Here is a 105,000-nt window from a genome sequence, read left to right on the forward strand (position 1 = left end):
AACAACAAAAGCAATGAATTTTCAAATCTGTATCTTACAACTCGATTTATTTTACTTATTCATTTTATGCTGAAATTTATGACTGTTATTCTTTTCCAGTTTTTGCACATGGCTGGTAATTTTGAGGGGAGGGGCATGTTGACTACACTAACTGATACTTATTTTATCAACCCCAAAAGAATGATTGGCAAAGTTGGCTTCAGTGGCATTTGAACTTAGAACATAAAGAGCCATGCAGCAGGCATTACCATGCAGCAGGTATTGCCATGCAACAGGCATAGTAATGATCCTGTCAGTCTGCTGCCCTGATTTATAAATATTATTGTCATTAATTACAATTTTTTAATGGTTGCAATTTTCACTCATTCACTGCTTATTGGTGGGTAAGAGTAATATGAGAGTATCACTGTTGGTTTGTTTTCACATTAATATTTCTATCTTTTACTCATGTTGGAGTTATCTCCTTTGCTTGTGAATTTTAGACTTTAGGTACTTCTTCAGTGTGGAGGCACAATGGCCCAGTGGTTAGGGCAGTGGACACGCGGTCATAGGATCACGGTTTCGATTCCCAGACCGGGCGTTATGAGTGTTTATTGAGCAAAAACACCTAAAGCTCCATGAGGCTCCAGCAGGGGGTGGCCGCAAACCCTGCTGTACTCTTTCACCACAACTTTCTCTCACTCTTACTTCCTGTTTCTGTTGTGCCTGTAATTCAAAGGGTCAGCCTTGTCACACTGTGTCACACTGAATATCCCCGAGAACTACGTTAAGGGTACACGTGTCTGTGGAGTGCTCAGCCACTTGCACGTTAATTTCACGAGCAGGCTGTTCCGTTGATCAGATCAACTGGAACCCTCGACATCGTAAGTGACGGAGTGCCAACCAACCAGCTTCTTCAGTATGCTATTGTTTCTTAATTGTAAGGATTATCACAGTTGATCAAAGTTTTCAATTCACTCTATCATATAAGTAAAAACTATCTCCCTCTCTTCCTTGGTCTCCCTCTCTTCTTTGCTCTCCCTCTCCTTCTATTTGTGTGTGTGAGTGTGCATGTGTGTGTTTGTGTTTGTGTGTGTGTGTGTGTGTGTGTGTGTGTGTGTGTGCTTGTGTGTGTGTGTGTGTGTGTGTGTGTTTGTGCATGAATGTGTGTGTGTAGAGGAATCCCCTGCATTACTCCCAGAATATGTTCCTGAAAAACTTGCGATAATGCAAAATCCTGAAATACAGAATTAATTTTCAAATTGACTTCATGTTTTAAAACAATAAAGCATTCCATAGGATATTTAAAATAAAAAAAGGAAACAAAAAGAAAATGATAACGGCAACAAAATAAGCAATGTGACCACTTTTATGCATGAAAATAACAATTTCTAAACGTACACAGTAATAATATGAGTCCATAAAAATATTTGAAGAGATATACATGAGGGAATAAACAAGAATCGTAATATTGTAATAAGATATGTTCTTACTATAAAAGATGCTGACTGCCGTGTAAATGATGGCGGTAGAATGAGAGTTCCTGAATTGATGAGGGACATTATCTTCTATCTTACAGTTCATCATCTTCAGTAGAGAAGAACATTTCCAAAATTGCTTGACATTTATGACACATCATCTCTTTGTACAGCTTATTGTAAAAGCTCATGTCATGGTAAACTTCTCTGTATAAATTTTATGTTAGGTTCATGATTGAAGTTGTTGTAATAAAAAACTTGCAGACCTTCTGCAATGATCTTTGCAGTCAACTGAAGTGCAGTTGATGATGGTGTGTGTGTATGTCTTTATGCTTGTGTTTGTCCCCACCACCATTTGATGACTGGTGTTGGTTTGTTTACATCCCCGTAACCCTAACAATTTGGCAGATGAGACTGTTAGAATAAGTAACAGACTTAAAAAGTAAATAGTGTGGTTGACTTGTTTGACTAATTGCTCAAGGTGGTGCCCCAGCATAGCCACATCCCATTGACTAGAACAAGTAAAAGATAACTTGCTTTACTTTGGCAGGGCTTCCAGCTGTTCCTTGAAGACAAAGTCATTTTCTCTAGTGTCTTGATTCATCTTTACCCGCTTCCATTTGGGGACAGAGTCCAATCCTGTGACCTCCTTCAGGTTCTTGATAAATGTCAGATGATGTCTCCCATGCTTCCTGGTATCATGTTGTGGGTCCCAGAGCACAAATTTTGATGTTTCTTCTTCCTGGTGCTGCTTGCAATGATTTGATATGCAGAGATATTGTTCTCTGGTCTTGTTTGTCACTTTCAGACGGTTTCCATAGTGATGCTCATTGGTCATGACTTGTTGCCATTTTGCATCCATAGCCATTTGAACATCTTTGTGTAGCAGCCATCTAGGTGCAGGAGTAGCTGTGTGGTAAGCAGCTTGCTTACCAACCACATGGTTCCAGGTTCAGTCCCACTGCGTGGCACCTTGGGCAAGTGTCTTCTACTATAGCCTCGGGCTAACCAAAGCCTTGCGAGTGGATTTGGTAGATGGAAACTGAAAGAAGCCCGTCGTATATATGTATATGTATATATATATATGTGTGTTTGTATGTCTGTGTTTGTCTCCCCTTCCCACATCGCTTGACAACTGATGCTGCTGTGTTTACGTCCCTGTAACTTAGTGGTTCGGCAAAAGAGACCGATAGAATAAGTACTAGGCTTACAAAGAATAAGTCCTGGGGTCGATTTGCTCGACTAAAGGCAGTGCTCCAGCATGGCTGCAGTCAAATGACTGAAACAAGTAAAGAGTAAAGTGTAAACTCTTCTTTGCTACAGTGAAAAACCACTTTGTTGTAATGCAAGATTGCTCTGAAGTGAATAACAGAAATACACTAGCATTGATCACACAAACAAAGAAACTGCCTTCAAACAGTAGCCTTCAAAAAAGCACTGTAAAAGATCATCAACTGGCTTGAGGGTTGTTGCAACACATGAGAAAGTTCAAAAAGCTTTTGAAACTTACCTATCAGGAACTACAGAGGAACACAGGCTGGAGTTGCAAACCAACATAACCAATCTACAGGAAATATATGATACCATTGAAGCAGAGGATCTGGAATGTAGAAGATAAAAGCCAAAATTGAAATTGCATGGAAGTTCATTAGACAGTACTTGTATTTGATTGGTAGATTGGTAGATCAAACACAATCCCTTTACCCTTCAGTACTTTTAATAGAGTTAACTTTGCTATAAGCATTCAACCCGAAGACAACTTGATATTTTGATACATTGCTTACTACTGAAGCAATTCTTTACTTGTGGATTCTTCATGCATATGATTTGAGGATGCGACAATAGGAATACAGTTGTAACAGTAATTATATACGAATCATTCAAATACTTAAAGTACACTAACTCTATAGCATTTTATGGAACTATGCTTGCCTGGCATGGGATTTGATCTGAGACTGTGTGTTGAAACTAAAATGATTGCAGCATGGAAGACACATGTTAGCCAGTCCGAAACATACAAAAACTGTTAACTTCATTTAAATATTTATTGTTTGAAATAGGTGTCAAAATGTTTGTTGCTTGAAACTGCAACCTGGTCAGTCAACGTTACACTGGGTTGCAGTTTTGAGTGATAAACGTTTTGACACCATATTACAAATGATAAATGTTTAAGTGAAGTTAACAGTCTGTGTGTATTTCTGAATGGCTAACATGTGTCTTCCACTCTGCAGTCATCTAAAGCATTTAATAAGCATTAATTCAATGTCTTTATCATAGCTGTGTTCAAACACAAGCGTTTCTTCTTAGTTTCATTATTCATGAACAGAAGCATGATCATGTTGTCAACAAGTTCACTTCACAACCATCTGGTTCCTTGTACAATCTCATTGTGTGGTAATTTAAACAAGTGATTTCAAATATCTTGAAACTGACAAACAGTAGATGTGAACTGTGTGGAAGTCCTTTCTATATACACAGTGTGAAATGAACAAAAATTGATGCTTTCAAATATAACTACCATTTCAGTTCTTAGTTATGTTCTCTTATGAAAATATCTTTGCATTTCACTTCTTACAACGTTAATGAAATAAGTACCAAACAAATTATCTAAAATACCAATATATTTGATTAAAATCACTTGAAGGCAGTGCAACAGCATGACCACAGTTGAATGACTGAAAGCAGTAGAAGAAGCAAAGAATGAAAACCAAATCAACAGTTCACCTATACTGTAACCAGTGTGAGATATCACATAAGAGGTTTAGTGGAATCTCAGGAAGGCTAACAATGAAAGCAAGCTTTGTATGTGACAAAGACAATGGAGTAATATGCACTAAAAGCACACTGGATATAGACTCTGTTAAATAACCCAGTTAGTTCACATAAAGTTGTGGTGACATAATCAACAAAGGAGACAGTTTTTCAGAAAGTATAGTATCCAGGATAAGAAGTGATTGGAAAAAGTTTTGGGAGCTATTACTGCTGTTGGCAACAAAGATTTTCAGTTTCAGGGTGGAAGGCAGATTATATGATACTTGTGTTAGAACTGCTAAGCTGCCTGATAGTGAGATGCAAGCCATGAATGCAGAAGATGTGTGAAAGCTAGAAGGAAATGAAGCAAGGATGCTCTGATGGATGTGTAATGTTCATGTACAAGGAGACAGAATACAAATGAGCTGAGTGACAAATTGGGTATAAGAAGAATTAGGGTAGTATGCAATAGAGAAGGCTGATATGAGCATGTGATGTGTATGGAGGAGGACTTCTTCATAAAGAAATGCCAAGACTAATGTAGTTTTGAATGAGTTTGGCTTGGAAATAATGTACCATGCTTTTGCTAATAGTTTTAGGTGCCTGTGTGATCACAAGCAGACATAGGCATCCTCTCAGCTTTCCCACCATTGTCCCAAGGATGTGATTGCTGGAAGGGGAGAGAGAGGTGCACCTGCATCAGGCTGGTACTCATTTTCAGTTGAAAAGATTGGAGCACTGTGAAATGAAGCACCATGCTAAAGAACACAACATACTAACCAGATAAGAAACTGAACCCACAACGTTATGTTCATGAGTCAAACATCACTAATCAATGGGCCACATGCTTTCAATGAAGTGCCAAGAACTTCAAGTTAGAAGAACCCAAAGAAGACGTAGAATGAAATTGTGAAGGCTGGAGGGTCACACAAGAGAGCTAGGAAGAAGGGGAGATAATAAAGTAGTGGTGATCCCAAAATGAAAGTGCACGTGTGTGTATAAGAGAGTATGTATGTGTGTGTGGAAGAGGGCTGGTGACCTTGACATGTGCACGTGTGTATGTGTAGGTGTGTGGATGTGGGGCTGGGAAGTGGACAGTGCTAATGTGTGCATGGTGGTGTGATGTGGTATGGTGGTGTAAGGTGTAGTAGTGTGATGTGGTATGGTGGTGTATGGTGTAGTGGTGTGTGGTGTGGTATGATGGTGTTGGGAGATGGTGGAGGTGAGAGTGGGGAAAGAAAGGGTGAGTGTATGTTAGGCTGAGGGTGGGGGTAAGGGTGGGATATGTGGGAGTGGGCATAAGGGATGGGGTGGGGTGAGATGGATAGGGAAGGTGGGATGGTGTTATGAGGGAGGAGTGACGATGAAGGTGTGGGAAGGAAGGCGGTGAGTAGGAGTGAAGAGAAGAGAGGAGAAAGAATCAAAGCAAGAGAGGAGAGGTGGGTGAGATGAAGTAGGTGTGAGGAGAGGGGAGGAGAGTTGAGCCCATGTGGCACAAAGGAGTGAAGAGAGAAGATTAATCTCTGTTCACGACGCAAACAGGAGTCCAGATGGCCCCTGTGCAAAGACAATCCGAACACAAACAGGTGTTGCAAAGAGTGACCAGTAGAGTGGAAATGGTGCAAGACCGCGGTGTCATTGCTGAGTGGGATGTCTCAGAGGTGTTCCGGAAACTGGTCAGCTAAGTGGCATCCCATTTGCCTGATGTATAGAGAAGGGCAGAGAGAGCAGGAGACAAAGTAGATGACATTGGTAGAAGTGCAGGTGAAGGAGACAGTGATGTAATAGGCTCAGTGATGGATGCTGGTGAGGAGGGTGATGTTGGAGAGGTAAGGGCAAGTGCAGCAGTGTGGGTGGGAGCAGAGGAATGAGCTGGGTTGGGAGGTTGGGTTAGGGAAGAAGCTGTGGACCAAGAGGTCTCGTAGGTTGTGGGCTCATTTGAAGGAGGGAAGATGTGCAAAGTGGAGGAGTCGGACTGGAGTCGCCAGAAGGCTCGGAGAATGGTGCATTGGAGAGTAGGGTGGTGGGGTGGTAGGTGAGGGGAAACGGGAGACGGTGGGGCGGAGTGGGTGCCAGGAGAGAGAGCAGTTGCATGGTCCATGGAATGTGCTCTGGCAAGGGTGGTGTGGATAGTGGTGAGAGAATATCAATGTAGGATGAAGTGGCGAGCTATGAATTGAGAGTGAGTCTCAAAGTCATGGTTGTCACTACTGAGCCTGTGTAGATGGAGGAATTGGGAATAGGGGATGGAAAGCTTGGTGTGTTTAGGGTGGGAGGAGGAGAATTTGAGGTATGAGTGTGAGTTTGTGTGTTTGTAGTGGATGGAGGTGATGCTGACTGAAATGTCAAGAAAGGAGACAGAGGTGTCAGAGATAGTGCAGAAGTGAAGGGCAGTACGGAAAAATTTTACAGAAGAGAGGAAGGAGTCTAGATGTTCGTGGGAGAGTGAGGTCGCACCAATACAATTGTCAATATAATGACCGTATAGTTCGGGAGTGGGACCCATGAAACTTGAGAATATTTGGGCCAGCAAACAGGTTCGCATAGTTGGGGCCCCATATATATATATATATATATATATATATATATATATATATATATATATGTGTATATATGTCTGTATATATGTGTGTGAATGTGTGTGTATGGACATATATATATATATAAACGATGGTGTTGATGATGATGATGTGTGTGTGTGTGCGCGTGTGCCTGGTTTTGTACACCTGTGTAAATTTCTATGTTATCATGAACCAATGAAAGAACTCTGTGGTCTTTCCACATTCTAGAAATAGCAACAAAATCTCCCTCAAAGAATGCACTACTTTTTCTCTTTTTACGTAATTCATTGAAGGTTGATCTGTAGCAAAACATCAGCAAACATATGTGTAAATATTACATCTGATGTTTTTGTCAAGAAGGAATCCCATAACACTATCTTAAATAAGAGAGAAATGTTGTTTATATGGAAATAAAACATCAACTTGTAAGATTTTATAAACATGTCTTATGTGCCTCTTATGTAGATCTTCAAGGTTCTATATATTTAAACGCAGCATGCGTAGAACAGCTATGAATAATTGAAGTCAGCTACTAGCAAGATTTAAAAATTGAACAAATGGGAAATTGGTCAAGGAAATGGATAGCTGAATTTTAATAAAAGTTTGGATAATTAATTTGTAACAAATTGTTCCTGAATGTCAGTGGAACCAAGGTAAAATTGTAGAATAAATTATTAAGAGGGAAGAAAATAAACAAATAAAGGATTTGGAAAACATTTTATACATGACGCGAGATTTGAAAACAGGAAAGAAATCTACTTCACAAGTATTAAGAGGCAATAAGATTGGGTAATGGAGAATGTGATTTTTGAAATTCTTGTAACAAGTAGGGTAACAAAATGATGTTCCCATTTAAGAACTGGGTAAATTTTATGTGAGGAATTTACAATTTTGTTCCATAAAATTTCTTTCACTAATCTATCTGGCAATAAAATTCTTCAAGAACAAGACGTCAGAGTTACTGCAAGATTTTTTTTTTATTGCTTTACATCACGAATTTATGTTAGTAAATAACTGCTAATGTAAACAAGGAGGGAATCAAAGTGGAAGATCTTCAATGTAAGCCATTACTGAGAGATAGGATTTAACAAGAAATGTAGAAGGATTTGATGTTATTTGTATGATGTGGGGTAGTGGAGGCCAATAAACTTTGTCTTTCTCTGTGATATCTAGATTGAAGAATTTTTTAAACATACACAGTTGAAGGAAATGTATACAACAAATTTTCTGAAACCTCTACATTTCTTGTATTTACATTTTTAAGTATCATGTATTAATATAAGTAAACAAAAAAAAAAAATGTAGTATTGAGTATCTCAGCTCTGAATTTTCCAACTACATATTTTTAAACAAGAAATATGTTGTATTCAATTCCCAACCATATGGTTTTGGGTTCAAACTTACTGTGCAAAAACTTGGGTAAATGTCTTCAACTATAGCACAGGCTGGTAAATGCCTTTAGAGTAAATTTGACAGATGAAAACTGTGGTAAGCCTGTTACACACACATGTGTGTGTATGTGTACGTGTACGTATGTGTGTGTGTATGCATATGTATGTGTATGTGCATGTGTGTGCGTGTGCACGTGTATGTGTGTATGAAGGTGTGTGCATGCGTTGTTTTGTTTGTGTTTATCTCACACATGCTTGACAACCATTGTTTGTTTGTGGATATCACTGTGACTTAGCAGTCTGGCAAAAAGAAACTAATGGAATAAGAACAAGTATTGGGAGATTCTTTTTAATTAAACCCTTGAAATTGGTGTCTGATCATGGCTGCAGTCCATTGACAATATCAAGTAAAATAATAGGAGAATATATTAGATAAACTGTTTCATAATTCTGCTTATAAGCCAAATTTTAAGGAATATTTTGGAATTTCCTTCCAAAAGCAAAATTTCATTCCTGATATTCTGATATTACAGACTGATATTATAAGTAACTAAAACACAATTTTATCTTTTTTATTTATTGACTCAAGAGTTTTTCAAAACCAAAATCAGGAATTCTAGGTTATTTTCAAAATCTTATGGAGTATTCACATATGCTTTTATCTTTTACCTGTTTTAGTAATTAGACTGTGGCCATGCTAGGGCACCACCTTGAAGTAATTTTAGTTGAATGAATCAACCGCAGTACTTTATTTTTCATATCTAGTACTTGTTCTATCAGTATCTTTTGTCAACCCACTAACACTAACACCAGCTGTTATGTGGTGATATAGGACAAATACACACACACATGCACACACAGACACACGCACGCACACACACACACACCCACACACACATGCACAGACAGACAGAGAGACACACACACATGCACAGACAGACAGAGAGACACACACACATGACAGGCTTCTTTTAGTTTCCGTCTGTCAAATCCCCTTACCAGGCTTTGGCTGGCCTGAGGCTGTAGTAGAAAACACTTACTGAAGTAGGTATGCAGTGGGATTGAAACTGGAAACACACTTGTGCCTACTGTATATTTTAAGCAAAAATGTCTTATATTTCACAATTACATCATTATTAGGATTATGCTGGTAAGAATTATCGTTGTAATGGAATGGAATCATACGGAAATGAAACCAATGGCAGAAAGCTAAACTTCATGCCATCATATAGTATTTAGTTTCATTCCTATTTATTCTTAGATCAAATCCTAGTAGGTTCGACTTGGCTTTAATGAAAAAAAAAAATGGGTTTGATAAAAAAAAATGGTTTTATTAAAAAAAAAAATGGGTTTGATAAAAAGAAATCGGTTTGATAAAAAGAAATAGGTTTCATAAAAAAAAAAATGGGTTTCATAAAAAAAATGAGCTTGATAAAAAAAAATTAGTAACAGAAATAAATTGGTTTCAAATTAAGGAATATGACCAGCAATTTCACTAGGGGGAGGTATTTATTTTATTGACTTTGAAAGGATGAAAGACAAAGTTGACTTCAGTGTGATTTGAACTTGGAATGTAAAACAAATGAGATGTCACTAAGTATTTTGCCTAGTGTGCTAACAATTCTGCCAACTCACTATCTTAGTAACAGGAAAATATTGGCAAGTTATAATGATGACACAAGCAATAACTAGTAGTCAGTGAATATGCTTTTATATAGTCACATGTCCTCCTAGAATTACTGACTGGTTTTCCCTCAAATCACACTCTACCATTTAAAAATGTAAGGACACATTGGGTTGTGTTTATCCTAGATACACTCTATGTTTAAATAAAATATGGGACGATCCAAGTGGATCACTGTTGATCACTGGTATGCTAATTTGATACTAAACACCAAAACCATTGCCCCACTACACCACCTATGTTGCTACTGTGACTGCCACCATTACTGTCACCAAGGCCATTGGGAGCCCTGCTACTGCCACTGCCACCACCACCACCATTGCTACTATGGCAGCTGCCTGCTACCTTCACTGCCATTACCACTACCATCAATGTAGATATTTTAAGCTTTCATGACCTATGAAACTTATACTATCTATTTTATATTGGCTTTTAGACCTTTTAACCCCAACCCAATCATTCAAGTTGCAAATATTTTCTGCAGCTCCTCAGAAGATTTGGCAATAAAACTAAAAAAGAACAAAAAAACAACAAAACACAGGTCATCAACATACTAAAGAGTCCGATGAAAGAGCCTTTACATGGTTATTCAGCCTGCTAAAATAGCAGCTAGATCTATGTCAAATAACAGCCTTTTGTGATGATGCCCTGGGTGAAACTCAGATCAAAGAATGGTACAATCACTTCAAATACCTGGCTGCACCTCTGTGGAGAGTGAGGTATGTTGAGACAGGCCATTCATAAGCTGAAGCAAGGAACCAATTGAGAAGATTTTGCAGTGCTTCTCCCCTGTTCGTCGATTTTTGCGATGGCTGAAATGAAGGAATAGCAGGAAAATGCTGGGGAAGATAGTGGCTGAAACAGTTGTCATGCTTCAAATAGCTCACAAGGACACTGTCATGCACAAAACATAAATTTATGAGTGGTTTCCACGTTTAAAGAATGGTCACTTGTTACTTGAATACCAACCTCATTCAGGAAGATTAACGACTTCCCGAACGAATGAAAACATCATGAAAATTCATGAACTGATCTTGGAGAACTATCACCAAGCAACTGACGAACTTGTTGATATGACTGGTATCTCCTGGAGCTCCTGCCAACGAATTTTGAGTCAGGAATTGTGAATGAAAGCAAAATTTGTACTTCACTTGTTCACGGAAGATCAAATGCAGTCATGACTGAATGTGTGTCATGAACTGAAAGAACAGTTGGAAGTTGATCCAGACCTTTTTTTGAAGGTCATCACTGGTGAAAGCAGAGGTGGAAGAAATGAAGAAAATAAATGGCAGAGATGTTAAAAGGCATCACTTCACAAGAGTTCCAGCACTGCTACGAACAGTGGCCAACGCATCTGGACCGATGCATTGCTTCAAATGGAGAATACTTTGAAGGTAATAAAAGTGTAAACATGTAAAAAACTAATGAATAAAATAATATTGTAAAGTTCCAGTTTATTTTGGGTGTGTCTGTTCACTTCTGGCTAGCTTAGTGTTAAACAATGACAGCAACAACAACAAGAACCATAAAGTCCATATGTATTCAACCCTAAACCCTCATCTGAATGTTTCAAACCAAGAAAGAAGTTAGCATGAATGAAATATGAATCTTTTGCGTATCCCTTTGATTTATTTTTGGCATATATAGATAATGATTTTGATTCAACTCTGCCCAACTTGTTTTAGAGTTGCAGGCTACCTTCCCATCCCTCATCTCCTTCTTCTTATGGTGTTGGCACTCCATTGCTTTCGACGTCAAGGGTTCCAGTTGATCCGATCAACGGAACAGCCTGCTCGTGAAATTAACCGTGCAAGTTGCTGAGCACTCCACAGACACGTGTACCCTTAACGTAGTTCTCGGGGATATTCAGCATGACACAGTGTGACAAGGCTGACCCTTTGAATTACAGGCACAACAGAAACAGGAAGTAAGAGTGAGAGAAAGTTGTGGTAAAAGAGTACAGCAGGGTTCGCCACCAACCCCTGCCAGAGCCTCGTGGAGCTTTAGGTGTTTTCGCTCAATAAACATTCACAGCGCCCGGTCTTGGAATCGAAACCGCGATCCTATGACCGCGAGTCCACTGCCCTAACCACTGGGCCATTGCACCTCCACCCTTCTTCTTATACAAGCTTGCAAACCCCCAACAATGGAAATCAAATGATGATGATGATGATTCATCTGGAACATAAACCAGACAACAATAACAAAAGCAAATGGGTTACTGCTGTAAAAATTCTAAATTACTTTCTGAAGGAAATTGTTAAGGACTGAATTCACTGAATATAAGTGTAATCCTGCAAGAATAATTAATTCCTTATTGTTGATTAATACTGCATATATACTTTTCATTATGCCTATCATTAAAGCACAATCTTCTATATTTACACAACTTCTCTTTTTACACAACGAATCTTATAAAGTGAATAAACAAATAAATAAATAAATTTCTTTATTAATTAAATTTACCAATACTAATTCCTCCCACTTACATTTTTAAATGCAGATCATTGTTTTTTAGCTTTTAAATTTTAATGTACTTTTTCAATAGATCATTTAGACATTTTGATTGTTTATTTTTCATAGGAATATCCTATTGAATCTGTCTATCTGCAGGTTCGTATGTCTGTGTGCCTGTCTGTCTGCCTGTCTGTCACTCTTCCATTTTCACTTGCTGCCTCTCTCTCTCTCTCTTTCTCTTTTCCTGTCTCTTTTATGCAAACCTCAGTTAATACAGTTTGGAAATGTTCACCATTAATTTACTATGCTACCATAATCATCGCCGACATTAATAATCTATATTGATATTAACGTAACTGTTAAAGATGGTGTGATTGATTCCATTATATCTTGTGCTTACTAATTCCCTGTGCATCATTACCAATGCCATTTACACCACTAAAACAAAATTTGTAATCATCAGTAGTACTAATCTGTCATCATGTTTTCTGTTAATGGTGTTAGGCATATGTGTAAAATGATGTCTATAAAAAATAAAACAAAAAATTTAAAAAATGATGAAAGGAAAAAACAACAACAAAGTAACATGAAACTAACCCCTCCTGCATTGTGGTATTAGCAGACCAAGTGAATGTTACTGATATAGTCACAATTATAACGATGCTGTTTAGATGAAGACTGTGGCAGAGTTAGGATAAATTTTTAACTAGTCTTCTTTTTAACAAATTGTTTATTTATTGAGTTAATATAGCCAGAGAAAAAAAAAGAAATAAAAATAAAATAAAATAAATAAAATATAAATTCCAAGTTCAAATTTCTAAAAGATTATACTACAAAAGAATAAAAAGAAAAGAGAAAGAAAAAAAACAAGCAAAATATTTTATATTCACTTGTGTGTATGTTTGTTATTGTTTTTGTTTTCTTGAATAAATTCTTAGAAAAATATATCTAATTGCTAATTTCTAATGTGCTAATGAACAACCCATCAAAGTCGATTTTGAGCCAAAAAGAAAATAGTAATAATAATGATAATAATAATAATAATGATAAAGAAAATACACTTTATTTTGAATAAAATACAAGAACCATTATTTTCGGTCAATAGATTTTAGCTTTAGATCATTACAAGTTGAGATTGATGCAGAAAGATAAATTAATTTTTTTATTTTCTATTTTATTTTTATTCTAATTAGGGTTATTATGGTAATGAGCTGAAACATCAGACCTACTTCTAAAGCACCGTTTCTCTATAAGTCAACCCTTACCTCAGCATCTATCTTAATGTTAACACAATTTTTTGTTCAATGAGTTTATTTAAAAATAAAAAAAAATATAAACCTTGGTATTTTGATGTTCATTTATTATAGACTCATGTAAGATTATTTTGATTTTAGTGCTGTAGACAACTTATCAGTTTCCAGTGAATTTAGAAGACTACCATCGGACCACTCTCTCTTTGTTTATATAAATCTATTTAGTTGTGAATATGCTCTTTGTTTATATAACTACTTAGCTAAAAATAACATAATGCAAAGAACTTCATTAGTGTTTTGTCCTGGAGTAATTATACAGAATGTTCAGGCAAAATTTGGCAATTTTTTATGTCTCATTTTTTCAGGAACAGCTTGAGGTATTGGTGAACTGTCAATGGCATGGGAGAGCATAGAGATTAAAGTTGTAGTTGAGAAAAAGTTAGCTGACATGAAGGATTGGAAGATATCTGAATATTAGAAAAAAGTTACCTGTATCACGATAATTCATGCTGGGTGTCAAAATGCTGACATCCCGACTGCTGTTCAATTCTCTGTAAACACTGTAAAAGCTGTAAGATATGTCATGGACAGTTGCAATGGAAACTACAGAGCTGTAACCAGCAGGAATGGGTACAGCAGTACAGCAGGCGTTTTACTGTGACCATATTCCCTCAGCTTTGAATAGGCCCTTAGGCTCAATTCAGACAGCTATGAGAAAATACTGGAGACTGTGGTCAATTCCTGTCTGGAGGAGGTTGATGCTGGAAGACTGTATGTGTGGCAGCAGGATTCAGCTGTTTGCCATACCTCCAGAAAGATTCAGATGTAGTGGTTGGAGAATTTCTACAACTTCACCAACCCCAGTTTCTGACCTTGTAATTCCCTGATTGTAATTCCATAGATTACTCTGTATGAGGTGCAATTGAGAAAGACACTAACCACTCTGCAAGATCAAGGCTGAGTTAGTGGCTAAGAACAAAGAGCTGTTCAAAAATCTTCTCAGAGACATAGTGAGGAATGCATGCACTAGGATCTGGAGCCATCTTGAGGGTGTGGTTGAAGCTGAAGGTAGTAAAGTTTTATCTCACAGTTAAAATCTAATTGATGTTTTTTTCATTTTTTACAATAATTCTATTTTTGGATGGGATATTGTTTTTTTTGTTTCTTTTTATGCACACTGTCAAATTTAACCCAAACACCCTGTAGTATAGAACTTCTGACAGAACACAAAGTGATGGTTCTTCAGTTTTGTGCAGGACACATCTAAGAGTAATTTACTCTCTTAACTATCTCTATTTTACTACAATGCATAATATTATTTAAACAAATGCAGTTTAGTGAGGAACCTTTAGTCTTATAAACCAGACAGAAACCAAACAGTGTTTGTGTCACAATAAAATACACATAGCACACTCTATAAAAGTGGTTAGTGATCAAGCAGACAGGGGCTTTTACCCATGTCGAGGACATTACAGCTTCTCTAGTTCTCGTGTCATGATAAAATGTGTGCAATACAGTCTGTAAAGTGGTTGGCAAACAAGCAGACACTGCAGAGAGTCAAAGGGACCCTTTAGTCTTGTTGTGGACCTTACAGCTTCTCTAGTGCTGGTGCATGCATAAAATGCATCTGATATATTGTGTAAAGTTGTTGATGATAGGAAGGACATTCAGTCATTGATGCTAAGCCAAAAATAATATATATAATTGAGATGTTGTCCTCTACCCACTAGTGTAGCTAGAGCGTGTGCCACCTGGGGCAACCCTTCCATTTTCTGCCCCCAAATCCCACAAAAAAAAGAAACACATATTGCCTACAGCAGACGCAAAAGTGCCACCCAGGGAAGACTGTCCCCCTCCCCCCAGCTATGTTAGTGCCTATAATCCATCTTGAAGGACAGTAAGTCTGAATATGAATTAACTCAGGCTGTGATGATTCATTCATCCTTAACCATCGTAGAAAGCAGGAGTAAAATGATGATGACAATGACAATGATATGGTGATGATGATGTGGTGGTGGTGGTGGTGGTGGTAGTGATGATGATGATGGTGATGGTGACATCAATGATGACAATGATAACGATGATGTTGATAAGGATTTCCTTAAGAGATTTTCCCAGTCACTAGTTTACCAAATACTGTGAAGTATAAGATTCCCTGATGAGCTTAAATAATACTGAAACATGTCTGAGTTTGGTCAATATAATCAAAACTATATTAGCTAATGACAAATGGCTTTTTTTCCCTCACTGTATTACTTTTTGAGTTATCTTTCTGATGCACCCAGTTAATCTCATTATCTCCTTTTGACACTTAGAGCGTTCTTTGAGTGGAACATTTAAAAATATTGCTTATATTTCAATAAAATAATGAGTATTAAATATTGTTTCAAATTTTGGCACAAGGCCAGCAAGTTCAGGGGAAGTGGGTAAGTGGGTTACATCGACCACAGTACTTAGCTGGTACTTAATTTATCAACCCTGAAAGGATGAAAGGCAAATTTGACCCTGGTAGGATATGAACTCAGAACATAAAGATGGATCAAATGTCACTAAGCCTTTTGCCATTCTGCTGCCTTCATCTTAAATATATTAACACTGACTTTTAATCTCATCACCTTCTTTTGGTGCTTGACAGAGCTCTCTTTGGCCAGAACATTCTAAAATATTGTTTATATTTCAATAAAATAATGTGCATTAAATGTTACAAATAGAAATATTTGTATGAAAACCTGTATTGATTCATAATACTATACATTATTAATCAATACAGGAGAATACAATGCAGTTGATGAGAGGAATGGCAGAATTAGTAGAAAGATGAGCATATTGTTCTTGTAGTAATTACTGACAATTAAGAGAAAGTCAACCAGAGTCCTTACTAGGATCCTGTCACTTAACCCAAACCCACCCCACCCCGAACCTCACAAAAAGTACTGAGTTATAGACAGCATACTTCTAAGTTATTAGTTGTTGGTATCATTATTTATATATCTGTGTGTGTGCCAGTGAATTGCCTGAAACACATATCAATGAAAACAACCTTCATTTACATTATGTATGTCTTGTGATCAAGTATCAAGTATGATAATATATTTCTGTGTACCTGACTTGGTTATCTTTGCCATTATGTTAGTATTTATGTCTCTTTATGCTTAATGCTAAACACCTTTGAGGCTGACTCTACCTTTCAAGATTCAAGGGTTGATAAAACAAGTATTAGGGCTGTCAATTAAACTGACTGCACACTTCTCTACGTTTATAGTGTTGTTAAGTTAGAAATCATTATCAACAAATATGAAGAATATGAAGATGAGAAAAATAATAGTTCTAGGTCTTACAAAGTTTTACAATATACAATTTTTTACAGAGTTCAAATATTCTGAAAATCAATTATGCTTTTACATTTTGCTCGGTATTTATGAAGCTATTATTGTTGTTAATACATACAAGTCAAATTTACAGACCATAAGTCAAAAGGTAATTTGATATATACACCAAGACAAATTTGGAGGACCAAAATTCCATGTGAAATGCAGCAGAATTTGAAAAGATTGTAATGATGTTTAAATGTTTACACTACATGTTTACACTATATGAGGGAGTGCTGAAAAGTTCCTGGCTTTAAGCGTATTGTGAAAGACCTGGTTAGAGGCCTATCCTTTCAAGTTCTTTTACAGGGTTTAGAAAAACTGAAGGACTGCTGCAATAAGTGTATAAACCCGAGAGGGAAATAAGTTGAATAAAATCATAATTAACTGATCCTCCTATATTTTCTTATACCCAAAGCCCAGAACTTTTTGTATACTATATTGATTTGTATTCTAGAAAATACAGAATTATTTCTATATTGCATAGTAAGAATTTAACATACTAATTTTTGTTTATTCCTTAGAAATAACTGTCAGGCCTTAACTAAAGATTGAAAATGCCTTTCTAAGAACATGACCTGGTTCAAGGAAAAATTTATGGAGTACTCAAATGTCTGTCCTGATGTCCAACCATTCCAGGTGATACAATAAGTTTTGTAGGATTGAACCTAATGTTCCAAAAATATCAGGCAGGATTTTCACTTTTGCTTCTGCATATCTCCCCATACTTGATATTTCTAATTTCAACTTAACATCTTTTAAGTACTTTTTCTTTTTACTAATATCTGCTGTTTCTAATGATATCTTGTTATTTCTTTCTTATAATATCTTAATAGTTTTCACTTCATCATTTTCCTTGATATCCACTCTACTATATAGGATCGTAAAGTCAATGACTGTACAATGGTCTTTCTGTCTTCCATGGTCATACCCTGTCTCCTTGATTCAATAGTATGATCAGTCTTTATGGAGAGACTCCATAAAATCCTCTAATTATTATTCACCATCTCACCCTCTGCATCTTTTAATGCTTTCCAATCCACAAACTTGGTTGATATCCTACTAGTCCCTTTTACTGACAAAGTCATGCCTATGTTTATGTTTTCTTTTATGCTAGCTACCTACACACACTTAGACGATAATTAATTCTTTAGTCTCTTTTTCCACACATTCTGTATTTGCTATTAGACTGAGTTTTATCAATCTTTGTACTTATCAAATTAATTTCAATGGCATCATTCTAAGTGGTTATAATCAGCAACTTTCTCGACTGCAACTGGCATTCTTCTCTTCCAACTTCCTTTGTTTGTTGTATGAAATGACCATGGAGTTCTTTGACTTTCTACAATTTATTCTGTTTTTTCTGTCCTTGAAATCTCTAACAGTTACGACTTCATTGATATTTTAAACTGTGTACAACAGTTTTTCCTCACTAGAATTATTGTGGATTTTTAAACCCCAAATCACAGTAGCAATGGTGTGATCTGTATTGAACAAACCTCTGCCTCTTCCTTGTTTTTTTTTGGTAAATAGAGCCTGTCCATATTGCTTTTAGAGCGGTGTGCATTATAGTTTCTGAGCAGCTTCCTAGTTCTCCTATCCAATTCCTGTAGCTCCCACTTTATTCATTAAAAAAAAAGAGCGGTTTATATAAAAACAGGCATGGCTCTACACTAATTGTTTTGATGATATTAGTTCCACTTACTTTTGTTTCAAGCATCTTCTTAACCCTGTTCTTGTATTCTATACAAACTTTCTCTCATTTCTTTGTTCATTACCTTATCATCTTACAATCCCAGTAAAAACTGAAAGAAGCCCATCGTGTATACATATATATATATATATACACATATATATATATATATATATATATATATATATATATATATATATATATACGATGGGCTTCTTTCAGTTTTTGTCTACCAAATCCACTCACAAGGTTTTGGTCAGCCTGAGGCTTATAGTGGAAGACACTTGCCCAAGGTGCCACACAGTGGGATTGAACCCAGAACCATGTGGTTAGTAAGCAAGTTACTTATCACACAGCCATGCCTGTGCCTATATATATATTTTGTCTTTTATTTTTTACTTGTTTCAGTCATCTGACTGTGGCCAGGAAGAACTTTTAAGTTGAATGTATCAACCCCATTACTTATTTTTTTCAAAGCCTGGAACTATATATATTTGTAAATAAATATGTGCAAGTTTCATACATTGAGTATGTGTCATGAAGATATTTATAACACCAATGTTGCATGCATTTTGGTATCTGTTGTAAAGCAGATTATGTGAGAATTTCCTTATATAATTTTGGACATTTGTATCATCAGAGATATCATACATAATACAACACATGTTGTCATACATCCTACCACTATAAATACTGGAGCATACAACAGAATGCATTGTATTTTGTATGGCACTTTTGATGACATGAATGTCCAAGATTATGTAAGGAAATCCATGCATAATCTGCTTTGCAACAGTTATCAAAACTTGTGTGAAGATGATATAAATAAATAAGTTCATAATATAGTCTCTAGATTTGATTTTTATATGTGTATGGATAGCCTTAACATGAAATTTTGCTAAGACATGAATTCACTTCACAGGTTCCTTCATAAAATTATAAAGGAAGGAATGTAATTCTAAAAGAATAGTTACCCATCCACTTAACATGCACTTTACTTACATTATGCATATGTGTGTGTATACATATATAAATATCTATCTCTCTACCTACATGTACGCATGTATATTTGCATTTATGAATATATGTATATATATATTTTTTACTATAATACAGACAGTGTAGGATATTTGAAAGCATGTAATTACAGCTATAGACATGCCATAACAGAAAAGAAAGAAAGCAAAGCAAACAAAAATAGTATTTATAATGAAACTATATTTATACCAAACAAACATTATACATAAAAAAGAATGAAATTAATACGATACAAATGTCAGAATATTAATATATTTTCTGTTTTCTTTGATAAATACTGTTCAAGTTGATTTTGTAAGTGCTAACATGGCTATTGTAATAGATCTAGTTGGTATTAGGGAAGGTGAAGGTTGAAATAAATCAAGCAAAATAAATAAAGACATAATACTGTATATATAATTCCATCCAAATAACATCCTGATTAGCTTTGCACAGTATCATTGATGAGAAGCCAAACAATGTAGCTTTCAGCTTCTGATCCAGTGCAGCATTTAACAACAACTATAAAGACTTGCAGTTCAAAGTCTTTACATTCCGTTTGTTGGGGAAATAATTTCAATAATATGGGAATGTTATGAGATTTTAAATTGAGATGAGAAAATAGTGTTTGGTGATGATGTCCTTAGAACAAACTGATTTTGCTTGTTTGGGCAGGCAACAAGAATAAAAGAATGGTTTCTGATATTGAGAAATGTCTGATTGAATTCTGTGAAATAACATTACAAGTATAGATAGTGAAGTAGGACAAGAAAGATGTATATCTATAACTGTAGGCAGAGAAGAACAATTGGAGATAACATGAACATTTTGATGTATACAATGCTATAATCTTTTTAAAAAGCCTTGAAGAATGTTAAAAGTTAGACAGGAAGTTAACTTTAGATAAGGGACTTTACTTGAATACTTGCAGCTGAGTGGATTCTGCTGAATCTGTTGGAGATATGTATTGAATTGGTCTGAAGACATCTATTGTGGATTCAATGATGTTTTTCTGGATACCTACATATATATTTACATACATCATCAACATCAAAGGAGGCATGAACACTTCCACACATGTGATATACTTAAGTTTCTGCTTACTGAGTAATTCATAAGGCATTGGTTGCTTCAAGGCTATAGTAGAAAACATACAGTAGGATTGAACCCGAAACCTTGTGATTAGGATGCTAACTCCTTACTTGCTTAGTAGTTAGCTGAGTGTTGCTCGTATTTAAGAGAATGTGGTGCAGTGATATTTTCATTATATGAGTAATGCTTGAGGGGCTTTCTGTTGCTAAATGAAACAATTTTAGCCTGGTTTCACTGAACAATTTTCTCAAGCTCTCAATTTATGGAATCTGAACAGGTTTGGCATGTGGTGTCTAGGCTGTGTTGTTTGGCATGTGGTGTCTAGAATGATGCAAGATCAGGAAAATTAAGAAGGATGAAAGTCTGTGCTGTTTGCATAAGAGTGAAGGTTGTTGGATGGTGGTGAGTAGGTTATCAATGCTTAAGAGAAAGAGAGGGGATTAATTTTATTAACAAATCCTTTCTTTCCTGTTTCAAGCCATATACGTTTGTTAGAAATATTATTATTATTATTATTATTATTATTATTATTGTTATTATTATTATTTTTTAAATTTTATTATTGAAGGCAGTAAGCTGGTAGAATCATTAGTACACTGGACAAAATGCTTAGTGACATTTTGTCTTTGTTTATGTTCTGAGTTCAGTTTCTGCTCAGATTTTGCTTTTCATCTCTTTGTGGTCAGTAAAATTACTGCCAGTTGGGTATTGGAGTCAATGTAATCAACTAGCCCCCTCCCTCAAAATTTCAAACCTTATGCCTATAGTAGAAAGGATTGTTGTCGTCGTCATCGTCACCATCATCATCATCATTATTATTATTATTATTCAGTAGTTTTATTTTTATAATGTGCTTTCACTTCACTACCAAGCACAGCTTTGTGTGCCTTGGGTATGTGCTGTGGTTTGCTGTGATACTCTTATAGTTACTGTATTGAAAGTGTTTTGCGTAGGATGTGTGCAGTGCTCAGTAGTGCAATTTTCTGTGTGTTATATATTGCAATTTTCTGCATGTTATATAAGCAATTTTCTGTATGTTATATATTGCAATTTTCTGTATGTTATATATTTATTATTATTATTATTATTATTATTATGATAATTATTATGATTATCATTTCTCTGCTGAGGAAGCCATACTGATTTTCAGCTTTGCAAGTTCTGATAAAAATATAACTTCTGTCTTTTGCCTGAATGGGAGTTTGTTTTGTTTGTTGTTGATACTTGTGCAGAGAAACTGACTGGCTAAATTTAGGTAAGGTTGTCTCTATTGTGATGTTCCCCCTCTAGAAGTGTTGGCCATTTCAGAATTTTCTGAATTCAGGTTATGGGACTAAGCCAGGTGATAGATGAAGTCTTCTTCTCACAAAAAAATACAACCATCCAGCAGGCTTCCACACAATTTCCATTTTGCTAATTTTCATTGCAAGATGGTTCAATCTGATATCATGACAAAAGATATTTACTAAGTGTGTTGCACAGAAGTATTGAACCGGAGATCATAGGATTTTTTTAGGGAAGGCAGTGCCTATGACTCTTCACAAGGCCTATGAAATTGGTATTAGGGATAGAGGAAAGTGTTCTCAAACCTGATACTTGGCTTGAATGTTTGCAGTAGAGTGGACACTAATAAAAACACTGAAGAAACCAGGTGGTGGTGTTAAACCAAGCAACACATTATATCTATCACTCATGTAGGCCAAAGATCTTCTTGACTGTTAGATTTAATTTTAAATTGATATGAGAAAACCGTGTTTGGTGATGATTGATGTTCTAAGAATGAACTGAATGAATAAATGAATGGTTTCTGATGTTCAATATAGATGGATTAAAGTTTGAGAAATGATATTTCATGAATAGACATTATTTTCAGATTTTGGTATAAGGCCAGCAATTTTGGAGCTGGGAATAAGTTAATTACACCAACCCCCAATGTACAACAGGTACGTATGTTATACTGAAAGGCAAAGTTGATCTCAGCGGAATTTGAACACAGAACATTCATGGTGTTTGTCTGCAAGCAATGCAGTAGGTATGTATGAGATTACAGAATCTTCCTTGAGAGTTCATGAGAAAAATGAAGGCCTACATCCTGTGGATAATTGATAAATAACACCTTGGCTTGTCTGTCTATAATTTGTGTTAATATGCTGTCTGTTTTAGGCTGTTTAAGTTTTGAACTTGAAACACAAAGAACCAAAACAAATACTGCAAGGCCTCCTGTTTGAGATTCTTACAGCCCAGCCAATCCAGCAACCTGAATTGATATTTACATATGAAGTGAAATTCTTAACTATGTAACCATGTATCAAGACATATGTAACTATTTATCTATTGCTTGTTGTGTGACAACATTACTAATTACTCTGCAATGGTCATACTACTCCACCTTCTCATATTGGGTACTATAAACTGTTGCTATTAAATATCTATGATACATTTGCAAATGACTTTTAAGGAAATTTTAGGAATGGCTAACACTATACAACAACATATAGTTGTGAATTTGTTTCACATAAATCTTTTTGCCTCTGCTAAGAAATTTCTTACCTTTGCAAAGTGAATGAATGAAGAGGATATTTCAGGAGATATAGGTAAAATAAAAATGAGAATAACTCATATGTCAAAAGTCATTTCATTCCTGTTATGAAGAATATGTTGATCACAACAGATCCAGACATTACAAGAAATTCGAAAATAAAGCACTGTCTAGAAATAATAGCACAGAGTATAAATTATAACAAAAATGAATGCATATGTGAAATGACTGCATTATCAAATCATGAAAATTTCAGTTTATAATGCATGATAAAGTTAATAGAAAATAACAGCAGTTCATAACAAAATTTTCAATTAAATAATGTCTTCATTATTCATCAGATTGTAATAGAGTTAACATTTACAAAAATGTTCATGAGAAAATTAATATAAAATAACAGATGAGAAATTTGAGACAATATTTCTAACAACTGATACAAGCTTAAAAGACTTTGTATGTCTTGTCATAACGTATTTTAAATAAGCATGAGAAGATATTCATTTGTGATGAGTGTGGTAGTATGTGTCTTTTGTAAAAGCATGATTTCTGTGTGACATGGACTTGTGTATTTACAAGGATATACTCTGGTTGTCAGCCAAAAACACAGCTTTTATGATGGTCAGCTGGCTCCAGCATTTTGTCTGTAAAATGATTCGTGCTAAAAGATGTAGTCAGATTGGCCAAAAATAGCCAAGATAAAGAACCAATTATGTAACATTCCTTAGAGTACTTCCCAGCATTTACTACACATTTATCAGATCAAGAGAGCCACTTCATAGTCATTTGAGTTACAAGAAATAGTAGCTAAATCTCTCTTCAAGTCTGTCTTTCTGTCTGTTATAAAAGGAAGGATACATTTGATAATGTACCTCTAGAGAGCCAGTTTGAGGAAAGGATAGAGAATGATAGAGATAAGTTTTCCAGGAGATAGGTAACATCAAAAATGGCTTTAACAGCAACAACAACAATAACAACATTAAAGACAATAATAATGAGGTTACTAACAGCTGCAGTGCTGATTTTATCAATCTTGAAAAAAAGAAGGGATGGTCATAACTGGAATGTCTGATCATTTGTCTATTTGATAAGGGATGACATAGTGGTAAAGAAAATTTTGCATTAACAACAAGGATTGTACAGCTTGCTTAGTGAAATGCACTTTATTAGAAGATAGTAGTTATCCCCACAAAAAGTAGATGTACTAGAACACAGAATACTGTGAAGGTTACTATGAAAGAACCTCTCATACTAGCTTTTGAAGCATATAAGCATGTGATCTAGAAGTCTCTGCAGTGGTGATGGTTGGTTATTTATCTCCCAGTAGTGGTGTAAACAAGAGTGCTTATATGCACCAAAAGTCTATATGAGAGGTTCTCTTTGGAAACTGTCACAGTATTTTGTGTTCTAACATGATATTCACTTTTAAGTGGGATAAATAGTATGTTTTGATTTTAATACTGCTTCTGACACTAATAATTATTTAACACTTGATTTGCTTTACTTTTTAGCTCAGTTCCATAATTTCAGTACTTTTTCTTTTGGTTAAACTTAAATCATCAAACTTTCTGGCTTCAAACCAAATAATAAAAATTATTTGTACCATCTTATCCAATTTGGAAAATGGTTTGTAAACTAGCATGGATATATTATAACTGATTCTTATTATTAGTTTGTTTTTTTTTGCATTTTCATTAAGCACTTGAATTCCATGCTAGCATGGGTTGGATAGTTTGACAGGATCTGAATAGTCAGAGATCTGTGTTGAGCTCCAGTGTCTGCTTTGGCATGGTTTCTATGGATGAACGCCCTTCAGTACAGTTTTCTTTTATGAAATTAAATTTTCTACATCACATTCTCTGAAGTAGTAGTAGTAGTAGTAGTAGTAGTATGAATGGAAAGTCTAGTTCTTTTGATTCTCATTGATATTTATGTAGAAAATGGAACCAGCTACATTTGAGTGTGGTTTCCTCTGTTGCGATGCCCTTTCTCTGGAAGTGTTGCTGATTTAAAAAATTTTCTAATTTCAAAAATTCCTATTTTAGTTAAAATAACAGATTCCAATTTGAGAAAGGATGATGGAATAACAGAACTAAGTTTACCAGCATCTCTTCTGGAAGCAGCAACAACATTCTGTTGATTTAGATAATACCAGAAATGCCTACAACAACACCACCAACACCACCAGAGACTCTAACAATAGGGCCAGTAATATCAACTGTACCTGCTTCATTGGTTTCAATGGTATGGATCTTCTGCCACTGCTAGTCTCAAGATAAAGAAGCAGGTGTAGTTAAGAGTAGCATCACCAACACTAGCAATAACATTTCTATCAACAGTTCAAGTCAGTCAAATATCACAAGAAAAACCTCCACCATCATCCCTGCCAACACCACCCTCAAAACTACTTGCACTGGGATCACATGCTGTGAAACCTTCTCCAGTGGCAACTTGGTGTGTTCAGCTCTCAGCACAGGCTCCACTGCTTGTTGGGCTGAGAAATTCAAACTGTCAAAATATCAGTCACTCTCTGAGATGCTTACAGTTGAGATTGCGGCAGTGAAGACCTCCAGTGTTGTTGGCCCCTGGAACACATCCCTACTCACCGTTATTGGGGATGGTTATCTACAAGTGAGAGCCCCGTGAGTCAGGATGGCTGTTCCAGTGCATCTCCTTCGCTATCCTCCAGGGTAACACCTTTTCCATTTTGTTTGTTGGGACCATGAGATGGTTTGAATTACAGGAAATTGAGAGAATGTAAGAATTTTGTAGCTTAATTCTCTTTATTTTTTTCTCTCACTTGAGTAGTGAATGTTGCCACTGCTACTACTGCTGCCGCTGCCCCCCACCCCCACTACCTCTACATATGTGTGTATGTGTGAGTGTTATGTGTGTGTGTCTGTGCATATGCAGGTGAATTTGTATTTTCCTCATTGTCACGTGATTGCTAGTTGTAAACAATGGCTCACTGATGGTGTCAGATGGAGTGGTTTGCTTGCAGTCCACATGAAAGTAAGTCCAGGGTTCTTGACATGCCTTGATATGTTACACAAACTTTTGCAAAAAAAAACAAAAAAAAAAACAAAAGAAAAAAAAAATCAAGAGTCATTGATATGGTGTGGTTTATTTTCAATTCTCTGCATAAACATGTCTGAAATACCTGTTGTTTATTAGTAGACTGAGAAATTATTACCTAGCTTGATTACAGGTGATATGTTGCCAACAAGAAGGGCATCTGGCCGTAGAAAACTGTCACAATACACTATTGTCTGACCTATGCCAGATTGGAAAAGTTGACATTAAAATAATGATAATGATGTTGATAGTGGTCAACCCCTAGCATTTAAACTGGCCACCCCTGACCCAAATATTCTACCTGTTTTATGTTCAAATCAGCTACATTCAACATCTCCCACCTACCCTACAATATCATTCTAAAAATAAACAATCGCATCGTTAAAATTTTGAAGCTACAAGACTGTGTAACAAAATTTTTATTTTTATTTTTGCATTTGGTCAGTAAGTATTATTTTCTATTTGCTTCTATCTAGAAAAAAAAAAAAAAACGACTACTACTCCCTTCAAACTTTGCTTTTGTGATCTGAACACAAATGTTTTGAAACTGACCTATTTTTCATTACATTTCAGACAGATTCAGGATTGAGTTACTGAAGCAGTTATAATAGATATTCTGTTCAATACCACAGATTTGCTTGTCTGTTGCTTTACCTAACCAGTTGAGTATATCCCTTACTGGCTGACAATATGTGCATCTCTCCTCATGAGCAGTAGTAGTAGGAGAGCATGATAGCCATGTGTTGAAAGGGACTCTTCAGGGTTTGAATGAATGTAACAAAAGCAAATTTGAAGGAAATATTAGCCATTTTTCATACTCTTTAGGGGTTGGCACTCTGTCGCTTACGACGACGAGGGTTCCAGTTAATCCGATCAATGGAACAGCCTGCTCGTGAAATTAACGTGAAAGTGGCTGAGCATTCCACAGGCACGTGTACCCTTAATGTAGTTCTTAGGGAGATTCAGCGTGACACAGAGTGTGACAAGGCTGACCCTTTGAAATACAGGTACAGGAGAAACAGGAAGAAAGAGTGAGAGAAAGTTGTGGTGAAACAGTACGGCAGGGTTCGCCACCATCCCCTGCTGGAACCTTGTGGAGCTTTAGGTGTTTTTGCTCAATAAACATTCACAACGCCCAGTCTGGGAATCAAAACCGCGATCCTACGACCACGAGTCCGCTGCCTTAAGAACTGGGCCATTGCACCTCCACGACTCTTTAGGGGTAAGTAAATAGGAAATAACAGCCGCTACCCAAGGACAAAAATAATGCTACACAGTGTTATATATGATTAATTCAAAACAATGTGAATAAATAAACATTATATTTGACTGTAATTTGAATACTTAAGGGTGAATGAATCTCCTTCTTGTTATAATTTCAATTGATTAAAAATTATTTTCAGTTCACCACATCATGTTTGGTTGCCTGCACTTAACTATATATTTTACTCAGAAGTTTATTCCTAGTTAATTATACTGTAAATTATCACCTTTTAAACATCATTCAATTTAAAGGTTAAATATGGAAATTTTGCTTGCTATTGATATTTGTATAGGATGATATTTATTGGGATGTTGTGAACTCAAAATTTAGAAAAAAAAAAAAAAAATAGAAATATCATTTTGTCAAGTAAATAGCTGCTGATATAAAACTAAAGGCAGATAATTGTTTTATTATTATGAAAGTTTTGTTCAGATATAGATAGAAAGAACAAAAACTAAAAAACAAAAAAAGAAACAAAAGCAAAAAATGAAAGGAAAAGAAAAAAGAACAAAAATATATGAATTTTGTTTTCTGGTTATCGTATTGAATCATGACAATATGAAGAGACAGCTTTCATATGCTTTTATGTATGCTGGATATTTTCAAACAAGAATCTTATGCAGTTACATAAAAGTTCACTGGAAAATTTTTCACATTTATTTTTGTGCGAGTTATATAAATTCTTCCATTTCTGAAATGCCTGTTTGTTATTACGAGTTATGCAGATACAATCTTAGCCTCAGTTATAGTTTGAAGGTCTTTTTTTTTTTTTTATGAAATGTCACTGCAGTGGTGGAACGATGATGCACTAGGAATGTATTAAGTGCAGGTCATATTTTCTAATGTCTATTTTAATGTTTATGAAAAGTAAATCTAAAGGATACAGCTCCTTCCTGAAATAGAGTACTTTAGAAAGAAAAAACAAGTTTACTGTTGTTGTTGTTACAGTTGTTTAACACCAAGTCAAACCTGTGATTAGAGGCATTCCAGCTGTGACCATCCTGTTTTCCTATGTGCATAAAATCCAAAACCACATAACTCAATAAGTCTTTTTTCTTAAACAGTAGACTACATTTGAGGGAATTTTAGCAACTATTCCAAGCATATCAAATGATCATGTAGAGGTCCCCAACATAAGAGGAGATCTTTTCTGAACATTCTGTTACAATCACCAACAAAATATTCCAGTGTGGTAAGAAGCTTGCTTCCCAACCACATGGTTCCAGGTTCAGTCCCACTGCATGGTACCTTGGGCAAGTGTCTTCTACTATAGTTTCGGGCTGTGAAAAGGGGGAAAACTGTAAACCAGACTAGCAACATCTCCATCAATGACTTGACTGTTTCCTCTATATCTGATGAGTAATGTTACAGGTATCAATGGGTGGATGAAAACATATCTTACAATGGCACCTGTAACAAAACATGTGTCACTAAAGAATATTACAGCTGAATAAAGAAAATTTGGACCTCAGAACTCTCTGCATTCAATAAAACATTGGCCCACAATGTGTTTGCAGTGCCAGTACTCATACCAACATTTGGGCTGCTTGATTCGATGCTTGATGTGATCATTGATATGAAAACTCAGAAAATACTAACAAGTACACATAATTTCCACATAAACTGTAATGGAGACTACCTCTACCTAAAATGAAAACATCGATCCAAAATACCTTTGAATGTCATATCATATTCCTTTAGCAACATCTTTTAACCACCAAGTGTCGAAGTGCATCCCTTGACCAAGTTAGTATACATGAGGTTGATAACATCATAAGACTTGGAAGACAGCGTCTTGAGCAACATTCCTTGTCTGATAACCTTAAATACATGCCCAAAGAAGTTGCGTGACTCTACCGCAACATATCATCAGATGAAACGATGAGCATATATGAGCAGAAGACTATGCATGGATATGCTGGTAGAAAGCTCTGAGATGATAGTAACATTGATCATCAAAACAGTCTATCATGGACCAACAGCTGGATTGCTAACTCCAACTTTGAAGAGCATGCATTAGTAGTCCAGGAACAGGAAATATCAACCAAATACCTAAGGTACAAAAGGGACAGAGATGCAGGAAAAGCAATAAAATGTGACAACTGATGCAGACTTTGTGGAGTTAACACTGAAAACATCACAAGTAGTTGTCCGAAAATGTCATCAAAGTATTATCTACCAATGAGACATAATGTTGTAGCTAGGACACTATAATGAAATCCGTCGGAAGGATAACTCCAAGGACAAAGACATAAAAACCCACAGTATGATAGAAGCCATAGCCACTCATAATAAAAAGGAGTATTGGTGGAATATCTCAGTGAAAACCTCAATAAAATGTAAGCACAACAAACCTGGTGTAATGATTTGGGATAGAAAAGAGAAATTGTGTACTCTTGTGGAAATTAGCTGCCCAGGAGGTGTTAACATAAAGCTGAAGATGAGTGAAAAAGAGAATATCTTAGCTGAACTATTGAGAAATCTGCAATTACTCTATCCAAATTACAAGTTCAGGTTTATAACTGTAATTTTTGGGGCCCTGGGATATGTAACATACAACCTAAATATCAATCTTAGAAATTAGGCTTCTCAAAACCAGAAAGCTAATTCAAAAAGTACAGATCCAATCTATCACTAGAACTGTAAAAATCTATAAAACTTTCCAGAAGTTTATCATTTAAATATATGTGAGCATGTCTAGATATGCAACTATATGCATGAGAATACATGCATAAAACAAAACATACAAATCTACACATATACATACATCTTGAAACTGCATTCTTGTTACATGAGAAAAGTCATTGCCAAGAAGACTTATTGAAATGATTCATAATTCTTGCCATGTGATGCTCTTATATGACTTTTAAGCCCAACCAAGCTTTAACACATTTTATTACATACTGCACAACTGTGCTGGCTGGCAGGCAAAACAGGGTCCACCACATGCACACTCTTAACATGTCCTTTTAGACTGCCAACTGAAAGGCACATCCTTCCACATTTTGCACATGTTCTGTTGTGAATTTTAATTGCCACATCATTGTTTATCACGGCTCGATTTCTATGAGAATTTTGATGGCTCATTAGGCTTGCACAACTCAAACACATCTACCCACAAACCACACACATAAAAAGCAACACTCTCTCACTTTCCACAGGTACCCCCCTTCTAATCCTCTCATACTTCATTCTCTCCCTCTCAAACTTTGAACAACCATAATGCACTATCTTCCTCCATTCATCACGGTCTTGTGCCTCCCTCTCCCAATTACCAGCTGCAATTTCTATCTGTGTTAGAGCATTTTTAAAGCAATCCTTAAACCTTAGTTTAGGCTTATGCGTTGGACTCCTGCCATCTTCCAGCTCACCATACAATAGCTGCTTGGGTTGTCGCTCATCACTCATCCTACCAAATGTCTCGCCACCATAGACCCACTGGAGTTGATCTCTCTTTTCTTGATAATATACCCAAGAGACCAATAAAGCATCTTATGGCAGAAGTTCCAAACCTGGCTGAAATAAAAGCAGCAATCAGGAAATTGAACAATGGAAAGGCCCCTGGTATGGATGGACTAGGTGCAGAGATATATAAATACATACATATATACAAGCAAAAATATTCTGTTGTTGATGCTGAAATTCCAATGAAGGATATAGGTTAGAAACTAATTCTTTTTCTATTGGCAAGAAATCTTGAAATAAAACTGAATAATGACATACATACGCCTGTCCTGCCTCTCTCTCTCTCTAGATGGGACTTAAAAATTCTAGTCACATCTTTGGGACTAAAATATTTTGTCATTATACATTTTCAAGAAGCATCGGTATTATAGCAGGGTTTCAATTGCGACAGTTACTATTCATGCTTTAGAAAAATGTGTAGGTCTATTCGAAGCTGTATATATATATATATAAGTCAGTAAATGGTGGGGTTGTTAGCCGCACGTGGAGAAATAATAGGAAAATAAAAAATAATAATTAGGCAGAATGCTAAACTGAAAGCATATTTTAATATAGATGTGTATAAGGAGGATTACAAAGGATTTCGAACCGGCTTTCATTGCATGGCAAATTTTCAAGAAGAGGGAGAATGAAAATGTTTTTTGCAAAAAAATAAAAAATAATATATAAAAAAATAAATATACCAATACCTTATATTGTCTTTGAGCTTTTAAAGTTCAATGGTAATCCATGTAGATAATTGTTAGAAAGATTAGGATGCATGCAGTTAAAAGTTGTGTTTACAAAAAAGGAGGCTAAAAGTTTATATGTTAAGTAGGAAGTGTGGTGTCAAAACAGGAAGTGTGTGTAAGGGAAGACAATTCTGTGGGTTTCATACTCTTTAGTTGGAGTTCTGGACTCTTTGTCAACAGGAAGTTTATGTCTGTTCTTAGAGAAATAAGAAGTAAATTTATATGTATTTCATTGGGTAGGCAGGAGAAAGGAATATGTTGACAAAGAGTCCAAAACGCCAACTAAAGAATATAAAACCCACAGAATTGTCTTCCCTTACACACACTTCCGGTTTTGACACTACACTTCCTACTTAACACAAACTTTTAGCCCCCCTTTTTGTAAACACAACTTTTAATTCCATGCATCCTAATCTTTCTAACAATTATCTACATGGATTACCATTGAACTTTAAAAGCTCAAAGACAATATATGGTATTTGTATATTTATTTTTTTATATATTATTTTTTATTTTTTTGCAAAAAACATTTTCATTCTCCCTCTTCTTGAAAATTTGCCATACAATGAAAGCCGGTTAGGAATCCTTTCGAAATCCTTTGTAATCCTCCTTATACACATCTATATTAAAATATGCTTTAGTTTAGCATTCTGCCTTATTATTATTTTTTATTTTCCTATTTATATATATATATATATATATATATATAAAGAAATTAAAGGTAATGTTAATGCTACTTCATAATAATCCTTATTATAATTATTATATATATAAAGAAAACAGAAAATGGAGAAGTGCTGATGAACTACAATTGACTTACATCAATTATTATTTATTAATTCAATGCAAATAAACTACATCCCATCTAACAGCTGTTTCTGCTTCCAATGTTGTATGATTTTACCACTGATATGCAAAAATATACAAAAAATATTTATCATATTTAGTAATAAAACCGATCTGAAACATGGAGCTTCATCACAGTGAAGAATAAATAAAGAAGAGCATAGAGAAGAAAAAGGGAAAAGCTGAATACCATTTTGCTTGTGTGCCCATGGTTAAACATAAGTAATATACTGGTAGTGTAATTGATACTTCTATCCCTTAGATGGTTATTTTAACTTCAAACTCAACAAACCTACACACACACACACACACACACACACACACACACGTATATATACAGTGGCAGACTGGTTTTTAAAATATTGGTTGCAAGGGGGCGCACCCACAACTAAAATGCTATCATTTAATTTTTCTTTTTTGTTAAAAGTATTCTTTTCAACTCTCTACAAAACATATCCAGGCTGAAATAATTAATGCATTCTTCCAGGAATGAATAAAAAATTTTCAACCTTGAGGGGATGGCCCCTTAGATACTAACATGGATGCCCATATATGGATTCTAATGGCACAGGGGCCCATTTGCCATTGGGCAAGCTGGCAACCTGGCCAGTCTGCCACTGTATATATATATATATATATATATATATATATATATATATATATATATATATATGTGTGTGTGTGTGTGTGTGTGTGTGTGTGTTGGCACTCCGTCACTTATGACGTTGGGGGTTCCAGTTGATCCGATCAACGGAACAGCCTGCTCGTGAAATTAACGTGCAAGTGGCTAAGCACTCCACAGACACGTGTACCCTTAACGTAGTTCTCGGGGATATTCAGCGTGACACAGTGGGACAAGGCTGGCCCTTTGAATTACAGGCACAACAGAAACAGGAAGTAAGAGTGAGAGAAAGTTGTGGTGAAAGAGTACAGCAGGGTTCGCCACCATCCCCTGCCGGAGCCTCATGGAGCTTTAAGTGTTTTCACTCAATAAACACTCACAACGCCCGGTCTGGGAATCGAAACTGTGATCCTATGACCGCGAGTCTGCTGCCCTAACTACTGGGCCATTGTGCCTACACACACACACACACACACACACACACACGCACATATATATATATACACACACACTCTTTCTCTCTCTCTCTCACACACACACAACAAGCTTCTTTCAGTTTACATTAGCCAAATCCATTAACAAGGCTTTGGTTGGCCCAGGCCTATAGTAGAAGACACTTATCCATGTTCTGCACATTGGGACTGAACCCAAGAACACAGTTGGGAAGTACGTTTCTTAACCAATCATATCTGTGTTTATACATGAACAAATATTACATTCCTCATGAATGCCAAATTTAACAAATTTAGACAATCATTTCTAGAAACCATATATACACAACAAATACAATATAACCATCATGTTCTTATGGCTTCAGTTACACTTTTCAACTATAGTCCCATGACAGTTCTACTTGCATAGCCACCAGCAACCCATAACACTAAAAGTAACCATTATGTTTGACAGGCAAGAATGTAATATGCGTCTGTAGAAAAACCTTATCCTGATATCATAAGACAGCACATATCCTACAAAATGTTAAAAATATCTCATAAACTCAGGTTAATTGCCTCTCATCCAACCCACATTGAAAAGAGCCATGAATGTAATCATCATCCTCATCATCATTTAATGTCTGTTGTCCATGATGGCATAGGTTGGACGGTGTGACCAGAGCCGACAAGCTGGGTGAGGCTGCACCAGACTCCAGTCTAATTTGGCATGGGTTTTATGGTTGGATGCCCTTCCTAACGCCAAGCATTTTACAGAGTGTGCTGGATGCTCTTACATGTCTCTGCACAGATGCTTTTACATGGAACTGCACAGGCACTTTTACATGATACCACATGGGCACTTTTATGCAGCACTGTATGGGTGATTTTATGTGGCACTGCATAGGTGCATTTATGTGACACCACATGGGCACTGCTATGAGTGCTTTACACACCCAGAAGGATTACTTTTAACACATAAATGAAGTGGGGGAGACAATTATTCATACATTAATTTCACCAGATAATACTAAATACTCCATTATTCTTTGAGAATATGCCCACTACCCAGACAGTGAGGTCTACTTTACAGGATAAACATCAATTGCTGTAATCATGGACCTGAGGTAATTTTCTATTGCCTGCTACCCATGTGATCTGTTTGACTCACCTGAGTGATAGTGGCAAATTTGACACTGAATAAATTCCTGAACTCTACGGTAACCTTATGAAATAATTTCTCCTTTTCATACAGTTTTAAATTTTTTTTCTGGAGAACACCTATGTTAATCCATAGGACATTATTTCAGAACTTCATTAACATTCTCTGAAATCCTATGTTTTTTGCCATTGCACATTATTTTCATTTTATCTATTGAATCCCATTTATGCCTAGGCAAACCTTGTATATGGAGATGATAATACAACATAGCATATTTCCTAATTCCACAAGAGTGAAGTTGTACATAATTCTACTTGTATGTATGTATGAGTTGGTGTCTGAGTGACTAATGGAATAAGCTCAGGAGGGAATATATACATAAACACGTGTATACATAGATTTACTGAAGAGACAAATTGTATAAATGCATATATAGATTGGTGTATGTTTCATAAGAGTGTATTTTATAAGTGTGTCATGTGAGAGTGTATGTGAGTGAAAATAAATGTATATGCGCAGGTCAAAGTATGCATGTGAGAATGCATGTATTTGCAAGTATGCTAGGGTTTATGTTAAGGCGTGCATAATCCATAAGGTGGTAAAGAAAATACAGGGTGAGCCAAAATTTGTGCTCCAACTTTATATGTCTATTCATTCTGTAGTTTCTTGATGCATACTGTTATTATTTCTATATGTCCCTGATTATTCAACATGTCAAATTTTGTGAGAGAATGCTGGCAGAAGCCAGAGATCCCAGATTTTTTGATCGACTCATTTTCTTTGATGAAGTAATCTTCCATGTTTTTGGTCACAACAACTGCTATAACTGCTTCTATTATTCTGAAGGTGACCCTGAAGTGGTTTGGGAAAAGCATGTTAATTCACCTTTACTTGTCATTTGGGTGGTGATATTGTCTTCAGGAATTTGTGCATTCCATATTCAATGAGAGACAATGAATGGTGATCGTTACCTGGCATTGGGTGAAAACATCATCTGGCCATATTTTCGATACCATCATTCCAAAATCTTTGTGCAAGATGGAACACCTCCTCATTATGACAAATGTGTAAGAAACTTCCTTGATCAGTACCTACAAAATCATTGGATTGGACGTCTTAGCAGATTTTGTGAATATCCAGCAAGGTCTCTGGATTTAAGTGTGTGACATTTTTCTCTGGAGATACCTCAGAAATCAAGTCTACAGGGAAACGTTCCATAATTTGAAACAATTGGCACAACAGGTAACTGTATGTCTTAGTCAACTTTCCGAACAAATGTGTCAAAATGCATTCACCAGTTTGGCCAGGCATTATGAGTTGTGCATAGCAATGAACGACTGTCACTTTCAATGACTTGTCAAATTGATGTTCTCTTCTTTTACTTGTTTCAGTCATTTGACTGTGGCCATGCTGGAACACTGATTTTAGTCAGACAAATCGACACCAGGACTTATCTTTGTAAGCTTAGTACTTATTCTATCAGTCACTCTTGCCGAACTACTAATTTAAGGGGACGTAAACACACCAACATCAGTTGTCAAGCGATGGGGGGGGGGGTTGTGTTTGTGCGTGTGTTTGTTTGTGTCTTTGTGTGTATGTTTGTGTTTGTGTGTGAGTGTGTCTTTGTATGTGTGTGTGTGTGTGTGTGTCTGCGTGCTTGTATGTGTGTCTTTGTGTGCATGTGTGTGTCTTGTATGTGTGTTTGTGTGTGTGTCCCCCCCCCACCACTGCTTGACAAATGGTGCTGGTGTGTTTACATCCTTAGCAGAGTAGCTGTTCTAGTGCCATCTCCCTTGCCATCATCCAGGGCAATGCATTGATTCATTCAAATAAAACAAATTCTCCAAGGTGGAGCCCCTGCATGGCCACAGTATAATGATTGAAACAAGCAAAAGATAAAAGCGAGTGTACATAATTTTACATAGAGATGTAGTGAGTGTGGTATACACACACACACACACACACACAACAGGCTTCTTTCAGTTTCCAACAGCCAAATCCATTAACAAGACTTTGGTTGGCCCAGCCCTATAGTAGAAGGGCACTTATCCATGTTCTGCACAGTGGGACCGAACCCAAGAACACATAGTTGGGAATTACATTTCTTAACCAATCACGTCTGTGTTTATACATGAATAAATATTACATTCCTTATGAATGCCAAACTTGACAAATTCAGACAATCATTTCTGGAAACCATATATATATACAACACATACAATATAAAAATCATGTTCTTATGGCTTCAGTTACACTTTTCAACTATAGTCCCATGTAAAATTGAAGGTCTGAAGGTGTGTGGAGATGTACTAAATGGATATACTGTATACTTGTGTTCTCAAACCCTATAGGCACACCATTGGTTTGTGTTAAATTAGTTATCCTTTGATACTTAATTTATATTGCCTTTTCTTATATCAACATCATGGCAACATAGGATCTGGGCTGACTGATTGCAAAAGTGTATTCCATCTGCCGGTCATAGCAAATATGTGATTTCATACCTTAAAAACTGAGAAATAGTTGTGTGAATCCCCAGCTGCTTGTCTACAAATGAAAACTCTACATAATATATTAAGTACTCTTTTCTTTCCTTTGTACATATACAAACATATTTCTATACATATGTGTACATATGTATATGTATGTGTGCACATACCTATTTCTATATATATTTATTTATGTCTATATAGCTATGTTTGTGTGTATATACTTATATGTTGAGTGTTGAGCCTCATGGAAGTAAAGTGACTGAGTTCCTTTCGAGTGTTGGGCCACATGGAGGCAAAGTGGTGGAGTTCTTTTAGAGTGTTGGACCTTATGGAGACAAAGTGGCTGAGTACTTTTCGAGCATTGGGCCTCAGGGAGGCCAAGTGGCTGAGTTACTTTTAAGTGTTGGGCCTCACGGAGGCAATGACTGAAAATTTTGGCATTATGTCATGCTTAAGAAGAGGATCCATCAAACTGAGCAAAATTGCAGTCATGGTAGATACTAGTGTCACACACATGGAACCTGTACTAGTGAAATGTAAAAGTACCCATTACACTCTCGAGTGGTTGGTGTTAAGAAGAGCATCCAGTCATAGAAAACCATGCCAAGTCAGACTAGTGTCTGGTGCAACCTTCCAGCTTACCAGCCCTGGTCAAACCATCCAACTCATGCCAGCATAGACAAGAGACGTTAAGGGATGATGATGATGATATATATATATATATATAATTATACATATATATGTATATGTGTGTATATATATGCATATACATGTGTTTGCTTGTAACTCTCCCCCTCTCTCTCTCTCTCTCTCTATATATATATATATATATATATATATGTGTGTGTGTGTATGTATATATATATATATGTCTGTGTGTGTGTATGTATATGCTACTGTATAAATCTAAAGTACACTATTTGCTTATTGGTCAAGCTGTTACTTTTCCTACTTATTTCTATGTATTTGCCTGTTCATGCACAATCTTTTTCTATTTGCATTTTTTGTCATCCTTTCTGATTGTCTATTTATATTACCATCCATTCCTCCATTCCCTTAACCCTCTCATCTGTCCAGCTGGCCATCTATTAATTCATCTATCAACCTATTTATCGATCCATCTGTTTACCCATCTATCCTTATTTTCATCTTATGAACTGAACTCCTTGCTTTTTGATATTTAATTTTGCTTTCTATTTTACTATTCATTCATGTTTTCCATTCCTCCATCCTTGTATTTATTTTTACTCTTACCTTTTCCCATTATCTCTCACTAGCTCTCTCTTTCAATTATATTCAATTTCTTTCCTTTCTCCTGTGTTATTTATATGTAAAAAAAAAAATTCTTTACCATCTGACAAATCGTTTACCACTAGTCCAAGAACATCCTGTCATAGCACCAGCTGTCAGCAGGATAAAATCCATAACAGAGACCGTTTCCATTGTGGATTGTCAATAGAAGCAACTTAAACCAATGTTATATTTTGGTTCTGTACCTCTACATTTCCAAGCAAAGCTATTTATATAATTTTTACAGAAATCATCTTCCATTATTGGAGATTGAGATAGATTACAAGAATGAAATGAATGGTACAGTGGTTACTTTAATAACTTATAATTCACTCATAATTCACTTTCATCCCCATCATCAGCTTTGTTCATACTGAATCAGAGAGATGCATGGAGTGGGAGAGAAGATGATGTGTTCAAGATACATAATTTTTCAAGAATGAAAAAAATAAAAGTATTACAGAAGAAATAATAATGATAACAGTGGGGTTGCTTAAGTACAAACAGATCTGATAAAGAATCAGGGGTAGTTACGAAGTGATTTATTAAGATGTATTAATAGACAGAATGATTTTGGTCTTGACAAAGAGGAAAAGAAACCAAACACATACATGCTGTCCCATTTCTATCATTTCATCGACAAAACAACTTTGAAATTCAATTGGAGACATTTATAGCTCTGCCTCTCTTGAATAAGTAAACTGAAGGAAAAAAAAAAAAAAAGACCTGCTGTTTTTCTTGTTTCTTGCAGGCTAAAATCAACTGGTGATGAAGTATGATTGCATGCACGAAATGGTATAAGATTGAGATTTCTCTGAGATCACCATGGTGGTTGATTAATTAAAAAAAAAAAAAAAAGCCATAACAATAAACATTTACTTGATTAATAATAAACACTTCTGGTTTGAATCAGTGTAGTGATCCATGTGGTCTTATGATATGCTGAAAATAGAAGCCAAATCTCTTATTAAAGATACTTTACTGTCTTTAATAACAAGAAAGGAGACATTGCCGCATGCAATCCTAGATAAACTATACATGAAAAAGACAACAACAAAGAGCTAGCCATAGCTGGAATACTTCTGATCATAGACAAGCAAACAACAACCATGTTGACAATAGCAATGATGCGAATGACGATGACAATAGTTTTGAAAGCAACAAGAACAATAAGTCTCCAACTGTCAACACAATAATTTCTATAGTTTAGAACTTAATAAACCCACATTTACCTGTTTCAGATTCAAAACGTAGTTGTCCAAGTGAAGCTAAGTCTTATCACTGCCTCTCTTTCTCTCATTCTAATATTTTTTTTTAATTTTTTGACCATGACGAAAATGCTAAGCAAGAAGAACAGTAATAGCAGCAACAATAACAGAAACATAAAGAACAATACCAACAACAACAATAACAATAATCTCCTTATGAAATTATTCTCCAACACTTTGAAAGCTTCAATAGATTATGAAGAGATGAAACAATAAGAGGATAAACAATTGAGCATGAAACTCCCATATGATGTTGACATTTTTATGTTTCTGAGCAGAACAATAACTTCCAAGTTGCATTTCAATCTAAAACTATGTAAGAAGTAGGTTCTAGATTTCCTTGATAAATTTCTCATAGTATATTCATCTTGCATATTTTCTTACTATTGACAAAATCTTAAAATTCTTTATAATATATAAATCTCTCTCTCCAGCATACACACACTTTTACCCCCCTCTCTCTCTTTCCAATACACATACACACACAACACTCTCTCCCTCTTTCGTCCCTCTCTCCTTCTCACTCTGTAACACACACACACACACACACACACACACACACACACACACACACACTCTCTCTCTCTCTCTCTCTGTTTGCTGTGTAGTTAAGAAGGTTCATCCTTGTGTTTTTCTGTTCAATTTCACTGTGTGGAACCTTGCACAATTATCCTCTACTATCGCTTCAGTCCAACCAATGTCTTGTGAATAGATTTAGTAGGCAAGGACTGAAAGAACAGTATCACATAAATATATGTATATATATGTGCATGTATAAATTTATAATTAAGGGTACTAGATAGTACCAGCATTGCTAGAAACAAGAGTCGAAAAATACTCAAATAAGCCACAATACCACTCAAAATTTAACAAGCTGATGAAATCAAAGAGCGAGTAAAAAGCCAACCTACCATTGCAGGGGAAAAGATGCCAATGAATTTGCAGATACACCCATATCACATGATTTCAAACTCTGAAATCCTCACCAGTTAGTTTTGCTGCCTGGAGTTAAACAAATACCCGCTTTGTCATGTTTGTTAAAATCGTTGAAAGACTAGCACCAAATTCAGATGCCAAATTCAACCTCAGGCAGTCAAGGTGAATGGATGCATGTCCTACTTACTTCTCTTTGTCATTCTCTTTTTCCTCTTCTGGTGGGGCCTTTCAGCTGCTTATGTCACTGCTCTTTCTTTCCAATTCACCCCATCCTCACAAAATATAAAGTAAAAAAAAAAAATTGCTACCCTTTTAGTAGTAGTAGTGGTGGTGGTGGTGTAAAGAAGAAGTGGATGAAGAAGAAGGACAACAACAATAACAACAATAATAATAAATTATCATCATTATTATTATTGTTGTTGTTGTTGTGGAGAGAGAAGTGCTGTTCTCAAGTGAGTTTATTGAAAGGTAGGTGAAAGTTGCAAAAATGGCAAGAGTGGATGGTATGTGTCTAAGTGTAGACCTGTGAGTCAGAGAAAACGAATTAGAGAGGGCTCTTGCCCTTAGTGTTCAGGGAGATTGTAGATGGTGGGGTTCCTTGATTATTCCTAGAGGTGACCCTGTATCAAGAGGACTACAATACTATCATCCCACACCTTTTTATATTTATTTTTAACCTTTGTATACTATGTATATTTCCCTTCCTTTTCATTGAATACTGTGTATACTTGCTCTTTTTTATTTATTTACTTATTTTATCATACATAAACCCCCAAACGTTGTGTCTGTCTTTTTATTGTCACCCTCATCCTTTGCCTTGGTAGCAAATAAATGAAATCATTATTATTTTTATCATCATTATCATTATTGCTAGTTGAAAATTATTATTATTATTATCTAAGGTGGCGAGCTGGCAGAAACATTAGCAAGCCGGACGAAATGCTTAGAGGTATTTTGTTTGTCCTTGCATTTCATCCTTTGCCTTTCGTCCTTTTGGGAGCGATAAATTAAGTACCAGTTGCGTACTAGATCGATCTAATCGACTGGCCCCCTTCCCCCAATTTTGGGGCCTTGTGCCTAGAGTAGAAAAGATTATTATTATTATCTAAATTATTTTTTATAGAAGTAAGTGCAAACTTTTCTAACTAAAGTACTCAATACCTATTAATTGAGTGAAGTCAACAGCATAAAAATGATGAACAAGTTTAGGAATACTATTTTCATACAGTTTCAGTTCTTAAATTATGCCAAAACAGTATAGGAAAATTTTGTTAAGTAACACAAGGATATTAAGAAGAAACTTAGTAGAAGTCAAATACAAGCATATTAGCAGGAGCTTGGTGCACAAAATTATCTGAAGAATAGTTTAATCAGTCTATATTTTTTATAGATGTAATTTGTAGTATCGACAACTGGGAAATCCTTCTTATTAGATTTACAAAATTATCTAGCAAAGTGTTTGAGAAATTTTAGTGTACAATGCTTTCAATGAATGCTACAAGATACCAGTTTTTTTATGTGTGTGTATGTGTGTATGAGAGAGAGAGAGAGAGAGAGAGAGAGAGAGAGAGAGAGAGAGAGAGAGAGAGAGAGAGTGTTGAAAATATTATTCTATATGCCTCTTAGATACATCACATACACAGCTTAGATATGTAGCATAGAATGGTTTGGTTGCCTTGTTTAATTTTCCTTCTACATTAAAGCCTATAGTTTGATCTTAAGATGTCAAGCAATAATATGCCAAGTACAATACTGAATCATAAATTTGCTTCATTTGACAGGCTTCCATACAATTCCTGTCTAAGTTTTCTTACACAGATCTAAGACTATGGTAAAATACACTTTCCTAAGTTAAATGGAACAGAGTAGGATTGAAGTGGAGATCTCATGATTGTAAGGTAAATTCCTGACTATAGTTATGCCTGTTTATATATGCATATACATACATACATACATGTATATATATATATATATATACATCAACAGAGGAGTCCAGTGTAATCCATAGGTAGAAGAGGTGCAGCTGAAGTGTAGAAAGTCCAGTAGAGAATCTGTAGAAGTTCATGGGTGATGAGAGGAGACAGGATCAACTGGTGCGATCATGTGAGCGTGTAATATATGGGGAGAATTCACAAAAAAACAAAAAACAAAAGACGAAGTGAGGTGGTGTAGACAACAAACAGATGTATTAGTATAACGCTCAGGAAGTGAAAAATTCTTTAACGTTTCGAGCCTAAGATCACTAGCCACTTCTTTTTTTCTCTCCTTGTTTCTTTCTGTGGAAGAGCGTAGGCTTGAAATGTTACAGACATTTTCACTTCCCGAGCATTATACTAATACATCTGTTTGTTGTCTACACCACCTGTCTTCATCTTTTGTTTTTTTTTGTGAATTATCCCCCAATATATATATATATATATATATATAGCCTTTCCCATGTATGTTTTATCATCAACATCATTTAACATCCACTTTCCATGCTAGCATGGGTTTGATGGTTTGGCACGCAGTTGGCTAGCAGGGAGCTGTTCAGACTCCAACTGTCTGTTGTGGCATGGTTTCTACACCTAGATGCCCTTCCTAGTGCCAACCACTTACTTAACAGAGTATGCTGGGTGCTTTTTATGTGTCACTGTCTTGTATGCACTTGCACAGTATTGGCATGGCTGTGTTAAAGCAGCACTGGCATGGGTGCTTTTTAAGTGGCACTGACAACTGAAAGGAGAAGCCTGTGTGTGTGGAAGACAGCAATTTTACTTATCTTGATGTGTCTTGTCAAATACAGCAAAATGCCACACCTCCCGGTCTCTTGTCATTTTCTCAGTAAGGCTCAGCATCTTGAAGATCCTTTCTCACCACCTTGCCCCACAAGTTCCTGGATCTACCCCTTCCACAGGTACCCTCCACAATTAGAGCTTAGCATTTCTTTACACAACTGTCCTCATCCATACACATCACGTGACCAAACCAGCAGTCTTCTCTCTTGCACACAACATATGATGCCTCTATGCATATATGTATGTATGTATTTATGTGTACATGTGAATATGTGTATTACACAAATTCACGGTAGGTTTCTGCTTCAGTTCAAACTCAGGGTTGTTATTTTGAAATAGGAAATTTCAAACTGACTAATGAGGTCATGAAGAGGTAACCAATAACACTAAATAACAGTCAAAAGCTAAGTCATTGATTGACAAATTGAAATTTTTGAGTGCATTTAAAATAAGCTAGCTCATTGGGAAGAATTGTTATTATACCATAGATCGAGAATTGCAGTGTTTCTCTTTACCTCCATTCAATGAAAAGTGATTGACACAGCTGACCATATTCAGAGTTGGTTAAATATGCTTTGTCATATTCAAACTCACTTAAATATGCAGTACAACATATTCGGACTCACTTGAATATGCACATACATTTATACATATCCCTGCACTCCATTCTATTCAGATGCATTTGCATAGGTATACAATCCATGTCTAAATGCAATTGAATATGTACTGAGATGCATAAAAAATGTGGCTACTAGTGTCTTGCATGCATATACACACTCACCAAATCCCATTCATGTATACACCAGTTCAGATTCTCACTTCTGATATCGAAGATGCTTGTTTCTGGCCTTGTATCACATACATTCTTCAATGTGCATCTTTTTGTGTACTCATTGAAAACTATATTTGTGTTCTCATATTCTTTGTTTGTTTACCATTTCTTTGCAGAACCTATTATGATCAGTAGCACAGCATGCAATGCTTGTATTCTGATTTCATTCAGTGATAACTAACTCAGGGAATAATGTAGTAGACCTTTGCATCAATAGGAACCTGGGACTCATTATTTCCGATTCAAAAGCTTTTGATAAACAGCAATTGGGTTTTTCAAATTGAGTGATAATGTCATGAACAAACTAATCAACGATGCTTTGCAAGTACACATCAAATTTATTGACTGATGTCAGCAAAAATACTAATGATTCAAAGGCAAATGCAAATTGGTCAAGCTTAAGATAAGCTAACTCACTGAGAAGAAAACAGACAAGGTTTAAGAGCAAATCAGGTGGGCTGCAGGATCAGAATGCAGCCTAAAGTTACATCAACCCAGCTGCAATATGACTTGTCATCATGAAAGTTTGCGATACAAATGACCTAATCTGCTACGTGCTTAAGAGATACATTATGGCAGATGATACTTGTAATCCACTGATACTCTCTTCTCTGATCACATAACCACAGAACCAAATATCAACCACATAAGTGTGTAAAAAGAATTTCTTTTCGATTTTCTGTTGTTCCCAATTGGGCCATCGTTTCTAATATAATTTAACAATAAATATAAGATGAATTGAAACGACTTTTCTCTCATTCATTCATCTTATTTTCTCTCCCATTTCTTATCACACTGGCGGCCGTTACTTATATGCTAAACATTTATAAAATTGTATACATACATACATAGAGATGTTCATATGCTCACACACAGAAGTATATATATATATATATATATATATATATATATATATATATATATATAGAGAGAGAGAGAGAGAGAGAGAGAGAGAGAGAGAGAGAAAGAGAGAGAGAGAGAGAGATAGAGAGAGAGAACAAAGTAACACAAAGAGATGTATACATACACTTGCAGGTACACATACACATATTAGAGCAAACATTCATATGATCACAAAATTTTAGAATCAAAGACTGTAAGTAAATTAATCCTGTAAATGTCTGTCAGCTAATATGAACTGAAAACCTATAAAAACAGATCAGATAGCACCACCAACACAGACCTTAGGTTTCTAAATGTATCTACATGTAGTACATTTACACATTTACAGACACTCAAAGAAATAATGTGTGTTTGTGTTGTCTATGTGCACACACACATACACACATGTGCACGTGCATACACATGTGCAAATGGAAATGCACGCACACACACACACACACACACACAATGGTTGTACCAAAAGTAAGGCTAAAGTGGGCATAGCTTTTTATTGAGACTGACATGTCATTCAAACTGGTGTCATCAGTAGAATAACTCTTTTTCTATTGTAAGTCTTCTTCATGGTTCTCTTCATTGCTTTTCTTCCTGGTTTCTGCATTGCATCTATTTGGGTTGCAAGCAAAGGAGGTGTGCAGACTGTCTGACATCTAAAGAAGTTGCAGATTGCTTAAGGAGATAATACCATTGACAAGAGTAATATGCACAGAAAAAAACAAGCATTAAAATAAAACATGTGGTGGGAGACCATCAACTAAGACCATTAATACAAATCATCAGTGAGTGGATAATTGATTGATATGAATAAACTAATCACAACCTATAAGCTTGATGCACAACTAAACTGAAGTTGCAATGCATTTCAGAAGATGGCAGAAGACACTAATTACTAGAAAGTGTGTACCTTGGTAACTGATACCAAATTTCAAGGAGAGAAATCAAGAAATCTGCTGATCTGTAGAAAGCTTTTGAAACCAGCAAAGACATGTCTCCATTTTATTTCTGGCGATAGGGGATGAATCTTGGGCATATCTTTACGATCTGGAAATGAAAGCTAAGTCTATGGAATGGCATCACATTTCTTCTCTAAGCCTAAGAAGTTCAAGAGCCAGTGTCTGATGTAGAAAGTCATGGTGACAATTTTGGATAATAACAAACATGTATTTTCTTTGATTTTCTGGAATGCAGCAGTATCATGAACTGTGGTACAGTGAGGCATACTTAGAAATGAGGAGGATGTGACTAAATAAGACTCCATAACGGATTCACATTCACCATGACAATGTGCTGCAACCACATCATCTTTGGTAACAAATTACACTATCAGCAAACTGAGCTGGTCAGTAGTCTCTCATTTACCATTCCACTCAGATCTTGGTACCCTCAAACTACTAACTATTCTGTCTAATGAAAGAAGATCCAAGAGTAAAGTTCAACGATGGCACAAATGCATCATTTGAAGGAGACTAAATTAGATCATACTTCTGTATGAAAGAAGAGTTGCTTAACTAAATAAAAAGTGCAGTCTGAATGACTTGTGTGAGCAAATAAAAGGAAGTTATGTCCAATTTTGCATTAATTTCAGTAGAACCCACTAATTACACTAATTAGAGGTTAAAGTAACCTAAATAAACCTATTTGCATATTTAGTACTTTCCTTTCTGGCTCTTTACTTTCTGAGTTCAAATTTCACTAAGGTTGACTTTGCATTTCATCCTTACAGAGTTGATAAAATAAGCACCATTTCAGCAGTGAAATTAATGTAATCAACTAACCCCACTCGCGTAAGTTTCAGGCCTTATGCCTATATTAGAAACTACATTTAACTACTACTTGCTTGACAGTGAGGCTGAACACTAAATTACAGGTGTCTTAACAGTATTGTGTTTTGTTGCTATAACATATTATAGAATATACCTTTTACCCACCAATATTTATTAGCAAGCCAATAATGTAATGTTCAAGTGTATTGCCACAAAGTCCTGAATGTGCAAATTGGTCTATACAGCTTACTTTAAACTTCAGATAAAGCTGTACATAGTTGCTGACTAAACACACCATATGTACAGCTGCTCTTGCTTTTGTTTTTTTTACATGTTTACTTTCTCCTAGAAGGCAGTTCTAATGAGAACTACTAATGAGAACTAGGAATCCTTCATTTGGAGGAGGTGATCTTCTGTCAGATGATGAAAAGTTAGAATGTCATCATCTGTGACATCCTTCAAGTAGGTTGGGGTACGTTCTACAGTTTGGGCATCCACATATTTTAACCATTGGTTTCGTGGTTGTTGTGTAAAGCTTCACATTTGTTAGAAGTCTCTTTAGCAATTTGTGTTGCTTTTTGCATTTGATAAATTTATGTGTTTTCGGGATGTTATTCATTTTTGGGTATCTAGTTAGTAAAGGAAGATTTTACACAATAGTGTTGTATGCCTCATTGTTTCTAGGATTGTGAGTTGATATATAAAGTAGTATGTTGAGATGAGGCGCGGTGTTATGTTTTGTTGTCCTTAGTGTTTCTTGCATCCTTAATTCCATCGCCTATAAGCGAGGGTGGATATTGTCTTTCAGTTAGTGTTGTTCTGAGGTCTTGAAGACGAAGGTCCCAAGTAGTTCTATCAGACACTATTGTGCAAATCCTTTTTGCCAAATTATAGCGGTATTTATTTTGATGTGTTTCAGGTGGCATGAGCTAAAAAGAAGATATTGTTTCGAGTCCGTTAGTTTACAACAGATGTCAGTTATAATTTGGTTGTTGACTTTTTTTTGTCATAATATCCAAAAATGAGAGCTGTTCTTTGCTATATTCCATTATGAAATGAATATTATAGTTTATATCAATTTGTGTTGATTTGAATTCCAAAAGTTTATCAATGGTCTCCATCCAAATGATTAAACAGTCATCCAAGTATCGTTCCAGTTTTCTCTTATATAAAGGTGAAATGGATAACCATATTTTTGCAGTGATATATGATGAATTCAATATAACCCACTATTAGGTTCGCTAGAACAAGGGGTGCTTTCTGCATTTTTGACGATAGTAGGTGTCATCAAATAGGAAATAATTGTTCTGAAGTATAAATTTTCAAGATTCAATGACAAAGACCTGATTTATGCATTCAGGATATATTTTTCCAACCAGAATTTTATTGCTTTTATTCCATAATCATGTGGGATGTTGGTGTAAAGATTGATAACATTGAAAGAAACCAATAATGCCTTTTCATTAATTGGTTTTGGTAGGAATGGACTGAAAGCAATATCTCCTTTTTAGCTCTTGCCACCCAAAACACATCAAAATAAATATCTACTTTAATTTGGCAAAAAGGATTTGCACAATAATGTTTGATAGAACTACTCAGGACATTTATCTTCAAGACCTTACAACTGAAAGACAATATCCACCATAGATGATGGAATTAAGCGTGCCAAGAAATTAGACATGACAACACTAAGAACAACAAAACATAACACCACACCGCATCACAAAACACTACCGTATATATCAACTCACAACCCTAAAAGTAATGAGGCAAGCAACACTGTTGTTCAAAATCTTCCATTACTAACAAGAGACCCAAAATGAACAACATCCTGAAAACACATAAATTTATCAAATGCAAAAAGCAACACAAATTGCTAAAGAGACTTCTTACAATTGCAAAGCTTTACACAACAACCACGAAATCAACAGTTAAAAAATGTGGACACCCAAACTGCGGAACATGTTCCAACCTACTTGAAGGCCCAGATTTTCTTTTCAAACAAGGAGAGATGTTCACAATTAAAACCAACTTCACTTGTGCCTCTGAGAATCTAATTTATGTAATAACCTGCTTAGGTTGTGGATATAACTATATAGGACAGACAAGTATGACATTGAAACGGAGAACCACTGTACATAAAGAGCAGATCTGATTCCTGCAATACAGACAGATTTCTTTTAGTGAACACATAGAGATGTGCAGGTAGCATCAAACCAAATTTCAGTTTTCCCTTCTATCAGTGCAAAGCTTCAATTTCTATACAAGAACGTTTAAATAAAGAAAATTTATTTATCGAAAAATACAGAACACATCTAAATATGCATACGTAACCAACTTTCATCTCTATTCATATTTTAATTCACTATTACGTACCCATCACGGTACATATTTCTCCACACCACTCTAGATTTTGACTTCTTGTGTATATTTATTCCCCACGCCCACCCCCACCCCACAGAAAGAGGAACAATTATCTCCCCTGTCCACAATAATAACGATCACCAATTATTTCCTCTTAGATTTTTACACAAAATGTAAATTGTGTGCGTTTTCCTTCTTTAATTTGTTATCTATATCTACCTCTCTCTCTCTCTCTCTCTCTCTCTCTCTCTCTGTATATATATATATATATATATATATATATATATATATATATATTACATCTCACCAGATGAGGATAATCGAAATTCCTCCCTTTCGGTTACTATATATATATATATGTGTAGTGAGAATTTACAATAAAGCAAAAGACGAAGACGGGTGTGTAAACAACAAACAAACATATTAGTTTAACGCTCGGGAAGTGAGAAAGTCTTTTATGTTTCCACGCACACACACACACATACACACACTCACATATATATATATATATATATATATATATATATATATATATATATATATATATATATACATGCATAACTCTTTTGGGAGCAATAAATCTGGAAGCATATTAAGTCATAGATAATAGCATGTGGTTATTAGGCTGAAAATCTTTTCGGAGAGAAAAAGTAGAAAATTATTTGACTGGCAGAATGCTCGTCATGTCTACAGGATATGTGGGTTCATGTCCAAGGGGTAGCCTACTTTTTTCTATCCAAAATTTTCATGTATTATTATTTATAACTTTATGTGATTCAAAGCCCACTGTTCCCAAAAAGAATTATTTCACAACATTGTGTGTGTGTGTGTGTGTGTGTGCGTGTGAGAGAGTGTGTGCTTGTGTGTGTATACACATGTTATATATATATATATATATATATATATATAACATACAGGCACACATCTATGTGTACACATAAAAATTTGAATATTTTATTTATACAAACACATTTTTTCATACACATATACAAGAACTTATATGTTTATATATACACATACATACATATAATACATATATACATACATGCATACATATATGCATGCACACATACATGCATACATACATACATGCATACATACATACGTACTGATAAATAGACACATACAAAGAGGTCCACAAACTCAAATGTGTTAATGCTCAATATTTCTATATTAAGATCATATATCAAATATTAAATCATAGTTCTAATTCTGAAGAGCTATTTCAGTGTTAAATATTATTTGTTGTTCAATAGAAATAATAATTCCCTTTTTTATTTCTTTTCATTTTGTTTTTATTATATATTGTATCTTTCAATTACAAATCAGCTTAATAGGGTAATATCTGACACAGTCTTACTTGATATTCATTTATTTTTTGCTGAATAATTTCTGTTTTCTTTGTTTTTTTTTTTCAATCTTATATTTATACTCCTGGATTGTCAGCATGTAAATAGAAACCACATGATAGTATGAAAGATATTTTTGCTAGAGAAACAATCAAGTCACTTATTATTACTATTACCACCACCATCACCACAACCACGACCATCGTCATCATCATTGTCTTCATTATTATTATTATTAAAATCTCTTCCAGGACTTACCCAATTTGGGAATATGTTTTTTCTTTTACTTTACATAACATATTTAATTTTTGTATTTTTTTCCTATGATTGCAATCAGTTAAATGAAAAAGGTGTTTCATTAATGTACTGTTGATAAGTTCCTTTACTGTGTTAGGAAATAACTGAAAAGTATACAAAAGAATATAAAGAATTTTGTTAGATTTACTGTACATATGTGTGTGTGTGTGTGTGTGTGTGTGTGTGCGCGCGTGTTTATGTATATGCATGTATATGTACATATATTTTTATCATATATATGTATGTCTGTGTGTGTGTGTGTGTATATATATATATATATATATATATAATTCTATTTTGGAATAGTGAATCTTGAAGCAGATAAACCTATAACTAATATAGGTTCAAGTTCCCCAGGCAGCATTCAGTTTTTTTCTATCCATGGGCATTATTGATCCAATATTTATATGCTATTATTAACAGCTCTATCACCTTCAAGATTAACTGTACCAGAATAGAATTAACTCCTGTTCTCTTGAAGGTTATAAATTCATTTGTCAACAACACATATATGTATAGAAAATTAACAGTATTACTTATATTTGTGTGTGTGTGTATATATATATATATATATATATATATATATATATATATATATATATATATATATATATATATATATAAAAACAAATAGTAAATGAGTATATGCATATATACGTACAGGTATGTGCATACCGACATCCACCTGTATGTATAGGTCCATATCTGGGTACAGGACATTGCAAACAAACGTAGACGAGAACACACGAGCCACATAGAGAACATTCTACTTCATCAGCTACCCACGTTTTAACACCGGCGTTTCGACGAGCTTCGGGCAGGACGCATCGTTAAAACGGCTCGTCCCATGGATCGCAGATTAAGTTTGTATACGCAAATTAAATCTAGCCATGGAGGAATGTAGTGGCGGACAAAAAACAAGACAGGAAAACAAACAGAAAAGGCTTTACGGCCAGACGAGAAAAATTATGTGTGTATGAACGCGATGAGGCACGGAACCGAGAGAGACAAAATGGTGGCGTGCGTTGCTTGGCGAAAGCCAAGGAAGGAAAGGATTATTGACCAGAAGCATGTGACCATGCCGGTGTAAAGGGAAGAGAGAGAGGAAGTAGAAGAATAGGTGAGCAACGAGAGGAAATACGAGGGGGAAAAGGAGATACGTAGTAGTAACAGAGGAAGAACAAGAGGGGTAAAGCGAGATACGTAGTAGTACAGAGGAAGAACGAGGGGGGAGGGAGAGAAAGGAAAGAGATAGAGTAGCGTCGGAGGATAAGTTTACGAAAACTACTTACAATTTTTGTGAGACGCTGCGTTCAATCATGTAAAAACAAATAGTAAATGAGTATATGCATATATACGTACAGGTATGTGCATACCGACATCCACCTGTATGTATAGGTTCATATCTGGGTACAGGACATTTCAAACAAACGTAGACGAGAAAACACACGAGCCACATAGAGAACATTCTACTTCATCAGCTACCCACGTTTTAACACCGGCGTTTCGACGAGCTTCGGGCAGGACGCATCGTTAAAACGGCTCGTCCCATGGATCGCAGATTAAATTTATATATATATATTTAATGGGTCCATCAATATTGTCTCCGCTATAACCATGGAGCCCTAGTAATCTGTTACAGCACTTACCAAGTAGACATAATCGTTTAGATCACTTGTGGATTGAACCCCCATATTTTGTGTATGTATATATATATATATATATATATATATATATATATATATATATATATATATATATATATATGTACTCTTTTACTTGTTTCAGTCATTTGACTGTGGACATGCTGGAGCACTGCCTTTAGTCGAACAAATCGACCCCAAGACTTATTCTTTGTAAGCCTAGAACTTATTCTATTGGCTCTTTTGCTGAACTGCTAAGTTGTGGGGACGTAAACACACCAGCATCGGTTGTCAAGCGATGTTGGGGGGGGGGACAAACACAGACACACAAACATATACATTCACATATACATAAATATACATTTATACGACGGTCTTCTTTCAGTTTCCGTCTACCAAATCCACTCACAAGGCTTTGGTTGGCCTGAGGCTATAGTAGAAGACACTTGCCCAAGGTACCACGCAGTGGGACTGAACCCGGAACGATGTGGTTCGTAAGCAAGCTACTTACCATACAGTCATATATATATATATTGGGCCGGCAACTAAGTTTCTACTGTTTTTTTAAATTTTGGAATTTATTGCGTTTTTAAATTTTGGAATCTATTTTTTTCAAGAATTCTATTTTTGAATCTATTTTGTTTTTATCTAGTTAATTTTTGTTAATTTTCAGATCATTAAAATGGAAGGTCAAGTTAAGAAAAACGAGCACTTTCGACACCTACTTCTTTTTGCTTTTAAATCAAGGTTTTAAGGCCGCAAAAGCTGCTCGTGGCATTTGTGCTGTGTATGGATAGGGTGCCATAGCTGAAAGAACCGCTCATGATTGGTATGCCAGAAATGGAAATTTTGACCTCAAACACGCACCTCGTTCTGGACGTCCAGTTGAGTTCGATGAAGAGCGATTTAACCAACTTTTTGCACGAAAATTCTCGTCAAACGACAAGAGAACTGGCAGAGAAAATGGAATGCTCCCACACTGCAATAGAAAAGCATTTTCACTCGATGGGAAAGTTTCAGAAGTATGGAGCATGGGTTCCGCATGCTTTAAGTGACAACAACAAAAACCAACGAGCCACAATCTCTGCTGGTTTGCTTGCTCGTCACCGCTCAACTCATGGACACAAGACAACGATTTCTTTACCCAATTGTTACTGGCGAAGAAAAATGGTGCCTGTACATCAATATGAAGCAGCGATAGGAATAGCTTAGCCCCTGTAAACAAACGACACCGCGCGTGAAACAAGATCTTTATCCGCGTAAAACTATGTTGTACGCATGGTGGGACTGGGAAGGGATTATCCATTACGAATTGCTTGGACGGAACCAAACGGTCAACGCGAAATCTGTGTTCAACAGATGGAACCACTCAACACGGCTATTCAAGAGAAAAGACCTAATCAGCAACGTGTGTTACATCCAAAATGACCAGCCTACCTTCTGGATCCAGAAAGACTGTACTTAGCTGCACGTTATTCATACCTCATGACTTTTAAACCTAAGGTCGTCCAGAAGAAAGTTTGTTTCCATTTCGACCTCAGGCCACGCGTATTTACACACCCTAGCTTAATTTCCATAGTAAAGTATATTTACTTACATTTTAATTTTGGGGAGGAGCTGCAAGAATTCAGCTTCCTCCCTAACTTTTTTCTTTTGTGGTGTAGCCGCTGGACTGACCATAAAGGTTCTACCGGCCATCTCTTGACTTACATCTGTTAAGTCATCAAAATACCTTCCTTTTAGTTCATTGAATAATCTAACATCCATCCTCGCAATTCAAATGTGAGGCGGCATGTCCGTATTGTCTTTATAAACCCTAGCTTTGTAATGAGCTCTAATCACTCTTGATAGTACCTCATTTTTTTCATTAAAGGCCACAATTTTTTATTGCGCCTTGAGATGGGGTTTGGTAATGGGTTTTAACAAGAGGATGGTGTGGGGAGATTTTTCGTGTGTGTATGGCATTGGCTTATTTGTTTTCTTTGTATGGGGACGGGAGTCTGGGGCTTGGGCCTTTTTCCTCTTTTGGGTTTTAACCACGGTAAATTCCATTTCTTCATGCGTTTTGAGTTGTATTTTGTGTTTTTCTTGTGTCTTTTCAGTTTTTGTTTCTCTTTTTCTCCCGTCTCTAGCGTTTCTTTTGGTGGAGAGGCTTCACTATTTTTTACTTTAGGTTTGCATTCAGAGCGGACGTGGCCCTCTACTGCAATTCTCACACTTAGCCCCTTCGCTATAAATATCCTATCGGGCAGCCCTTCTAGTACTTCTGGGGTGGCTGCAACCACATTTTCGGCCTCTTCTTCATCTGTAAAATAGACATTTTTTCCTCCATATCATAAATTATAGCTGCTGCTGTCCAAATTATGTCATATCATGCTGGTATTTCTTTTCCGGTAACTTTTGCCGTTCTTCTACCCAGATACGTTGGTAGTAAAATTATTTCCTCATTTTTTTTAGTGTTCTTGTTGATAACTCTTTCGCTGTGTTCTCGTTAGCAAACTGTGCTGCTATCGTGGCTTTCCTTCTACCACGTCCAACGTACACAATTTTATTCCAAATAGGTGCCAGACACCTTTCAATTATTTCCCTTTTACAAGATACAATTCTTTTTTTCTTTTAGGTTGTACGTTTTATAGACCACCGTTCTCGCAACTATGTTATGTAGAATTTCCCACGGAGGGAGCAATTTCGTATCATTTCTGTTCTTTTTACGAAATTTCTGTACTTAAACAATTCAGCCATCGTCACCTCTAGTGTTATCATATTCCTGCCCATGTTGGCAGAAAAATTGGGTTTTTCCTCGAACACTTGTTTTGTATTATCGGTTTCTTTGTTTGGTACCTTCTCCATTTCTGGGAAATCCTCCTTAGACATTATGTTGAATTCCATAATGTAATTTTACAAAAAATAAATTCCTTAAAAAGGAATACAAAAATATTTTTTGACAAAAAGATAATTTTTGCCCAAAATTATTGACAAAACTGATATTTTTTTTACCCTGCAAAGGGTAAAAAATCAAAGTGTTCAAATCACAAAAAGTTCAATAGCAGTTGTTTCCAACAAAAATTTTGCAATTTTCTGCCCTGCAGGGTGAAAATGACAGTTGACTGATTAACAGCAGTTCAAATTTCAACAGGTACAACAGAGTGCAATAACAAAGAAACATTAAATATTAACAGGAGATGTACCTAAGCAATGCAACTCTGATTGAATTTATAAAGCCATAGCTTTATGTATAATTCAGTCAACATGTTGACTGATTTGCACTAGTGGATCACCTGATCGAAGAAAATAATAAACTGTTAGCACTAAGCAGTGTTTAAGCTTGAGCAGGATTTAGGCTATTTTAAATATGTCTGTGATATATTTCAACTGCTAAAAGGCAAACACACTGCAGTTACCATGGAGAATATATTTCTCTTATGGTAAAAAGGTGTGAAAACACCCAGTTCATTCAGTGTCACCACCTATCTTTGCACTTGTCGATGTTTTAAAGCATCTATTACCTTATTTGGAAGCAAGTAAGGGTTCAGTACTAGAAGGGTATCCAGCCATAGAAAATGTGCCTTAACAAATTCCATTTGAACTATGCAAGTATGGAAAAGTGGATGTTAAAACAATGATGATGATGACACTGTTATATGTATGCATACATATATGTGTGTGTGTGTGTGCTAAGAAAAGCTGCTTCTGTGAAAAAAAATCTCCTCTTGTTTGGTTAAATTGAATTTTTCTAAAAGACTTGGGAAATCCTCAGTTTTAGAGTTGATGTACTGCAATGGAATAATTTGTAAAATATGTAATTAATTTTCAACTTTTCTCTAAAGCAAAACTTCATAACAGTGTCAAAGTTAGAATTAGTTGCTTCTAAATCACACGCCAATACTTTTCATGCGCTACTGTGTTCCAGTAAATTCCACTTTGAAATTCAAATAAAAGTAGTAGACTTTCTTGAAATTATGGATCAATTTAGCATTTTAAGAGAATTGATTTTTGATTTTGTCTTGAGTACTTTTCTGTCACTGCAAAAATTTCTCTCAAGTTTTCTTTAAAAAAAAACAAAAAAACCCACCATAAATGAACAAAAACAAGAATAAACTAAATTTTATCTGAATTCTTAAGGCATGTATTTTAAATATTGAAAGAATTTTTTAAATATATTTTGTGAGAATTAGCTACAATTTGGAACCTATTGCTTATGGCTTAAAGGAATTTTTATTTTTGAATTTTGAATAAATTCTCGGCTGACTTGAAGAAAATTTAGTTCTCTATCCAGTGTTATCTATCATAATTTCTAAAATGTTTTAGAACTGAAGTACTCTAAGTGTTCAATAAATCAGATATTAGTTGGTTCAGCTCTATATAATTACTCTGAAAACAGTGACTAACCATTAAATAATTATTTGAAATGATTTAGTTGTAGTTGACAATGGAAACCTAAATCCATTTAAGAGTCAATTTCCAAAATTCTTTTCTAATGCTATATTATAATATTTAATCAGCAATTTAGGCTTCTGGTTATTATTATTATTATTATTATTAATGATGATGGTGATGGTGATGGTGATGGTGATGATGATGATGATAAAAATAATAATAATATTATTATTATAATGGTTATTATTATTATTATTATGGTAGATTATTGGCTTTTAAACTGATTAACTTGAGTAATAAATAACTCATATCATCTCATTATGAAATAATCATGTTGTATTTTTGGAGTTGTACAGACAAAGTATAATTCTAAAAGTTTTATTCATGGATTTGTGTCTACTGCTATTCTGGTTATCATTTCTTATTTGATTGTCAAAACCAATACCTGAATATTGTGGTTGGTATTATGTTGAAAACATTATTCACATATAGGCACGACATATTGCACATTTCTCAACATTCACCACAGCTTAGATATCCAAGCATTGAAAAGAATGCACAATGCATTAGCATCACAAACATCATCAGTTGGGTTAGGAATTCAAATATCCACGTGTGAAATAACATCAGTATCAAAAGAAAATTAATGAGGAGTGCAATCATAAAATGAACCATTTTTATCATCATATTTTATTAACTGTTTTTTGTTAATTCATTATAGGTTCAGGTGCAAAATCTCTGCAATCTACCTTATCTTCTTGTCCATCATTAAATCTAACATTTGCATCATCTGGATTGGCATCCACCAGCTGAACTTCACCTGAAGGTTCTGTTTTTAATTGGAGAACATTTTCTTAAGAAAACGCTCCCACCAAGCATCATCCAAACAAGTTTAATTTCACCATTTGTTGTACAAGAGAAAAAATAATGAATCTTTAATGTAGAATGCTGTTCGTTGCTAATGATAAGAGTGATCTCATTGAACTAATTCCCACCTGGATATATAGAGATTCGCCATATTCCAAGCCAGTCTTCTGCAATCTGCAATTATGTTGTTCACATTGGTCATTCCTCTGTGGATTGCATGAAGTGCAATTCGATAAAAAGAATTCAAGACTTCCAAAGACAAAAAGGAGGTTTCTCAGTCACTATATAGACCAGCTAGATTTTCAGTTAATACAAATAATTGAGTCAGTAATTTAATTACTGTAATAGCAATGATGTTTGACCATAGGTGTGTGAATTGAATTGTGAGTGTGCATCAGCACAATACAAAATGAACCATTTTTTATATATATAAACGATTCCTTTGTTTCCATGAAATCACTAAATAATCTTTTCTATGGTTGAATCAAAATGTATTAATATGGCAACTTTTGGTAAAAAAAAAAAGAATATGTGAACTAATAAGCACGGACATGGTGGTGGTTAAAAAGATCATTTTCTAACTATGTGGTTTCAGGTTCAGTCCCACTATGTGACATCTTGGGCAAGTTTGTTCTACTATAGCCCTAGGTTGACCAATGCCTTGTGAGTAAATTTAGTAGACAGAAAGTATGTGGAAGCCCATTGTGTACACACACACACACACACACACAATCACACATACATATATATATATCAATCGAAGTGTGCTGTATTATATGTCCGTTAGTGTCAATCTTACCAATCAGTTTTACACTAAGGATTTAACGGAGTGTTAGGTACAGTTTGATTATATAACTCAACACTCATCAGAGGCAACGACTGCTCTCTATTGTTAGAGGTGCATAGACACATCTGTATATGCATGTGTGTGTGTGTGTGTGTGTGTGCCTTTGTCCTCACCACTTGACAATTAACATTGGTTTATTTACATTCTTGTTGTGGTTCCACAAAAGAGACTGATAGAATTAGTACCAGACTTAATAAACCCTTGAGGTTGATTTGTTCAACTAAACCCTTCATGGTGGAGCTCTGATATGGCCACAGTCTAATGACCGTACCAAATAAAAGTTAAAAGCTAAGAAGATGGTAAAAACACAATTATTACAAGAGCTGACTATCATCTCAACATCATGAATGCTAATAAATAAAGTTTTTGAATTTCATGTAGTGATAAAACTGACAGATGCCATTATGACAAACTTGTTCATGAATCTAAGGAGAAAGACTTGATAAAGCAAAACAAATTTCTGGAGAAAGCATCAGTAAATATTTTCTTTTCTAGAATGATACTTTATGTCATAAGCGTATTCAAACAATTCCAACTGCCAGCCTACCAGCTTATTATTTTTAACCTTTGGTTGATGTTTAATTCTGAACACCTTAATGTTTAATTCTGTAACACCTTAATCTATTAATAGTTGAAAAGGTTTTGCTAGTCTCCACTTTCTGACACTTTCAATAATGGCTGATGTTTTCTGTTCATTCAAAGATGTTTTTCTCTTTTGGTAGTTAATTTTGGTAGTTAATATCTGATATGGTCATCCCAGAGGCATCAGTTGTAAAGTACAAATAGTTTAAACTTATTTTTTATACCAAGTATTCCCTTAAGAAACACAAAATTTGAGACAATTGAAATAACATGTTTGAGCAGTGAATAATCAATAAAACTAACTTTATTTTAACTGAATAATGAGGAATCCATTTGGAATAAATTGAAAATATTCCAATCAACCATTGAAGTAACTTCCATTATTTTGGGGAAATGGATAGTTCCTTAATGCTTTTAACCTCCCTTGATCTCACTTTAGAATTTCATCAGAAATTTTGTATTCCAGAAAATGGACAGTTTCCATCTTAGCCCCATTTAAAGTAAGTTCATAGTCTTTGACCACCTAATTAAATTTATCTAAATTTGGATATGCTCCTCTGTTGCACATACAATAAAATCAACAATATAAGCATATAGTGCATTTAAATGTTTTACAACTGATAAAATAAGTCGAGTGATTTAATGTGGATGATTTAATGTAAATTATTTAATTCATTTTATCAGTTATTCCATGTAAGTAGTTATAGTATTCTTTGACTCCAAAGACATTTTACTAAATTGGATTTTCCATTATTTTCAAATACTGCAAAGGATAACTCATCAACTTAGGACTTGGTAATAACTGCACAAATAATTTCATTTTGAGATGTTTTGAGGTGTTATTTACCAAAACTGAGGTAGTGGAAGTGCAACCAAATGATTAAATCAGTTAATTTGTGAACACTCTGCTCTAAATTTATTAGGGTTTTTCACAACCAAAATGAGCACATATGGAGAAATACAATCTGTATTTATCCCCATTCCTTTCAATAGACTATAAAAACAAAAACAAAATATCAATTTAGAATAAAATTGACCAGAATTAGTAATAATTTTATAGTTATTACCAAAGCCCTAAATTTTTGAGGAGGATCCATAGGCATAGTTAATAGGCCAAAAATTATTGGTATAGCATCATTATATTCAATATTAACAATTTTGTGAAGAAACATAAAACTTTGCCCTAGCAACAAATGTACACAAAGATCATCCATTGTTGAAAATTTAATATTATTGTAAATATTATCGGCAGGAATAACATCAAAATTGTGAAGCTCTAATTACTTTCTTATGTGTGAAAGAAGCCATAGTGATTATAGAAGAAGTAGATTCAATAGGCAATTTCATATTAATAGCAAAAGATGTGTGAATAAAATTTTCTGTACTTCCTGAATCGATTAAAGTGCCAATGTCTACATTATTTATTGTAGTTGAAACAACTAACTTTTGAATAGAATCTAAAACATCTGAAATTGTTGTAATGTTGTAAAAATTACACTTATAATTATTATTATATTGACATAACTTTCAATTGCAAACCTTTTGCCAAATGAATGATAAAGATTCCTTGGTTGCGGCAGAGCAATCTTGTCATATATAAATCATGTTACAATACCTATGAAAACAATGTATGTATAATCCTTTTGTATAGCAACCAGGTGGAGAAAATCTTCACCTCAGATATCACATCAGTAAAATATTGTTTTACTTGTCAATTATTATGATTAGCATATTAGCATTCATTGAAATCCATTCCAATACTGGTGTTTGTTGAATTGCTTCTAACTTCAATTCACTTTTTTCAAGTAATCAATATAAAACTGTAACAAGGGTATTTCATTTGCCTTCCCCTCAGTATTTAATGGTAGATACACTTTTAAATCAAGAATCTTGGTTTAAAAGTCATGAGGTATGAATAAAGGTGTTGATGGCTTCTAATGCTTGCTGTTTACAAGCTGCCACCAATTGACTGGCAAACACTAAATTTAATGCCAAGAAAGATACCAGTTTATTACTGGTATTATATGAATTAATATTTTCATAGGGGTTTTAGAAGTGTAGTTGTTTATAAGATTTGCTGTAAGTTGCAGATACATTGCCGTTTGGCCTGCTAACATAAATGTGAAAATAATAGTTTTTTAATGCCTGTTTTCCCTTTAATATTGGATTCACATTTTGGCACAAGGCCAACAACTTTGTGGGAGGGAGAAAGTTGATTATATCAACCCCAGTGCTCACCTGATACTTATTCTATTGATCTTGAATAAAAGAACGGTAAAGTCGACCTTGACAGAATTTGAACATAAAAATGAGAGAAATGCTGCTAAGCATTTTACCATCATGCTAACAATTCTGTCAGCTCACCACCTAGTCTTTCTGTTAATATTGATGTTGAGCCACAAGGGGGCGTTAGAGTCCCTGGACCAACTGTTAATGTTTTACATAAAAGCCTACATGCTGTGCATCCTTCTCAGTACCTGCATCTCTGAGTTGTGAAATATGAAATATATATTGTTTTAATTACATCAACTCAGCATATTAGAATGACTACAAAAACGGAAGTTCACTCTGATTGTGCCATAGTGTGTTTGCATAGACAAAAAATACATCCATGATTTAATTGTCACCATTTCTGTTGTCATTTTTAATTGGCATTTGAACCAATATGTGCACACCTGGTCTAATACGTTTAAACATTACACACAAACACACAAATACATATGACAAATTCCATATCTCGCAATGGTGTTCTGTTCTCCATCCTTTCATTTTATTTCTATCTCATTACATTCTTGTTGTTTATCTCCTTTACCCTATTTATTTCATATTCTTCCTCTTTGGCTTTTATCATCTCTGCAGATCATAAGAAAATTTACTAATTTACTATGAATAAATAAGATTGTGCCATCTGTTAGTGAATAGAAAGACAATGTTATAAAAAGTTTAACAAATAATTCCTATTAGTTTATATTCCCCTTCAAGAAATGACTTTATATTCATTAGCTTCTTCATTGAATGATCTCCTCACCTATGAATGTTCAGCTGTGGATTCTTCAAACACTCATAGTCTGTCTATAGCAATGAAAATAAAACTACCAAAACATTTCTAACATTTTTCAGATTTTTTATCATTATCACGTCTTAGTTTTACGTAATAAACATAATAAAAGCATCAAGAGATTTTCTACAATTCTAAAGCAACACTTCTAAAAACAAAGCAAAACAAAACAAAACCAAAAAAACAAAAGAAAAAGAAAATGTACAGCCTTCAAAAGAATGGGGGGGGGGGAAATAATATCTAAATTGAAGTATTTTCAAATTATTAAAAAAATTGAAATGCTATAATTATGAATGCCAAAGTTTTACTCAAATATATTACCTTCACATTTATATTTGGATGCAACGACAAACATTTTATTTGAAGTTAGATATGTTGAGGTTTTCTTTCAGCCAACATTTGAATTGTGTAGTTATAGATATAGACATAAACTCACACAAGTGCTCACAAATACAAGCACAATATGCATACACACACACACATGTGCGCGCACACATACAAATACAAAACCATTTATTTAAACCTAAATGAAGCCTCAGTTGAATAAAGTATTTTTCAATCTTTTGTTCTTCCATACCTCTATGCATGCAATGTATGTGTACATGCACATACATATATACACATACACCTATACCAGTGCCACATGAAAAGCTCTCATGCTGGTTCCATGTAAAAGCGCTTGTGTGGTGCCACATAAAAGCAACCAGAACATTCTGTAAAGTGGTCAGCATTAGGAAGAGCATCCAGCCATAGAAGCCATTCCAAATCAGACTGGAACCTGGTGCAGCTCTTCAGTTTGCCAACTATGGTCAAGCTATCCAACCCATTCCAGCATGGAAAACAGACGTTAAATGATGATGATGATGACATAATTCATTTGTTCAATTGTTTTGTTTATTGTCTATTTTCCAGGCTAGCTTGGTTTACATGGAAAGAAACTGGGGTAAGATTTTATGGCCAACTGAACTTCCTGCTGTTAACCCTTACCTGTTTTCCAAGTAAAGGACAATACCCCTTTGTGCTACCAGTTGTCCCTCTCCTTGGAGTAATTTCACTTGCTGCCCATCCTGCTCCTCCCAATTTATTCCCACTGAACACATGCTTGTATCTGCCATTGACGAACCCCCTTTTTTTTTGGTCACTCACTATATCCACCCCTATGTTTCTCTGAACTCTGTCTCTGTTACTGTGTATCTTCTCTCATATTCTCACTTCACACCATCTCCCTACTTCTCATCTTTCTACAGTGTCATTATACCGTTGCTCTCCACCCATCTTTTTTATGTATTGCTGCCTATCACATTCTCTTCCCTGACTCATATATATTATCCTAATCTTCCTCCTAATAGGAGATTCACCATTGTTCGTGACCCCACTCATGACCCCCATTCAAAGCATTTACCTATATTTCTATCTATCACTCTCTTTTCGCACTTTCAAGAACCTACCCACTCAGTCATCCTTGATTCTCTGTTTGTCCCTATTACTCCTTTATCCATCTTCTTGTATCTTGAAGCTACGCTCTGAAACTTCATTTCCATCATCCTTTACCTTTCCTGGTGGTGCAGGCCCATAGGTATAATCTCAGGTAAATCCAGGCAATATTTTGGCAGTATTTTGAATGATGTGTTCATGTTGAAGTAATGAATAAATGGTTAGCTAGTATGTAAATGATCCACGTGAGCATAAAGAGTGAATATGACATACATCAAGATAAACAGAAATGGGTTGTGAGTTAGTGGATAGAAGAAGAGAAAGAGAGTAAAGAAAGGAATGGGAGAGGTGTTGGAAAGAATGAATGACAGCGAAAGTAAAGTAAAATCAAAAATCAAAAAATAAAAATAAAGATAAGATGCCTGTATAATTCTTTGCAAGCTATCCCTACTGACCACTGAACTAAATATTCTCTCTGACCATACCTAACCTAGAATTCATCTATCTCCTCCACTTTACCAAAACCTTAATGCCTGACCTCTCACTCCGAACGAACTCTTACAAAGAATAATCTTTTCTACACTAGGTACAAGACCCGAAATTTTGGGGGAGGGGGATAGTCGATTAGATTGATCTCAGTACGTAACTGGTACTTAATTTATTGACCCTGAAAGGATGAAAGGCAAAGTTGACCTCAACGGAAATTGAACTCAGAACATAAAGACAGACGAAATACCACTAAGCATTTCACCCAGCAAGCTAATATTTCTGCCAGCTCACCACCTTACTTACAAAGAGTAATACTGGCATCTTATCTTTACTTTCACTTTTATTTTACTCTGTATACTCATGTGGATCGTTTACGTACTAGCTAACCACTTATTCATTACTTCAACATGATCATATCACACAAAATACTGTCTGGATTTGCCCTGGATTTACCGAAGGGCCTATGCCTTCATGAAAGTATGGACTAACCTCCATACCCTCTGGAAGAAGACAAACTGTGAACTTTATTCTTCTGTCTATATTCTTCTATCTACTTTTATTCTTTATTATTTTATTCTAATCCTTATAAACTGTGAATTACCCTGTCTAGAACTTTCATACAAACTTGCCTTGTCTCTGATGACAGAATACCCAGTGTACGGACATGTTAACCTATCACTTGGGATACCCCAGAAACAGCTGTAAGACTTCAAATTCATCTTACCCTGATTAAATTATTCTAAATGACTTGAGATACTCATCCTGCCTTGGTTTTTGTTGTCCTTTTCCTGTAATAAATACGCACGCACACACAAACACATGCACACAAATAAATAAATAAATAAATATATATACATTTATATATATATATGTATAAATATATATATATAAATAAAAATTATATGTATATAAATAAATATATAAATATATATATATATATATATGTATAAATATATATATATATATATATATATAAATAAAAATTATATGTACATAAATAAATAAATATATATATATATATATATATATATATATATGTATAAATATATATATATAAATAAAAATTATATGTATATAAATAAATTAATATATATACATATATATATATATATACATGTATAAAAATTAGTCAGAGAAATGGCACATACCTGGATTCATGGAATGTATTTTCAAACTTCAAATCATGCTTATATTTACCTGATGAAAATGGGTTTTTTTCACATGATGTAATAACTCTATTTATCAAAAAAAAAAAAAAATGTTGGAAACAGTAGTAGTGAGTGAACCACTATCCATATATTGTTATTTGTTTTTGTATACATATAATGTATATCATCATAAATAAGAGTAAAAGAAAAACATTTTCTATGCCAATATGCTAAAATATAGACATTAGATCATCTAGCCACATACAATATTTTTCACAGTGAAATATATTGTATGTGGTTAGACAATCTACGGTCTATTTTTCGGCATATTGGCATAGTAAATTTTTTTCTTTTGCCCTTATTTATAATTGTTTATAATTTTCACCTTGAAAGGTATTTTAATATGCTGGCCATGGCTTGCGAAGACCTGTTGGGGCAAGCAAAAGCGAAATCATGATGGCACCTGTGCCCAGGATTGCCTTCCTGGCACTTGTGCTGTTGACACATGTAAAGACATTCGAGCAAGATCATTGCCAGTGCCGCTGGACTGGTTCCTGTGCAGGTGGCACGTAAAATACACCATTTTGAGCATGGCCATTGCCAGTACCGCCTGACTGGCCTTTGTGCCGGTGGCACATAAAAGCACCCACTACACTCTCGGAATGGTTGGCGTTAGGAAGGGCATCTAGCTGCAGAAACTCTGTCAAATCAGATTGGAGCCTGGTGTAGCCATCTGGTTCACCAGTGCTCAGTCAAATCGTTCAACCCATGCTAGCATGGAAAACGGACGTTAAATGATGATGATGATGGTGATGATGATGATAATATGTAAGAATACAAGGACTTTTTGAGTGAGGAGATGTTGTTTTTGTGCCAGGTGTTGAGAGACAAGTATTGCCACCTTAAACATTGGTGCCTTTTATATAGAGGAGATGCACAGCTAATCTACATTATATAAGGGTAGGTGGCGGTAGCAAGAAAAAAGTTAAAGCTGGTGGTGCTGAAATGTGACAGTTAAGTCTCAAGGTACAAAAAGGTGAATATAAGAGAGAATATAGACAGTGATTTGGAAGGAGGAGAAGGGTGTAATTTCATAAAAGTGTGAGTGGAAAGTAAGAGATCTTTAGAGATGGAGGTAGAAGCTCCATTCTCCGAGCTTTTCGGCGCCTCCAGTCCGACCCCTCCACCTCCCACATCTTCCCTAATCGACCCCTCCCCTCCTTCAAACGAGCCCACAACCTACGGGACCTCTTGGTCCACAGCTTCTTCCCCAACCCAACCTCCCAACCTGGCTCATTCCCTTGCTCCCGCCCATGCTGCTGCACTTGCCCTTACCTCTCCAACACCACCCTCCTCACCAGCACCCATCACCGACCCTTTCGCATCACCAGCTCCTTCACCTGCACTTCTACCAACATCATCTATTGCATCTCCTGCTCTCTCTGCCATTCTCTGTACATCGGACAAACGGGGCGCCGCCTGGCCGACCGATTCGCGGAACACCTCCGAGACATCAACGTTGGCAATGACACCCCGGTGTCACGCCACTTCCGTTCTGCCGGCCACACCTTGCAGCAACACCTGTCCATGTTTGGATTGTCCATGCACAGGAGCCATCCGGACTCCCGTTTGCGCTGTGAACAGGGATTAATCTTCTCTCTTCGCTCCTTTGCGCCACATGGGCTCAACTCCCCTCCTCTCTTCATCTAACCCCCTCCTCCTGCCTCTCTCCCCCACCCTCCCTCCTACCACCCCTACTCTTTCTCTCCTCTCTCTTACTCTCTCTCACTCTCTTCTCTCATACTCTCCCCTCTCCCACTCTTACTCTCTTACTCTCTCACCCTTACTCTCTCACTCTCTTTCCCTCTCTCTCTCTCACACTCTTACTCTCTACACTCTTACTCTCTTACTCTCTCACCCTTACTCTCTCACTCTCTTCTCTCTTTCCCTCTCTCTCACTCTCTTCTCTCTCACTCTCTTCTCTCTCACTCTCTTCTCTCTCACTCTCTTTCTTCCCCCCATACCCACCTTCCCCCTCTCTCACATCCACCTTCCCTCTCTTATACCCACACTCTCTCCTCTCTTCCTCTCTTTCTCTCCCCTCCCATACCCGCCCTTCCCCTCTCTTACATCCACCTTCCCCTTCCCCCTTCATCGTCAACACCCCCTCATAAGCTCATCCCACCACACCTCAACACACTCCTACTCTACCTTCCCACTCCACCCCATCCAATTCCTTACACCCACCACCCACCCCTACCCACATACCCCACCCCTACCCACATACCCCTACCTCTACCCACCCTCAGCCTAACCCACACTCCACCCATGCCTTCCCCACCTCCCAACACCCTCACATCACATCACACCAATACCCTCGCATCACACCACGCACACACTACAACTGACCAACTCCTTCTCCCCTCCCCATTTTCACACTACATACGTCAAGATCACCAGCATTCTATCTCCCACACACACAGCCCCTCGTTCTTCGATCACCGTTTGTTATCTCCCCCTTTTCTTAGCTCTCCTGAAAAAAGAATTTCTAACTTCCGGTCAGCCATTATTAGCCATTATTATGATTGACCGTTGACTAAACACTATTCAATTTTTTTTCTCCGTGTTTTTCTCCTTGTCTCCGTATTCTTTCTGTTGAAGAGCTTAAGCTTGAAAAGTCAAAGACTTTCCGTATTCCCGAGCGTCATACTAATACATCCTTTTGTTTTTTACACCACCTGTCCTCGTCTGTAGTTGTTTTTTCGTACATTCTCCCATATATATATATATATATATATATATATATATATATATATATATATATGAGGGCTGATGAAAAGTTCCTGGCTTTGGGTAACAGAAAATAGAGGAGGATCAGTTAATTATGATTTTATTCTGTATATTCTTCTCTCAGATTCACACATACTGCAGCAGTCCTTCAGGTTTTCTAAGCCCTGTAAAAGAATGTGGAAGAGTGAACCTCCATCAAAGCCTTTTGTGGTACCCTTAAAGCCAGGAATTTTTCAGCAACCCCTCTTAAGACCCCCATCTCTGTCACTATACATCACATCCACACTTGTACAACACTTACTACATTCTCCTCTACCCCCATATCCAACCATTTGTTACTTGCTTTTCTACTTCATTGAAATTACACCCCTCTCCTATATATATATATATATATATATATATATATATATATATATATATGCACTGTAAAGCGTAACAGATAAACAACAAAGTTCAAGCTCATCAGAACATCCCACATTCCACTCCTATAACTTGTACAATAAGATGTGGTCATCAAACCACAGAATAGATTAATATGTGGGATATGAGTCGCATAACAGTATTAGTAAAATGCAGAAAGCTTACTTGGTATTTTATGCTTAGTGGAACATACACACGTTTTGTTATATTAACTGCTAAGCTTACACAATTGTTTGTTGAGAAATTTATAATCTAATATAAACAGCTCCTCAGTGTTTAACAAAATGTGCCCAGTATATATCCCCATTATGCAAATTATTAACAACATCAACGGAGCAGAGGAACCCAAGGTACAGAATGGTATAAGAAAGAAAACAGAGAAATGGAAGGTTAAGGGTATGTTCTTTCGTATCCAGTTGGGTACATACACATGCACACTCATGACCATTCCCATATGTATACAATAGAGAGCTGGGAAGGAGAGAAAGAAAGAAACAATCAGAGAATCATACAGACAAGAAGACTTCAGCACCAACAACCCCAATGACAACAACAAAAACAACAATGTGACTGCAACAATGACAATAACATTTTGTGCTTACACATGCATATGTGTGCAGATAGTTAAGAGCATTCTTTAGTGATAAATTAATATTGATATCTATAACAAAATCTCAGTTTTTCTCATTTTAGCAAGCATATCTGATGCAGAACATAGGGTGCACATTTGGGAATCATTTATGTGAGAAGAGACCTTGTCTATAATAAACAAGTTCCCTTATGTTTAAATTATTCTCCTTTAAGTTACAAATGTACTTTGAAAAACACTGCATTTCTTCTGTCTGTTTTATTTGAATCCACTTTTTCTTTAGGTTTCATTAAAGTATCATATTGCTTCATCAAATATTGTTCTGTCCGATTATGTCTGGAGATTTTCTGGCTTCTGTTGCTGTTTCAGTTTTTAATGAATAAAGACAGGTGGGCTGAGTGCTTGCATATAAATAGTAGCATAGCATTTGGCTTTCTATTTGGCTAATATTTTCTTGTGGTTAGGTTTAATATTATTTGGAGGAAATTTACACATTGTAGTTTTGATCAATAGTTAATTTCAGGTTGATATCTTTCAAAACACATATTTAGTCTTTTAAATTTGTTTAATTTGTTTTTTTGCATTTTGGAATATTACGAGGCCATAACTTGCCACCTTAGTAATAATAATACTAATAATAATAATGGTGATAATAATAATAATAATAATAATAATAATAATAATAATAATCCTTTCTACTATAGGCACAAGGCCTGAAATTGTTGGGGAGGGGACTAGTCAATAACATTGACTCTAATATTTCACTGGTATTTAATTTATTGAACCCGAAGGGAAGAAAAGCAAAGTTGACCTCGGTGGAATTTGATCTCAGAACATAGCAACAGGTGAAATACCACCAAGCATTTTGTCCAGTGTACTAACAATTCTGTAGCTCTCTTGGCTTTTGATCTTAACTGATTGCGAGTGTTATCATGTACATGTTTTGTCTTGCTATAAAAGATGGGTTACAACAAATATTCTATTCAATAACACAAATATGCTTGTCAGTTATTATTTGACTTTAACCAGTTGAGCATGTCTCTTGGTGGCTGACGATATGTGCATCTCTGACCATGAGCAGAAGTGGCAAGTGGCAGGGGAGCATCATTGCCATGTGTCGAGAGGGATTCTTTGGAGTTTGAATAAATCACCCCTGGAAACTTGGGTGTTTCGTTCAACATCTTTAAACAACCCTTATTCAAGGAACTTTTGAAGGGGATGGGCTACTCAACCTGAAGTAATTCTAACTGAACCCCACCTGTAAGGTCATGTGCTGTTTATATTGATATGAAAACACCATGTCGCATACATATGGTTGTGATGCATGCACCTGTTGTATCCTTATCAGACGGGTTGTCATTATGAGTATACTGTGTTTCATATATTTTAGCCCAGTATCACTTTGACGGCATGCACTGGTCTCTCACTCAATAATAATAATAATAATAATCATAATGATTTCAAGTTTTGGCACAAGGCTATCAATTTTGAGGGAAGGGCTGAGTTGATTACATTTATTCCAATGCTCAACTGGTACTTATTTTATTGACCCAGAAAGGATGAAGGGCAAAATTGACCTTGGTGGAATGCCACTAAGAAGTTTGTCTGACAATTGTGCCAACTCATCACTATAATAATGATAATAATTTTTTCTACTATATGCACAAGGCCTGAGATTTTAGGGGAGGGGATAGTCGATTACATCAACTCCAGTGTGTAACTGGTACTTATTTTATAAAATGAAAGGCAAAAGACTTAGTGGCAATTCATCCATCTTCATGTTGTGTTCAAATTCCATCAAAGTTGACTTTGCTTTTCCTTCTCTTGAGGTCAATAAAATAAGCACCAGGTGAACACTGGAGATGACTTAACTGACTTAGCCCCACCCCATCACCTGAATTTGCTGGCCATGTGCCAAACTTCAAAACCAATATATAAACAACTGTATTTCCTTCAACCTCTTGAATGATTTCTACCTTCAGTCATTTTTGCACTTTTTGGTTTTTACCTCTGTATTAATTTAAGTCCATGCTACCAGCTGGAATCGATCTCATCAACACTTCTTCTGAATGACTGAGATTCTAATGCATATTCTACTTTTAATGATACTCCTTACCTCTGACATTATCATATCAAACAGTTTGTGCTGCTAATTACTTAAACATGAACAGGTATAACCTTTAAAAGAGCTCCAAAAAAACAAAAAACAAAACAAAACAAAGCAACAACCGTGAACGGAACAAATACAAAGAAAAATGTAACTAATAAAAACCAGATATAAAGCAAAGAACTATTTAAATGATGATGATGATCATTATGAAATTTATGATGGTGATGGTGGTTGTGGTGGTGATGATGATGATGATGAGGAGGATGATAATGCTAATAATAATCACAGAAAAATATTTTATCATTTATATTGAACCCCTACACTGGTGATATGAATCCCTCATTAAAAGGAAAAACAAAATATGTAAACCTCTAAAGAATGTTTGAAATTCCATTTAAAAAAAATTTTTGAAAGTGTTTATAAAAGAGTAAAAATAGCAGCAATAATGTATTTCATAACAATTTAAAAGGTTTATTTCAACATAATATTGTTAAAGTATGATACAGGGCAGAATATGTGGTATGTATGGGTGAATTATGAGAAAAATTAAAAACTAAAAAAATGTTAACAGTTTAATGCAATAGGAAAGCTGATCATATCAATGTGCTACAAAATAAGATAAGAGTTGTTGATAAAAAGTTCCTAGTGCAGTACCTGTATGAAAATAAACAAAATACACATGAACTATTATGGAGGAAAAAATAAAACCGAATTAAAAAATACAAGTAAAACTGAAGCGAAATATAGAATTTGGTTCACTTAGATAATTAATTTTAGAATATCTAAATAGAAAAGGCAAGAGGGGACAGAAAAATAGATGGAAGTCAAAGATTGGGTAATTGCTTATAAACAACATACACTTATTTTCAGAAAACTTTGTCTGAAAGTTGGGGAATAAAAAGTATGGTGGCTAGATGGTAAATGAAACAGACTAATGATGCAAATGATCTTGAGTTCTAATTTAGTGTCAGTCAGTGTTTCTTAGAAAAAGTATCGCTTTTAATATTTAGAAGGTTATCTAAGGCAGTGAGCTGGCTGAATTGTTAGCATGCTGAGTATAATGCTTTGTGGCATTTTGTCCCTCCTTACATTCTGAGTTCAAATTCCACCAAAGTTGACTTTGTCTTTCATCCTTTCGGAGTCGATAAAATACGTACCAGTTGAGCACTGGGATCGATGTAATCGACGTAACCTCGAAATTGCTGGCCTTGTGCTAAAATTTGAAACCAATATTTAGAAAGTTTCTTAAGGCAGTAAGCTGGCAGAATCATTAGTACACCAGGCAAAATGCTTAGTGGTATTTCGTCCAACTTTGTTCTGAGTTCAAATTCCACTGAGATTGACTTTGCCTTTCATCCTTTTGAGGTGAATAAAAAGAATATCAGTCAAGCAGTGGGGTTGATGTAATTGACTTAATAAATCTACTGAATGAAATTACCTACATTAGAAATGCAATAGAAAAATTATGAACTATTAGCACTATATGGATGACTTAGAACTATTTACAATGGTCATTTCCCAGTTGAAGATCTTATTTAAAGTTGTTCAAAAAATTTAGCCAATATATAAAAATGAGTTGGCAACTAGACAAGTGTGACAAAGCTATACTATAAGAAGAATCAAATTAACTGAAACTGAGAACATTAAATTAGATCCAGACACTGAAATTAAGGAGTTCGACAAAAATCAGTGATATAAATATCCAGAAGTTGAAACAGAAAGAAACACCACATGGAAATGAAGGAAGTATTCAAAGAGTACAGTAGAAGTGTTGGACTAATATTAAGAAAACTCAGTGCTAGAAGAGAGATAGAGGTATAAATACACTGGCCATCCCAGTTATAAATACTACATCAAGGAAATAACAGTGGAAACTAAGTGAATTGAAGAGATTAGGCATAGAAACTCAGAAACTACTTCTGAAGTCATAACCCCCAAAACGATATAGATAAGACATTAAAATTGTGCACACATTGTGGATAGGGGCTTAGTTCAAACAGAGAGCTATTAGAGAATAATAACAGTGGGACTATATAATATTTAGATGAAAGCAAAGGGAAATCAATAAGTGATAAGTCAATAGAAATATAAAAGACAACAACAACCTTTCCCTCTATATAAAGAAACAATCATTTACAAACAGAAACTAATTAGTTTTCAGAAAAAGATTATCGATAAGGTTAAAAAAGCTGAAAATCTTAAACAAACGAAAGTCAAAACCAAAATGGAATTTAAAAATATATTAACGTAAAAATGGGAGAAAATCCATTTGATGGCCAGGTATGGCATACATAATTAAAAAGTCTGCTTCACAACTACATATTTTCCATTTAAGTCTCACTGTATAGGATCTTGAGCAAATGTCTTCTACAGTGGTCTTGGGCTAGCCAGTAGTTTGACTTGTGAGTTGAAATGGTTGATGGAAACTATATATATATATATATATATATATATATATATATATATATATATATATATATATATATATATATATAAATTACCCAGATGTGTAGAATGATCCGATGGTGATGCTGGGCTTTGTATGTTTTCATAGCTCTCATGGTTACCGAGATAATCTACTATGATAATATTCTTGTACATATGAATGAGAAAGTAAGGGGTGATAGATAAATAAGGAAGGAAAGGGGTGATGTCATACTTGGTAGTGGGATGATGAAAATAGTATGCTGAAAAAATAAATCAAACAGCATTTCAACTATGTGAATATATGTGTGTATGTAAAAGGATGGGGCATGTGTGTGTGCGTGTGTTTCTGTGTGTGTGTGTGTGTGTGTGTGTGTGTGTGTGTGTGTGCATATGTGCATGCAATGGAAGTGGGATCTTTTGTGAAGTCTTTCTTTGTAGTGTTTCAGTTATTTGTTTTACAGTTTCAGATGTTTTTTTGCTTTTGGTTTTTAAAGTTTGTGTAATATTTCGCATTGAGGTTGAGGTCTTTAATGTTTTTCAGTTATTTTTTGTTGTTTTTTGACCTTTGAAAATTTAAAAGATTTTTCACCTACTTTTTATTTCTGTAGTGGTTAAATGTGTATTATAGTAAACAGATGCAAAAAGAATGTGTATGCCTTTGAAGTAAACAAATGAGTGAATCGATTCATAATTGAAATTAATTTATTCACTGGACTTAATTTGTCGTTGGTACACATAATTCTTCACTACATGTAAAATGTTGACATCTGCTACGAGTTGCTAGAAATAGAAACAGGGCACATCTGTGGAAATAATATGTCAGAAATTGAATATATGTTTGTGTGTGTACGTAGTTCATCTGAGACAGTAGTCTGCCGTGGAACTTCGAACATTGCTCTGGTCTCTGAGGAAAGCTGTTGTAGCTAGACATTCCTTGTGAAATTAACATGCAAGTGGCTGAGTACTCCACAGACGCATGTAACCCTTAATGTAGTTTTCCGGTAGATTCAGTGTGACACAGAATGTGACAAGGTTGGCCCTCTGAAATCCAGATACTACACATTTTTGCCAACTGAGTGAACTGGAACAATATAAAACAAAATGTCTTGCCCGAGGATACAATATACTGCCCAGTTTTGAACTCACAACCTTGCAAACATGAGCCAAATACTCTAACCACTAAGTTATGTGCCTTCACATACTTTACAGTATAACAAAAGAGATATAACACTACTTAAGATAATTAAGGAGTTTCTCATAATATAAATCTTACACCGTTTTACTTAAAAAAACCTGATGTCATAGTCTTTAGAATGTTAAGATTGATTTATGATATAAATTGTCATGAATTTACAACTCATAAGTTAAACTGGACGAGATCAGATTAAAATTTATCCCTTGTATATTAAGATTGTTGAAATATTGTACACACCTCTGCTAAATTTCACTAAAACAAAATGAAACATATTTTGCTTAAGGAAACAAGCATGTATTGAAATGTGTACAATGAGGTTTTTTGTTACTTCAACATTAGTATGACTAACTTGATAAAAAGAACAAATCCTGTAAAGAAATGAGGTTCTAAGCAACAATACATGTGTCAGTATACATTCCAAGAATTATGAATTAATATGTATTGTCATATTGATTTCCTTATCTGCTCTGCGAGAAACATTGTTGACACTTATTACGTAATATATATATATGTACATATATATATATATAGGTACCCCTGTATGTATGTATGCATGCATGTGTGCATGTATGTATACTTGTATATATGTATAATATATATACATATATACATACATAATACATGTATGTGTGTGTGTGTGTATATATATATATTATATTATATACATATATGCATATATACATACATAATTCATGTATGTATATATATATACATACACACACACATACATATCTAATCCGTATGTGGAAAATTGGTGTGCGTTTGTGTTGTGTCGACGCCCCCAGGCGAAGAAGTAGGTTCTCCCAAGACATATAAATAGAGGTAGTCTGGCCGTGGTAGTAGTGTTGAGTAGCAGTCAAGTAGCAGTTGTGTAGCGGTTGAGTAGAGATCATCCGAAGGTGCTAGATAGCAGTAGCTTGAGACATAACAGTTTGTTTGTGGCTTTGTTAGCTAACTCCTCCTACATCATTTTACTGATTTTGATGAAACTTGACACATGAGTAGAACTCATGTCTGGAAACCTCGTGACATACTTAGATTGTTGAAAATGGCCCCTAGAAGGGACCTTTATATCTGTCTTATATAACTAATTTTTGTTTTTAAACACCCAAGGGAAATAAATCATACCACCTACAGAATATTTTTTCTAAACATTCAAGCGAAATAACCCATTTCATTGTTTATGTTCGATTACTTTGAACCAACGATCAACCGACCTAATTCTGCATTTCCCTACTCACAGTTGTGAACCTCTAAACATTATTATTGCACTTCCTTAATTTGAATCACTTCATTCATACATTTCTATACATACATACTTTTCTGCATCTTTACAGTTACACTTTCTCCATGACAACAGATTTTTTTTCACAACATATTTGTAGTGGCTTCATGCAGACATAGCGTGGATTCGATCCTTGATCACCAAATTTCACTTAACACTTCAACAGCACTTTTCTCACGGTGAAACAATAGTTTTTCTATGAATGACAGCAGTTATATATTTCCCAGCTGCCTCTGCTAAGCAGAATAATGTATTTGCCACTTGACCCTTCTAACCTCTTCTAGGCTGCCAGGAGCTAGAATGGGTGATAACAGACCTCCAATGAAATGCTTTGTTCTCAACAATATGTCTATCCTTCTGGCTGCTTTTCGATAGTTATAACAAGAACTCCATAAGCTAAATGCAGTTACTGACAGCGACCACCAGTGATTGTGAACGTTATTATTGCACTTTCTTCTAACACTTCATTCATATATTTCTATGCATATATACTACATTCATATATTACCTTTAATAAATTAGCCTTCATAAAGTTCACCTTTAAAATGCCACGAGAAGTCAGAGTATAACTGGATGTTTCTACTTCACAAGCTGCTCTAATGTGATAATGGTGATCTCAAGAAAGTCTCTGATTCATTATGTTTCGTATTTACAAAATAAAACAAATATTCTTTGTCTATTCTAATTCAATATCTAAACAGTTATATACATATTGCTGTAATTAATTTACACATTGCAGTAATAGACATTTTTTCAACATCTCCAAATAACTAAATGCTGTAACTAAATGCTGCCAATGCATGCAAGGTTTTCAATTAAATTTCATTACACTATGAATGTCCATAACTCCGACGTCTAATATACAAGTCAATTGATACTGTGTGCCACACCATTGCATGAACTGCTTTAAAAGGTTGGAGCCCCAGTTATGCTTTTAAGAAACCTCGATCCTCCCAAATTATGCAATGGCACAAGACTTATTATCAAATAAAATGATGCAGACAGTGCTGGAGGCAAGAATACTGACTGGGAAAGCAAGTGGTGCAGATGTTTTCATTCCAAAGATTCCCCGATTCCTTCCGATGCACAAATTGATTTCTAAAGGCTACAATTCCCACTGAGATTAAGCTTTGCAATGAGTATCAACAAAGCACAAGGTCAGACATTGGAAGTGGTAGGCCTTAATCTTGCAGGACCTGCTTTTTCTCACAGACAGCTCTGTCAGATGCTCTAGTGTTGGAAATCCGGAAAATTTATTCATCTATGCACCCAACGGCAAAACCAAAAAGATTGTGTAGCATGAAGCCCTGCAAGACTGAAATTTTGGAACAAGATGCCTCTCCCTCAGACAACCTCTCTTGCTACCCTCTGACAAGCTCTCTCGCCAACCTCTCTTAACAACCTCCAACAATTTCTCTTGCCAACCTCCGCCAACCTCTCTCACCAACCTCCTCCGCCAACTTCTGTAGACAACTTCCGATGACCTCTCTTGCCAACCTCCAACAATCTCTCCCTCTTCCAGCTGACAGTTTTTGTATATTTTTGTGATGGAAAACACAACTTTTGTGGCACTTATAAAGAAATTGCTTTCTTATATCAGAATAAGATGTTTCAACAGAACATCTTTATCCCCGGGAATTACCAGGTACACCAGCTAGTATATACATATATACATACATACATACATGCATACATACATAATATATATATATATATATATATATATATATATATATATATATATATATATATATATATATGTATATATTATGTATATATATATGTATATAATATGTATATATATATATATATGTATATATATATATATATATATATATATATATAAGTCAGTAAATAGTGGGGTTGTGTTAACCGCACGTGGAGAAATAATAGGAAAATGAAAAAAACCCAGAATGCTGAACTGGGAGCATAATTTAATAAAGATTTTTTCTAACCGGTTTTCATTGCGATGAAGCAAATTATCAAGAAGAAGGAGAATGAAAATGTTTTTTTACAAAGAAGTACAAAAAAGTACAAAATGAAGAAAATAATATATAAAACAATAATATATAAAAAAAATAAATATACCCATACGTTATATTGTCTTTGAGCTTTTGTAGTTCAATAGTAGTTCATGTATAAATTGGTAGGAAAAATAAGGATGCATGAGAGTTGAGAGTTTTATTAGGTTTAAAAAAAGGGTTAAAAGTTTGTGTTAAGCAGGAAATGTGGTGTCAAAACAGGAAGTGTGTGTAAGGGGAGACAAGTGTTTTTAGTTAGAGTTATGAACTCTTTTTTTCCAAACAGGAAGTTTGTGTCTGTTCATAGAGAAATAAACTTTAAACTTGAAGGCTCTGAATTTACCTTCAAACGAGGAACAAAGTTTAAAATTAAAACCAATTTCTCTTGTTCCTCGAGTAACCTCATTTATGTCCTTACTTGCGCAGGTTGCCAAAACTTCTATATCGGACAAACGAGCCTCCCATTACGTAGAAGAGTAGCTGTCCATAAGGAACAAATAAACCTCCCTCAATACCGCCAAATTCCACTCAGTGGCCACATAGACTCTTGCGCCAGAAACAAAAACCCTAAATTCATTATATTCCCTTTCTATCAATGTAAAGACAGAATCTCCACACAAGAAAGAATCAACAAGGAGAATCTTTTCATAGAGAAATTCCAACCATTTCTTAACACACACACCCCTCAGTGACCTTATTTCTCTATGAACAGACACAAACTTCCTGTTTGGAAAAAAAGAGTTCATAACTCTAACTAAAAACACTTGTCTCCCCTTACACACACTTCCTGTTTTGACACCACATTTCCTGCTTAACACAAACTTTTAACCCTTTTTTTAAACCTAACAAAACTCTCAACTCTCATGCATTCTTATTTTTCCTACCAATTTATACATGAACTACTATTGAACTACAAAAGCTCTATTGTTTTATATATTATTTTCTTCATTTTGTACTTTTTTGTACTTCTTTGTAAAAAAACATTTTCATTCTCCTTCTTCTTGATAATTTGCTTCATCGCAATGAAAAGCGGTTAGAAAAAATCTTTATTAAATTATGCTCCCAGTTCAGCATTCTGGCTTTTTTTCATTTTCATATATATATATATATATATATATATATATATATATATACATAATATATACATACACACACACACACACACACACATATATATATATATATATGAAGCCGCATGGCTCAGTGATTAGAGCGTCGAGCTTACGATCGTGAGGTTGTGAGTTTGAATCCTGGACTGGGCTGCGTGTTGTGTTCTTGAGCAAGACACTTCATTTCACGTTGCCCCAGTTCATTCAGCTGTAGAAATGAGTTGCAACATCACAGGTGCCAAGCTGTATCGGCCTTTGCTTCATCCTTGGATGACATTGGTGGTGTGGAGAGGGGAGGCCGGTATGCATGGGCGACTGCTGGTCTTCCATAAAACAACCTTGCCTGGACTTGTGCCTGGGCAGGTAACTTTCTAGGTGCAATCCCATGGTCAATCATGACCAAAGGGTGTCTCATATATATATACACACACCTATACATATACATATATACATACATAATACATATATCTAAAAGTGTATTTAAACTCAATATTTACATGCCATTATTTATTGCTTTATGTATATGCCTTGAGATATTCCAAAAAATAATTATTTCATCTCTCAAAAGTTTATAAAATTATCATAATATCAGCAATATGTATATATACGTACATATGTAAGGATGCATAGCCCTGTGGTTAGGGTGATGTACTCATGATCGCAAGATCATGGTTTCAATTCCTAGAACAAGTGGTGCATTGTATTCTTGAGCAAAACAAATAATCTCAGATTGCTCTGTGATCACTTCAACACCTGATGCATGATATACCTGTGCACCTTATTGGGCTATGTCGATTTCATAGAGGGAAGGAATATATACATATATATGCAAGCGTAAAAAATAGAGTACAGCACATACATTTAATCATTGTAAACAAATCATTTGTGCAGGTTGTTCAGCAAAAACTGAACACTTACATGATTTTTTCAACAGGAGAGTCCATCATGTATAAATATATATATATATATATATATATATATATATTAACAAAAATTATTATTTCTAAATCTCTGAACAGGAGACATTCAGTAACAGTACTTTAGAGTAAAGATTATTTGCCAACATAATGTGGCAGTCCTCGTTAGGACGATTGTTACTGTTATTTAGCCCTGGGAAACATTGTCTCCAGCTGGCTATACGAGACACTATCTGTGACCTTATATCTTTGACCAAGAGAGTTTAGCATCCTCACTCAGCTCAAAGCAATATCTTGTTTGAAAATATAAGGATGCAGATAGTGCATCATATAGCCAGCTGGAAACGATGTTTCCTGAAGCTAAATAACAGTAACAATTGTCCTAACCAGGATTTCCACATTATGTTGCCAAGGTTTTCATTGCATGGCAAATTTTTAAGAAGTGGGAGAATGAAAATGTTTTTTACAATAAAGTAAAAAATGAAAAAAATAATATATAAAAAAATAATATATAAAAAAAATAATATATAAAAAAATAAATATACCAATACATTATATTGTCTTTGAGCTTTTAAAGTTCAATGGTAATCCATGTAGATAATGGTTGAAAAAATAAGGATGCATGAAAATTGAGAGTTGTGTTAGTTTAAAAAAGGAGCTAAAGGTTTATGTGTTAAGCAGGAAGTGTGGTGTTAAAACAGAAAGTGTGTAAGGGAAGACAAATCTCTTTAGTTGGAGTTATGATTACATCACTAATACTGCCAAGTTCCACTCAGTGGCCACATAGACTCTTGCGCCAGAAGCAAAAACCCTAAATTCCTTATATTCCCTTTCTATCAATGTAAAGACAGAATCTCCACACAAGAAAGAATCAACAAGGAGAATATTTTCATAGAGAAATTCCAATCATTTCTTAATACACAAACCCCTCAGTGACCTTATTTCTCTAGGAACAGACATAAACTTCCTATTGACAAAGAGTTCATAATTCCAACTAAAGAGATTTGTCTCCCCTTTCACACACTTCCTGTTTTGACACCACACTTCCTGCTTAACACATAAACTTTTAGCTCCTTTTTTAAACTAACACAACTCTCAATTTTCATGCATCCTTATTTTTCCAACTATTATCTACATGGATTACCATTGAACTTTAAAAGCTCAAAGACAATATACTGTATTGGTATATTTATTTTTTTATACATAATTTTTTTTTATATATTATTTTTACTTTTTTGTAAAAAAAATTTTCATTCTCCCTCTTCTTGAAAATTTGCCATGCAATGAAAGCTGGTTATTAAAATATGCTCTCAGTTTAGCATTCTGCCTTATTATTATTTTTCATTTTCCTATTATTTCTCCACGTGCGGTTAACACAACCCCACTATTTACTGACTTATATATATATATATATATATATATTGGACTCTCTTCTATGCTTACATATATTTACTGACTTATATATATATATATGTAGTAACACCGTGCGCATGCGTAGTCTCACACATGCGTGGAATTAAACAAGCAAGCTTTCCCGCTTAATTCTATCTCTTTCTTGCTGGCCAGCAATAGAGCATGGACGTGTCAAGCAGTGTCGCTGACATTCCAACCTGGAGACAGTCTCTTTACGTGTATAGCTGTCACTCTCCATCTTTCAGACTTACACTCGACAGCTCGCTCACATCTACATAACAACGTCCCAACAACTATGCTCACACACATAGAAGCTGTAACAACAAGAGCTAAAGATGTATATATTTACCACCTGAATAAATGTTGTTTAAGTTGATAGTCCGGAGTTCAGCGTTCCGTTATATTCATTAATTTTATATAGGAAAGTAAGGTATACATCTAATGATGTATAACCAACTTTCCTATACTGGTGACCCCCGACGTGATTCGAACACGCAGCCCACTGAGCTGCAATAACCCACTTTCTTATAAAGTGGTGATTCGAAGAAGAAAAAACGCAGCATGGACTCTGGACTACCAACTTATAACTGGTGAACCCGACTAAAGAACAAATACGGCCATGGAGACTGAACTACGTATTACCAACACCAACAAGCGCGTTTTTTTTTATCTCGCCTCTGTTAGAGTGGCTGTTTCCACTCACGATAAACAGACAAGAATTACAGCCTGCGATATTTCCTATTGTGTACTCAAAAAACTTGGTATAAAACTCTCGTGTACTGACTTTCTTTCTGCTGTGATATTTCACATACATATAGACGGCCTGTCTTTTATTATGTTCTTATATGTCGCATTCACACTCTCACATACACATACATCTTTTATGCCACACAATAACTCTTGTTATTCATTTCATATGGTTGTTTTTTCTATCGTCTCATTACTGGTATTTACGAAATCTATGTTACCGTAGTATAACATAATTACTTGTATATCATCTTTGATATATATTTTGGTGTTCGACCGTGTGACACGTTTAAATAAAAGGAGTCCTCTGTTTTTCCATTCGTCACCATTTCTCCTTTTTGAGTTCGCACGGTCGTTTTTTTCATCTTGGGTTAAGAAAATTTTCTTCGAGGTTTTCGCTAATGGCCGTACAGAGATTTGTCTGTCGATCGTCTGTAATAAGCGCACCTCTTCAAACACTCATCACCAAACAGCTTTTTCGCCACCAGCTTCGTTCAACCAAGATTACCACCGTGACGACAACAATTACTACTACCAACTACAAGCATTCCCCCCGACGTCGCCAAGTTTCAACATATCATTACCACCACACAAACAGAACACAGCTATATTACAGTTCCTGCGCCGACGTCTTCACCATCAATGTACTGTCTACCACAATGTCGTGCGCCAACAACCCCACCACCAGATCAACACACTCGGTTGTATCGACTCTGTTAGAGTGGATGTTTCCACTCACGCACAACAGTAAGAGCTAGCCGAATTGAATATTCCGTATCGGGTAACCAGTCACAACTAGCATTCCGACGCTCAACTATAGCTCTGCTCCTTGACCACAACTTCCTGAGTACGGACATTCAAAATCAACTTGTGTAACTCTTGTACGAACTGGATTTTTTCTATACAGACACTTTCACTTGTTCTGTGTTTTCACTCACACACACACTTGTGCACTCATATATTTCCTTTCCTTTCAGGGAAAACAAACAATCAGACTTTTACATCGCGTGATTCCAGTTTCCTGGACAGTTGTCATTGTCATTTCATTTGTACATTGCATGCATGTATCACACGAGTGTACATTTCATTTCTTTAATTTTTCTTTGTGTGTGTTTTGTGCTACATTCTTGTGGGTGGTTTTCAGTGGCCATCCTGCCTCAGGTGTTCTAACAAATTTAATATTATCGTGCGTTTCTCGCACTGGCAAGGGAACCCTGTAGCAACGCCGTGCGCATGCGTAGTCTCACGCATGCGTGGAATTAAACAAGCAAGCTTTCCCGCTTAATTCTATCTCTTTCTTGCTGGCCAGCAATAGAGCATGGACGTGTCAAGCAGTGTCTCTGACATTCCAACCTAGAGACAGTCTCTTTACGTGTATAGCTGTCACTCTCCATCTTTCGGACTTACACTCGACAGCTCGCTCACATCTACATAACAACGTCCCAACAACTATGCTCACACACATAGAAGCTGTAACAACAAGAGCTAAAGATGTATATATTTACCACCTGAATAAATGTTGTTTAAGTTGATAGTCCGGAGTTCAGCGTTCCGTTATATTCTTTAATTTTATATAGGAAAGTCAGGTATACATCTAATGATGTATAACAAATTTCAAAGGTCAGTGTTCATATTCACTCAATAAATTTCAAACCGTCGGAATACTCCACAGCATATATATATATATGCATCAGGTGATATGATATGCTTGAGAAGACCTGTTGAGTCAAATAAAGCCAAAATCGTAGCTGTGGCCAGTGCCCCTTGACTGGTTCCTGTGTTGGTGGCACATAAAAAGCACCATCTGAACATGGCTGATGCCAGGTCCATCTGATTGGCTCCTGTACCAGTGGCAAGTTTTATTTTGCAAGTGTGTAGATATATTACTGTGTGATGTTGCTGCTCGTATAGGTATGTGTAGATACTTGTACATTTATTCTCTGGAATATCTATGCTGATGATGACAGTAAGTATTTATAAGTTTTAGCCTAAAATTATTTCTAATAAACAATTAACTAAAAGTTTGATTTATTATTTTTCCTTTACCCATCCACAACCTGTGTTTTTGGAGTTTTTAAGGTGGTTTTTAGCATCATTTGGCGTCTATTTTCAGCATATGGAGAGTCTTGTTTCTGATCCCTTGTTATAATTATGTATATAATTATTAATATAGTATTTAGAAAAAATTACTTGCAAGGTTTTTTATTTTCGTGCTGACCACCTGATAAAATCATGAATGATTTTATCCTTTATGACAGACCATGCCTTTCTTTTGCTACGCTCAAATCTCATTTGTGAACCCATGGAAAACGAACCTCCATCAACTATTCTGCCTATGTGTCTGTGCACACCTTTGAATACAATATATGCCAGAAGGTTTTCAAATCTAACGGAGGCCTCAAAAGAGATTTTTAGATCCACAAAGATCAGAGCTTATCTGCAGCTGTTGGTGGTCCAAATCGGATATGCAATGTATGTGGGTGTCTTTTTGAAAACATTGTCTAGTTTAAAAAGCCACATCAGATGCCATGATGGTTCTAAGGTGTATGTACAGGAGGTGGTCAAATTCTGTATAAGGAGTAGATAACCACCATGCATATACACATACATACATTTAGTATTGACTGTGCACCCAAAGGTGAAACTCAGAGTAACAAAAGACTGACTCAACCAAAATAATATATATATATATATATATATATATATATATATATGTATGTATATATATATATATATATATGTATGTATATATATATATATATGTATGTATATATATATATATATGTATGTATATATATATATATATGTATGTATATATATATATATATATATATATATATATATATATATATATATATATATATATATATATATATTTATATGTATATATATATTATATATGTGTGTGTGTGTATATAATGTATATATTGGTCCACACTGTGTACATATATACGTGTGTGTGCATGCACGCACATATGAGGGTGTGCTGAAAAGTTCCAGGCTTTAAGGGTATCACGAATGGCTTGGTTGAAGGTCCAACCTTCCAAGTTCTTTTACAGGGCTTAGAAAAACTGAAGGACTGCTGCAATAAGTGTGCAAACCTGACAGGGGTATATGTTGAATAAAATCATGATTAACTGTTCCTCCTGTGTTTTCTTTTACCCAAAGCCAGGAACTTTTCATCATCCCCTTGTAGGTGTGTATGTAGTATACTGGATATACTCAAGGGTTTTATTGAGTTGTCAGATACTAATACTTTGGTACAAATTGCCTTAAGCATACTTAAATTTGACAGTTTTATAATGATTGCATTAATGATAATGATATACTATGTGTAAATATATGAGTGATTCATTTTGATATTAGCAAAACTGACTTTGATATATATTTAGTAATGTGGTAATGCAACTGTTGATGTATGACTATATCACTCTTCTGCTTTCTCTCTATATGTCTCTCTAGAAAAATAAAACTGTAGATTAGTTGGTTTATGTTTCACATAAATAGTCTCTCCTACATTTCTTAGGTATTTCATTAACCTACAGTGATGTGTGACCTTTTTTAATCTTTCTCAAATTGCTAGAGATGTAAATGTCTTTCAAAGTCTGTGTGGTTATGAAGTAGGAACAAACATTGCTGTGTGGTTAAGAAATTTCTTCCCATCTTTTGAGGTCAGTCTCACAGCATGGCACCTTAGTCATGTGCCTTCTATGATAGCCTGAAGTTAACCAATGCTTAAGGCTATAGTTGTGGATTTGGTATACAGGAACTGAACAAAACTTGTTATATATGTGTGTATATAGATATACAAATGTATATGTGTGTGTGTGTACATAAGCAAGTGTGTGTATATGTATGTTTGTGTTTCCTTGTTTTGACATCATGTGATATTTATAAACAAACATCACTAACATCATTGATGTACAAGCAATATTCAGACATAGAGAAATATTATTTTGCTTGGAAACAGATGAAGGTTGGGGACAGGAGGAGTATTCAGTCCAAGAAAATCTATCTCAACAATTCCATCTGACCCATGCAAGCATAGAAAAGTGGACATTAAAATAATTCTGATGATGGTGGTTGTCATTTTCAGTCCACACATACTTTCCATTAATCTTTATTCTTGTGGTTAGAGTCCCAGTCTGAACTTGATCAAACGAACCTGGAATTAAAGATATTTCAGCTGTGATCATACCAGATCCTATTTAATGGTAACTTTTTGTTTATTATCAAGTGCAGGAGTCATCAATCACTGGACTGTTGATCACCACCAGACGATAGATCAGTTTGATACCAGACTGTACAGGAAGAATAACTTTTAAAATTCTATTTCTATTTTATTGATTATCACAGTCTGAATCATGTTTTTGTATTATACATGCATTATTGGTAAGGGTGAAGACCCCCTTCAGTCACAAATGACCATGGGATTGCACCTAAAAGTTGGGCAAGTGTCTTCTACTACTATCACCCTGAGCTGACAAAAGCCCTGTGAGTAGATTTTAATAGATAAAAACTGAAAGAAGCCTATTATGTGTGTGTGTGTGTGTGCATGTCTGTGTGTGAGTGTGTGTGCATGTGTCTATGTCTCCATGTTTTGACATGTGACACTTGTAAATGAGCATCACCATCATATGAGTAGCATAATTTGTTTCCATGAAAAGATGTTCAACCTTGAGGAAATATTTGGTTTCAAATTTTGGCACAAGGCCAGCAATTTTGGGGGAAGGGGCAAGTTGATTACATGACCCCAGCACGCAACTGGTACTTATTTTATTGACCTTTAAAAGATGAAAGGCAAAAGGCAAAGTCAACCTTCATGGTATTTTAACTCAGAATGTAAAAATGGATGAAATGCAGTTAAGCATTTTGCTTGGTGTGCTAATAATTCTACTATTCTTGCTGGTTTGGCCTTGAGGAAATATTACCTTGCTTGGAGACAGGTGAGAATTGGTGATAGGAAGGGCTTCTAGTAATAGAAAAATCTGCCTCAGTGAATTCTGTCTGATCCCAAATAAGCATGGAGAAATGGATGTTAAAATCCTTGCTTTCTTTAGCAAGTTCCATAAATATCAGATTGGTCAACAAGAGCCTATATTAAAAGACACTTGCTCAAGGCTCCACATGGAAAAACTGAACTGAAGCCAAATGGTTGAAATGTGAACTTATTAACCACACACACACACACACACACAGACAGAGGATGGATTCTTCACACAATTTCTATCAGCCAAATTCAATTCACAAGATACTAATCAATCTAAAGCTTTTGTAAAAAAAAGCTTTCCCAAAGTGCCATGCAATAGAATTGAACCTAAAACCATGTGGTTGTGAAGCTAAATTTTTATCCATGTAGTAGCTGTGCCTGTGTCATTTTATCATCTAAGTCTTTGGTTTAATCAAAGATGCAGAAAAACATCTTAAGTCATAAATGCAAAAAAAAAAAAATTATTTACTGTATCTAGCTTCTAAGTACCTCTCAATAGGAGGTTCTATTTATGTATAATCATACACTTATGCATTATTTCTAAATGTTTGACATTTTTCATTATTTATAAATATAGTGTACCGGTATCTAAACATATGTCATTTTGTTTAATTAACCATATTACATTGCCATATTTTATCATGCTTCCTTTGCTTCTAACCAAGTCCTATAATAAACTCAGTTGATAATAAATTCTTGAGTGATATAGAATTACTGAAAGAAATAAAAGTTTTCTGAGGTCTGATATAGAATATTTCACAGATTTGTTTATGTTTTCACCAATGGAAGTTACATAGAAGTGTTGAGAGATTAGAAATGAGTTGATTGAACAAACTGCCCTCTGTCTATTACCTTTGTAGAATTTCTCATCATTGAGACTAATGTTCATTTTGAACTTCTGTATATTGATGTTTACAAGAAAAAGTAGAAGTGGGAGGTAAAAAATGTGGGCAGCTAAGAAGAATCGAGCAATGAATTTTGTAGAGAATCTAGTAGCTGAGATACAGCTAGAATGACAAGGACAGAGACAAGTCTATCAGGGATGCTTGGATGAAAATATGTGCAACTTGCTAATTGAGAGGAGCAGAGACCAAAGAAGTAGTCATAGAAAAAATACAGACGAAAGTGGCACATCTGATTGACAGGGTGGAGGGTGGAGGGTGCAAATTTTTGACTGTTGGCCACTCAGATGACTTATATTTAGATGCAATCAGAGGTATTTGAGTGTGTAATAGCAATAGAATCATTACAGATTTGTGAGTAGTGTAGTAATTTATTTGTTCATCTTTTAAACAGGTGGAAGGGCTGCATCATTGACCTTTTACAGGGCTCCGAGATTGCTGGGAGGGAAGTATCCTCAGAGTGGAGACTTGTCACAAATGCTTACAGCATTGTGGAGTCCACTAATGGCATCCACTCAAGGTGCCAGGTAATGGTGTGATGAACTAAGTCTACATCCCAAGTAAACCATAACAAGATTTAACTCAGAATATTAAAAATCAGGACAGATCCTGCAAAGCATCTGCTCCAAAATTTTTTCCATTCTGTGAATGCACTATGTTTGATTGGTACCTTTCCATCAACCCCAAAAAGAGGGAAAGCCAAAGTTGACCTTAGAAGGATTTGAACTCAAAATAGAAAGAGCCAGAAGATATATGACAAGGCATTCTATCTGCTATTCTAACAACTCTGCCAATTCACTTCCTTCAGATGCATTTTCTGGTACTGAAGAAAGAAAAGAAACTTAGTCTTAGAAATACTGTTTTTGTTATGTTATATTTGTGAGATAAAAATTGTGAGTCTTGTAGTGACTTTTGCAGGATTTAATTATGAATGTTATTTATATGCAGGAAGGATGTAGCAAGATTGTTTCCTTGATTTGAGTAGCAATTATGCCATTTTCCCTTTGCAGAAAGACTAGTTTGTCATGTTCTCATTGACAACTGTCTTCAACATCTCTGTTCATGGATTCAGTGCTGTTTGTCATGAGGGTTCAAGGTTACTGTGAATTATGTCTGTGTGCAGAAGGTTAAGGAGGATTACAGTGTAATATTATTGGCATATGACTGTGTATTATTAGTAAAAATAATGAGACAATCAGTACTGTACAGAAGAAAGCATATGGAATCACATCAGGATTGACCATGCTAATGATAGAATTCCAATATCGTTGGTTCCCATCCACTTCACAACCAAAAGCCCCATTTATTTAAATAAATTTTCACACATACGCCTGGCTTTTGAAAAAGTCTGTTTACTCAGTAAGCTGGTTTTAATAACTAACAACACATTTGTCTTCCCATACTCATCTCCCAGTTGCAAGATGCATGTAACTAATTATATACAAGTGCAGACATAGCTGTGCGATAGAAAGTTTGCTTTCTAACCACACAGTTTCAGGTTCAGCTCCACTTGATTGTACCCTGGGCAAGTATCTTCTACTATAATCCTTGGTCTGACCAAACCTTTATGAGTGAATTTGGTTGATGGTGGAAACTGAGAAGCCCATCAAATATATATATATATATATATATATATATATATATATATATATATATATATATATATATATGTATATGTATGTATAAAACTGAGTGGTTTGGCAATAGCGACTGATAGAATAAGTACCAGGCTTAAAAAGAAAAAAAAAAGGTGTGGGGTCAATTTGTTTGACTAAAAAACATTTCGCAGCATTGCCCCAGCATGGCCGCAGCTAAATGACTGAAACAAATAAAGATGAACAATGAAATGTGTGTGTGTGTGTGTGTGTGTATTACTGTTTCTATGCCCCGACTTACTGTGACAGTAGTAAACATCATGCATCCAATGTCCATCATCTCCAATCTTCTGTAAAAACATGTCTGGTCATGGGGAAATATTATTTTACTGTAGGTTGGCAACACAAAGCACATCTGGCTGTAGGAAATTTGCTTCTACAAATTTCATTGGACCCATGTGAACATGGAAAATGGATGTTGAAACAATGATGATGATGATGATGATGATGATAATGATGACAATGATGATAATGATGTGATGACTGTACTCACCTTTAAAATTTTGAACATAATTGACAAATTTTCCCACCCTGTGCCATCATTGGAGACTCTCCTAGAGGTAGGCAGACCCAAGGCTAGGAATTTTTGGTTTTGAAAACTGTAGTCGTGGAAAACCAATGCAAGCTGCATGTGAATAAGCAAAATAGTACAATTCAAGTCACACTTCAACCATAAAACATTTTCACAAACTAGGAAAAGCATCTAAACTTATTCAGTGGGTTTCTCATCATCTGACTGCTTCTCAGCTTAATCAAAATGTTGCCCTCTGCTCTTCATAGAAGAATAGACTTGATACCATATCCTTTTCTTGGTAGAATCATCACAAGTAATGAAAGTGGGTTCTCTATAATCAAAATCAACACAAATGGCAATGGTTAGCTTCCACTGAAAAAGGAGAGTCCATCCCCAAACCAGGACTACAGCTAAAAAGTTTGTGCTTTGTGTTTTGTGTGATATGAAAGGCATTGTTAATCATGAAGTATTTAGCCAAAGTGAAACACTTAATGCAGAGAAATATTGGCATCAATTGGAAGCATTGCACAAAAATTTGTAAAATATGTGCAGGCATGGCTATATGATAAGAAGTTTGCTTCCCAACCATATGGTTTCAGGTTCAGTCCCACCGTGTGTAACCTTGGGCCAATGTATAACCTTGGGCCAATCAAAGCCTTGTGAGTGGATTTCGTAGATGGAAACTGAAAGAAACCTTATTTTACATTATTTATATTTGACGGATATTTGTTCTCATCTTGTTTGTTGTTAACACAATGTTTTGGCTGATATACCCTCCACCCTATATCAGGTGTCTTGGGGAAATTTCGAACCTGGGTTCTCATTCCTAAGGTACTTTTTGTTGTTGTTGTTATTATTCAGGTCACTGCCTGGAATCAAACTCGGAATCTTAGGGTTAGTAGCCCATGCTCTTAACCACTACGCCATATGCCCATGGGCAATTATGGAGTGAAGAAGGGAAATATTCTTTATGTTACATGTCTCGTTTCTCTGTTTGTTTTTTTTTTCGTTGTTCGAAAAAAAACTTCGTTTTCTGTCTTCGTCTTTATGTTTTCATTTCTCATTGTGTTTAATGTTTTTTGTGATGTCCTGTACCCATATATGTATGTATGTATACATATAGATGTACGTATGTACATATATGTATGGATATATGCATATAATTATATATTATTTATGTTATATATATATATATATATATATATATATGTGTGTGTGTGTGTATGTGTGTGTGTGTGTGTGTGTGTGTGTGTGTGTGTGTGTGTGGTGCTGAAAAGTTCCTGGCTTTGGGTAAAAGAAAATACAGGGGAATCAGTTAATTATGATTTTATTTAATATATTACCTTTTCAGATTTACACACTTATTGCAGCAGTCCATCAGTTTTTCTAAGCCCTGTAAAAGAACTTGGAAGGTTGAGCCTCCAACCAGGCTTTTTGTGATACCCTTAAAGCCAAGAACTTTTCAGCACACCTTTGTATTTCCTTAACCAACCACACAGCCAAAGGTCAAAGGCAATATAAGCATAATAACCTCTTTTCCCTTTTATACAAATATAATGTATATTATAGGATTACATTATCCTATTTATACTTCCATCATTCAGAAGGTAGGGTACAATATAATGGACACTTGTTTGGCTATCAGGTCAGTTGAGCACATAGCCACTCCCTTGTTGGCTATAGAATGCTAAATTAAAGAATATAATATAAAGATAATCACATCAGATGACTCTAATATAAATAAACATCTATTTTAGTATAAAAATTCTATGAATAGAATACCATACATAGACTTTCATTAATGAGTAGCTCTATATGTTTCATGTTTTTTTTTTCCCTTTCCTTTCTTTTTTTTTCTTGGTTCAGCTTTAAAGACCTTAGCTTTGTTCTGTAATAAAACTTATTTATCGATGATTTAATGATTGAAATGAATATTCCTGTGGCTAAATACAAAGCAAAAGGTTAACTTCTTCGAAGCTGTCCATTCACATCAGATTTTTCTATTCTCCAGTTTCTCAAAAATTATTCTATAAATTATTCCAATATGAAAACATGAATTGAATTTAACTTTTGCAACCAGCAAACAATTTTTTGATTCACAATGGAGTAGATTAAAGCTAAAGTTTGCTTGAAAACAAAGAAAAGTGATGAAATAAAAATAACAAATATCAGCTTTAGTTTTCATATATTTTTTTCTATCTTGCCTTTTTGTAAATATCTATTAACACTCCATCACCGTTAAGACCATCAGTTTTAAATTGTAATATTTAATACTATTTCTATAAAGTAGAATATTTCTAATATATAACAATTTTCTGAATGAGCACCAAAATACCTCTCTTTGCATAGACAGAATAAATCTCCTGAGAAATTATGAATATTACTGTGAAATACTTGTTACTTCAGTGAGGATAGATTTTTTGCTTCATTTTGTTTAGGTCAAGAAGACTGTCTGCTAATTTGAAGACTGAGAAGTAAAGTTATATTGAGCTAACTGACTCACAAACAGCACATTGCCTGAACTGATTTGATTTTCTTTGTTTGAACAAACACAAATATAACTGAGGAGGTATTTTGATATATGGATATCTCTGTTTAAATTGACTATTGAGGTTAATTCATCTGAAAAGAGAGAAATTGAAGTGAGAACAGACCTAAATAAATAGATATATATACACACACACACAATACATACATACATACATACATAGACATATAAATACACACACATATATACGTATATATATATATATATATATATATATATATATATATATATATATATATATATATATATATATATATATATATATATATATATCCATGTATACCTTGTTAGATAGATGGAAAAAGAGGGAAAGAAAAAGTGTGAAGCAGAAAAGTGACAGTTTAAAAGAGAATTAAATTAATAGATAGACAGTTATTTAAATGTATCTATGAATTTACACTTCCTTAGTGAGACATCTACTAAAGTAATAGTTTTATTGAATTGGTTCTACCAATACAAGGGTAAGAAATTTCATTTACTTTTAGAGCTCAAGAACTATATATTAATGTACATTTTGTTTTTATCTTTTCAATGCAGAAATAAAATTAGATCATTTGCAGCAGTACAACAACAACGAATATATTTAAAACATGCATTTTATCTTTAAATATAAATGAGTTCTTGATTGTTGTTACAATTTTACAATAAGCAAGAAGTATTATTAGAGCATCAAATTGTTTCATTAATCCATTTCTTCTTCTTCTTCTTCTTCTTCTTCTTCTTCTTCTTCTTCTTCTTCTTCTTCTTCTTCTTCTTCTTCTTCTTCTTCTTCTTCTTCTTCTTCTTCTTCTTCTTCTTCGTCTTCTTCTTTTCTCTGTAGAAGACATTTAGCTAAATCAATATCTGAGTTCTACTAACTCTAAGTAGCTATCATAAAATAGTTTCTTTTACGACTGTAAGAGTTTTGTCAGTCACAGAGAAATGAGCTCAACTCACCCTTGGAAAATAAAGCACACTTTATCTGAAACTATACATACTTCGGTGGGTCAAATTCATGTGTGCTGTAACGTATTCAGAAACTGAATATGGATATTGATCTACTAGGACTATGAATAACAATTTAGGCAATAGTAAAAATAAAAGAGAAGATTGTATCTGAGATAGGATGTAACGAGTACAAGTTCAAATTCCTCTTGGTGAAGTGGCTCCTATTTTGATGGATAAATTAATATGAGCAGAAATAGACAAACCAGATCTGGCAATGAATATTAGATCTCATAAATGAAATGGTGCCCAATGAAAAATGGGCTGTATTGTAGATTTGTATAATTCATGCCTCAAGGGGAAAAAACAAGAAAACCCCTAACAGAAACAAAAAAAAAAAAAATGGCATTAAAATGATGAGAATAATGATAACAATGACAATAAGGTGTGATTGGATATACATTTACAACATACCAAACTGTTGCATTTCTGATAGCAAGAATGACAAGGGAGTGCCACTGTTGTTTTGCTTTCTAACTCATGTTTATATCTTACATCTTCTTTTCTTTTTACTTGTTAAGTCTTGTTGAGTCTTGAAGTCTCACGACATATAAAGGTTACACACATACATGCAGACATACAACATAACACACACATACATGGGTAAGCACACATATACAACAGGCTTCCTCACAATTTCTTTCCACGGAAACTCCAGTTAGAAGGTAATTTTCAACCAAGATGTCATACAGTGGGACTGAAACTGTAACCACATGGTTGCAAGCAAAACTTCTAAAGCATACAGCTTTGCCTGTGCTCATGTAATTTTCTACTTATACATTCAGGAAATCATTTGTGTCATTGCCCATTGACTCACATGTCAAATCAGCAAATTTACTAAAATATCTTTTTATTCAAACCATAATTGCAATCAGCTAGAACAAGAAATTCTTCTTAATTTTTTTTTACATTAACAGAATTTTGTGAATTTTTAACGATTTTAAAGATCAGGGAAATATTTTAAAAGCATGAAGATTCAAAGTATATTTTTTTGGTTAAATTTTTAAATTGCTTTCCGTTTATTTTTTTAAATTTTATTATATTTTTTTTCTTCGTGAATATAAAATTCATAGTTTATCAGCTTTCCTGGTGTAATATAGAAATAGTTCTTTATTTCTGTTCTTGCTAGTAGCAGAACAATCTTGGTTTATTTGTTGCTTAAGGGAGAGTGTTGCCATCCTATGTCATATTTGGTTTTAACTTCCCAGCTTATGTTGATTACAAAGATACTTTAGTGAAGGCATGCTGTTAATACTTTATGTAATCTATTGATTTTAATATGATATGTACACACACACACACACACACACACACACACACACACGCACACACACACACACACACACACACATATGATAGCAGTAAATTACATTGGTATATGCAATGGAAGGAGAGATATGTGCTGAACTATAAAATATAAGTTTATGTCGCCAGTAGATTCAGTTTTAACATCATGTTTGAAACTGATCTATTCTAGAATATATCATTGACAAACTAGTTTTCTTTTTATTTTCTTCTTTACTGAATAAGAATAGCCAGGATTCCTGCATTACTGTCAATTGAACAGCATGTAAGAAAATAGGGCTAATTAAAAATAATGTTACATATAGAGCTTGTCCTTGAGATATATTTGCTGAAACATGAAAACTAATCCTTGTTAGATTTTGTAGCTTCTTAAATTTGTAGATAACATACAGAAACATATATATTCATTTGCTTCTTTTTTTACTGAATTTTCCAGTTGTGTGAGGTCATGCTATTACTCTTAAAAATACAATTTCACAGTTTCTTAATGCAGTGTGATGCACAAGTTGCCTCCAGAGTAAAATGCTATCTAATATATTAATCTAATTAATTCAGTATTTTATTAGCTGATTACTTATAATGTTGTCTCTCTTTATAATTGTGTAGGATACCCAAAATATTGTTATTGGAGATAGTGACATTATAAATTCTATGACAGGTGACAGCTGTAAGTTATATAAATATCAAGAAAAATTAGGATGTGCTGAAATGTCAAAGCTTCAAGTTTGATATGGCTGACACTTAATGACGATAGCATGGCACTGAATTTCATTGTTAAATCTTAAAGAAAAAAGATAATAATTATTTGATGTGTTAAGTGGGGGTTGATTAAATAGTATGAGACTGGAAAAAGAGAGAGAGAGAACAAGAGACAGAAATATAAACAGAAAGACATATATATATATATATACACACATTATATATGTATATATACAGAGAAAGAGAGAGAGAGAGAGAGAGAAATATATATAGAGAAAGATAGAATATTTTCCAAATAAGCTTTTTTTTATATGTTAGAAGAGAAGAGGCAAGGTCCATGACCTTTGCAGACCCTCATAGACAAGTGAGACTGATCCTCAGTAAGATAATCCGTTGGTCAATGTCTGCAGGAAATCGTGGTGGCATGAATGGAGCCAAGGGTTCTGGTGTGAAGCTTGCAACAGAGTAGATTCCATTAAAAGCAACTTATGTTCAGTTGGTGATATTAAACAAGGTAGCATGTTAAGGCCTACTTACCACTTACACCTTTGGTACAAAATATCTATCTATCTATCTATCTATCTATCTATCTATCTATCTATCTATCTATCTATCTATCTATCTATCTATCTATCTGTCAGTCTGTCTGTCTGTACATACACCACACATACACAATTTTGAAAATTGCAAAAAAAAAAATAAGATAATTAAGAATATTGGAGCAGACGTGTAGGAAAATAGCATCATTAAACACAGGTTTCTCAGTTTGCAGGGTATTAATTTTAAAGGGTTTATTAGCACTGAAGAGGTCAGCTACCAGAAAGATGCAGCATGAAGGCAATTTAACATTTACTTTGGTCACTGCTTATGGGAAAATTTTAGTTTTACATAGATTGCATGAAGAAGATATAGCACTCTATATAGGTTTAAGAAATATATATATCTCAGAAGCTGGTAACAATCTGCAATGTTCAACCATGATCTAAACATTGTGATAAAAAGGCATAAATAGCTAGTCATTATTTTTGTCTTATGATTGGCATCTAAACTTCAACTAATTAAAAATATTCACATATCGTCACTAAAATACATGATGGATATAAACATCAATAAGGTGGAACAGGTAACTAGAATTCAGGTTTGGCTATGTGGTAAGAAGCTTGCTTGCTAACCACATGGTTCTAGAATCAGACTCATTGCATGACCCTTTGGGCAAGTGTCTTCTACTATGGCCTTGGGCTGACCAAAGCCTTGTGAATGGATTTTGTAGACTGAAACTGAAAGAAGCCCATCATACACACACACATAAGCGCGCACACGCACTCACAGTAACTGGTACTCCATCACTTATGACGATGAGGGTTCCAGTTGCTCTGATCAACGGAACAGGCTGCTTGTGAGATTAATGTGCAAGTGGCTAAGCACTCCACAGACACACATACCCTTCACATGTTTCTCAGGGAGATTCAGTGTAACACAGAATGTGACAAGGCTTTGAAATACAGTTACTACTCATTTTTGCCAGCTGAATGAACTGTGAGATGTGAAATAATGTGTCTTGCTCATGGAAACAATGTGCTGCTGAAAATCGAACTCACAACCTTACCAGCATGAGCCGAACACCCACAACCACTAAGCCATGCAACCTGTTGTGTTTGTTGATGCAAACAGGAAAATCAGAAATCAAAATATGGGTATATGTATGTTTTTATTAATATTTAGCAGAAGCAAACTAGTTTGGTAAGTGCCAATGCATGAAACTCTCAGACTTTGAGTTACTCTGTTGTTTCTGCTAAATATTAAAAAAAATGTTTGTCTGTATGTCTTTTTGTCCTCCACAACTGCTTGAGAACTGGTGTTGGTGTGTTTACATCCATGTAACTTAGTATTTTGACAAAGAGATCAAAAGAATAAGTACCGTGCTTTTAAAAAATAAGTACTGGGATTGATTCATTTGACTAAAACTTCTTGAAGGTGGTGACCCCACATGGCCACCATCTAATGACTGAAACAAGTAAAGATCAGAAGACAATGGAGTTTCAAGAAAATAAAAGAATCTTTATATAATGAGTGAACTCATCGGAAATGTTGGCCAAATCTTTCTCAAATCACATCCTGTTATCTTAGAAATTGAAGGATAAATAGTGTTATAGAGTAAAGAGAAGTTGATCATGCCTTGAATAAGTGTATAGGTTTGCTTTATCAGACAATTGATGTGCAGCGAACAACAACCCTAACGACATTGAAAATTTAACATAAACCGTACCATACAACTTAGTAAAATCTTCACTTAACCCTTTCGTTACTGTATTTATTTTGAGATGCTCTGTGTTTCTTTCAATTACTTTAAATATAACAAAGAATTTAGTAAAATAACTTAGTTATCATTAAGCTAGTGTTAGGAACAAAAATTGTGACTAAGGTTTGGTGGAAGATCTTAATTCAAAACTTATGAAAACAAGACATTTGTACTCAGAGCCAGAGCCAGTTTCAGCCAGGTTGGTAACAAAAGGGTTAACCAAAACGTTTCTTTATGTGATGACACCTTCTCTACACTGCTGTTGCAATTTGTCACCCACAAGTTTTCTCCCTGTAGCTGTAGGCGCATTTCGTTGCCTTGAGAGGGGTGCTTAAAATAAACACTTCTTAAAGTTTATTTCAGAACCATTGGAATGTGGAGTGCTCCTGGTAATGCTGTGAGTGTGCTGGCTTGTTCCAGTTGGTTCCGTTGAACCATGTAGTGTGTGACCAATTGAAGCACTTGGCACTGCATTGACATATTTTTTACTCTTTCTTCTCTTTTGCTCTTTTATTTTCTCTCCCCTTTTTCTTTTTTTCCACTTTTATTTTACTTTGTCTTTCTCTTGTAAAAACTTATATTATGGAAGAATCCTGACTATTGTTTAAAATACACAGTTTTAGCATTGTTTTCAATAAAGATTTTTAAAAAGTAGGTGCTCATGTATTTGACTCCCTCAAAAATAATGCAGTGACAGGGGGAAATCAGTGTGCTAAAGGTTATGATTAGCAACAAAATCTCTATTAAATTACACTATAACATCTTTAAAAAGTGAATCTCATATGTAAAATGTAGTTCAAGATAGACTGCGCCTATTGTAAAAAATAGGGTCGTGGTTGGATCAAATTTGGTAATTGGTCTGCTTGATCAGAGATAATGTAGTGTTAAAAAATAGCAGTAACTCAATAAAATCTTTTAATTAACAAACCATAGCCTTCATTAAATGCTTAAATGCTTGAGATGAGTTTAGTTTTAAGAAAATTATAAGTTTTTGAACTATCAGCCTTGTCTTTGAAGATCAAACCAATCATAATGTATTCTGAATATAAGTATTTGAATGATGCCTCATCATCAAAGATGCATGCGTGTGTTGTGTGTGTGTGTGTGTGCATGCACACATGTGTATATGAGTCTGTATTTGCATATGTGTGTGTGTGTATTTATGCATGTAAGCGTGTATGCAATGGTGGATTGGCCAGGCTGCTAGTTTGCCCGATGGCAAGTGGGCCCTTGTGCCATTAGAATCCATATAGGGGGGCCAATGTTAGTATCTAAGGGTCCCATCCCCTCAAGTTTGAGAATATTTTATTCACTCCTGGAAGAATGCATTAATTATTTCAGCCTGGCGGTGTTTGTAGACAGTTGAAAAGAATACTTTTAACAAAAAAGAAAAAAAAACAAATAATAATTAAATGATAGCATTGTAGTTGCGGGTGGGCAACCAATATTTTTAGACCCAGTCGACCACTGTGTGCATGTATAATGGTGTGGGATGCGTACAAATGAAAATACCCTGTCACATTTTGAACTGTCTTGATTACATTCCTTAGTAGCTTTTGCTTTGCATACAGGTTAACAAAATAAGTACCACATAATATGCTGGGGTTGATGTAATTGACAAAAAGCACATAAAGGATGTGCCCCAGCATCGCCACAGTCTAAGAAAAAGTAGCACACTATCAGCAAAAGAATAAAAGAATCAGTGATAAAATTTAGCAATAAAAGTTTCATTCACACCAACATTTATGTAGCACCATAAAGTTTTAACCCTTAGCTTTATAAGACAATATATTCATATTGTCTGCATAATTTTTCTAACTCTTGAACTCTCAAGATTTTAATGACTGTGACACATCATGGCATAAATGCTATGTTATCGACATACAAGTTGACACTATAAATTCTCATTTGTACATTCAAGAGAATTCCTAACAGCATAAAGATATAACTCACCCAGTAAGTTTTAAAATAATACTTTTCAATTAAGAACACAACAAAAGCCATTTCCAACAAAATATGCTCTCAGAAAATATATAATTCTTCTGGTGTTAGTGTGAAAATGAATAAATCTGACATTTGCTTTGCAGAAAATGTCTGGTAAATATCACATATAATATAATTTAAATATTCACTCAGTATTCAGTTTATACATTACTAGATGTACATAATAAACTGACCACAGGGTGTATGTATTGGAATGTGTGTGTGTGTGCTTGTGTGTGTAGGTGTATATATATATGTGTGTGTGTGTGTACGTACATGTATGTTTGTATATGCATGTGTATATATGTGTGTGTATGTGTGTGTGCTTGTTTGTGTATGTGTGTATATATTTATGTGTGTGTATATATATATATATATATATATATATATATATAAGACCACCAATAATTCTATAAGAGACAATGCAGTTTAAGTTGTTTTATGGAAATAACTTCTTGTATTCTTAATCCCTTGGAAAGAAGAGGTTATCCAGTCTGTTATATTTTTGGCTTATTTTCTAATATGTCAAAAGGTTATGGAAATGATTATGAAGAATTTGATAGCCAGTGGTTCTCAACAGAAATCTATAACTCAAGATTCAACATCACTGTCATCATTACTGTCACCATCATCCCTTTCATCATCATCATCATACATAGTTTTGTAAAAGACATTGATGTTATCATTCTTGTCGTAATTCTTAACATCTTCTTCTCATCTCTCACTGGTTTTATGTCCATTTTGCCATGCCACATGGGTTAGCATATTTAATGGAAAAGATTCACATATGTATAAAGTATAAACAAAATGTTACATAAGAAATCTATAAACTATGGAAAGAGAAACAAAGAAAGATATAAAGAGAGTAGAATGGTTGAGGGGTGAAAGTTGCATATTACATTTGGACCCATCATATCAAAATCACTTTAGAATATCTAAAATTTTGAGGATAATAAAACCATTTCGAACTTGTGCTACTAACAGATGTTCTCCATACTTAGAATTCTTTTGTCTACTTAGAATTTGTAAATACTGCATTTGCTGAAACTGATCTAGTGGGAACCATTTTATCTATTAACTATTACTATCTTTCCACTTTTCATAAGTGAGAGATATATACTTATATAGAGAGAAAGAAAGAGTTTTTGTACTATTAAACAGGCCAATCTGACATTAGATTTAGGATATATTTCCTTGCATCTCTATCGTAGATAATAAACTATCAGCCATTACAATAACGTACCTTTAAAAGTGAGAGTGGTAATATTGAATTTCTGAAATCATTCTCTTTGATCATTGATCAGCACTGTCTGCCTACTCAAGACTGTAATACAATGTGTTGTTGAAGGTGACAAGTTCATAGTAAATGGGCAGTGCTTATACTGTTTAGTTTTGTCTTTCTATGATTTTAGTTTAAATTCTACTTAGGTGTATCTTTGCTTTTTGTACTCTGAGATTGATAAATTAAATACCAGTAATATATGGCATCATTTCAAGTGACTATGCTCTTCTTCTATAAGTTTGTAGCTTTGAGGCAAAGTAAGAAATAAATATAATGAAGTGTTTAAATGTTTGATAATAGTTGGTAATTGTCAACTTAGCTGAGTAGAAATTTATTTAAAAAAAAAATCTCCTCAACAATTAAAAAATATTCAAATATTTTTGAAAAAAATTAACAAAAAAATTCAATATCTAATTTTATGGAAGCTCTGTTTTTTTCTTTTAGTTTCAATAACCAAAATGTTTTTAAAGAAAAAAATGTTTTTAAAGAAAAAATATTTTTATTTTGCTTCTCATCTATAATAATTTTTTGGATTAATTTATAGAAAATTCCTGATTACTATTTAATTCAAGCAATTTAAAAAAATATTTTCTTTCTACACTTTTCCCCCTTTTAAGTATTATCTTAGTTTCAATAATAATAATAATAATAATAATGATGCTAACATTACTAACAATGATGATGATAATGATGATGAAGATAATAATGATGATGATGATGATTATAAAAAGGAATATCATACTACTTAGTTTGAAGTATAATGATATTTTCAACATTTTTGCATTTATGGTAATGTTTTTTATAGATATTAATTTATAGAAAACAACATTTAATTCTCGCATTTTAAGAGAAGCAGTGTAATAAAGAAAAAGAAAAAAAAGAACTTTGTATATCAAAGAGCTGTCCATATTAAATGATGCTAACAATTTAGAATTATTAAGATATATGTATACTAGTGGATACATTTTAGATTTGCTGTGGATGATCTTTCTAATGCATATAGAATGATAAAAGCACCAAGTCCACTCTGTAAACTGGTTGGCAGGATAGAAAGAGCATCTAACTGAAAACTATGGCAAAATATGCAATCTATACATGTAAATAGAATGTTTTCTCTATTGTTGTATGTCCCAGATGATGAAGGCCTATACTGAGTTGTGAGATGCTGGAAAAACTGTGCAGCATGAAAAAGCAGATATATTCATCACCATTGTTATTTTCTGTCTATTACTTTCTCACATTTAGTTTGTGAAAATGTGAGAAAGTGATAGACAAACGAAATGTCAGATTGCAATTGTTGATATAATGTTACCTAAAATAAAACATGATAATTTTTTATGGCTTAATCACATGTGTAAGGACAACACCCATGATATTTGCATGGCCCCCTTGACACTGGCAGGAAGAAAAAGCTATTACGTACATGTTGCTGTAATATGCAGCAACATCAACAGCAGCTATTCAGCATACTATGTTATACTCAGACTGAACACCTGGTTTGAATGAACACTTGCAACACAATGACTTCAACTAAAGGCAATGGGAATAAACTGGCCGACATGTTATTTGGACAAAAAATAGAAATAGATGACAAAAGGAATTAGCTAGAGAGTTTGAAAAGAATGAGAACATCTATGGTGAAATACATAAATCAATCAATCTCTCTTGTTGCTGATGAAAGTAAAGAAAAAAAGCTTGAGAAGATCAGACAAATCAAACAAGATTGGAATCTGATTCTTGAAAGCATATGATTGTATAGAAGTTATTTAAATTTTGCTGAAATTGCAGTTTACACTCACTTTGGTATTTATTACTGTAACTTTTTGCTACGAACAATGGGTTCAACAATTTTAAATAACAATGTGACTCACACTCTAGCTAATCTTCATTTTATCATCAAAGCCTATAGTTAATATATAATAGAGCTCCTAGGCAGTGAGATGGCAAAACCATTTGCACGCCAGGCAAAAGGCAAAATGCTTAGCAGCATTTTGTCTGTCTTTACATTTTGAGTTCAAATACCACTGAGGTTGACTATGCTTTCATCTTTTCTGAGTCAATAAAATGAGTACCAGTTGAGGACTGGGATTGATGGAATTGGTTTATCCCCTCCCCTAAACTTTCTGGCTTTGTACCAAAATTTGAAATCAATATTTAGAGCTCCTATTATCCAGTTTCAATATATCTTCATATACTCACTAATTCTTCAAACATACCAAAGTAAACTTCCTAGTCATTTTTTCAACTCACTTGTGAATAAAACATTCTGTGAGCTGTGCTTAAACTCAGAAACTTTCAAAATTGGATGTTCTTCAGATAATCATCATTATATAGATTAAAAAAAATATATTTTCAAATTGATTGGGTAAATTTTAGATTATCAAATAAACTGATAAATGAATGAAAACACAAAAAATAACAGAGATGTGAATAAATAAAAGTTGTATTCGTATATATATATATATATACACAAACATAAATACCCATGTATGTATGTGCGTGCGTGGGGGTGTGCATGTGTGGATGGATGGATGGATGTGAACACAATAACGAGCACAGTATACCGTAGAGAAAGAATTAAAAAGATTAAGAGGAATGCCATGTGTAGGTATCTAATAGAAAACCAACTAAAAAAGGCTTTAAAACTTATTGAATTAGCATGTAATCTTTATTATTATGGCCAGCTTCCAACCTGGGCCACAACAACAAAGTCCACCTACCACACTTCTTGGTCCATCATCACTGCCTCTAGGTCCATCCTGGATACATTCCAGGCCAGTGTTTGCAATAAAGTTGTTGATGTAATCCTTATGCAAATTATAAAGACAACAACGATGTCATCGTCGAAATTTCAATGATAATTATGAATGTAATTTTATTTTGAGAATGTCTGGTGCCAAGGAATGAAGAAATGAATCAGAGAAGGATTGTAAACTACTACATATGTCAAGCAATTTCACCACTATTAGAAGTAGACAGCTTAGTGCAGTAGTTCCCAAACTAATTTTATCAATGAACTTGCATACAATTTTTCGAAAATCACCAGACCAATGCCTGTATTTCATGGGCAACAACCACCACTTTAACTCTAATAATGATGTTAAATAAAACAAAAATAGTTTTAGAGTGAATTAATAAAATATAACAAAACAAATTAAAACGAAACATTTTATTATAATAGAATAATGTAGTTTGTTTGAAGCATTGCAATATGTGAAAATGAGATAAATGGTGACAAAATCCTTTG

The 105,000-nt window shown here is 34.8% G+C and overlaps 1 long non-coding RNA gene across 1 annotated transcript; it reads right to left on the reverse strand.

Annotated features, from left to right (window-relative positions):
* Nucleotides 1-2,690: 2,690 nt before the first annotated feature.
* LOC149136631 (uncharacterized) lies at nucleotides 2,691-56,290 on the reverse strand. The gene is made up of 2 exons (XR_016240918.1): nucleotides 54,365-56,290; nucleotides 2,691-3,057 (listed from the first exon to the last, which is right to left on the reverse strand). It is a non-coding gene; the product is annotated as an uncharacterized LOC149136631 (long non-coding RNA).
* Between the last annotated feature and the right edge of the window lie 48,710 nt (nucleotides 56,291-105,000).

The sequence above is a fragment of the Octopus bimaculoides genome, chromosome 3 (genome assembly GCF_046866305.1).
Source record: "Octopus bimaculoides isolate indiv1 chromosome 3, ASM4686630v1, whole genome shotgun sequence".
In the NCBI taxonomy this organism is placed as follows: domain Eukaryota; kingdom Metazoa; phylum Mollusca; class Cephalopoda; order Octopoda; family Octopodidae; genus Octopus; species Octopus bimaculoides.